This window comes from Neospora caninum, chromosome Ia, assembly GCF_000208865.1.
Source record: "Neospora caninum Liverpool complete genome, chromosome Ia".
In the NCBI taxonomy this organism is placed as follows: Eukaryota; Apicomplexa; class Conoidasida; order Eucoccidiorida; family Sarcocystidae; genus Neospora; species Neospora caninum.
The window spans coordinates 1,810,240-1,948,998 of NC_018385.1; the positions used below are offsets into that span (position 1 = coordinate 1,810,240).

The following is a 138,759-nucleotide window of genomic DNA, read 5'->3' on the forward strand; positions in this document are numbered from 1 at the left end:
TTCGCCAACGCAAGAGCGCGAGAAACCTTTGGAAACGAGTGGGGGACTGGGTCGGTTGGTCGACCGCCTCTTGCTCCAACCATGAACCCCCACGCTTGTCCTCCACTTGCTCCTCTGCGACAAAGTTGGCTTGCTCAGCAGAAGTGGTGCGATGTTCACCCATGAGACCTCCCACGGGACTGACACTCAAAGCTGCTTCCGAGTCATCCCAGGACTGAGGCAGCAGAATGCCAGCGCCTCGCTGTGCGTGGCAAAGTGCCAAGACAAGCAATGCCCCAGCTAGCCCGGCAAGACAATTAGACCTGACGGGACGAGCCGAATCTTCCATGTTGATAAGCTGGGAAAATGGAAAAAGCGCTGTAAAGGGCGAGTCTAACACGTAGATTGGTAAAAAGTGGAGATCCAACCAGTGGAGTGAGTTCGAGCAGGAGGTCTGTCTCTCCTGGTTGGCTGCTAGTTACTGGCTTTTTAGCGTTTGATACCTCGCCCCCATGCGGTGACGCCTCCCTGGTGTGACCTGTGTATCGGCTTGTGTTCAGAGAAAGCCCGAGCGGGCGCTTGCGGCTGTATGTAGCCCGAGGAGAGAGCTTGGTGGCCGTTTGGCGACTACTGCTTAGCAAAGGTCGTTCAGAAAAGAACAGCGGAGAGCCGCGAGAAAGCAGACTCCGGAGTGCCTTCGTAGAAACGGCGGGAGTACTCTTTGTGTCTGTCGTGGTACAGAGAAAGTAACTAAAATTCAGAAGGGAAAGTATTCCCTTCTGTGGTGGCTGTGTGCCGTGCCTTTGTAGCTCACTTTTCCGTCTTTGGACTGCGCACGTTCCCACTTTTCCGTCTTTGCCTCGCCTTCTTTCTCGTTCCTGCTTTGTTGGCATCTTAATCCTTAAAACTGTCCCGTTGGCTTTTCAGATCACTAGCCGAAAAAGCCATTTTCTCGTGGCTGCTACCGACTTTTCTCCGGGATGACGCGCGCGACACTAGGGGGAAGAAGGGAAATCTGAGTAGTGAAAACGCGACTGAGGCCGGAGAGGGAGGAGAGATAAACGTGGAGAAACAGCGGACGATGTTCTGAACAGGAAAGTTAATGTATACTAATTTCTAGTCGTTTCTTAGTGTCGGTGGAGATGTCGATATTCAAGTCGTCCAGTTGTTTTTCCTCTTTTGTTTCAATCCTCGGGAAGCTCTCTCTCGTCTTGGTTCAGACGGCCTTTCTTCTTCGCATTTTTCTCTGCTGTGTGTTTGGAAATTCTGACTTCGCCCTTTGGTCGCCGTTCCAACAGAGGAATGAAAGCTGGGGAATCGATGTGTTGTGTGCTCGTAAGTTACTGGAACACAGAGACTCCGTCCCTCTCGCCCGTTGTCGTTGTTTTGCTTGCGAGTTTTCCGTCTTTTCTCGTGCACGACCCTCTTCGTTTTTCCTGTGTCTTTCTTTGTTTCGCACGTCATCCCCTGTCTTCTGCTAACTCAGTGCGTTTCCTTCACCGTTATTGTGCTTGGTAGACCACACCAGCATGACGTCTGCCTCCAAGCTCTTCAGTTTCTTTTTCGCTGGTTGAGTCCGTCTCGTTTTTCATCGTTTTCTGCCTCCTCAGTCATTTAGTTCTCGATTGAGTGAGCGTTGCTCGTTTCCGACAAGTTCTTTCCGTTCGTTAGAAGCAACGCGTTTTTTGTCGGGTTGGAAGGAGGCGTCTGGCGTTCTTTCTGGGTCTCTTTGCGGTCGTCCTGTCCGTTGTCTTTTTGCCATATGTCCGTTTCGCGGCTCTGCCGACTCTTTTGTCGCTCTGTTTTCTTCTGCGGGCTGCTTCCAGCCCCCTCCCTTTCACATTCGAACCCTTTTTCCTCAGCAGCCTGCACTGTCGTGTATTGTCTTTCCTTGACTAATTCTCTCGTTTCTCGCCGCCTTTCTTTCAGGGCGACTTCTGCTTTTGTCTGATGACACACGACGAAAAAATTCACTCGTTCTCCTTGAACTGCTGCGTTTTTTCCGCCTACTGCTGTGTCTGCTTCTCGCGGCACTAGAAGACCGCGGACGCACACGGCTGCTCCCGAAGCTGCTGTTCACCCGTTTAACGCTCTTCTTTTTCATCCCTCGTCGATATCTCGTCTGTCTTCCTGCAGCGTTCTCGAGGATTTCCAGGTTCAGTTGAAGGTTTCCGTCTAGGGCGTCCTGGACTCCGTCCAGGGTCGCAGGGTGTCGGGGTGTCCATCCGGATCTCCGGAGAGTCACGTTTTTCTTTTCCACCTTCTCGTTCAATGGGTACGGAGTTGCTTCTGTGATTTCTACGGGGGAGTGTTTTTTCCTCCACACTAGTGGCTTCTGTCACAGCGGGAAGCCACACCATGGCATCACTATCCTCGTCCACAGCAACAGAGCGTGTGATACTGTCTTCGTCTTCTCCCTTTTCTCCCGTCCTTCCTCCTGCCGCTTCCGACGAAGCGCTCTTCTCTCCTGAGCTCTCCTGTAGCCGCCAGCCTGCGTCCCCCGCTTCGCTTCCTCGCGCGTCGCCCGAGGCGTGTGCGGCGAAAGAGTTCCCTGGAGCGCCCAACTCCACGCTGAGCAGCTCCTCTCCTCTCTCAGGGAGTCCAAGTTCCTCGAGCCTGTCGATTCTCGACGATGACGCAGCCGGAGTCTTAGAGGCAACAGCGGCGTTCCTCGTAGCTTCTCCGGATTCCGACGCCCCCCGTGGCGATTCCTCTTCCAGCACATCTACGCCGCCGCCCCAGTGTCCCTGCCAAGAGCCTCTCAGACCGTTTCACGCGAGCGCGGTCCGTGTCGAGGAAACGAGCGACAGCAGCTCGACGGGACCCCCGAGACCCGGTCCGGGTGTCGCGGGAAGTGCCTCGATGTCGGCAAACAGCAAAATGGAGGGTTTCGAGATCAGCGGGACTTCTCTCGCTGGCGGACGCGACGCCACAGAGTGGAAGCACGTGCCGACCCAAACGAAGGAAGAACAGACAGCTCGGTTTGCGTCTCGGGAGACAGACCGAGCGCCTTCTCCGTCGGAGGATTCCCAGAGGTTGTCTGTTTCTTCGCCGCAACCTTCACGTCCTTCGTCTTCTCCCGAGCACGGGAATCCAAACGCGTCGGAAATCTGTCCCCCACAAGACACGCCACCCTCGCTTCCTGCCTCGGCGAGCGGCCCCGAGGCACCCAGCGCAGCTGGGTCTCACAGAGAGACTGGACGACTCGAACAGCAGACAGGGGCAGGGACAGATCTCGCATCTGAGGGCGCCAAGAGCACTGCACAGGAGACTGCGCTCGAAGCCTCCACGATTTCGAAAGACGATCGCCGGCGTTCGTCTGCCTCGTCGTCTTCGTCTTCCCTGGGGTCGTCTGCGAGTTTGGTCAGAGTGTTGAGCTCGAGCAGCTCGAGTTTGGGGCGCAGGGGCGACGAGGGCAGCCTTCTGCGGCTCTTTCAGTCCGATTACTTTGACGCGTACTTCCACATGTACTACTTGTTTCACAGGCAGGAACCGGGCGTCCACGAATACTTGGTGAATCTGCTGTACGTGAAGCGAACAGACGAAGACATCATCTTCTACCTCCCGCAACTCGTCCAGCTCTCGCTGGTCCGCTTCAAAACCTCGTCGCTTCACCGCTTTCTCCTCGACAAAGCGAGCAAAAGCATGCACCTTGCTCTCATGGCGTCTTGGCTCTACCAGTCAATGGTGGAGGACAAAGTAGCAGGTGCGGAGCCAGAGAGGGGCTGGGAGAGACGCGGAAACGGCGAAAAATCGGCGACGCCAGAGTCTCGAGTTCTGACGAGCAGACACGACAGAATGGATGGAGCCGTATTTGTTCGATGCCTTCTTTCCCTGCTTTGTCGTTGGTGTCTATGTCGCACAGTTGGCGCCCAGCTCCGTTTCCTAAAACGCAAAGCCAAAGAGCTAAAGCACGAGTCTACACCTCTTCTTTCCAGGTGCGGCTGCTGCGTTTTTTTTCAGGTTTGGAAGAGCCGGCGCAGAAGATGACGCAGGAGGTGGAAATGGCCGTTGTGAATTGCAAACCGCTCGGCGCAGGAACACAGCAAAGCGGATGGGGTCGGAAGGAAGAGATGGAAGAACAGGGACATGGCGATCGAGGAGAGGAGAGAAGACGCAACTCCGAAAATGAGTTCGCCGTTGATCTTTTCAAAAGACGTAAGTGGGAAAAAGGAGAGCGGGGGGATGTAAGGGAAGAGAGCGCAAGTGAAGGGAAGAAAGAAAAGGCCATAGGCAGGATGCACAGACAGGCTCCTCGGGTCCTCATCGTTTCTTCCACCTGGTGGACAGCCGCTGCGTCATGCCCTGCACATTGGCCTCTCCTTCAACTTGCTCCACTTCCGTTGATCCTTTTTTCCTCATGACGCTCGTTTCTAGGTCTGCCCCGCCCTCGTCTCTACCCCGTCCCCCCTCCATGTGCGTCGGCAAGTGCTGCTTCTCCCTGCCGGGGGCTGCCGTGTTCGACTCCTCTTTCCTGCTTCCTCCGCCGCTTCCCCTTTTCCCTCTTGCTGTGGGTCTATTCCCGTGGTCCTGTTTTCCTCGATGCTGTCTTTTTCTTCGGCTTCTTCGCGACTTTGGGCACGTGACGGCGCGCGTCGCCAAAACTGCCCTTGGCCACGCCAGAAGGACCGAATTCAAAATTGAAGTTGATTTTTGCATCCTGGTACTTTCCAGAAATCCTTAACGCTACAGGTTTACAGCCAGTTAGTCAAATGGTAAATGAAATATCCTTGTTCTCCAGAGGCGCCAAGACGCGCCAGTGTGTGAACTCAGTCACGGGGTCTTTCACGTGAAAAACGTTTTGTTTTGGCTTTCGCTCAGGACGCATCGTGCAACTGATCCGCCAACATCAGCATGCGCTCCACGAGTCCCAGAGCGCAAAGGCTTGTTCCTCCGCGCCTTCGTCGCCTCTCCTACCGGGTGCTCTCTCCGCGGCGCCCAGTGAAACTCAGAGGGTGGCGACAGCCAGCTCAAGGGACGAAGGCAGGCCCTCCAGTGCTCTTTCGTCTCCGCATTCTTCCTCTTTGTCCGAGACGTGTGAGTCTGTCCGTGGTCCGAGTTCGCGCGACGAGCACTCGCCTCCACCGACTGTCGATTCAGAGGCTGCAGCTACGTCGCGTCTCTCTCAGTCGTCAGATTCCGCATCGTCTTTCCCGTCTCCCGATGCGTCTGCGCGGCGCACGGCAGCTCCCTCGCTGCCTGTCTCGGCCTGTCCTGTGTCGCCTTCCTCAGCCGCGGGGTTTGCCCGCGGGTCTCTGCGGCGGCCCACGCTGTCTTCGGGCGCTCTGCGTCCGCGCATTCCCGAGAGCCTGCGCCACTTGACGGGTCCGACGACGGTGTCAGGGGCGAAGGTGAAGTTGCCGTCGGTCTACGGGAAGCTGGGGAATCCCCTCGCTCTCTCCACGCTGCAGCTGCTGCCCTTTTCGAGCACGGGCGCGGTGTCGCGACGCGAGGCGCGAGAGAAGGTGCGCAGCGGGGGGAGGTGTGAAGGCGCAGAGGAAGAGGCAAGTGGCGCAGGGGACAGGAATCGAGACGCGCCGGCAGGTCGGGAGGCGACGGGACCGAACGGCCGCAGCCTGGAAGAAGCGCAGGGGGACCGGGAAGACGAAGGCGGCGACGGGAGTGCGGACTGGGAAAGCGACGGACGGGAAATGGAAGAAGAACTCCAGCAGTTTATTATGAAACAGCGACGGTGTGACTACTTCAACACGTTGAACCACTTCATTTCTCTTCTCATCGATGTCTCCAACGCCCTGGCTCTCGAACCGGATCGGTCGCTGCGGTAAGGCATATCGACCCCCCCAACTTCTGTCTGTGCACCGTCTCGCGTTCCGTCTCTTGCTGTTCTCTCTCGGGGTTTCTCAGAGTGCTGCTTCTCTCTCTGCGGACGTTCTCGCCTTCTCGCGTTTCGTGTTCTTCTCTGGAGAGCCTGTCGTGTGGCTGCTCGTTGTGGTGGGCACAGGTCGCGGCGCGGGGACAGCCCCAGCCAGTTCTTCGTGGCGTGGTGTTATCTTCTTCAGGCCGGTCCTCTTGAACCTCTTTCTCGAGAGTTTGAACAGCTGGATTTTGTGTCGACGCCTGTACGTGACGGCGATGGTCGGGACTTGGACCATGACCGGAGTGACCATTCCGTTCCACGAGGCTGGATTCGACCTGAGCGAGTGGCAGAGCGTCCCTCACCGCCGGCCTTCTCCGCTGCGTTCGCCGCATGCGTCTCTCTTCCCCGCGGCCGGGAGCGGCTCTATGGGGAGTCTAGCACCGCAGGGCAGCACGCGGAAAAAGGCCTTCCGGGCGCGGGGAGAAGAAGAACGCGGCCCGCGGGGCCACGCCGGGGCAGGGGCCCCAGGCACGACGCGAGACGATCAAATCCACTCGCTGCAGATTCTCCGCGTCGATGTGAAGGAGTGCAGGGCGCTCAGTTCAAAGAAACGTGTGCCCTACTTGCTCGTGTTTGAAGTCGCCGATCTCGACGAGGTAGGACGCAGGACAGAGAGAGAGGGACGCAGGAAAACGAGACAGGGCCGTAAACAGGCGTCGCGGCGACAGTTTGTTCGCGAGGCGCCGGTTGAGAGAAGTTCGTGTCGGGGTTGTCTTTTCCTCAGGACCTGACGCAGTTTGAAGACTTCCACTTCGAGGCGGGCGCCGTGGCGGTAAACACGGTTGATTTCCGCGAAGACGGAAGTCCCTCGAAGTCCAAAAAGGCCCCCGCGGTGTCTCCGTCCGGCCACCGGTCCCCGAGACCGCAGTCCCCCTCCAATCTCTCCTCTGGCTCTTCGTGTCAGTCGCCTGGGGCGAAGGGAGGGAGAAGGGAGGCAGACGGGAGAGACGAGAGCCGAAGGGGTCGACCCTCCAGAGGAACTGCCACATACCGCCAAGGCGAACATGCAGGGACTGGAGGCAAACCCGCTGGTGACGGCGCGCCCGTGCTGGACTGGTCTTCTCTCTATGTCTATCAAGCGATAGTTGAGGAACTCAAGGTAGAAAAACCTCGAAATCGAACGCCTAGACAGACGAACCGCTTTAAGAGAAAGAGAGGTCGGCGTATAGGTGAACCACGGGTCAACAGCGCGCCCGCGCTGGACTGGTCTTCTCTCGGCGTGTAGCGAGCGATAGGCATACCACAACGGCGTCACGGGAAACTGCAGTTGGGACGCATGGATGGATGCGTAGAGCACGGGGTCCTCTGTCAACGGAGGTGTTCTGTTATACATATATATGGTTGTAGATAGGTAGGTAGGTGCACATCTTTGTATGAGGAAATAGAGCGTAAGAGGGTGTACAGTGAGATCTCCCTTGAAGGTGAGTGGGTTCATCGGTCGTGCTGTATTGTGCAAACAGCAACAAAAGTTGTACGCGCCCAGTCCCTCCGGCGACGAAGACAGCGTCACAGTGATACGCCGAGCTCTGAGTCTCGTCCCTCCGGATTCTCTGTCGTCTGCCGACGCAAGTGAGCCCTTGAAAAGCGATGCAGCTAGCAAGCGTCTTTCGCTCAATCGGCAAGTGGAAGAAGAGTGGACAGTTTGGTTGGCTGCTGCCAGTGGGTTTAGGCTTGGAGAAAAGGTTGTCACAGGGGGAAGGAAGAAGAGTCAAAGTTCCCCGTCTGACGGGGGGGAAAGTGCGGAGAAAACAGGGTAGGTAAAACAGCGAGAAAGAAGACGAATGGTTCCTTTGAAAACCCGGTGTCTCCCTCTCAGACCTGTCTCTCCCTGGTGTGCTTTTCCCTGAGAATGAGAAAGTGTGTAATCGTACAAATTGGCAGGAAGTCGGCTGTCCCCTATGATACCTCGGTACACTCTCCAAGGAAACTGAGTTTTCGTCTCAGTTGCAGGTCTTCGCGTTGCCTCGATGTTCCGTTGTGTGTCTGTCTCTTTGTACCGACTTTAGCTGCACATATATGCACGCGACTGTAAATATGCTCATGAATATTTTCGCGCGCGTGCATCCTGCTCTTCCTTCTTTTCGTCTCCTGCATCTTCTCGGCTGCTATGACGTCCGTCCGACTCGAGCTCTCCCACGATCGCCCCGGAGGCATGCAAATATGGATGAGACATATATATGTATACTTGAATTTTTTTTTATCCTGGTTACCGTGTAGGTAAATGTAAAAGTTTGTTTATGTACATCGGTTTTGTTTGTCTCGTTCAGCGGCATTGAAGTCGGTGACTGCTCTTTCAGTCCCTGAGAGCAAGTCGTCGTCGTCGACGCAACGGGCGAATGGATCTGCAGTCTCAGGTGCTTCTTCAGCGCAGAGCTCGGTTTCAAGTTCTCAGTCCTCTTCTCTCTCGTCTTCAGTGTCGTCTTCTTTCTCTTCATCGCTCTCGTTGTCTCTGTCTTCCTCTCTTTCGTCTTCTGTGCCGGTGTCCGTTCCTCAGTCCAGCTCTGAGGCGGCTCCGAGCGCCTCTTCTGAACCCCCTTCTTCGTCTCGCGGTTTCTTTGCTGGTTTGGAGTCTTTCTCCTTTTCTTCTTCTTTCTCGTCGTCTTCTCCTGTCGCGTCGTCGCTGGGAGCCTCCTTCGGGCTTCTACAGGCGAGTGGCCTCGGCAGCGCCAGCGCCCCCGGCCGACCCGCCGCGACCGCGGAGACAGGCGACGCACAGAGGGATGACGAAGGCGCACAAAAGGGAGACGGCGAAGGAAGATACAGGGTGGAGCCCGAACAGGCCGCGGACACTGCAGAGGGGTCTGCACTCGGGAGGGCGAAGCAAATGAAGCCATTATGGGTAGGCGTGGAAAAGGGCGAGTCGGCACACGCGCGACGTGAGAACCTGGCGTTTCTGATCTGAGATGGAATATCTGTAACGCACAAAGTGAAAGCATCTGCAGCTCTCATGACCTGTTACTTCTATCCACAGCTGCGTATGTGTAACTTTCAAAAACGTCGGCTTTTGGGTCGTCCCTGGTGATACGACCTTTTGTGTGTGGGCTCGTGCAACGACCCCTCGGCGCACAGGGGCTGCACGAGGGTGAACGGAAGGTGAACCGTGGACATGCTGACAGCGAGAGACTTTTTGCAGGACAGATGTGAACGCGGATATACACAAGATAAATTGACAGAGAGGGCGTGCGGATGTGTGCAGCTGTGTAGGGCGCCTGTATGGAAGTTTCCCGTCTCTCGGTCGGGCATGGTCCTGTGCGCGACGCTGTGGACATTTCAGGAAAAAGGCATGCTAGGTTTTTTGTCTCCCGTTGTAGCCTGCGGAGTTTACGAGGCCTGAACTGCGTGTTTGTGTGTGGATTCTCGCCTTCGTGTGCTTTTCTGGTTTTCTTTTGTAGGGAGAACTGTGGGCAGACAAGTGCGAGCGCCTTCGACGCCGGTCGCCGTATGGACACCTGCGTTCGTGGGACATCCGGTGTACGTGCAGAAAAAATCAATCCCCCGCCCGCGAACGCTGCAGGCTCGCCTTTTTTTCCGCGCGAGTCGTTTAGGAGAATGCAGCTAGTCTGCTTGTCTTTTTCCGTTTCACCCCAGTCGCTCTCTCCTTATGTCTGAAGTCGCTTTGTGAGGCCGCAACGTCTCCAGCCGCCATCTCTGTCTGCGTGTAAACGATATCTCTGCTGCTCTATCGACCTGTGGAGAATGGTGTGGGTGCGCACGACAGAGGACGTCTACGTGGAGAGTCGGTTTTGCTTTTGTTTCCTTCTTTCACGTGTTTATCTGTCTTCGTCGACGCGTTGTCTTTCAGGTGTCTTGGTAAAGGGTGGAGACGACTTGCGCCAAGAGCTGCTCGCGTCTCAGCTGGTGCGACAGTTCAAGGCGATCTTCGATGAGGCGCGTCTCCCCCTGTGGCTCCGGCCCTACGAAATCCTCGTTACTGGGTCCAACTCAGGTACGCATGTCTTCTTCAGTCTCCGGATTTGCGAAAAGGAGTTGCCCCGGTGCTTCAGGCTCACGTAGAGAGGCCAAGCGCGTGTTCTAAATAGGTCACCACGGGGTTACTGTTTTGTGCATGCTTGTCCACAATTCCCGTCACACCCCATTCAGTGTGGATCCCTTCGAGAACTGCCATGTCGGAAAACGAATGATAATCGCGCTGTTCGGGTGCGTCTATGCGTGCATGCTTGCATATGTGTATGCATTTCATAGTTCGTGTTGCGGGTGCTGGCATGCGGTTGGGCGCAGGCGTGATGGAGTTCGTCCCTGACACGTGCAGCGTGGACGTTTTGAAGAAGCGGCACAACACGGATTCGATTGCTCGGGTCTTCGACGTCCTCTTTGCTGACAATCCTTTTGAAGCGAAAAAGGTAGCAAGACGTGAAGAGCGTAGTAGAAAGGACGAGGCAGCCAAAGGAGGGCGATCGCGGAGAGAAGGGAAACGAGAGAAAGGGGAAGAACCAGGACCAAGACACGGAGAAGAGTCGTCACTTTGTTAGCGCGTCTGACGTTTTAAGAAAGGAAGACAGCAACTCCGCCGATCGTGAAACAAGATCATGAACGGAAGGGACCGGTTTCTGTGTTAGTTGTCTTTGCAGAACTTTATTGAGAGTCATGCGGCGTATTCCCTTGTCTCCTACTTCCTTCAAGTCAAAGATCGACACAACGGCAATCTCCTCCTAGATGTGGAGGGCCATCTCATCCACATAGGTAGGAAGTTCTCTTCTCTGTCTCTTTTTTTTGTTCTCATTCTCTCGCTTCCGTCCATGCGTCGTCGGTTCAGTTGATATATATATATATATATATATATATATATATTCATGTGTAGGAATGGACTTCAACTGCAAGCCCAATATGCATGTAGACTGTGTATAAACATAAATATTTGGATGTTATAGGGACGAGAAGAGAGCCATCTTGTATTTACGTTGCTAGGAAGGTCTGTCATCTGATGTTTGCGGCATGTATACTCGTACCCGGCATCCCTGTTTTACGCGCACGTTGAAATTACGCATACTTTTGTATGTAGACGCGAATGTGGTCGAGTGTGACTGAAATTTCTGTTTTTCCTCTTGCCTTTGTCAATGCTGGTAGACTACGGGTATCTTCTCTCGAACTCGCCAGGGAATATCAACTTCGAGACATCGCCGTTTAAGCTCACGCAGGTGAGTCAGAAAAAGAGAACGGCCCGGAAAAAAGGTATCCGTAGGGTACCACACCCACGTTTCGAACAAGAAAGCGCAGTAATGCTTTGCTGTGCTGGACGGAGGCCGGATTACCGTCTGACTTTGCCTATCTGTGTGTATATGGCCGCGTGGAACAAAACCGATGTGGAATAACCTTAATGTAGTAGGATGCTGGCGCCGATGATTACCGTCGTGTATACAAATATCTGATCCCGCCTCGCAGTACGCTTTTTGTATCATCCTGTGGGGGGTGTTGGTACAGGAATACCTGGACGTGATGGACGGAGAGACGAGTGACAACTACGAGTACTTCCGGACACTCATCATCCGCGGTTTTCTTGAAGCCCGCAAGCATGCAGACCGAATCATTCTTCTTGTCGAAATGATGCTCTCTGGTAAACGCTACTTGGACACAAAACTCTAGATTCTTGAAAAGTCCTTTCTATTGTTCCACTCTTCCTCACAAAGGTGTGCTGAACACAGGGGAAAGAGAAAGTTTCCCTCCGTCAGCCCCGCAAGCATGCAGACCGAATGAATCTCATCGCCGTAGTCATTGCTTCAGTGAAAACAGTCCACAAAAAGGGAAAGTTTCAGGAGCGTTGTTTCGTTGCGTTTGCCTCGCACTGAACAAGGTTCGGCGGCAGACAGCATCCATCCGTTTGTTCGTCTCATGCTCTACAGTCGTGAGAGAGATCCGTGCTCTCCTTCCGTTCTCAGTATCGTCTTTTTCTCTTCACCTTTTCTAGTTTTCCTTCTTGCCCTTTGTCAGCGACCAAGATGCCTTGCTTTAGTGGTGGCCCGCAGTACACCCTCGACGCCCTTCGAGAGCGATTCATGATTGGACTACCGGAAGATACGGTAGGTGTAGTCAGCTAAAAAGAGGGAATGGACGAAGCAGGTTTTGCGTCACTGCGCTGTGTCCCCCTTTAGTGGGAGGCTTATCTAGGGGCGTTCATTTACGTGCTCCATGTAGAAAGAGAGACCTACAGTGATGAACAGATATTCCTAGGTGGAGACACTCTTGCACAGGTCACGTTCGAGCCGGCGTATGTATGGGTGCTTGTGCGTATGTTCATATAATTGTAGTAGGTAATCGCATTTTTGTGCGTAGTCCTTCTCGACATGAGAATGAATTTGGTACTTCTAAGCCTCACGCCTTTGACTTTATGTTTTTATCTGTGTATCGTCCGTTTTTCCCAAGTGTATCGAGCGCATCGTCGACCTCATCGAGACGTCAGTCAACAATTTTCGAACCGTCCAGTACGACAATTTCCAGCGAATCACCAACGGTATTCTCTGAGAGTGTGGGCGAGAAGCCTGCGCATGCTTTTCTGGAGAGAAGGCAAGAAACAACACCTGGTTACACGTCGAAGAGAAGCTCTTTCATGCGGAGATTCGGATTCGTGGCCCACATTTCCATCCCACCGACAAAGAAGAATGTTGCTGTTGGAGGAGAACCTGCTGTCGGCGGAGAAGGTTTAGCGGTTACAACAGAAACCATTGGTGAAGGATATATGTCGAAGTGACGAGAGGGAATGTCTGTTGGGGGAAGTACGGCGCCTTTTTTTTGAAGAGGTTCTGTTCGCGTTTGTTCCTCCAGCGAATTAAAGGATCCAGGTGTAGCAAGGAAAAATATGCCTTTCTCGTTTGGAGACTAAGGTTTCTCTTGGAGAAGGTCTTCTTGCAAGGTCAAAGACGGGTGGTTTCTGTTTATACGGAGTTTCCGCATTTTTCGAGGGAGTTTTTCAGTGGAGTCTCTGAGGGAAGGTTTTGGGTTATGATTGTCTCCCGGTTTCCATGTGTGCCTTGCTTGGTCGTGGGCTTTCTTTCCATTTTGCTCTCTCACTCTTTCCCTGTGTCCCTTTCTCCGTGAGTCGCTGCATGTATCTGTTTCGTACTCTAGCTCCGCTGCTCTCCTCTTCCTGTGTTCTGTGTTGTTCTCTGCATGCGATGTGAAGGCGAAGAACCTGACAGCAATCTAGGCAGGAGAGGTACGAGCTTCGCTCCACAGAAATAAGAACAACTCCGAAAACAAACGCGTGGACGTGGGATGGAAAAAGAATCAGTAAAAGCCGTTCCTCTTTTTTCCTTCGCTTTTTGGAGGATCTATACAGAACACTGACTGTCTCACGCATCCGAGTGCGTCAAAAAGCCATGTGCGCAGTGGGCAGAGGGGTATTGCAACCTGCAGAAGGACAGAACGGCAACCCGCGCTTGAAAACGAGTCGGAAACTAAAAAACAAACTTGGAGGGGAAAATGCAGTAGCGTTTCTCCTTTACCTGCGGCACATTCAGGGTTGAGTGCAAATTTTTCCCTGCTCACGTGACTGAGTCACCGGCTCGGCGGAAGAGAAATCGTAGAAATGCAAATTTCTCTGTAGGGGAGTACATGGCTCGAGTTTCATGTCTCATCTTGTGTTCCTGTTTAAGTCACACGCGTCTGCATGTTCCTTTTTTCTCCCCGTTTCTGCTATGCTTCCTCTCTTCTTACTCATTTTACAGACAGATTTCGATTTTTAGTCTATACATATTGCTTCTCTGCAAAGAAACCAAGATCGCAAAAAGAAGCCAACGGTCACAACTGAATCCCTTCCTGGCCGTCGAATGAAAGCGCATGCCGTATTCTTTCACTGCAATTTGTTTTGCACTTTCCAGCCAACAAGCCAGGTGGGCGTCAGTTGCAAGCGGAGAAGAGCGGCAGAGAAAGTGTGGTCGGGATCTATGATCCTCCCGTACGGACCGTAAATATTGACTCAGAGAGGGAAACAGACCAGCTGTGTGCTTTCTAGCTAGCCATTCTCGTGTAGATTCAGACCTAAATCGAAATCGAGTCCTCTCCTTTGTAAATGGTGTCGATTGATTTGAAGCAGCACATGCAGTCTTTACTCCATATTTTCTTTTGGACCGGAAACGAAAAAGTTTGGTCCTACGAACAAAGGACCGACCGTATCCTTGTCTCCTACCGGGACACGTATGAAGTCGACTGCCCGCAAAGTATTGGCAGCGCTTTTTTATACAACAAAGAAACTGGGGTCAATGTAACACGATCTAAAGGAATTAAGAAGGAAAGCCGTCTTTTTCCGTCATATGATTGCCCCAAACAAGACGCCGGTCGATATCTGTAACAAGGGATATCTGTGTTGGTGTGTGTAGCTATCCCTACTCGTAGTATCGCTTCGTTGACTGAAGTGATACCTGGACCAGAACTACCCACTCACACACAAGTTACAGCATATTGTTGCCTTGAGTGCGTCGTTCGGCGGGCCAGAAAACCCCCAGTGGCCTGCCTCCGCACTTCATAGAGGGTGGTTCCCAACTACAGCCAAGTACCATTTCCAAAAGGATCCACAAGAGATGGACAGAGTACGAGCGGCACGTCGCTGACCACGAAGACGAGCCCGGCCAATCGCCACTAATAATCCACTAACCACTCGACACTTCAATAAATGTAACAAAAAGCTTTCCTCTAACACATTGGCGGTCTCTGCCAAAACGAACGGTCTCATCGCCAGTCGCAAATCCCCGCCACCACCTGGACACGACAGCAAAGTACACTCCGTTGCTCCCCCATTACAGTTGACTGCCATCTGTTGTCCTATACATATGTGAATGGGAAGAACCAGCATACGCGAACACGCTGCCAATCTTCTCACCGCGAAGAACGGCTAACCTCCATTGAATCGGCTCTAACCAGTTTTCAATTTGCACGGCAGCACCGAGACGAAGCTGCGTCCTTCCAAACAAGCATAGCTGCCCCAATAAGTACAGCATGAGTCTCTGTTTTGCATAACGATATTTTTCTCCGGTAACGTCTTCACCGCCGGCAGGGCATCGACGTGATGCTTTCAGCATACACATGTATGAATGTCACTCAAGTTCGAAACTACGGACACGCAGGCGAATGAGGAGTGCGGTGATGCACTGTGGGGATACGCTTCACAGAACCTCCGTTCTTCAGTTTCGTATCCAGCCGGACCATCGACAAGGCTAAACAACGTCACAGAGAGTTTGAATATATACGGACTGGAGATTTTGGGAGGCCAACCGAGCACGCACATCTCCTCTCTACAGGTCTGCCAATTGCTTCTATGCCTGCAACACCGCCTCAGGCAAGAAAATTCATTCAACACTGTGTATCTACACATACACGAAAAAACGGCATTTTCCGGCAACGAAACGCCAGCACACTGCAGTGATGTGTTGGCCCTCCTCGGGGATGCTACCCAGTCGTGCTCTCCGTTAAGCTGCATATTCGCCCCCTTCAGGAGTTCCCGATGGCGGCAAATCACCGCCTCCTCGTGCTGACGTTCCATCATCTTAGTACCGGGTCACAGCATCGGATAGCTCGTGTACCATCGCTTTGTACTGAGATGTCTCCATCGGTTGCAACGCGAGCTCGCGGCGCCGCGGCAAATTGTTAAGAAACCTATAAACGAGAATTTTAACAGGTTCTGGCGCTCCTCCGCATGTATGAAAAAGGTTTTCGATGCTGTAGAACGACCCTGATCCGGTGTTAGGATACGTGTTGCACCATATCCAGAACAGAGTCGCGCCCAGTCCCCAAGCATCCATTGCGTGCGTGTACCTGACCTTGGGATAGCCAAAGAATCTACGGGTCACGCTAGTCTCAGGTGCTGCAAAATTCCAATTCCAATCAAGCATCGGTTCTGATTTCGCGCCAGCTTTAACCATAGATTCAGAATCACCCAGGTGCACACTCCCACCGTTCATTAGGTGAAACGCACCGGGCCTGATCCTGCCATGCACAACGCCTTGGTCTTGAAGGATAGCTACCAGTCTGATGGCCTGAACAGTAACCTGCAATCGAGCGTTGTAGGCTAGCTCCCTATCTACTCCGTCCAGCTCCTGTAACGCGATGATAAAAGTTTCGACATTAACCTGCGCTAGAGGAAGCGGCAACAGGAGGTTCATGACCTAGCCGTGCTCTCTGTGTGACCACGCGTCCTGATATATCGGCTTCCCGGGGATCTTCATCAAATCGGTAGCGACCAAAAACCTTAGATACCTCTGAGCAGAAGTCGGGTTCCTCACCTTTGCAAACAACCCAGTGCATAGTGCTTCGTTCTGCAGCTTAGCTATACTCTGTCTAGATGGCTTTTCATCGGTGGTGCCAACCTTCACAGCAATCTTTTCTTGACTCTCTACATCTGTCGCTTCAAAAATAAATCCTTCCGAACCCGCGCCGATAATTGGCCCTCTCTTGAGTTGCCTACCAGGTTGGCCCCACTCCGAAACCATTGTCACAACCTCACCCTCAGCCCATACCATCTGAGATATCCTGTCATCACGGATGATTTGTTGATGGTACCCGACCTGGTTTTGGATTCCCGGCTTTCCTTGAAAGACTCTCAGGAGAATCACGTCTCCACGCTCCCTGCCGCGAAAATATTTTTAACGGATTCGTCTCGACATCCTCAGGCTTTTCGTCTGTAAAAACGGGTCGTGGTTGGCCTGGTCGCAATCGCCTGTACAATCGTGCAGCGGCAGCCGGTATGTCGTGTGGGAGAAATCTTACTCCACGCCTCAAGTGCTGAAGCAGCCTCGTACGTAGAGGAGCTCGAAAACGCGGCTGACGCTCTTCTTCCGCACCAGCTGATCCCCCTCTCCCCCTTCCTCGCCAACGCAGGCGCGCGAGTAACCTTCCGAAACGTGTGGGGGACTGGGTCGGGGTCTCGGTCTGTCTGGATGTCTGCTTCGGATAGCAGTTGCTCGCCCGCTTCTTGCTCCAACCATGAACCCCCGCGCTTGTCCTCCACTTGCTCCTCTGCGACAAAGTTGGCTTGCTCAGCAGAAGCGGTGCGATGTTCACCCACGAGACCTCCCACGGGACTGACACTCAAAGCTGCTTCCGAGTCATCCCAGGACTGAGGCAACAGAATGCCAACGCCTCGCTGTGCGTGGCAAAGTGCCAAGACAAACAATGTCTCAGCTAGCCGGACACGACGACTGTCCGAGAGACACAGAGTGTTCCATGGTGAAAAACCGTCACAAACAAAACGAATATTCAGAGGTTAAAATGCATACGTAATTAGCGGGGCATGTTTCTGAAGTAGAGAAACAAAACTGTCACTACCATCCGTGTAGCGCCAGGGTGTGCAGTCGTCCTGCGTCTCGTCGCGAGCTTAAGCCATCCAGGAGGCACCACGCGAAGCGCGTCGGCCCGATGCCCGTCGCTGTAGGCCGCGTAGCCACCCACCTTGGCTGGCCCATGCGATATTGCGGCCGGTTAGTTAGACTCACCTGTCTCTTGCATGGGCGTGTCTCTCATGCGGAAGTGCGGCACTGTTTGCACTGTGTGTCCATCGTCTGTTGAGGTGACTCCTACCGAGTGCAATGGATCAAATGCAGCAGATGACAAAAACAGTTGAAACTGGTGGGAGACCACCAGAGCCGTTGATGACTACTCAGTTCTGCCCAGCAAGGATTACAACACAATAGTGTCTGGAGGCAGACCACACATCGATTTGTTGTACATTCACAATCAGTACAGCACAATCATACGCCGCATTGGTGCCGAGTGAGAAATGAACACGAGAGCAGATCCTGGCGACGCCAAAATCCCGACACCTCCAATATACTTTGTTCCACTTACATCGCAGTCCGCGCATGAGTATCATACCGGGATACCAAGTCAGAGTGGTCTCTTCTTTTCCCAGTGCCGTACTACAAGTAATAAGGCTTCGTGAATTCGGCCAGCAGGATGCCTGAAAAACTCCATATGAAGGGGGAACAAACCCCATTTCTCCCCGAAGGCAAAACGGCCTTACTGTCAACCTGACACTGAACCGGTCTGCAACCAAGCGTGCCGCGAAAACCACCGCTGCCATATCCCCCCCACGTGGTATACTTGGTTCCACTATCAGTAACCATGGGAATTCACCCCATTGGATGGTAATATTCTGCGTCACTAAGCAAATCAAATCTCCGGGTTTGTGTTTCGGACGGAGATAGAAGAGAGGCCATGTTTGTATACTCTCGCGTCTCGACGATTATATAAGAGAAGTGACGGAGCCTATTGCACTGATTCTCATCTTCACTAGTTATAGTCTGTGATACACATTTCCATAGTTCCACAGGTAAACTGAGGGAGATGAACACGAAGGAACCTCACAACTGTTCATGTTCATTGGTACATGTTCAAAGGCGGTCTTCGCCTCGTTCGACAACAACAAAGCGCGATGGCGTACCTACAATATTCCGACCGGTCCCCCAGCACGACGAACGACATAGCGCGATTCAGTGCGAAATTTGACGTTTTCATGCAACAGGAAAGTTTTCTTTTGCTCTCCCTAAGTTTTCGTGAAAGGTTGTGTCGTAGCAAATCAAGAGAGGAGCGGCTTGTGGAGTCCCCTCCTATCCTAGTCCCCCCATGATGATCCTACACGTCGCTTTTGATACCCGTGGATGCGGCCTGTGTCATTGAAGGACGACGAAATAGACGTCGAATTGATTCCTTCAATTCATGTTCATACGAACACAACTCTGGAGGCAACTAGAGACATCGTAGTGTCAACAAACAGTAACCTTTATTTCTTGCTATTTTATTGGGGCAATTCCGTGAAGGAAAAACAGGCGCCTTCACAGTGTCTGCGTTGTAAACGAGTACCCCCTACCAGCCTTCAACAAATTGGAAGCACAAAATGTCACCAAGAATATTTTCATATTCTTTGGGTCAGTCGAAGGATATAAAAAGAATCGGCTTTCGTTGTTTCTTATGACTGTCGACGATGTGCATCGTTAGTTTGCGGTGGGAAAACTGTTTCACTCGCTGAGACAAAACGACACACGCACATCTGCCTAAAAGTATAACGGGAAGACCAGCACTCTACACGCAGCCTATCCGTTTCTAAAAAAGCACCACCAGTGGTCCCTTCTTCTGAAAAGGTGTGTAGTTTGGCAACCAGGAAAGGAAAGTGCAGAGGAAATTAGGGCTGCGGTAAGAGAGTTTTTTCTGAGCGCAGCATAGACGTGGAAGTTTGCAAAACCAGGGACACAAAACTGGTATAAATGATGCTGAGTAGTGTTCTCAATATTCGTGTACCCGTTTTAATTTTCGCACGTGTGTAAATTCGGGCACCAGCATTTTAAAAGCGGCCCAATTTCAATCCGTAGTTATCTCGCTTTTCCATCGTGCACGTGTCTGACGGTTATCGTTCGTTCCTGGCGCGCCGAGGTAAGGGTTGTCGTTGGAGACATTTATTAAACTTACTTGGCTGGCGCTCGGGGCGGCTCCTGTATCGCCCTGTCGTAGCTCGGAGCAGCACATTGCATTCCGTGGACTGTAATGGGCTAGGCCCGTCCCTAGTGGGTGGCTCCACAGCTCAATTTCTGGTCAGCGGCTTCTGCTTGCGCAGCCGCTATCAACATTCAAATTTTTCAGCAAACGAAACTAGTGTTTTGTTATATGTTATGGTGAATGTGCAAATTACTTTTTTAGGGTAGACCATGTTATCAGTAGTGTTCTATGGTTGTGTTAGGTGGTGATGTCAGTTGTGGGCTGAAATTTCGAATATTAGATGTCACGATCCACGGAAAAATTCCTTTTAGCCAACGTATCGTTGAAATCGTTACGTTTGTCGCACGAAATTATTCCACTTTTTGACGGACAAAATGAGGGAGCTGGACTATGGGATAACGGATGTCGATTGTAACAACGTGGTTACAAATATTTTTTCCAGGCGCCTTTGAACTGCCTTGGCTTTCTGCGTGTCTCTTTCCCTGTTCAATACTGCCGGAGATGAGAGAGGTTTTTAGCATGGTTAAGGAAAGGGGGCGTAGCTGATGTTCCCTGCGTACGGCGCCCGTGTTTTTTTTTTACGTCGGTTGGAGCAGATGAAAAAGGGTGGTAGAAGAGATCGGATTATGGAATGCAGTCGTGTTGGGGCCTGTGTGCGAAGAGAGGTGACACGAGAGGTACATAGCTGCGGTTACTGGTAGTCTGCAGTAGTTTTCACTCTGGTGAACGCTTCAGAATTTTTTCCCCCTTTTCCTGTATAGAATTGCATTCCGTGTAGTAGTCCTTGGAGAACTACAAATTTTCACCCAGTTTCTAATGTAAACTCTTCCGATCACTCCGAGATTCTGCGTGTCCGTCCCCACTACAAACATACATTCAGATGCCTTTACTGATGTCGGTTTGCAATAAAGTAAACCGGTTCAGAAAACGCAGATAGTTCAGTCACACGCAGCAGCGACATTGTCGGATGGAACAGACCAAACAGTGAAATTCCGCCACCATTCGATCAGTTTCACCTCCACGACGTCTGTGCCGTCATGGAAGAAACGCGCCGTTAGTCCTCATCGACTGAGGGAAGGAAAGAGGGGAGTTTCTAGTGCTTTGCAGCTGGTTTCCCTTTTATGGGGACTCACACTGTCTGCGTAGCGTGCTGGGGAAAACGGCTGAGGTCGCATGCTGCTGGCGGTACTACAAGGTTCTCCTAACCCAGTAGTACGGATACACTCATGTGGGAGAGCATTTTTTTTGTCTTCCTACGGAAAACGGAGCCTCTTGAAGGCAGGAGCCTTTTGATGACGTGTCTACAGCGACTCATGAATTCGTCATCATGAAAATGGGTAGATTTTCATATTTGATTACACTAGACAGTCACTAGTCTGTGCAGCAACTGTCGTGTTTATCTGGAAAAGACATTACATTCGTAGCCTGCTTTCTCTCGAATGTGGCCCTTGTACTTCAAGGGGGAGAGCTGCGGCTGTGAGGCAAGCGAATTTCTCGCCGTGTCGGTCGGATAGTGCAGTACCCTAAAGGTAGAAAACAACGCAACTGTAGATTAACTTAAGGAAGGCATTTGAAGTGTGCATTCCCTTTCCACATAATGACCGTTTCTGTTTAACCACGGTCGAGGGACACAATGAAGAATGCGTCTTCCTGCCCCTTACGAGAGAGCAGAGGAAGCCGAGCGGCTGTAGATCTCGGTTTCATTTGTCATCGAGAGACATGAAGTACTCTTCATACTTCTAATTTCTTGTGCATTCCGACATTGAACTGTTTCTTGATATGAGGAAACAGAGAATGACAGCAGGGAAATGGGAAGGTGGGTGCACATCTGACTTCTCCCTCCACATTATTCTCGTCGTCGATTTTTCCTTTGTCCAATTTTTTTTAAACTGCCTCCCTTATTGCGCACCTTCGATGGGCTGACGAAGGTGCATCGAATAAGGGGCACCGGCCCCGGCCTCCCCCCTCCACTCGGAGCTCACGTTTGTCTACACATTCGTGACCTTTGTTTCCACTAACTCGTTCTGCAGCCATCGGAAGAGAAAACCCCCAGGTGGGCTTCCCAGGGAACCTGCTAGCGGCACACGCAATATCTTTTCTACAGACGTCTCTATCTAGATGTATATATATATATATATATATGTATAGATAGATAGATATCAAAAGTATCCATAAAAGCACGCTTTGATACATAGGCGCACGCACAATAATTTTGTTTGCCCATGTTCGCTATTGCTATATATATATATATATTTTCTTCTGTATGTACACGGTCATTTAGATATCCGTCCCCCTGTTTCATACGTAGCCAAACACAAAGTCAAAAAAATCTCCCTAGTAATAAATTTCTCCGTTGAGAAGGAAATTTCTGAGCGTAATGGGCACACGATGCCTTCGCAATATTATAATTCGACAGACCATGAGTGCCCATACAACGACCGTAGGACATACAACAGCAATAACGAGTTCCACCGGGTCTTTAGGAAATACCAACATAAACCTGTCGCGTAAACTGTTCGTTAATCCAGAGAGGGCAGAGACGCCGAACGGGATCAGAAAGAATCGGACGATCATGCTGCATGCAAAAAGATACGGATAGGCGACCCACACAAACAGGAGATGGAAAGACGGCAATATGTGTATGATTCAATTGCATCATAAAACAGTATGCGCACGAGATTGTGAGAGACTCTTTTGATTCTAGAGGGTGGACGCGGTTGATGGCCAACCACAATGCTGCATTTGTTACTGTAATATATGACATGATTTTGTTGCTAGGTGCAGACAGCACACTTCCTGAAGAGCCCCTCAACTGTTTTTTGCAAATATGTCCCATCCCCACGGTTGACTTTGGTCATCCTCTTGCCTCGATCGCTCGAGTGGCGTTGCCCCCTAGTGTCCCATTTCCGTTGCTTCGTGAAATATAGTCTAGACTCATTTCTTCTTCGAAAGGGCGTGATATCATTTGGATTCTCCGCTGTCTGGTGTTTCTTTCTTCATGTCCGAGGACGACATGACATCGTACGTACGTGGCTGCCTCTAAGTGTTGGCATTCTGTTCCGTTCATGCGGCTACCCCTCTGCGGCTAACATCCATTCAGCACGGAGTGGCACTGAGCGAACTCTCCCTTGTGGCCCTACTTCTTCATGTCTCTCATCCTTACCCTACGTCAGGATATCCTCTGTACATGATTGCTCGGTACGCGTTTGCGTTCAGTCCCACCCCAACCAGGGTCCCCGCCACCACCGCACTGACCCACACGAGTTTTCTGACCTTGGGCGCCGTTAAAGCAACAATGACGACGAAGTAGGTTAAGTAGACCCACAAAATCATGAAGGGAAGTTCCGTACACTCGAGGAGTTGTCTTGTTGTCTGGGAGAGATTGTACGGATTATAAGGCACATAGCCGGACTTGAGGCGCTTGACTGTGACTGTGTCTATTCCACCACCAGAAGAAATTACCGAAGTTGTATGACGAGCGCCAATTGTGGCCAAGTTTGTTGCAATTGGAAGCGCTTGAGCTTCTACGTCTCCAGGGGGATTCTCAAGCGGGGGTGGCTGATTTTCTGTGGCTTCTGAAAGAGATGAGGAAGTGTTGACACACTTCTTTCCCCCACACGCAGTACAGGGAGTTTTCGAATGGAGCGAGGAACAAGAGAAAGGAACGATGTGGGCAGACGAGTCAGGGTGTGTTGGAATCGTATCCGCTGTGGCTTCTGTGTCACAGGAATAAACCTGGACTCTGTCGTTTTCTGATCTGTCTTCCATTTTTTCCTCTTCTTCACACCCCTGTGCTTCAGAGGAACAGGATCCACAGTGATAATGGGAGAACCTTAAAATCAACGCACTTGCCAAACTTTGGTTGTAACGCACAAAGTAGATTCGCTCTTCACACTTAAAAAATGCCTTAAAGAAAGGCGGACTCTACGGTATGCATAGTTACCTACAAGCACGAATATACGCATTTGTACACATATGCAGATTTAGTGTCTCCCTGTCGGACACCGTGTAGTTATATATCTCTATACCCATATATTTATTTTAATGGGGGTCCGTTTGTTGGTAGCTTGTGAGGCTTGCAAACCTGTTTTTGAACGTCTTTGTTTCAACTGCCCACAACAAAACATTTTATGCGAGGCTTTGTTCTCGCAGCCCTCGGCTTCCGTCTATCACATGAGGCGTTGACCTTGTATCTCCTGTGTTTTCAGAAGACAGTGACGGAATTGGATGAAGCAAATGACTTCGCCGTGTAGATTCGACACAGATAAAGGGAAGGAGAGGGGTTCGCGGAAACAAAGATGTAAACTAATCTGCGAACATATAGACACACCAGATGGAGAGCAAAACCCGTGTCTCCATGTACATGCATATGCATTTATCTGATGTGAAGAGTTGTTCGTAAATGAACGTATATATGGATTATCATGCGTATACCTGGCGTACCATAGTCTAGGAGACTCGCGAAACCTAGAATATCTGTCAGCGGTTAGGAAAGATAATCTGAAAAAGAGATCGAAACTCCTTGTGACGTCAATATCTATATTTTCACAAGTACGTGAATGTGATTAACGTTTCTCCAAATACTGTATCTTTTTCTACAATACAACCATATATATATATATATATATATATATATATATATATGCGCATGCACATGGAAGTATAGCGACGTACGCATAGAGGATAGAGCAGACACCGGATCTACTTATCACAAAGACTGATGGATATGACTAGTTCGCTGAAGATCTTGCCGACGACAAAAGACAGTTCTCCACATCCCCACCGCCAAGAGATCGGGCTATCTTACCGGACAGAACCCGGGTCAAACCGCCTGCAAAATGCGTCCTTTTTCGAGGCTTAGATTCACTAACAAATCTCTTTTCCTTTTCTTGCGACCGGATGGAAGAAGAGAAGGGCAAGCTCAGCATCCTCGATGCGTTTCTACTTTCGTATCCGACAATTCACATCATCCGCAGATCTCGGTCACCAGCTCTCCAAAAGGTGAACAGTACCGCCGATTTCCCCCTTTGGTTTTCAGGAATAGGCGGCGCAACACAACCAGAGAACATAGGAGTTCGCTTTATAGAAAAATGCTTGTTGAACACCGAAAAGATGGCTGTTGAACGCCGCATACTCTAACCGTAGATCGGCTTGCCACACAAGACTCACACCCAACACTTGGTGTCAGGCACAATTTACAACACATGATGTCTGCAAGCTTCCGCGCTTTCGCAAAGAAAGTCGTTGTGAAACTACTTCTCTTGCTGTTTTCAAAAGGATCCGGAGGGAAAGTCGTCCGGTCTTCACCAGCAAGCACCACTTTGAAACCACTACGGAAATGTGCACATACCGTGGACATGTGTGGATGATGTGTGGGTTGTCAAGCGGGATGTGGAGGGACCGCAAATAAGGAAGTGTATAAAGACTGGGAGCTACTGATGCAGAAGCAGAATTTGGGAAGACATCAGCACAAAAATACATATGAGAATGCCCTGTATGAATCATTCGAAAAACAAAGAAAAATGGACTTATTACGGCTGTGACTGACGGACTGTACCACCTTTCTTGAGAACTAGGGCCCGAGGTTTTCTAAGGTGTCTCTGCAGCGAAAAGACGTGCGAACAAAGGCAGAGACGGAAAGCTACGAGAACATGGAACTGCTGATGTGCGTTGAGGGCTGAACATCGGATAGAATATGTCTGACAAAACTGGAAGGCAAAAAAGGAAAGAGAAGGGAAATCTCCACGAGAGGGGAAATCTCCACGTTCTCGGACATAACACGGGCGAACCGCCTAACCCCGTTACCACCTTTTGGGCTCCTGTGCGATTTTTGTTTCTGAACAATGAGAAAAAATATATGATGACGCACGCGTTTAATCGTGTTCGACACCGCTTTGAGCTTCGTCATATGGGAATTGTGGGGAAATGCGGTTTAATGGATCATCATTGCCTTAACAATAGTTGATAGGAGCTGAGGAAACATTTCTCTAGTTTTGTGTTAATTTCATTCTAGCGAACAGAGCGAAAAATGCGGGCAGGGCAACTCAGCGAGCAAGAGAAACATGGTTGAACTCTCATGAATGAAGCACTGAAAAAAGACCATCTTTAAACAGTTTTTTCGTATTAGGTATATGCGTATGTGAAGCGTCTCCGGGGAGAAATAACACGAGGGCTGCAGAGGTGAACTCAGCACACTCACCTGTGACTACTTAAATGGAAAAGCCAAAGCAATGAAGAAAAGAAATTGGGGGCTGACTTTTGGCTGACTGGACATGGAGGAGAGAAACTGACTGCCTTAAAATATGCATATTTTATTGACTTCCGTGGTCCAAAACACTATTTATTCCTCCACTTCAACTGGCTCGCACGAACGACCCACGATTCACGCTGGAGAAGCGTTATTTGAGTGAATGTGCAGTTCTTTTGCGAATACTTTTGCTAGCTTAGTCACCCAGATGATTGGTCTACTGAAGTGTGTGGAATGGTGGACTATTGCCTGTGCAGACGAGAGGCCTTATATTAGGCATGTGAAACGGACCTTTAGAGGATGCAGATGAGGGACCAGCGAAATCAAATCGTTATGTTCTACAGCACCGCTTTGCGGACAGACCGAAATTAGGAGAAATGGCCAGCACACCGTTTTTTTAGTTCTGAGCGACAGCACGTCAGACGAACGGCTACGCCGAACAGCTATTAGTTTGCAGGTGTTTCTCCCGTTTATTGCCATGAAATAAGAGTGCCAGGCAGCGTCACAGACCCGCCAGAGTGGAGCACAAATATCGGTCCCGAGTTCGATATTACGGTGACACAGGTGAACCCACACGGTGATCCAACGATACAAGACTGTACCCAGATGCGGTACGCTCACTCTTAGTCTTGACACGAATGCGAGGCGGCGACGATCGCATCTTCTCCTTAACGACGACGCTACCGTCAGTCAGGCGACAATGTCGCAACATAGCACAAAAAAGGATTGAGAACTTTGTAGGCATCCAGCCGCTGGACTGAGGCCCGCATGCGACGGCTGAGCTTATGCTGCCAGAAGATCACGCTCCAACAGAGTACTCAGGTGCTCTTACGACTGAGCCGCGTGGTGGGGCTCAGATATTGCAGAAGAGAAACAAATTCGCTACAGTTCTCTACGGAGAAAAGCAAGAGTTATAGTGAAACACCGTTAGACGACTTCTGTTCGCACGGAGCGCCTGCACAATGAGGTAATGGGCTTGAGCTCCTGTTCTGCGATGTCAGACCCGCTCCCTAGCGTATCGTGGAAGAAACATCGCGTCCGCAGCAACGCTCTGCTTTCTCTTTCAGTCAGCTTGTTTGTACGGTATTGAACTATTGTCAGCAGGCAACAAACTAGACCACAGAACACTGCTCGTAGGGTACGAGCGGGGCCTTTCTCCTTCCGGCCAGTTCTACAGGCAGAGGAGGAATACAGAAAGGGAGAACACGCTGAGTAGCAGACACCTGTCGTGAAATCTGGGTCCTTCTCTTCGTCTGTGGCCCCTGACACACGAGAACCTTCTGATGCTCAAAACGTAACACCCACCATCCCGAGAGCCACCCTTACCTAGATATTTCTCAGGTTGAAAGATATATCTGCGGTATTCAGCGTGGTTTCGTAGATGTACACATTCCCAGCATGCGGGCGGGCAGCAAACATCCGCACGGAGTGACAGAAAAACACTGCGATTCTTGCCGCCTTGGACTGTACCCATCTCTCGCCCTTCCTTTTTATTACTCCTTCTGCACCTTAGATGCTTGTCCGTCAGAGTCTCCCTGTGGTGTGTTCCTTTTCCGCACATGCATTGCCTCAACGCCGCCAAGGTGAGACGGACGGACGGCCTGGTCGTCGTGTTCTGTTCTTGCTTCACCTGGTCGTTCTTGTAGCGGAATTTTCACAGCGTTCTACCGTTTTTTTCCCTTGTCATTCTGTACATCAAAGACACCTGTCGCGGAAGCAGGGAACACCTTTCTTTTCTAATCGTTTTTGTTTTCCTTCGTCTGCCGTTCACCACTAGCCGTAAGGCAGAGAGAAGAAGACCTAGCCCGCCCACTTCTGCGAGAAACTGGAGAGACGCCATGGCACAAGCAAGACAATGGGGGGGGGGGGGAGAAGGAGCAGGAGAAGCAAGATGCGACAACAACGTTCGAAAATCCTCCCACAAGACCCGAACCCTTCACTTCAAACTTTTTTTCTCTCTTAAACTGGGGATACCGGATACAGTTCAGTTTTTCTCCGGTGTTCGCTACGGAGAGCGGCAAAAAACTCGCTCGATCTCACTTTTGCCTGTTCCATCTTGCAACTGCCTGGCTCCAGCTCGCTGCCCCCTGCTTTTCGAGAATGGAGAAAAAAGTGAATGTACTGAATTTCATCTCTTGCCCCCTGACGTCGCCCGTTTGCGCTTTCTCTCGTTTCTTCCTCCGGGTTGCTTTTTATTGTTGTTGCTTTCGCTTTTCCTTCAACTTGGTTAGTACCGCGTGTCAATGGTCTCGCGGGGACACAGAAGGCGCCCTGTCTCTCTGACAACTACGCCCCCGCGCATTATGTCTCCTCTTCACTTTTCTCTCACTTTCCCCCTTAGTTGTTCTTCTGATCTCCGTGTTTCTTTGGTTCCTTTTGCTTTCTATAACTCATTCTATCCCCTGGGGCTGCACACTTTTCAAAGACACCGTAAAAGAGTGCGTCTCGCCCCTCTACTCAGTTCAACGATTTCCCTCACCGGGTTCTTCTCTCGTCTGCCTCCGCCCTTTCCCCGTTTTCGACTTTTTTTTCGCCCCCTTTTTTCTGCTTTTTATCGGGCTTGATTCCTTTCTTCCCTTTCCAGTAGGGCAGGAAGCGTTCTGCTCCGAACTTGCGGCCTCCCACGTGCTAACATTACCCGAGGCCGCTGCCGGAGTTCTCCTTTTGGCGGGACTGTTCCTCTCTCTTTGTCATTTGTATTCCCTTGTGTCTTTTTCCCTTCCTCTCTCTCTCACTCTGTTCCTCTCGAATACATCGGCAACCAAGAGGTACATTCATCCTGTTTTACGTCGTGTTTTCCGGAGGTGTTTTAAGCGGCCTCTCCCTGCTTGTTCTTCCCTCGTTGCTCACGCAGAAAGGTACGAAATATGCAGCGAAGACACTAGGGAACACGGAGCCTCACTTTGAACGCTCAAGCGTGAATGAAAAATCGTCCTTTGAAAGAAACAAAGCACGCCAGTCATATGGAAGGAGAGAACACGAAAGTGAAACCAGAGACAAATTTCCACTCTTGTCAAGAAACCTTCAATTCTTCAATCAAACCGTGCCATGGCAACGGAAAAGGGAGACAATGGAGCGACGACGGACGGTGAAGTGTATGTACACCGGAGAACATATCTTTGGGAGCTCGTTCAGTCGGGTGGCCCTTGTGCCTCTTCTTCTATTTGTTTCCCAAGGCATTAAGGGCTCATTTTTCTCTTCTGTTCCTTTTTTAGGTGCTCAAGCCCTTTTCGCTTTTCGTGAAGTGACATCAACTGTCGAAAACCCCACTGCTTCACAATCTGCGTTGTGTTCATACTCTTTGAAGGCGACCAGGCCACTCGCTTGTGTTTCTTCTCGATCTCCTGACATTAGTGGTATTTTCTCCGAATTTTGTCTTGGCCCTTGTTCTCCGTCCTCTCCGTCTGGCACGTCTCCACCCGGTTTGCCTGTTGTTTCCTCTGTTCCGGTTCTCGTCCCTGTACCTTGCCTCATAACGACGTCCTTGCGGCGTCCCTATTCAGTATTTTCGTGGCGGATGACCCCAGGTTCTGCGGCTCATCCTCCTCCAGCGTATCCCGTTTTAGCCATTGTTCTCTCACAAAGGTTGGCAAAGAGCTGTTGCGCTTCCAATTGTTCCGTTTCGCCCTCCTCTTCGCTCTCCCTGCCATTTTCGCCCGCTCCCTCCTCTTCCTCCCGGGTGTCTTGGTCTGCTTCGTCACCTTCTCATCCCTTTTCGTATTCTGGTTCTTCGGCCTCTCCTCTCCAATCAGCTTCCGCCTCTCGTGAGTTTCCTTCCGGCAGCCGTCCGCCACTCTGGCGCCTTTTCTGTGAAGCTTTAGCCTCGAGGCTCACGAAGGAGAACGAGAAGGGAGATAGTCGCGCTCTCGACTCTGCGATTTCGTCGACTTTGTCTTGTCCCCCCTTGCGTTCGCCGCGTCCACTCTACCCTGCGTTCACGCTAAGATCGGCGCTTGCCACTGCGGTCTCTCGACCATGGGGCAGTCCCTTTGAAAATCGGAGAGAAACTGGGAAGACCAGCAGGCAGACAAGCGCAGTGACGCCTTCGGCGGCCGACGAGCAAAGGCGTACGTCTAACGACGCGAGTGATAATTGCATCGCCGGAGGCCAAGAGGACTCAGGAGAGACTTCTGGAAGCGACAGCGGGACACCCCGAGAGGGAGACGAGGCAGATGAAGCGACAGACGAAGCGAGCTCAGTAGAGATCGTGCACGATGGAGAAAAGTCCCGAGCTCTTCCCTATACTAGGAAGGGGAAGAAAGAGGCAGCACGACGAGCAACGGGTCGTGCATGCCAAGGGGCGGAGACACGACCAAACGGGATACCAGACGCCGAAGCTAGAGCAGCAGAACCGGTCAAGTCACTGGAGGGCGTTCAGAGAGATGACGTAGGATACCAACCACAAGATCAAGAGGGAGAACAGGAAGAACAAGGACAGCAGAAAACACACAGAGAAGACCAAGAAAAGGAAGAAAGAGGCCGCGCACATAGGAAAGTGCGGTCGGGGCAAAAGAAGAAGGACGGAGGAGCCCGCGAGGCAACTGCATTGCGTCACCTTCAGCGGCGTTTTAGCCCGGGACATGCGAATTATCGCGTCCAAAAGGTACGAGAGGACAGAAACAGGGAAACACAGGCGACAACAGCGAGCCAAAAGATGCGCACGACAGCCACTCTTGCATGCGTAGAAGCTCACAGATTGTGCTGTCTTTAGACCTTTCATTTGGTGACGCGACTTGGGAGGTGCTTGATTACTGTTGTGTCTCTCAGTCTGTATGGATAATGTGGGACGACTTTTAATATACCAATTACTCTACCGGACGTATGTCTTTTCACTGGAACTGAAGGGTCCCCTTTGCGTCGCGCAATCAGCTCTCTCTCTGTTCGTTCCTTTTAACTTATGCTCATTCGTCTCCTGCCGCAAACACCGTTCCAGGAGGGTCGTACACACACGATACGCACCGAAATGTTTGCCTGGAACACATACCTCTACATATAGGGACAGTGCATGTGTTTGTGTACCAGCATGCACCCCTAAGTGTCGCTCCGCGTAAAATTCCTGCCCCACAACATGAGTTTGCTCATTTTCTTTGATCTGACGTAGCTGAACACGTGCCTATCTTCGGCCGTTCCAGCGGTCTGTGCGTCTGCTCCCCATTCTTGGCAGATCACCCGGTTCTACCTCTTCTCTACAGGAACTGCAAGCCTTTTTGTCCAACCCCCCACCGAACTGTCGGGTGTACGTCCACCCGTCAAATATACGCATCTGGTTGATTGAGATGACTGGAGTGAAAGGAAGTCCGTACGCGAACGAAACGTATCGATTAAAAGTCGTCATTCCTCCAGATTATCCCTTCAGGCCTCCTACCTGCTTCTTTCTCCAACCCGGTAAGGAATAAAACCTGCTCTTTGCATTTCAAAGTAGAACGGTTTTAAGAGCAGAACGATTGTCACGAGAGACCGAGTGGACGGGGTCGATAACTGTCTGGGCTTTCCTTGCCTCAGAAGTCAGCACAGTTGTGCCTGTTACCTGCCACGTGTGAATGCCTGCCATTGTCTGGCCCGCGCGAGTTTTTGCTTTGTCTCTGATATTTGTTTTCGCAGCTATGCATCACCCCGTGAGCCTCTAATGGACCTAAACCTGTGAAGTGTGTGAAGTGATTTCTTTTTCCTGAATGGGACTGTCTCGGTGGCTCTTCCAGTGTGGCAAAATTTACTTTCCTCACCTTACCGTGGCCCGTTGCTTTGGTCCCTGCGATTCGCCCGTCGTTTGTTGTGCTCACTTGCTCTCACTTGCTGAGCTGCTAGTCCCCCTGTTCCACTAACGTTGATGTCTGCTTTACTCTCGTTGACTCGGAATAGAGAACTTTTCTCCCTCTTTCGCACGGTTGCATGCCATTCAGAGTTGTCCGTGCTAGCGGCTGTGCGTCTTCAGCTCCTGTGCACCTCCATGTCTACTCTAATGGAGATATTTGTCTCAATCTCCTCGGCTCGGACTGGAGGCCTTCCCTGTCGATTAGCGCGGTCGCGGTCGCGATTCTGTCGATGTTGACCAGCGCAAAGCAGAAGCAACTGCCCACGGATAATGCCGCTCGTAAGTTATGCAAAGAAGAGACTGGAACACGGAACAGACGGGGTATTAGACTGAGCCTGCGATAGAAGTCTATATGTTTAGGCGATTGTATATTAGCGGCTAAATGTGAATCATGCGTATGAATTTTAAGTCTGCCGTGAAACCTGATTGGAAGAGGAGGCTTCTACATAATACAGTCCCAATGGTAGCTTTTACACAAGAAAAGACTAGACTATCATCCATTCATACGCGGTGTAAAAAATGTTCATCCCGTTACGAATCAGTGACCAGACTCCCGAAAATTCGATCCGTGTATTCCGAACATACTACCTTCAAGAGACTACCAACTTGAGCGTCGTGGTGTTGGTGCAGCTTGCATACAAGTGACGGTTTTCCCAATCAATGATGGACATCATCGTTGTCATACCCTACAGGCATTAAGCTCGTGAATTGGTAATGCGGAGTGCAGCGAGGAAGGACAGCCGGAAACAAGTGAAGAAAAGGAAAGAAAACAGAACAAGGGAAGGAGCAAGGACACAAAGAGAAAACGGCAACATGCAGAAGAAAACTCGCAAGAAGGAGAAAAATGGAGACGAAAGGACAAGGAAATGAAGAATGGGAGACGTGCAGCACTTGACTTTTTTCCAGGGTATCTCTTTTGGCACCCACTCTCTCTTTCACTTTTCTCCTTCCCTTGTTCCATTTCTACAATAGTTATCAGCTTAACTATGCTCGTACAAGCCTACATGTAGCCTGTGAATCATCTTCAAGTTCCTTTTTTTTGCTGTCCTTCGCCCTCAGATATGGATGTCCCCGCTGGACACCATGGAACTCAGTTCCTGTACCACGACGACAAAGTGTAGCACCGCCAGGGACGGGGGAAAGTTGGTGCTCTCTTCCGGAAAATCCCTTCAGAGAGAGTCGTGGATATCTCGAGGCGTTTTGAAGTCTTTGCGTGAACGAGACCGTTCCCCACTTTTCGCAGTTGAGTGAAGGATCGCTGCACGATACAGGGAACGGATGGCGAAAGTGGGAGACAGACGCAGGGAGAGAGGAGGGAGAAGACGCTTGCTTACCAAAACCTTTTGTCCAGGGTCGAAGCCCCTGCTGTGATTTTTTCAGGGTGTGTCCATACACAAGCCCGTTGTAGATGTGCGACCTGGAAGGCATGCAATAAATTGCGGCGTGGCTTGACGTGCCTGTCATTCGCCATTCTACGAACTTTATCAGTTCACTTGGTTCACCGACACACTGGACGCTGTTGCCCTTTTCAGACTGCCAGCTTCACGCTTCTGCATGCTGGCAAGAGGCGGGAACTGCTCCTTAGAAAGCAGCAGAGCGTACAAACCGTTCCTCGTCGGTTCCCTGCATTTTCGAACGACGGGGGTCCCAGTGTCTCATCACTTGCAGCTCGAGACAAAACGTGTGCCACCGAGGAAGTGTTCTCATAGAGCATTCGGTGAGGGTGTGCTTTTTGGGGTGCTCGCTGCGGGCTGCAAAATGAGTGCATGCCTCCGGCTGCGCTGATCTTGCAGCGGGGGCGTAGGCAAACGGTGATTTGGGGTCGTAATACTGGCCGCCAGTGTAGCGTTACCGTTTTCTTTTCCGGCCAACAATATCGACATCTCTCGCGCGGCGGATGACTCACACATGGGAGCGCAAGCGAAGAGAGGACAGAGTGGCGTTCCGGACCCAGGCATGGTATGGGTAGTGCAGCTTCCATGGTTTTACATATATTCTAGTTACATCTAGATGGTTCCACGAACCCTGAAGGTATGACTTCCGTGCTTTAGTCGCCTTTTCCCCTCGTATGTGAATATAAGGTTCAACCCTGTATTATTTTTTCTCAGTTCTGGTAGGTCTGTTCTTCTTTACCTGCCAATCTCAAATTGTGGAGTGTTACGTGACCAGCAGTGTGTGTTTAGGACTCGTTTGAGCACGCTTGTTTTCTAACCCGTAGCTTATTTGGAAACATAACGTCGGAGTCGTTAGTAAGCGCCAGCCTGCACCTCGTGGCTGCCACTCGAGATTGAGAGCAGGCGAATGTTTGTTCCCACAGCGAACAGGTCGCAGCGTGAAGTGCTATGTCGCTTCAACAACGTCACTGCACAATTGTCTGGAAACAATGTGCGGCGTAGGGAGGTTCTCTGGATGCACGTCTGTTTCCAGGGCCGGCAGGTCGGCCGTCGGCGGTTGGGAACCTTGCAGCTATTGCGTTCGAACCGTCCAACGTCGCGTGCAGAGATAAAACGAGAGCTGATCGCTGGCAGCGGAACACGGCCAGCATCTTCGTGAAGTGTGAACGCGCCCCTCAGCATGCCGTGTCCGGTTCCAGGGGCTTTCGCTTTTGTTCACTTCGAGTGCAAAGGAATGCAAATGGAGAGCCGCTGCTTCTAGCAAGCTGTTGGGCTTTGTCGCGTGGCGACTTTGAATAAGAGCACCGCTTTTCCGTTCTTACCAGGAGGCTTTGGCCCGGTCCCGTACCTTTGCGTGAATTTTTTGTTTGGATTTTTCTCACATAACCCACTATACCGAACCCCCTCCCCAATAATCTCCGATTTTGCTCTTCGTACATGATTGCGCTTTCATGGTTCGTTCCGTGTAACATTCACTTACGTCTACCAGGCGAATGCCTCCATGTCCGCGCGATCCCGAACCACTTACCTTAAGAAACTTTTTCTTGGGCTTACTAGGCTTGTTATCAAGCGCCGTTTCTTGCGTACCGGTTAAAAAACCTGCTCTTACCCGAAGGGCGCGTCACGAAAGTCTCCGTTGCTGCCTTGGAAAGAAACGCCTTTGCACAGCGCCAGCGGCTGACAGCCTTCTGAAACAGCTTTGATCTGGAACCTTTCTTGCTCCAAGTAAAAAGGATACCCACGACGGCTAGAGGCACGACAGTAGCCAGGCAGGGTTCTGGCAGCACCGCATGCCGTGCATGCACACTTGTACCTGTGTTCGACGGCTTCTCGCGGCTCATTTACCACCATCGACAAGTTCAGAATGGATATACCCAACAAAAAGCACTGAAGTCGAACTACGAAAGGAGAGACACCGCTATTGTTGACAGAAGGAAGTACGGGTCTTTTCATAGTCGCATGCACTCCCGGCCGTTTCTATCCACGAGACTGGCTGTCCGCCATCGTCTCTTTCCGTGGACACAGAGGCCACCGTGCGGCGCAGCGCCGTGGCCCTAGATACTGCCTTTGCAGCCGCTGCTCCTTTTCTCTGCTCCTCTTCGCCGGGAGAAGAAGCGCGTTTCGCATTCGTACAGGGCACACATCTTTCACAGGGAGATATGCAGAACATTTTGACCTTTTATTTTCAAGGAAGTGTGCTCGTGGGGCCCAGCAAGGAGCCGGCAAAGGGTGTGCAGCACTGTGACGGGTCGCAGTGTGACCACCGCGTACCCGGTCTGCGATTCCACACGCCGTGACGCACTTCTTGTGCTCTGGTTTTTTTTTGTGTTTAGACGCTCCTTCCTTTCCAAGCTGTCTGCCTTTTGCTTTGTTCAGCACCGCGTGCAGTCGAAAACTGTGGCGGTTTCCCGATCCTGGTCGCACAGTGGCAAAGCAGGCCATGACGCCGACGACGAAGCCACACACGACACCCTCCACACGTCCAGCTTTGGACCGATGTTGGCCCGTCTCCAGCGGTTCCCCCCACCGCGCTATTTCCTCTCAGTTTTGCCTCTTTGAGCCGTCGTTCTGGCTTTGCCCATCATTTCTCTGCCCAAAGAACTTACCGGTCCGCCATACACCGCGGTTAGGCATGGAAGAGTCACGACGGTTTGGTCTCGGGTCTCTGTCTCGCTGAACACAGTGACGTAATCTGTGGTCCCGATTAGCTTCGGACCGTCTACTGCTCCGCCTCTGCATTTCAGGCAGTTGCTGGCTTTGGACTCTTTTCCCGTTAGCTTTCCCATTCGCTCCATGGCGAAGGTACACTCTACGTCGTGCCACCCTCCGGGCGGCTGTTCTCACGCGACAAACACTGAGAGCGAGAGCGGATCGCATTTTCTCTCCTCTTCTGCATTTTGTTCCTCTTTTCCGGATCCATCTCGTTCTTCCATGTGTCCGGCCTGTGCGGCATGGCACGACGTTGACACATACACTACACTGCCACAACAAAGTGGCAGGCGCTCGCCACTCGAGCGTTCCCGCCACGCACTGCTGCGACACCCGTTCCTGTGTCCACAAGAACGAACAGAAATACCAGACTCCCTCGGTCGCTCTTCCGATCCTTCTGGAGGAACTTCACGGACAGGAGTAGCAAGAAACACCTTGTGCACAAGACACGAACTTCGTCGGGTTCAGGCGAAAGCAGAGAGAGAGGAGCGACAGCTCGTGCAAGTTTTCTTTGGCGCATGCGCGGCCACCCTCGGTCTTGTTCTCTTCTGTGTCCTCTTCTACAATGATGCCCTGTAAGTCAGAAAGACAACTCGAGGGAAAAGGTGGCAGGAAGATAACATGCCCAGACAAGAAAAGAACAGGAAACTGAAAGAGAAAAACCCGGGACGAAATAGAGGCACACAAAATCTCATCGTCAGGACGATCAGAATGCGCCGCACGGCTCGTATAAAATGTGCCGCTGTAAATCTCCGCTCACCGCTCTATGCGACTGGACGGTATATTCATGTATGAACCATTACGCTGCCACACACCGGCCGACCGCCACGTCTGTGACGTGCCTTTCTTTTCCTCTGCTCGTATCCCGTGCGTCTGATGCAGCCATCGATATTTCACTTTCATGTCTGGAGGAGCGCGTGTTTTTGTCGATTACACATATATGAGGGACGGAAGAGCAGGCAGTTGATGAGAAGCGAGACAGCGGACAGCAGTGGACGAGACAAACGGGCGCACGCAAAGCAGAGCAAGGCTGAAGCGGCTTCGGGAGAGGTGACGCGTTCCAGAGGAGCGCGTGCTTCTTCAAAGCGACTGAACTGCGTTTCGCGAACGAGGAGAGAACGCATGCGCACCTGCGTTCGTCAAAGTGGTCTTGAGAAGGCGTGGACACAGAAGCACGCATGCGGGAAAAGAACTAGTCATCGCGCCCTGCGATATCGACGCTGTGGGCCTCTTTTAGCGTGCCTCCAAACTCTAGAATTTGTTTTTACTTCTCGAGAGGACCTAATCCCCGTGTTTCTCACGAGAACCTGGCTTTAGAGGCGACCCAGGTTTTAGTATGGGAGGAGTAAATAAGAGGGTTTTCCGCGTCCTTTGCTTCGAGCGGTTTCTCCCTCAATCGGGACTGCCGGAAGTGCGACAGGTGTTCACAAAGAACCCCCAAGGCAACTGACCAGCGCCGCGATTCAGCAGCATACTGCGTGGAGGGTCGCCTGGTGAGCAGCGGCTTGGTCGTTGTCATGAGCTGTTCGCCTGCTCGTTTCCAGTGGAGCTTGCTCACCTGTACTCATCATCCCGCTCCTGTGTTCGTTTTTGCTGCTTTTGCACTGCCTTTCCCCTCTCTTCCGTCTTGGCCGTCTCACCATTTCCCCCTTGTCCCTTTCTCTCCGTTCTTCTGCTGCTCGCACAGGTTCCTGATCGACGGTCGAGACGTATTCACGCAGGAGCACCACGTCGTGACTTTTTTCCACACCAAATTGTGGCGAAGAGAGGCAGTTGTCGAGCGACAAGAGGGAACGCACATGCAACTGCCTTCCTATTCTCCGTCTTCCTTTCTCGCGCCCGATGATGTCACAAGACGTCTTCACGCATCGCGCGTTCCGTTGCCGTCTGAGGTCTCGCCTTCCGAAGCACTTCCACGTGCCTTTTCTCTCTGGTCTGTTGACTCTTTGCACTCTCCGTCGTCGCTGTCCTCTTCGGAATTGCCGAATACCCCTTTGGCTGTCGCTGCTCTGTTTCACGTGGCGCCATCCTCAAACTCCTCTCCTCCCTCTGTGCAAGCCTCCGCCCTGCCGGCGCCCAATCCTTCTCTCCTTGCCTCTGCCGCACCTTCCGCGCTGTCTGCCGAGTCCTCTTCTTCGTCGGCTGGCACACTCAAAACTGTCGATCTGGAGCGGGGCGCGAAGCCATGCGCAGAAGCGACGAAGGGCGAGGAGACTGATCGACACTGTGAGACACAGGGCGGGGAGGACACTCGGCCGAACAGAAAAACCGGAAGGACAGAGGAAGAACGACGCAGCACTGAGTCCGAAGCGCGAAACGGAACAGACGAAGCAGCAACAGCAGCAAAGAACACGGTGGAAAGTCTTCACAGGAAAGCCGATCTTCACGGACGGGGTTCACCCGAGCGAGACGCTCCACAGCAGCGTGTGACGGCAGAGTGGTTGGACAGGACAAGAGACCCAGCGGGTGGAGGAGAAGACGGATACGAAAACGAGGAAGAAGCACGACCAGGCAAGGAGGGAAAGGCGTTGCCTGTTCTGGCCACAGAAAACCCAATGGAGCCGCTGAGGAAGGGAGGCAAAGATAGAGAGCCTCCCGGTTTCGGAGATCGGGAGAACGAGAACCAGCGTAAGCGCCGAAACCAAAGGCCACACGTAGGAAGGGAGGAAAACCCTCAGCTACCTGTAGCACTAGAAGACGAGACGCAGGAGCACTTCACAGCACAAGGTGGACAAGGCAGGGAGAAGGACGAAGACGCGGCCGCTCTGGACGCAAACATACACGGAAGGGAGAAAACAGACGCGCACGGTGAGAGGCTTGACAACCGAGGGACGCGAGAAGACAGGAGTTCGGACGATGCGGAGAGACAGACCCGCACACATGGAGAGGAACTTGCCGGTGGTTCTGCGAGGTCACACGCCGCAGCGAAGACAGGCAAACCGCCGGCGCTTGAATCACCGCGACTTCCTCGCCTTTCCTCTTCTCATAAGTCGCCCTTGCGCCCTGCTTCCTCTTCGTCCGTTGTTGCGTCATCTTTTGTCTTCGCTCGTCCGTCCCGGTTGTCTCCCCGTTTTTCGTCTCCGTCCGTATTTTCCAGGTCGTATTTGCCCTTTGTGGAGGGCGAGGCAGGCGCACAAACGCCGTCAGGAGAGAGGGAAAGAAACGCAGATGGCACGGAGCCGCCTTTCCTCGAGAGCTCGAAGGAAGAGACGAGACACACCGCCGCGTTGTTTTCTCCGTCTAAGGAAGGACCACGAAAAGAAAAGACATCCACTGTGACTAGGGGCTTACTGGACTGGCGCGCTCGGTTCGGTGATAATGCCTCCGGACACTACAACGAAACCGAAGATGCTGGCTCAGGAAGCACGTCCTCGTCTTCTGGTTTGCCGTCTCTTTCTCCTTTCTTGTCTTCGTCGTCTTCGACGCCAGAGACCCAAACAAGGGAGGAGAAACAAGTCCCTCGTTCGACTGATTTTCCTTCGTCCTCCCATTCTCAGCCGGATCTGAAAAAAAGACCCGAGGTGCAAGAGCAGAACGTGAATCTTCTCATGGCGTCGTACAACGCGTGCAGGACATTCACATGCGGCGACGGCAGGTGAGAGGAACGAAGGAGCATCACTTGTCTTTCTGTGCCTTCACGGAGTTTTTCTTTCCCGTCTTTCCTTGTTGCCACTTTTGCGTGCTCTCCTTATCTCTTCTGCCGTCTCTTCTTTGTTCTCTCTGTCGCCCACTCTCGCCTTTCCCCCCCTTTTCCCTTTCTTTTTTCAGGCTGTCCTCATTCTTCTCTTTCCCCTGTTTCTCTGTCTTCCTCATCTCGCCGTGCTTCGTCGTCGGTGGGACCGCGTACGTGACAGTAAGCGCGTGTCTCTGTTGTCTCTTCTGCGGCGTCTGCGCCGCATTTGGCCTGCTTTTCGTCTTCGGGTTATATCGCTCTCCGTTGGAAGAAGAGATGGATGAACAGCGCAGCGGTCTTTCCTCCACTTCTGTGTCTCTCACGCCCGTCTCGACAAGCCCCGTTTGCTCGCTTCGGCATTGCTCTGGAGATGAAAAGCTCACAAGGGGAACGTCTTCTGCGTCTTGTAGGGGACCATCGTCCGCTGCATCGCCAGTAAACGATCGAGATTTAGACGAAAATCGGGAGTGTAAGCGTGTCGCAAACGAAAGCGAACAGATGGGTACCTGTTCGTTCCATCAAGGAGATGAAGTGTCAAGCTTGCAGAGAGAACCTGACCGGAGACGACCCGACGGTTGCTCTTTTGAACCTCAACACTCGTCTCCTTCCTCTGTATCTTCGACTTGGAGTATGTTCTTTCCGTCTTCCTTCTCCTCACGGGAGCACACACAGCCCCCGTTTCGTCTATTCAGTCTCCACCAAGAAAGCCAAAACACCCTACACCCTCACTACGTCCATCTGCCCGCACACAGTTCTGCTTTTTGTTGTCCGTCGCCTGCCCACATGCGGCGGTTGGGAGGGCGTGATCCAAGCGGAGAAGCAGACCAAGGCCAGGGGCAAGAAGCCTCTGTGTTTCCTCGTTCTTCGAATGCACAGTCTGCTCGAAGCGGAGCGAAAGGCAGAGAAGCAGGAGACGCGCACGAAGGAGAAAGACGAACGGCCCGACCACAGGCGGTTCGCTGGCTCACGTGGACACTCAGATTGGCCACCATGGGACTCTTGAATGCATGCAGTCTCGCCAGCATGATTTTTTTCGAATACGCCATGCTCAGAAATGTTATGCAGAATAGTGGGACGAACGAGGCGTATACAAATGGATTAAACGACCTCCTTCCCGCTGAGACGTGGAGACAGAATTTCCTCGACTTCAGGTAAGATAGAGGGAAATGTCGGAGTATAAGAAGCACAAGCATTGAAAACAAAATAAGAAGCGGACGTGGGGCATGAAGCCAAGGCGAGTTCCATGTGATGGTGGATCGCGCGCGAACTGACGGCTGGACTGAGTGATGTTCTCTGTGTTGAATTGGTCAGTACGCAAAGTCCACGATTACATCTGAGGGGCTTCGGGCAAGGAACTTACAGTGCAGTGGAGTGTACACCGGCTCCAGAAGTAGGGACGAATTTACCGAAGCGTCTGACGAATGACACAGACGACGTATCCGTACTGTCACGCATCGGTGAACTCACGGTCACATGTGCCCTGGTGTCAAGACACTCGCACGAACTATGGTCGCCTTGAATAAAATAGATTAAGGAAACATAGGGAACAGCTACTACGTGGTCGTTCTCGTTTAGTGGTTTGCGTCTCTCGTTTCTTCTGCGCGTCTCCCCTCCATGCCCTTTGCCTCCTGCGTTTGCCGTCTCCCAGACTCTTCGCCCCCTCACTCTCGATGTGTCTGTCTTTCTGTCTTTGGCGTTGTTCCTGTCAGCGTTTCCTTAGGCCCCGCGTCGTACTGCCTCCTTGCCCTCAGTCCTCTGCTCTTTCTGCAGCGCCTCTGCCTGGTTGGTCTTCGAGACACTAGAGCGCAACTCGAAAGCATGTACCTCTATCGTCGCTGTCCAAACCCGAATTTCTGTGTCATGCAAGAAAGAAACGCTCTTGGATAAGAAAACGGCGAGGGAACGGGGTAGGCTAGACACCAGCGCACGTTTGCGTTCGTCGCTCGCCGTTGGTCGTCATCTCAAACTCTCTCTACTGTGAGAAAGCGAATGCCTTTTAGAGGGAAGAAAACACATGAAAGGCGAAAGATGCGAATATGTTGAAAGTAAGACTGAAAAGTCTCTCGAAGCCGCACGTCCTGCTCGTCAGCTGAGCGTGGGTGAATGCTGCGTAGACAAGCGAAGGAAATAGCAAGGGAAGAGAAGTGTAAGAGAACCCGCAAATGTTGTGCTAGCATTGTGCGTTTCCGCTTTTCAAACCACTATCTGGGTGGAATTCGAAAAAGGCAGAAGGAGCCGCATCTGTGTTTCACCTTTGAGGCACTCTGGTCTGTTACGTGGACTTCTGTGACGGTCGGAGCTCATGTAACTCATGAAAAGGAAGCAGGACTTGTTCAGCCGCTCTTTATTTTCTGTAGCGTGAACGAGATATGATAGCCGCCCAGTATACTCTCTCACTTAAAAAGACGCTGAGAAGAACTTTCCTCTTCTTCAGTCTTGTCAAATGCTTTCCAAGCCTCCTAACTATCTGTTTCGTGGACATTGAACACATCAGGGAAGCCAACTCACCAGGGAGCCATTCGTTGCCTTTTTAACTGTGTTAAGCCTATTTCCCTATCGAACCGGGTTTCTGCCCGTACTCCGCGACTCTTGTTCCGTACTACATAAAAGGGAAGAAACTAAACTGAGCATCGGGGCATGTTAAAGCTCGCCTACGTCCGTATCCGTGTAGAATACCCGTATGCATCGACCCCACATACCGACGTATATACGTACGGTGGTTTCACCTGTGACGCGTCGTAAAGTACACCGTGGCAGACTGAATGCCTCCGTGGACAAATGCGGAGTGAACTGCAGGTGAGGGTCACCCGGTACGTAAAGCATATTCACCGTTTTCGGTTTGCGCTCTCATTGTGGTTGCCTTTTCCCTCGTCTGTCATTTGGTATGTTCTTCCGACGATATTCTTCCTTTTCTTATTGTTCAATTTCGTCATATATTGGCTTGTCTTCTCCCTAACCAAGCGTGTTCTCGACGTGTTGCGTTTGAACATCGTTCGTGCCTGAGCAGGAAGACGCACGTTGCTTTTCCCGTCATTTCCACCCAGTAGGTGAGCCCCTTTGAACATACAATAAGCAACAACACACACGTGTCTTCGCTTCCTTTTTTTCCTTTGTGCCTGTGTCACAGCACCGCAAGATCTACGCTCTGCTGTCTTGTTTCTCTTCCCAGCAGTCTTTTTTCTCCTAAAAGAAAGAGCGGGAGGAAACGGAAAAGCATAGAGTTTTACCACTAGTTTTGTCGTTCGCCCCTTTGTCCATACCGTAGTCTCGGTTTTGCAGATTTCCCTCTTTGCACGGAAAAGTGGCACAGTCCTGTGGTCGATTTGCTTTATGGTAAATGAACTTCTCCTGACTGCCTTGTAGGTGAGTTCACCTACCCAGGCTACCGAAGACATATGGACAATGATACGCTTCCTGCGAGAATGACGCTCGTAATTTTCAGTGTATCCCATAGAAGGACCGAACCAAGAAGCGAAGACTCCAGTGTACCCTCTTGTAGGATCCAGATAACAAATTGTACTCACCAAGAAGGCGGCGTCAGGGCGCTATGTAGAATATAGCAGCGAGCTCGTTCGATGTGTTACAGATCAACTCTTTCCCTATTACACAGCACCGGACTCTGCTGCTGACGCAGCTTGTAGGGTGGTTCTCCCACACACCTGGAGGGCGTCCCAGACAGTGCTTCGTTCACAGCTTGCTGACCTCCACCCTTTGCGACAACGCCCAGTAACCCGCCCATCCAGCGGGTCTCGTACTTCCTGGTAACGTTCATATCAGATTCTGAGCTGATCCTTCCCTGCACCGGCAGTGACTACGGTTCCGCCTCCCTTAGCCCAACCGCCAAGCCCACACTGCGCCAAATACCGGTGAGACCGAGTAAGGGTTGGCGCTGCATGGAAGACAAACAACCAGTACGTGGCACGCGTGGGTTTGTGGCATTGTCACTCGACGAACCAGTGAACATATCTGGGTTCCAAGCAAGGTCATCATGAACGGCAGAATCCCTGCCGTTACTACAACCCAGTACTGTTACCAGAGCATACTCAGCGAGACAGACCACACATTTTGCTACGATCAGTGCTGGAGAGACTGACCACGTGAGGTGCCACAACGGACCTTCACACTCGAAAAATATATGAGTCACGGTATCCTCCCCCGCGCTTCACTGCATTCGCTGCAATGCTGCAGAACGGCCAGAACTCGTCGATACCAATCAAGAGGTGCGCTGAGAATTGCACAACAAAAATACGTTTTTCGCTGAGATAGACGACAAATGAAGTCAATCCCCTCTCCTTGCACTTTGCGTGCTCGAGAGGAGCTTCCACTCGGTCGAGTAGCCAAGGCCCAGTTCCATGTACTGCTGCGACGGGACTGGTGTGCAGGTTTGTAATACTTGTAGGGAGATGTAGGGCATTGTTGTAATCAATGAGACACTTCGACCACGCACACGCGTCGTCAATGATGCTACCTACCGCGTCTTGTTGACGATATGTGAGCAGATCACAGCGTCGGCTCGTGTACAGCCGGTCCGCAGGACTGGGGAGCGAAGACGAGATGGGACCAGTGCCCGTCGTAGTAAACAAAACCGACAAATGAGGCTGCGTCCGTGGGGAGCAAGGACTTCCGGCCATGCCCCGAGTCGTGGGTTTCCTTCACTCCGGGAAACCAGTCCATTGCTCCCGGTGGTAGATAGCGACAGAGCTGTCCTCGGACGCTGCGGCGCACCAGCTACCACGTGGATCGCTTTGAAAACCGGGTGCCCCTCGTACCTAGTCCCTGCTCGCCAGTCCCTAGAGCTGTTCACTCCTGGGAGTGAAGTACACAAGAAACAGTGACGCCTGGGATATCGGCGGCAAATGAAGCTGCACAAATCTGAGGAACCGGACGGCTCGAGTACGCCAAATCATCTTCCTCGAATTGGCATCAAGGCATCTGCAGACGTTCGTATGGTTTCCGGCAGGTCACTAGACCAAGAGCGAACCCAAGTGTCGAATACATACATGCGGTGTGAGAACATGTGCAGTGATTGCTGCTGAACGAGTGCCTGTGACGTGAAATATCGAACTCCGCGTCTGCTTCCTTACGTATTCTGTTGTGAAGCAGCTTCGCCTGTAGAATGTCCTCATCCCAGCAGTCTCGGGCACTTTTTGCCTGTAAGCTGGGGTCAAGGCGAGAAAGCGGTATGGAGTGTAATCCACAGCCCTGCGGTCTACACATGTCTGTCGTGTCGAGCGGGAAACCAGATGAGACCACCCCACATCGATACTCACACTCCACATAACCAGGTCACCAACAGTGTTTTGATGCGAAACAGAGACACAGGATCACCGGGGGTCTGGAGGGTGAGAGTGAATAGGCAGATTATCACCAGGGACGCTCGCGGACGCCGAGGGTGGTTCTTGATGCTCGGCCGACTGTGGCAATTGACTATGAGGGGAAGGCGCAGGGTATGATGTCGCGAGGGGTCCGGACGAGAAGGGGCCGTGCCCGCTGTGGGAGGTGCTGGCGGCTGCCCATTGGATGACAGTTGCATGTGCTTGGCCTGGGCGGGCTTGGCGCTTTTTGAACGGCAACGCCCATGGTGGAAGGAGCGCAGATATTGGCGTAGATGTTGGGTCGTGTGCCGCCGGTAGCGAGGGCGGCAGGTGGGGGCCTGAGGCCAGAGGCGGCCCTGGAGTCTGTGTTGATGTCGGCGAACGGTGCCGAACCGGAGGGGCATATGGCGGGGGAGACGGCGGTCGTGCAGCTGATTGAGCAGCTACATATTGAAGCAGCCGCAACTTTTTGTACAGGGGTGGCGCGGGCGCACCCCAGCTACCTTCTGATTCGGTGGGGCGGGGGGTTGGGGCGGCGGCGGGGGGCTGGGCCGTGGTGGTGGGTGCTAGCTCTGGACGTGCTGAGAAGTGGCCGACTGTAGGCAGTGCATCGGGGGATTTTTTTGCTGAGAAGGGAGCATCCGCTTCTTGCGAGCCGCTCCTAATCGGCTGGAACTGTTGAGTGGAAGGCTCCGTCTCTCGCCGTGAGACGTCGGCGCCCCTTCTAGCGCGCTGTCGAGATACCGACAAGGGGACGCTGTCGACTGGAGTTATCCAAAGTGAGCTCGGCTTGCTCACAACATATGCGCTGGAGGTGCCTTCACCGTGGCTGTCGGCACTGCTCTGAGTCATGTGTTTCCGTTTTGCTTTCCTTTTTCCTGGCGTGGGCTGGCTGGACTGATCCGCTGAAAAACCCGAAACCAAGATGAATCGCGACGGCACATGGCCATGAGACGTTCAGCCGACAATTGTATCGTGCCGCAGCATGCCCGAGAAATCAACGCCTATGCGGTCTTCGCCCCACGGAGCGGACAGAAACTTTGGTGCCAGCAGGTAGATCCAGATATCGACACGTCCACACAATGCAGTGATCATGCCACGGCTACACGGGAACCGCTGGTCGTCCCCGAAGTGGTCACCACTCTACGTGTTTGCGGTCGCCGCCGAGACTGTTCACACCAGGTACTCTATATGCCCGGTGTCAACGACATGGTGTGTGTTGGAGAGAGCCGGAGTGATTGCTGGATCGAAGTGTGTCCACGGCGGCAACGGAGACTCACCAGTCGATTCGGGGTCAGCCGCCGGTTCGGGCTCCTGGCTGGATGCAGGCGAGATCAGGCTGTGGAGTTCCTGTTCCAGGGCGAATGCGTGAGCCTCCAGCTGGCGCACCCTTTTTTCTTGTTCTGCGGAACGTTCACGATAAAATGATCGAAGGCGGTACACCCACTGTTGCAGGGTGGCGGGGGCTGGCGATGGATCGCTCTGACGGACCATGCGTTCAGCAACCCGCTGGGCAACAAAAAACTCCTCGCCGCGGCCCCACGCCTCCCGTATTTGTTGTGCATCTCTCCGTAGGCTGGCGATGGCAAGGTGCGCAAAGGTCACGCCAGGCCTTGCAGGCGGCGGTTCGTGTGGGGATCCTGATAGCGGCAGCACCGTACAGCATCAGACCTGTGTCAGCTGTCGCCCGTCTCGCAGCGATGCACCGGTTATTTGCAAGGTCTGGCGGGGCCACTGGGTGCGCTACCGACGGAGGTGTTTCCTCATGGAGGCATGGGGCTGAGGTGAGTTGTCCCTGCTGCGGGGTTGACACATACGACAGGCGATAAACTGTACAAGACCTAAACAAAAATGTATTTGCAATTCTTGATGGTGTTAATTAAGAGTGGACGCAAAGCCTCCGCTTAAAGCTGAAGGACATCGAAGTCCCGGGACACCTCCAGAACGAGCGACTCTGCGTCCGTGCAAAGTCGGGATTTGCCGATGAGAGCGTTTGCGGTCCGTGGTCCAGCCGGTATCCTTGTGCGGCTGCATTATCTGGAGACTTTCGAGGAACTCACCGCCTGATGTTCCTGGGGTTGGTGGAGGTGGACGATGACCAGGAGATTCCGCTTCATGCGTTGATGGTTCCTCGGAGCTTCGTGGCATGATGCCTTCTGCTCTAGCCCTCTGCTCTAGATTCTCGGCAACCGAGAGTAAGTCGGCTCCTTCTTGAGCGCGCATTTTACCTATGTCGCTGTAGCAGCGGCGTGCTGCGTTTATCCATTTGTGGACGTCTTTCGGTGCCGGTGATCGTTTCTTCTCATGCAGCATGTGGTCGGCAATTCGACATCTTACATAATCCTCGTTGTTCATCCATTTGCTCCGCAGTGCTCTGGCGTCATGCCTAAACTTCTCAATGGCAAGTTGGATGTAAGGCACTTCGCCCAAACCTGGCAGAGCAACAGTTGCACCAAGCACTGTTCCGCGTAATGAGCCCACCAGCTCTGCAGCGGGAAGACCGCTGATCCCAGCTGGAACGGCCGCGGCCACAGCTGCCTCTATGTCGTCTGTTGGTGGCTTTTTCGGTCCGCCACGGCGGCGTGCGGCTGAGAACACAAAACACATGCACCGCGCATGACATTACTCCGAGGTGGAGGCGTATGAGATCCCCCCGATTGTCAGCATGCTCGGATGGCTGACACTGGGCCGTACGCCGCAGATTCATTCGATCTCTCGTTTTGACCATTCGGCGGTTGCTCAGCACACCCGATACACCGAACAGAGCGAAACAACGTTTCCAGGCATTCACGAAATGCCATCGTCAGAGGAACATCCTAGATGCGTATGCAAGAATACAAGACAAGCTTCGAACTGCAATAATCGGAGGGCCTCGCTTGCACTGTCGCAACGACGCCTGTTTTCTCAGGGAGGAGGGCGGGCATACCTGGACGACCTGTCGGCCTCTCGGATCCCGGAGCTTGTTGAGGTGCTCCTGTCCCAGAGGAGGTGCCTTCGTCTGGGTCACCGTGCACGATGGCTCCTGAGGCAATCCGGCCCTCCCACTCTTTTGCCAAGGCCTCTAGAGCGGCTGCGCGAGCCACCCGCTGTGGTGCCCTTCGTCTGTACGTTCGTCTTGCCTGATATCTCCACTCGTTCACAAGGCGGTCAGACGGATTGGTATTGACACTTCGCGCCAGACGCATCGCAACTTGGCTATCGACGTAATGATCCCCATTTCCCCAGGTCGCTTTAAGCTCCTGCGCTTGTTTTCTCAGCTTCTGAATTCCGTACTGCTCGAGAGATGGCGTGGTCTCTGCACCGATTGCACTGCCGCTTGCCGCACCTGCACGGAAGGACGCCCACACAACCAACAAGGGTAACACCTGCGTCAGCCATAATCTTGGGGGGGTGGCGGAGCTGGGGACTGGCGGGCATTAGCTGCTCACCACACACTGATGCCATCTATGTCGCACGTATAGTCCCTTACGACTATCGATCTGTGTCGGGTAGAAGTCGCTTGTGCCTGTCATGGGACACGTAAAACGTTCAGTGCCCCCCTCGGACGGCGCCGGCCACACATGACAGACCTGTTGTCATCGCTATGCAGAAGCATCAGAGTCGGCAAGACAATCCCATCTCGTCAAGCAGATGATTTAGAGCTCACCTGGGGTGCTTGTGCCACCGCCTGTAACGGACGCTTTTTCCCTAGTTCCGGGTGGCGGCGAGCGGTCTCCTCCAGAGCTCGAGATATCCACCCCGGCGGCGCGCATTGCCGCCACTATGGCGTCTGCCGTCGACTCCTGTTTTGCGGCCTCACGCAGCTGCGCACGTGACCGAGCGCGGAAATTGTGTCGTGCAATTGTCGCCCACTTTCTGATTTGTGACTGCGCAGGAGGAGCCGGTTGATTCACGATGAGGTGGCCAACGGACTCCCTCACGTACGCCACCTCATCCTCCCAATCTCCGCGCAAAGCCAACGCCTGCCTTCTCAGCTCCTCCACCGCAATCTGTGCATATGTCACAGTTCCAACGCCAGACACAAACACGGTTCGGGCCAGGCCCATTCCCCCCGGAGCGGAGCTTGTGGGCTCAGAGCCCCTCTTGTGTTTGCGTGCGCCTGGGGGTCCTGTTGGTCGGCTGCCTGATAACCACCACACCCACACCTGCCACACAGGCAAACGATGTGCCCACACATATGATGCACCGACCCTGTCTCCACCGCCATACGCTAGCCGCCTTCCCGAAGCGGGACACTTGATCCGAGTGGGTGTAGCCGACGTACGATGAGACGCATACGTGTTCGGAGCGGGGATCCCCATCAAGGACGGGGTTGCAGCGACCGCCAGTGGAACTGAATATAGAGCCGTGCAAAGGGACGGTCGCTTGAGCTAAATGCACTGTTGTTGCTCAGACGACTGACTGTTTGGAAGAAGACTTTTACAGCTCACTGGGATGGCTCGATTCAGGCGTTGGACTGGAAGCGCCCTGCGGAGGTACAGCTGGCAGAGCCGTAGTTCCCTCCCCAGCGTCAGAGGACCCTGTTGTCGAGGATGAGCTTGGGGCAGGCAAATCGTCTCCTGGCCTTCCGTGACTCTGACAGCCAGGTAGGGGGTGGTGACGGGGATCCTGTTTGTCGTCATCGTCTTGATGCGGAACACGAGCACCGCGAGCATAAAGAAATGACTCACTAATTCGTAGGCAAACGAAGGATGCGGTGCACGGGTATCGGGAGTGGCACCATGTTACGGGGTTCCAGCCGGGACTTCTGGGGCTGTTGATGTCTTGCTTCACGAAGAAGGTGAAGGCGGCGAGGGCTGTACCCACGACAGCCAGCCGGGCCACCATTTGGCTAACTCAAATCGTTCGTCAGCCCCCATAAGTCTTCAATCACAACCAGCAAGCCGGCGAAGACAGCGTGTGATACTGGGATAAGGGCGGTGTGGGGAACGGACACAGACCTACGGTAAGCCTGGGAAGGCACAGTGCTCTACCGAGGCGCGATTGCAGTCAAGAAGGTTGCCTGTCGTCAAAGCAGACTCTGGGTTCTTCGAACCTCGTGGTGACATGGAAGGAAGTAGGCAGTTGCGTCGTTAGACAGATGTAAATCACTACCGGAGATTAATTGAGGCCATGCCTAGAGGTAAGGAAAGTGCGGACGTCGGGTGACAAGAGCTAGCGGGCACCGGTGTTACGTGAAGCTGTGCTGGAGGAAGGCAGCTCCTAGAGAGATACGTGCGCGGTCCGCGCGGTTGATCCGGGGACGGCGCGAAGCTAGCGGAAACGACACTTGCTGTCTCTGAGTGGAGAACGGTAGAGCAGCCCCTTCCCGTAGAGGAGGGGGTGGGACGCTGGACAAGACGCGTTCGATCTTGTTCTACTCATTTTCCTGGAGAGCCGCGGAGGCCAACGTGATTAAATATTTTCGGGAGGAATATCACTCATATACGCTACATTGTAAATTGCAATTTAACCACTCGCTGCTCAGAGACACGACCACGTTGAGGAGAGATTCATCAGCCACGGGTCAACGAATATGCGTCGCAGCTTGGCCTGAGGACGAGACCGCACCGACGGCACATGGCTGTTGCCGCAACCGTGGGGACGATTGGTGGGTTCATGCCCTGCTAGCAAGCGACCGCATTTGCCACAAAAAACAAAGAACTGTGATAGGGTCCCGAGCCGAACAGCAGCCTTTGGTAGACGGAATCCCGTCGACTGCATTTGAGATAACACGGGAGATATCTATCCCGCACGCGATCTTGGGGGAACTTCCAATACACGGCCAACTGTGTAGCAGCAAGTAGCGACGTCTGATGCGGGAGCATTACCTGCAAGACACACTTGAATTTGTAGTTACCACGCTTGTGATTCTCCGTTACAGCGTAGCGCCTGTCTCTGGTGCTCAACTACGAGTGATGTTGCGCGCTCTCCGGTCGAATGGGTTTCAAAGACGGCCGTTCAGACAAAGACTTGCCCAGCCGGTTGCTTACTGGCAACGACACCTCTCCTCATCGCGAGCATGATGCACTTCTTGGTTCGGCTGACCACACCAAAGTCCTTTTTCTCCAGCCACATCCCAATTAACGAGTTTCATCTACATCGTCAGGTGACACGCTCCCATTTTATGCCATTTCGCGAATGGACGGAGAAATAACCGCTAGCACGCGTGCGACAGATAGGCGTTATGCCGGACGGCTATGTGGCGGCCGCTCACTGCACGAGTTCCATCAAACTTTCCCGCCCTCCATTGCCAACGGATATGAACGATTACTCACTACATACTCATCCTCTGTCGCATACAAGTCCGCGCAATGGACTCGACTGCACCTAACGCATCACTGCTCTCATGCTGGTGGCGCTTACCAGGCGAGGCGTCACGTAGTTGTACGCTCGAATCCGTCAACACATGCACCGGAACGCTTGGCTGGGTCGCTGTTATGGTGAGGGCAAGCCAGGACGCCGTCCCTCCTACACTAAGCGGTGCGCTAGGAGCTGCGTTCCACAGCGCCGGGCTCTCTGAGGTCGACGGCGAGTGAAGGTCAACCCAGCTGCTTGCGAGTGGATCGCTGGAGACGAGTACTCACTCGGCAGCACCTTCAGGAATGCCAAAGCGGCCGGTCGGCGTTCGTCAAGGTTCACGTACTGGCGCGTTTGGCTACGTTTGAGCAGCCTGGGGACTCGAGCAGGGCGTCTGTGTAATCTGTGTAATCACTTACGCATCCAGAAATCATCAAGCGTCGTCAATGATGCTACCCACCGCGTCTTGTTGACGATATGTGAGCAGATCACAGCGTCGGCCGGTGTACAGCCGGTCCGCAGGATTGGGGAGCGAAGACGAGATGGGACCAGTGCCCGTCGTAGTAAACAAAACCGACAAATGAGGCTGCGTCCGTGGGGAGCAAGGACTTCCGGCCATGCCCCGAGTCGTGGGTTTCCTTCACTCCGGGAAACCAGTCCATTGCTCCCGGTGGTAGATAGCGACAGAGCTGTCCTCGGACGCTGCGGCGCACCAGCTACCACGTGGATCGCTTTGAAAACCGGGTGCCCCTCGTACCTAGTCCCTGCTCGCCAGTCCCTAGAGCTGTTCACTCCTGGGAGTGAAGTACACAAGAAACAGTGACGCCTGGGATATCGGCGGCAAATGAAGCTGCACAAATCTGAGGAACCGGACGGCTCGAGTACGCCAAATCATCTTCCTCGAATTGGCATCAAGGCATCTCCAGACGTTCGTATGGTTTCCGGCAGGTCACTAGACCAAGAGCGAACCCAAGTGTCGAATACATACATGCGGTGTGAGAACATGTGCAGTGATTGCTGCTGAACGAGTGCCTGTGACGTGAAATATCGAACTCCGCGTCTGCTTCCTTACGTATTCTGTTGTGAAGCAGCTTCGCCTGTAGAATGTCCTCATCCCAGCAGTCTCGGGCACTTTTTGCCTGTAAGCTGGGGTCAAGGCGAGAAAGCAGTATGGGGTGTAATCCACAGCCCTGCGGTCTACACATGTCTGTCGTGTCGAGCGGGAAACCAGATGAGACCACCCCACATCGATACTCACACTCCACATAACCAGGTCACCAACAGTGTTTTGATGCGAAACAGAGACACAGGATCACCGGGGGTCTGGAGGGTGAGGGTGAATAGGCAGATTATCACCAGGGACGCTCGCGGACGCCGAGGGTGGTTCTTGATGCTCGGCCGACTGTGGCAATTGACTATGAGGGGAAGGCGCAGGGTATGATGTCGCGAGGGGTCCGGACGAGAAGGGGCCGTGCCCGCTGTGGGAGGTGCTGGCGGCTGCCCATTGGATGACAGTTGCATGTGCTTGGCCTGGGCGGGCTTGGCGCTTTTTGAACGGCAACGCCCATGGTGGAAGGAGCGCAGATATTGGCGTAGATGTTGGGTCGTGTGCCGCCGGTAGCGAGGGCGGCAGGTGGGGGCCTGAGGCCAGAGGCGGCCCTGGAGCCTGTGTTGATGTCGGCGAACGGTGCCGAACCGGAGGGGCATATGGCGGGGGAGACGGCGGTCGTGCAGCTGATTGAGCAGCTACATATTGAAGCAGCCGTACCTTTCTGCACGGAGGTGGCATGGGCGCACCTGAGCCACCACCTGATTCGGCAGGGTGCGAGGAAGTGTTGGTGAGTACTGGCTCTGGGTTTGCTGGCAACTTGCCGCCAGTAGTAAGCGATGCATATCCGGCGGATGCTTGCAAGTGACCGCACTCTTCTTCGGAACGTCGTCCATTAATTTGCGGGGTCCGCTGCGCCATGGACGGCCTCTTGCCTGGCCCGGGTGCGAGGTCGCCCTTAGCAGCGTCCCCAGGGGAAGCCCGGAGGGGGAACGCGGTGATCCGAGTAATTCAGAGTGACCTCGGCCGACCCATAGCACCGAACCCTGGGGCCTTTCAGCAGAGCTCTCAGATCTGACTGAGACAGTTGATTCCGTTTTTCCTTCCGTATCCCAGCCGGGGGTTGGCTGGACTGGTCGGCTGACAGAACCAAAACCGAGATGAGTCGCTACAGCACACGGATGCGCAATTGAGCCGAAACATCTATCCTGCGGTATCGTTCTAGAGGAGTCTACCGAATATATTGTCTCCTGCACTGAGCAAACAAAATGCCTGGTGCCAGCAGGTAATTCCAGATACCGGCACGTCGACGCAATGCAGTGACTCTACCACGGTACACTGGGAGCGTGACGTCGCCCCGAAGTGATCACCTTCTAGGGGCCTGCGATCGGCGACGAGGCATCTCGATCCGTCTAATGTACACGACTGGAGGAAACGACACGGTGTGTGTTGGAGAGAGCCGGAGTGATCGCTAGATCGAATCATGTCCACGGCGGCAGCGGAGACTCGCCTGTCGATCGGGATCCGGCAAAGGTTCTGGCTTCTGACCGGATGCAGACGAGAGCGGACTGTGGAGTTCCTGTTCCAGGGCGAGCACTTGAGCTCCCAGTTCAAGTGCCTGTGCTTGGGGCCGTGCTGAGTTGTGACCGAAGAAGCTCCGAACGCCTCCTGGCGTTGTGAGAGGGGGGGGTGGCGATGAATCGCGCTTACCTACCATGCGTTCTGCAAGGCACACAACAAGAAACTATTGTGGCCCCTTTGGCCCGTTTTGCCGGTGCCACTGTTCGTAGGTTGGCAGGGACAAGGTGAGTTAACGTCTTTTCATGCTCCCCAGGCGCCGATGTGTATGAAGGCCCTGACGCTGACAGCACAGTAACGGCATCGCATCGGCTATCGAGTTTCTGCACCTTCACGAAATAATCGGGTTTTTATGGTTGCTTGTGAATAAACCAAGAATTTCATATTTTACTGTGTAACAGAGTGTTCTTATCACAACATCTTACAACACTAGCTGATGACGGCACGCACCTCGTGACTTTGTACGCAACATTCGGTAGCTTCGTTGTACCAATCGAAATTGGGGGGCGGAAACCGGTGGAGATCCGTAATCACCGTAGCAACCCAAAAACTCATTTGTCTCCGGGGTAGGACATGTGCGAAGAAAGTGCTGTAACGCTGATCTGCGACTACTGAAGAGAAGGTACTCACTCAACACGAAAGTGAGAGCTGCCAGTACTATCAGTTACTCAAGGCAATACCGTTTGAGGAGCAGTGAAATGCGAATACACATAAACAATGACAACAGCGACAGCCACCGAACTGTCTCACGACGTTCTGAACCCAGCCTGAGTGTCGCTTTAATGGGCGACCAGACTGGAGTGATAATCTCTGCGACATGGACATTAATAAACTATTTCTGAGGAAGGGAGCTTGGCAGAGAAGCAACTGTCATCTACAAGCCTTTGTGAGACGCTGACGAAGGCACCCCCTCCGGGACAGGAACAACTCAACAATCCCCGGGATCAGAGCCTGCGGCAGGTCGTGCAGGAACGCCCGTCTTCCCCGCTGAGAATGCAGACTTAGGTGCGAAAAAGCACGTGATGTCCACTACTGATAGCCGTTCTGGCGAAAAACGGTGTGAGGACTACGGAAAAGTGTATTTGGCATTATTGGTAGTCATTATAAAAATGTGAGCACAAGGTCAACTCTCATCTCTGAAGGGCCTCAACGTCCTAGAACACTGCCAGACTGCAATGCTCTTCGTCAGCGCAAAGTGGACAAGTGCCGATGAGAGCGTCTGCTGCCCTCGGCCCAACAGGCTTTCCGTGTGAGGCTGCATTGTGTGGAGAGATTTGATGAAAAAAGCCGTCTGAGATTCCTTGGGGGTGTGCAGCTGGCAGGCGACCCGCAGATTCCCATGCATGCGTATTTATGGTTCCTGAGAGCTCCGTAGCAAGACGCCGTCGCCTATAGCCCTCCTCTCCAGATTGTTGGCTAGGGCTGTCAAGGCGTCCCCTTCTTGAGCGCGCACTCGCCCGAGAAAGTAATATTTGTTCCATGCCCACAGGACCCATGTGCAGATGCTGCTGTGAGGTGGAGAGATTGAGTTTTCCCAGGGAACAGTCTGTTTGCAATCATATCTCTTAGATACGTCCTGGCTCCACCACTTTACCACTGTATATTTGCCTTGCCGTCTCAACTTCGTCTCTCTCGGCGGCAGTTGTCGTGCCTTCGACTGTCTGGTGCTTTCTCTGGCGCTGAGGGCCGCGGGCGGCCAGGAACACAAAACACTATGCAGTGCACAAGGCTCAAAGGCGCAGACGTACGAGGCCCCCATGATTGACAGCATGACCGCATCACTGACACTGGCCCGTAGGCAACAGATTCATTTGGTCTCTCTGTGGGCCCTTTCGATCAGCTGCTCAGCATACCCGATACACCGAACAGGGCGAAACCCGATTCCGTGTATTCTCGAAACTCCCTCGTCGACGCGTTTACGAGATGCACAAGGACACATGACGACCTTAGAACGGCAATCAGTAGTGGACATCACGTGCTTTTTCGCACCAAGTCTGCATTCTCAGCGGGGAAGACGGGCGTTCCTGCACGACCTGCCGTAGGCTCTGATCCCGGGGCTTGTTGAGTTGTTCCTGTCCCGGAGGGGGTGCCTTCGTCAGGTCATTCAGAAAGCGGTCAGGCGGATTCCGAATGACACTCCGCATATTAGCCGCTTCGCAAGACGGCGTTCGACAGACACATCCGTATTGCCCCAGACCTCTTTGAGCTCCCTCGCTTGCTTTCTCAGTATCCCTACTCCGAGCCGCATATAAGATCGTGTGGTTATTCCAGGGGTTGCTGTCTCGTCCCGCAGTACCTTCCCAAGGGCGGAAGTCGAATCCAAACTAACAAGGGTCACACTTGCTCCAGAAAGAATCCTGTGGCAGGCATATGACACCCTGGCCGCATGTAGCGCCGCTCACGAGCTTCTACCTGTGTTGAACACGATGCGCTTGCGCCTGGCATGAAACAAACTCTCCGCGAAAATGCAACACATCTCAAATCCCCTCTCGGACATGGTTGTCCAGAAGCAGTAGATCGACACAACTGCCAACGTCCGCAAGGACGACCCCCTCATATCACGCAGACGCCTGAGAACCCACCTGGGGTGCTTGCAACATCGCCTGTTCTGGACGCTTGATCGCTCGTTCCGACTCGCGGTGAGCAGTCTCCTCCAGAGCTCGGGATATGCACCCCAGCTGCCTGCAGTTTGGCTTCTACTGTGTCTGCCATCTCGTGTAGATTTGGGGCCTCTCGCAGCCGCACCGGTGCCCGCTCTCGACACCGTTTTCTCGCAAATGTCTTCCACCGCTTAATTTGTGCCATAGTCGGAAGTGTAATTTGACTCACGATGAGCTGGCCAACTCTGCGCGCCACGTAGTTCTCCCTACTGACCCATTCCTCTCGTAGCGTCGACGCCTGCCTCCTAAGTTGCTCATCGCAAGCTGTCCGTATGTCACAGATCCAAGGCCTGGCACCAACACGGTACGGGCATGGCCTAGTCCTACCGGTGTGAAGGTTTTGGACCCAGAGTCCCTCTCCCGTATGGCTGCGGCTGCGGGTCCTGTCGGTAGGCCGCCTGATAACCACCAGAACAACACCTGCCACGGCAGCTATCGCTGTCACCACTTACACAATGCCACTAATCGCGCTCAGCACCGAAGGGTGGCGACCGTCCTGAAGAGAGGACTGCAGCTGTGTGGTGTATGCAACCGGTGGTCTGGTGCATATGAGGTCGGAGCGGCGATCCGCATCACAGACGATGTTGCCGGTACTGCCATGCGAATGGAATATACAGATGTCCACGGCTGTTCCCACACATATATGCACACTGACGTTGCTGACACGACAGGATGTTTGATAGAAGTTTACAGCTCACTGGGATCACTCGACTCAGGCGAGGGACTGCCAGCGTCTTGTGGAGGTATTGCTGGCGGCGCCGCCGTTGCCTCTGCAGTGCTCGAGGTCCCAGCGGAGAACGGCGAACTGGCGGCAAGGAGTGCTTCTGCCATTTCGTCTGGACTCCGAGTACCAGCTAGAGGGTGATGATGATTATCTGGCTTTACCTGGTCGTCATCATCGGGAATACGAGCGGCACGAGCACCAGGAAATGGGTCGGTAATCCGTATGAAAAAGATGGTTGCCACGAGCAGGTGTCGGGACAGAAACCAAGCCAGGAGGATCCGGCCCGGTCTCGCGGGGCTGTAAATGACTTGCATCAAGGAGCTGAAGTCCGTGAGGGCTGATTCCGCGGCAGCAGCCGGGTCACCATTTGGCTATATCAAATTGTTTCCTACAACCCAGAAGTCCCAAGCCGTCGAGGACGCGTGCCATACAGGCCTCTAGGCGATATGGGGAAAAGGACACATCCCAAACTGAAGCACGGGAATGAACATGGTTCTCTGCACAGCGCAGCAAGAGGGGAAGGCCGATGTCGGTTGAATGATAGCTTATTGGTCTTCGAGCCTGGCAGTGATATAGGATCAGGTACACAGTTACGTCTTGTGAACACGGCTAATCAGTAGTGGGTTTGACGACAGCCATGCCCCCGCCAGAGAACGACGGGCGGAAGTTGGTGTGACAAGGGTTAGTGGGGCTGCAGTGTTGCATGTAGATGAGCAGTCGGGTGGCAACACCGAGAAATATCTGCGGGGTCGGTGCGGTGAACCTGCATGTGGCGCGAAGTCAGCACTGACTCGTTTTCGTGATGTATCATACGGGAGAACCGTCGCGAGGTAAGTCTTCAATGACGAGGGGGTGAAGATGCTGGGAAAAGCATGTTATGTTACAGTCAACTCTGTTTCGTGGTGCTCCACACCGGAAATGGAATTAAATCTTTTCGTTGGTAGTGCCACTGATATAAGCTACATTCTACAATGGAGGTCTACTACTCTCCTCTCAGAGACACTTCTACGCGGAGGAGGGATTCATCAGTCAGGGACCCACGCGTATGAGCAGCAGCGTTAGTCGCGGAAGCGACTGCGTAGACGGCGTGTGATTGCCTCAATCGCAAACGCAAGCTCCATTGGTGGTCAATGTCCCGCAAGCCAATACTAGCACCTGCCACGTAACGAAGGATGGTTATAAGTGTCTTAGCCCGACACCCACCTTGTGTGCCATGTATCTCCTAGACCCGATTTGAGCTGACACGTGAAAGATCCATGGCGCATGTGCTATTGACAGCCTCCATTACAGGCCCAACAGGGGAGCAAGAAAATGGGAAGACCTGATGCCAGAGCTCCATCTGCTAGACAACATCCGACCGCGCCGTTACCACGCTTACCATCTGCCACTGCTTCTTATCGCACAGCTCTTTTACTTCTGCACGACTGGTATTTCGCGCTCTCTGCTCGGAGGGTTTTTACCAAATGCCCCCTCAAAGAATAACTTACCCAGCTCTTTGCATACCGCCGAAAATCACGAATATTTTCGCGACTATGGTGTATTTCTTGATTCGGCTCTGCGCGCCGTCTCTTCCGCGTGCTGAAGACAAAACCTAATACCCAATTTCGTCTTCTACGCCTTGCTCCACCCTACATTTTCATGCCATGGCAAGATGGGATTGCACAGTGACTGCTACAACTGGCGCGACAGCTACGAGCTGTGGCCGACCGCTATGCTGGCGCTGTTGATTGCATCTGTTCCAGCAGAATTCCTCGGCCTCCACTGCCGACGGGCATGAACCGCGAACAACTACATACGCATTCTGTGTTACCTCTGCAGCCGCGCGACGAACTCGACACGACCTAGCGCGTCGCCGTGCCTATGTTGGAGAGACTGACACGGTGTGGCACCACATTTGAGCTGCAGTCTAGAAACCCATCGAGTCACCCTATCCTCCATAACGCTTCACTGAAGCTGCCCCGTTCCGACGGAAAGCCAGACCGCCTCGACCAACATCAACAGGTGCACTCGCAGCAGCAGAGACAACGTTTTTCTCTTGGCGCAGAAGAGTAAACGTGATTCACTTTCGACAGCCGGATGCCAACCACACCTGTTCCCCGTTACCCATTCCTAGAACTTTCAGCTGCGGCAGTGAAGTACACGCTGTGCGTGCTTGGTGCCTAGCGGCGAATGACGCTTCATGAAAGTGAAAACGAGAAGGGTCTCAGTACGGCAAGTGCTCTCCTAGAACAAACATACAGCAGCCTGCTGCTAATTTGGGTGGTTTCTCGGCGGCTAAGTTGATTACGCACAAACGCGTGAGTCGACTGCCTACATTCGTTGTGGGTATGCGTGCAACGGTAGCTGCTTAATTAGCCGCTGTAACGCGGCGCGTCGAATGCAACAACTTCTTCGCTACTTTACCGGAAGGCAACCGCGCCTTCTATGGAGTCTGCTTCTGTGTGCGTGCAGCCTCGGGCCCAGTTTGCCAGTACTCAGAAATTGAGGCGACACGACCGTATGACGTGTACGTCACGGCCCCTCATGTCGAGCGGGAGAGCAGATGATACCACCCAGCAATTTGGATCACAGCCGAATAACCAGGACACTAATGATGGTCTTGTTGAGCTGTGCGAGACAAGACGTCACTGGGGATCTAGAGTGCGAGGTCGTATAGGCGTGTCACCACCCGAGGCAGTCCCGGATGCCGACTCTGGTTCTGAACACCCTCCAGAAGGAGGTAGATGAGGACGAAATAAAGCTTCAACGCCGAGTGTCGCGAGGGGTCCGGACGAGAAGGGTCCGTGCCCGCTGTGGGGGGTGCTGGCGGCTGCCCACTGGATGACAGTTGCACGTTCTTGGACTGGGCGGACTGGGCGCTTTTTGAGCGGCAACGTCCATGATGGAAGGCGCGCAGGTATTGAAGCAGATGTTGGGTCGTGTGCCGCCGGTAGAGAGGGCGGCAGGTGGGGGCCTGAGGCCAGAGGCGGCCCTGGGGTCTGTGTTGGTGTCGGCGAACGCCTCCCGAAAGGAGCGGCAGTTAGCGAGGGCGATGACGGGCGCTCGGTGTTTTGCGCGGCTACAAAATGAAGAAGCCGTCTCTTTTTTGGGGGGACTGGCGCGATCTCGGCAGGGCCACCTTCGGAGGCGGGAAGGGGCGTGGCTGCTCCGGCGGCAGAAGGGTACGGGGTTTCTCCGGCGGGAACTATCTCAGGGCGCGCTGGCAACTGCTGGCCTGTAGTCAGGGGCTCGAGCTCGGTTGCTGCTGCAGAATGACCAGGCGTTCCATCCGAACCTCCCCCACTCGGCTCGGACGGTTGAGGTGTAGACGACTCAGGGACTCCGCGGGATGCGTCGGCGCCCCTACCGCCGCGCTGTCGTAGTCCCCGAATGGAGAATGCGGCGATAGGAGTTATCCAAAGTGAGTTCGGTGTAGCCTTAATACCAGTACATGAAGTGCTTTCACCGGGGCTGCCAGCACTGCTCTCAGTCAGGTGTTTCCGTTTTGCGTTCCTTTTGCCCGGCGGGGGCTCGTTGGACCGGTCCGCTGAGAGAGGCAAAAGCAAGTTGAATCAGGTTCAGCGTTGAATGTTTTTGTTTACCGGATTCACCACGGCACACGGTCAACCGATTTGAGCAAATATATCCGTCGTGCGGCATCGTTATCGGGGTAATTGAAGACGAGGTCCGTTTCCCTCCACCGAGCGCATTCAAGCTTTGGTGAAAGCAACTACTGGCGATGCCGACACAGCTCCACAATGCTGTGACCCACCTACGTCTACGCGCGAAACGCTTTCGTCACTCCTAGTGATCGCGCCGCTCGGTGTCTGCGCTTAACTGCGCGGCCGCTCACACCATCTACCGTACAGGCTGGTTGCGCACGGCATGGTGAGTTGCGGGGAAGGGCAGAGAAATCCCTAGATCGAATCGTGTCTACTGCGGCAATAGAGACTCACCAGTCGATTCGGCGTCAGGTGACGGTTCGGGCTCGTAGCCCGATGAAGACGCAAGCAGGTTGCGGAGTTCTTGTTCCAGGGCCAGCGCTTGAGCTTCCAGTGCGTCGGCCTGCTTTGCTCTTTCGGAACTGTGCTTGGAATGTCGGCTACTCGCCTCCGCCTTCCACATCCGCACGATACGAGTGGGTGGCGATGGCATGTTGTTACGTACCATACGTTCTGCCACCTGGGTGAGAACGTACACGTCCCTTCCAGTGCACCATTTCTGTCGTATCTGTTGTGCGTGTCTCCGTAGGTCGGCAATTGCAATGTGTGCGAACGTTATGCCGCTACATTCGGGCGCCGATGTGTGTGCAGATCCTGACAAGGTCAACACGGCACCAACACGGGCCTGCAGCAGCGATCGAGGGTTCTGCAGAGATGCAACGGTTACGTTCACGCTCTATTGGGGTCACTTGTCGCCGTCCCGGCCGAACCTCTTATGCAAGGGATTGAGGTGAGCAGTTACTTCTGTGGCGTTTACAGATACCACGGGCGATACACCTAACGAGAACTAGGCATGTTTCCTTTTACATTGTTCAGAGTAAGCCATAGACGAGAGACAGGAAGCCAGCGCTGAACGGTGAAGGCCCCGGACACCTTTGTCGCCGCCTGACCGAAGGGATTGTCGCCAGCGAAAAGACAACAGATCTGGAAGAGAGCGTCTGCCGTCCCTGGTCAAACAAGCCTTCTCTTTTGAGGCTGCATCGTCTGGAGAGAGTCCAGAAACTCACCGCCTGAGATCCCGTCGGTCTGTGTAGCTGGCTGTTGACTAGGAGGTTCAGGTCCTTGCGTAGTCGGTTCCTGGGAACTTCTTAGCAAGACGCCTGCTGCTGCAGCCTTTTTCTCAATATCCTCGGCGATGCTTTTCAAATCCCTGGCTTCCTGGTGGCCAATACATGAGCGATACGTGTAACTGGCCTGCGCCGTGTGTACCCATCGGCGAAGCATCGCTGGAGATGGACTTCGGTTACTCTCGCGGATCATGCGGGATGCGATGGTGCTCCGTACGTGACTATCGAGATCCCGCCATTGGTGGAGTCTACTATCAGCGTCTCGTCTCAACTTGTCAATAGCAAGTTGGGCGAAAGACACCCGGCCAGTACCTGGCAACTCAACAGTGCTGCCAAGCAGTGTCCCACGTAGTGAGCCCTCCGGTTCCGTGGCGGGATAAGCGCCGCCCACAGGTGGAACAGTCGTGACGGCAGTTGTCGCGCTCTCGGATCTTGTTTGTCGTCTCGGAGGCCGACGACGTTTGGCAGCTGAGAAGACAAGAAACCATGCAACGGCCAAAAAACAACTCTGAAGCGGTGACGTGTGGGATCCACATGATCGCCACCATGACAGGTTGACTGACTCTGGCTCTACGCGACCGAGTACCTCGATCGCTCCTCTAGTCCAGTCGATCAACTGCTCAGCATGCCCGATACACAGAACAGAGCAGAAAGAAGATCCCCAGAGTTCTTAAATCGTCAGTAGCTACTGATGCACGCGATGCAATGCAAGGGTACAGTACGACCCTAGACCAGCTATCACCAGTGAGCCTTGGGCGCTTTGTCGCATTGACAGCTGCCATTGCAAGGGGGAAGATGGGCGTACCAGGACGTGTCATACCCACTGATCCCGGAGCCCGTTGAGGTGCTCCTGTGCCGGAGGAGGTGCCTTCATGCGGCTCTTCGTGTTGCACGGCGCCTGTGGCAATCCTGTGCTCCCATTCAGCTGTCAGGGCCTCCAGCTTCGCGGCCCTCTTTTGCCACCTCGGGATGTTGTCCGAAAAATGAGACTTTGCCTGGGCTGACCACTGCGCTATGCGACGGTCAGTGGGATTGTGGTTCGTTGACTGCGCCACACGAAGTGCGACTACTTGCGCAATACAGAGCTCTTTCTTTTCTAGTTTGTCCCTTAGAGCAGCAGCTTGCTTTCTCGCCGTGTCAAGTCCATACCGCAAACAGGTGAACCTATCGACTACAGGAACCGATGACTCGGTTTTAGCACCTGGGAGCCAGAGGACACACCATAAAGGAAACCCCTGTCATCCGTGTAAATTCTTCAATCATGTGGATATACACACGCGCCGTCCTCGCCAGTAAACAGTGAATAATAGTTTGTGTGGCTGACATACAGCTGCTCCGGAAATTCCCCTTCGAGCAATAACGGACGTTGCTGGTCCTGTCATGGGGCAAGGCTCCCCGGGAAAACGCAGACCGATTCACTTCCATCTCTGAACAGCCTTGGCCAGAAAATCCAGACTGCACAACTGTGCCTACTCGGCACCACGGCCCCTTCTCGTCAAGGAGATTGCGAACTCACCTGGTGCGCTCGCGTCGCCGCCAGTACTGGAGGCTTGATCGCTCGTTCCGAGTCGTAGCGAACCGTCTCCTCCAGGGCTGGAGAACTGTACCCCAGCTGCCTGCAATTGCTCCTGTATTCTGTTTGCCTGCGACTCCATTTGTGTCGCCTGGTGCAGCCTTGCTTCTGAACACCTTCGGTACCACCGTGTGGCCGCCTTGGCCCAGTGTGAAGCTTGTGACGGGGTAGAAAGGGAAGATTGACTCACCATGTGGTGTCCAACTTTCATCGCCACATAGGTCGCCTCACTCCCCCATTCCTCCCGTAGCTGCCCCGCTTCCAGCCTCAGCTTCTCAATTGCAAGCTGTCCGTATGGCACAGGTCCAAGGCCTGGCACCAACACGGTACGGGCAAGGGCTAGGCCCGCCGGCGCAGAGCTTCTAAACCCAGAATCTTTTCGCCGCTTGAGTGCAGCTGCGGGTCTTGTTGGTCGGTTGCCTGATAACCACCAAAACACCATCTGTCAACACAGTCATCGAAGCGTCCACTCGTAGGATGCAACCACTTTATCTCCAGAGTCCAACGGTATCGGCTGTTCTGAATAGGAACGCTACAGCTGTGGGGTGTATGCGACGTTCGACGTGGTGCATACCTGTATGGAGTGGCAATCCGGATCACAGACAGAGTTGCTGGTACAGCCAGAACACTGGAATACAGAGATATGCAAGTCTGAGGCCGGCTGAGCTTTAGGGAGTGCTGTTGATCACTCGCCTGCCTGTTTGGAATAAGAGTTTTATAGCTCACTGGCATCGCTCAAATCAGGCGTGGGACCGGACGGGCCTTCCGGAAGTACGGCTGGCGGAGCCGCGGGTGCCCCTGTAGTTTCATCGGTTACAGTTGCAGCGGGCGAGCTTGGCGGAAACACTTCTTCTGCCCCTTCTCCTTGACTCTGACTACCAACCAGCGGGAGACGACGGGTCTCCTGTTTGTCGGGATTGTCCTCATCTGGATCGCGAGCAGCAAGAGCACCAGGAAATAAGCGGGGATTTCGTAGACAAACGAAGGCCGCCGCGCACAGATCTCGGGACAGAACCCAAGCTACGGGGATCTTGCTGGGAGTCGGGGGACAGAGAACGCGTTGCTTCAAGGAGCAGCTGAAAGCCGCGAGGACTGTCCCCAGGAAGGCAAGCCGGCTCACCATCTGGCTATATCAAAGTGCTTGCCAAACCCCATTAGTCCGGAATCGATCAGCCAGCACGCCAGCGAAGGTAGCGTGTGCTACCGGAATCTGCGCGCTATGGCGGAAAGGGGCACTGATCTGACATAGTCGTGGGGAAGTGCATGGCTTTTTGCCGAGGAGCGAGAAAAGTGAGGAAGGTCTTGCGCCTTCGAAACCGACCATGGTGTGTTTCGATCCTCGTGGTGACACGGGATCAAGTAGACATTTACCACGTTTGGAATATATCAATTGCTAGGGGAACTAACGAGGGGCATGCCTCGGACGGATGGGACAGGCGGAGTCGGTGGGAAGAGCGCTTGTGGGGCAACAGAATAGCGTGAAGCTGTGCTGCAGGTTGGCGACTCCGAGAAACATCAGCGCGGTCGCCGCGGTTGGCGCGATGAGGCGCGAAGCTGGCACAGGAGGGACAGCGCGCTGTCTGCGACGGGAGAACGGTAGAGCGGTCTGTGCGTAGAGGGGAGGAAGTAGGGACACTAAACCCGACAGGTACGGTTTGAATCGACCCCTGTGCCTCGCGCTCTGCCCAAGAAAACCAATTAAAGATTTTTGTCAGTAATGTCACTCATATACGCTCCGTCGTACACCGGTATGTCAACGACTAGCTGCTCAGAGACACGCCCATGCGCAGGAGGGACTCATCGTTCAGCGGTCGACGAGCATGAGTAGCAGTTTTCCTACGGTGGGGGACATTCCGTAAGACAGTTAATGGCCGCAGCCCCAATCGCACACCCGACTGGTAGCCAATGTCTGCTAGCCAACCGTATCATCTGCAACGTAATGAAGGATGATTTGAGATTCCGAACCGGCCGGCAACCGTGTGGAGAATGTACCTCGTGGACAGTATTTGCCTCCAGAAGCACAAGCTCCACCTTACATGTGCTCGTGACAGCCTCCATCAGACGTCACAACTGGTGAGCAAGAAAATGACAAAGTGTGACGCCAGACCTCTCCCTGCAAGGCACAAGTGGACTGGTTGTCACCACGCTGGCCATCCACTGTTACTGCACAGCGGCTGTCTCTGTTGCTGCGGCGCAACTCACCTGTCGCACTCTCTGCTCAACGGGTTTCCACCAGCTGCCTCTTGAAACAAGCAGAGACGTGCCCAGGTACCTGATTGCTGGCAACGGCCACTATTGTGCTCATCGCAAATATCTTGTACTTCAGGGTTCGGTTGTTCGCACTAGCTGCTCCCGTTGCTCCAAAACAGTTCGACTATATAGTGTCGTCTACAGCTCCCCGCGCCACCCTGCACATTTATGTCACGTCGATGTGTTGATTCAACGTTCGCTGGTACAGCATGTGAGACAGTCGTGGGCCTTGTTAGACACACACGCCCCCAATCGTTAAAGCACGGGATTTTTTGCAGGCCAGGCGAAATTCGTGTCATAGCACACCCAATGGCATTGTTTTATCATCTTTGGACAACCCGAGAGGCAGCAACGCAACGCAAAACTAATGACGTCTGTCCTCTTTCAGCCAAAAGTATACACACTCACCAAAATTGCAGCCCTTTCAGTTTGAAGAATTGACATCAGTAAAGACTCAGCCTAGATTCAGTCGCTATACGAGAAACTGTTAGAGGGTGTCTGTGTATTTTCACGAGTCAAAGATTCACAATAGTACTGCGTCCCCCCTCGACGAGCACTCGTTGGCGTGGCAGTACAGGCGGGTCCCCCGTACACCTGATTAACAGAATGACGGAAGCGTACAACTTTCAGTTCACAAATGAAGCCTGCTCGCTCGAAACGTGAATCAGGCTCCTTTGATAGTATCTTTGGCCAGCTGGTGAACTGTCTGAACATCACCTGAGGATTGCTCCCGAACCTGCAAAGAACGCAGGGCCAGGCCTCTGGAGGTACAAACACAGAAAGTCAGAAATGCGGCTGACAGGCGACGTAGAAATGATACAATGTGGCTGCTTGGCAAGTGTGCTGGCGAATTTCCACCCTTTTACGTGTACCCCGCTGCAGAACAGGAGTAGATTGAGCGTGAGGCGTGCATGGGCGAGGACTAAAAACAGTGAATATTAGATGTCGGGTTGGCCATTCTGCGACTACTATACTGGCGAGAGCCATTCCTAACGAATGGTTCGGTTACTATGCTCGCACCGTCTCGATATGCACGCGAGCTCGATCTTGAAAACTTCGTGGGGAACCGCCTGTCGCCCTTCAGCAGCGTCCAGGTTTTTCAGCTGGTGGATCTCTTCAAGCGCCTACGAAAAACACAGCTCACTGCAAGAGACGTTTAAGCGAAACGTAGATGCCCGCAGGCACAAGTGTTTGACGTGCTTCTTCGTCCACGCATGCGTACAGCTTAGTTCGTAACGAGAGCACCATCGCTGCACAACCGAATTCTCTACCAGACTGGAGAGGAGGTGCCAACAAAAGAGTACGGCGCATCCTGCTATTAGATACCACCGAAATTACGGTACAGCGTGTGACAAAGCTTGAGCAAGACCAGAAGCTGTGCTGGCCCTTAAACGAGGAGGGTTCCTGGGCACTACAGATCCAGACGGTTTTCTGTCATGGCATCCCACATGTATCCCAGCCATTTAGTCTCGGTCGGGACAGCCGTCTCACCGAGTGACTTTCACTTACGCTGCTACTTGTGTCCCACTGATTAAATTTGTTTTCCGCGCGGTCTCTTCTAGTCTTACCAGAGTCGCAGCATTCACCACTTGTTCGCTCTGATTTAGTTTCAGGAGGCAAAGACTGGCGTTTGCAAGAGCACGAATGCGGTGAACCCGCATAGTGACGGACATCGTCAATGGCTTTGATTCGCCACCATCGGGTCGGCCGTGATTTATTGTGGCTGCTCTTTGGTAAAGTTGTAACGCATCACGGTATTTCTGACTTTGCATGTGAGCGCCCGCTGCGACCAAGAGGAGCTCCAGGGTTTGAATTGCAGAAGAGCTCGAATCAGCTACGAGTCGTCCGTCTGACTCAGGTCGTGTAAACGGGACAAGGATAAAGTAAGCGTTTAGGACAGGGTCCGCAAATGGTGTATTTGGTCAAGGCTACAGTTTCACTAAAATGTCCCTAGACTGATGCGTGGTCCAAGAGTTGTTTCCCCAACGTTGCTGTGCATGTCCGAGCGCGTAACGGGTCACACATCAAATAAGAAAAGACAGAGGATAGACTTATATGAGTGTAAAGCGAGCTCCTGATGGGGGACTTGCAAACGCTGCATCTATTTCTATCATCGGTAAAGATTGCAGGGCTCTACACTTTACTGCCGGTTAGTGCAAGTCATTTGTCACAATACTTGGTGGTGACCTTTTGTAAACTGTACCGGTCGACGGATTGCCTCCATGGGGCGGCGTTCTCTCTTCAACTGTTGTTGACATTTCTCGTCGTCGGTAAGGAATGAATAACTTCGTAGTCACCCTCCTAGCGATTTGCATTGCTTCAGGGTGAGTTGCGTCTGCCTCCAGGACGCTCATCACCTGTTTGAGCGCATCTTCCATACGGCCCAGATGTTTCAGTGCAGAAGCGTTTCGGAGTCGCGCGTTCGTCCAGAGAGATTTCACCGTCTGTCCACTCATCTGAGAGGGCAGCACGGAACGCAGGAAACTACATCGACTCAGCAGCTTCTCTGACGTAGAAGCCAGCATTGAGCTGAGCCTCATGGGGCTGGACTTGTACTGAACTCTGGGTCAAGCGATGTTCTGCGTTTGCCCGCTGTCGTCGACACGTACATTCTGCCTCAGCGTCCCTAATGGAGCCCATCTTCGGATTCGGTTTCTTCCGATTGTCTGCTAAGCGTAAAGAACAGAAGGTGAGGCGCGTAATATCAAGTGCTTGCTTACTGGCGCGAAAACGAGTGGTTTGAAGGATAAACTGGCCCCACCATCAGGTTCTCGTTGATCCGAAATAGATCCTTTCTGCTGGTACCCTTTTCCGGACCAGCAAGCTGGTGTCACGCTTGCTGCATTCAAGTTCTGGCAAGCCGCTTCGCAATCTACAACGCAGGCATGGATATCTGCGGCTTGCAGAAAAGCAAGCCCTCGGTTGGCGCAGTACATTGCACGCAACAGACTAAATGCACGATCCCGGTTTGTTTCGTGTAGTAATTCTTTGTACAGTTTGGTAGTAGCCTCCAGAAGAGAGCGTACATCGTGTTTCGAAGGATGGTTTTGCTCACAGCTGGACCATGCCACATTTCTGTTGCGTTGGGCCGCTTTTCGCAGACAACCGTCAGCTTGCCTCTTTTTCAAGAGAATCGGGTGAAGCCTAACACGATATCGATGGGCATAATAGCACACAGGGACAGCATGGAGCAGTCTGCTGACTCCAGACAATTTAGACGGTGGTGGAAGGGAGTTGTTGTCGCCCACGCGAGATCGAGGAAGTATCAGGGCTTACTGTTTGAAATGATTGAGATCGGTCTGAAGGCTCTTTACTTGGTCCCACTGAAGCCCCGACATGTCTTTCAGAGCTTCCTCGAGCATTGATTCCGCCCTGCGCGCAACAATCGTCGAGACGGCCGACGTACCTATTAGTTCCCTCGCGGTCTCAAGTGGTGGACGTCGTTCAGAGAGACCCATAGAATGTAGAGAGAGACTCCTCAGGTTGGATTTTCACCTGACACTCCATTCTCGCTTCCGTGTCTGACTAACAGCCTGGCCTTGCAATGAAAGAAAGAAACAGCACGGTAGCTCAGAGAGGGCTGTGCCCCGGAGCACGGCAAACATAATATGAATCTTCAGGCTTATGTTGCAGAGATACAGCGCACTCCACAATAAATTGCTGCTTGACACAGAGAGTGTGCCCCTTTTTTCTGAGGTACCCAGGAGGCTAGGAAGCTTACTGGTCGAATAGCCCTTTCGAAAGAAAGCAAACGGCAATTCGGTTATAGAGGAGGGCGCGCAACCGACCATGTTCCTGCTGTAACAAGGGGCAGCTGTCCCCGCATGGCACCTGGTCGTTGCTGATCATGATTCTGAGGCCGTGCTTGCAATCCTCAATGCACTGAGGACGTAGAAGAAGCAGCCGTTACAAAGGACAGAAGAGTGGGGTGCCGGATGTGTCGTAGGAATCAAGTGCCCTCGTCACCAGGGAATACAACGATGCAGTGAGGAATTCTTGAAAAAGCTGCACATCTCTCTTTGTTATCAGTTCTTTTTCAATTGTACCTGTAGGCTGTGGCGATGAATGCTCCCAACGATGACCAACTGCTCACTTCCTTTTTTTTCGCGTATGGGCACTGATACTTGTTCAGTACAGTAGCTGTGTAAATAAACCATGACGCACTCTGTTTCCTCATCGTTCTTCGCACCTTCACACAGCTGGTTGGTTTTTAAGCCTCACAGAGCAAGAATGGCCATTCATACCGCCCCAGATCAGAGACATATTTTTCGCCTGCGCTATCTACTGGGGAAAATGGGTTTTCTTCGAACAGAACAATGCCCAAAAACTTTCCCTGTGTATTCGCAGGACTGTCGACACTTCCAGATTATCCCGTGTAACCACGGGGCGAGACACTAAGGAACGCATACCAAACTGTTAGTGGTGTTGGAATAATAATGTATGTTATGTATGCTGACGAAACGGTCTACGTTAGCGAGCAGTCTTCAACACAAACAGTTGCGGTGAGGAACGTGAGGCTTTAGGCTGACTCGCGCCCTTCAATTGCTGTGTATGCAGACGCACCTTGTCAACCTCGCCTAGGATGAGGTGACAGTAGCCGCGATTGCTAAAGCACCGCGCACTACACTCGAGCTGTATGGATGCACTGTAGGCTTCAATTGCACTTTGGAGATCTCCGTTTTTCAGCAGTTTGTCCCCCTTCCGTTTCAGCCACTCGGAATTTCCCTCGCGGAGGGAGCGACTATCCATTTGAGCATTCATCGTAGAGCAGTGCTTCAAATCTTTCGGGACGGGTGGCAATTTGTCACCCCTTGCAGGAAGACGATGTCTCCTTCGCGCCGTGAAACTCAAAGTAATTCTTTTTTTCTCTCGTACAGAATCATCTAGGCAAGGTTCGTCCGACGTGGTACAATCTCCACCACTGTGGGTGCTTGGTATGTCACGGTCGTCGAGTGCCGTTTCTGTACGACCTTCAGCGTCCGAGAACTCGTCCTCTTTGAAGCCAGAAGAGTAACGCTCCCTGTCCTGGACAGCCTCAACTCCCCTCCGAGGTTCGTGAATGTGATGAGCGACATCTTCGACTTCAAGTGTTCGGGCAGGGATCCCCGCTTCCTTGACGCTTCGTGCATTGAGAAACGAAATTGCAGTGGAGGGAGGGTGAGTGCAGGTGCTTGGTTCCGTGCAAAGGCGGGGCGCCTCTTTGGGATTATCTGTTACACTGTATAGTTCCTGGAGTGCCCGTGTTTTCCCACGTTCTGCTTCTGTTTCAAGCCATTGACGGGCTCCACTGTCGCAACGCCATTGCTCTTCCCGCGCAGTTTCCCGTTTGTCGTGCCTTCGCTCTTTCAGCTTTTGTCGTCGTTCTTGCAGTTTCCTTTCGTACGCCTTGATTGAGGCTGCTCTTCTTTCGTGCAAACTCTCTTTGCTAACTTCGGGATTATCGTTGGCACAAAATGCTTTCCAGAATCGACTTGTCTTCTTCCTGAGCTGTAGAACGAGCTGGGCACCAGACAACGAAGATTCTACAGTGTCGTCTTCGATTTCGTCAAACAAATCAACTTCGAAAAAGTACGGCGGCACACTAATCCGTATGTAGAGCGGTGAAATGATTGTACGGATCTCAGGCTTTTGATGGCTCGAGAGCGCAGGAACGCAGAGAGCAAAAGCCACCGTATCAGAGGTCTCTGACCACTCGAACTTTACTGGAACGGGCATTTTTGTCTAAACGTTAGGACAGGAACTGTCCTCGAGGTACAGAATATCAAACCTAACACTAATTAACTGAGTTAAATAATACAGGGTTGAACTGTGTAGAAAGGCACGGGCACTATGTGATGATATTTTTTGTACTCAACGGGGACGCGGTGACGACACGAAGCGAAGGGAATGATGCACCGTCTTCTTGACAATTCGCAACATGGAGAGGTAAACACGAGCGTAAGTAGCTGCCGTCAACTCTTCAACTACATGTGACATTACGAATAACAACCGTAAGAGAGCGTTAGTAATTACCATACGAACGGTGATTCTGTGGCACTCGAGTAGGCACTCACTTTGCACGAAGTTTAAAGGAAGGCCGAATGCGTCAGCAAACCACTGCAGCCACATGAGAAAAAATAAAGAGAGAATGTTCTTTGCACTCAACTTGGACACGAAGAATCGAACGATGAGCTCCGCGAGGAAACCTCCAGCAAAACAAGTGAAGGGAACGTTAACGTTTGCAGGAGCACTAAGCACGCTGCGACCAACGGTCGTCGTCATGTGTCTCCTTAAAAACAAGCCCTCAAAACAAATAAGAAACCCGAAGCAGGTGAGCAGATAAATGCTTCTACGCCGGACCCAGAAGTAAGGGACACACGTGCGAGGCAGCTGTCGCCTAAATTTTTCGCTCGCGATTTTCACTCTGTAAGATTTGGTGGTACACCATGAGCGACAGAAGCGATGTCTCCGTAAACTTCTCCTCAGTGGCAGCGGGAAAAAACCAAATATGGGACCCGCTAGGCCGTTGAGGACGACCTCCACTAATGCGAATTCTTATGCGGAGGAGAGGTGTTTAGTGCTCGTCCTAACTGTCGCGCACACAAGTCACCTCTCAAAGGCAGTGGCAATTTCCTCGTTACCATCTTGCTCTGCACTACATCGAAACTCTCTCGATACCCTCCGTTTCTGGATCATAAAACAATGATAGAACACAACATTAGGCGGCGAACAACCTTAGACACATCACAACTTGACTTGACATTTTCAGCATTTCAAATTCAGGGCGCTCACCACATGACACCCCACTACATTAAGGCGGGAGACAAAACGGACATATCGTTCTCACGCTTATGCTCCAGAGACAATAGACATACCTGGGGGCCCATACAGGAAAACCATTCCATCCTTGCGGTAGGGGCAATGTCGCTGCAAGTGACGCCTAGCGGATGCGCGATGATTGCTAGTTGAAAACTACTCCAATTCCCGTTCACCGACCCGAAAGGGTCGGTGGCAATTTCTGGGGCCCCCAGGGGCTAACCAACAAAATTATCTAATGTAATCCGGTCACTTTATCGGAGATTACTACCTGTTTTTTACTTCAAGATGTGCCAAGGGAGCGTGAATCGTATTCTTTTTTTGGTCATAAGCTATTCCAGTATTCTCACAAAACTGAGCTGGTAAGAGTTGAGCCGTATGTAGCTCGTGGTGCTTGGAAGAAGACTGTTCAAACACGTGGTCCATGTAGCCACCGAATCCCGTCCAAGTCCGTTATTTGAATATCATCATACTTCTGAAACACTTGAGATGGAGGGAGGTACTGTATGTACTGTCCTCTACGACCGAACGTTTACACATATTGACCATCGAATGTAACAATGAACGGTCCCGACCTGAAGGAAACAGTACAAATAAACGGTAAAGCAAAATACGTGTTTTTCGTTGGGGACGTGGTGCTTACAGCAATAAGTGAAAATTAAAGTGCACTGAAGCTACTGCCAGCTACAAACATGACCTAGAGAGAATCACTACCACTCACCTGACGTCGCACAAAAAGAACAGAAAAAAAAACACCAAGCATATTTTTCAATTAATGTCTAAAGTTGTATTAAGCAAAGTGACGATATGTGTATTGATGGCGTCGAGACGCCTACAAAAATTCCTGACTCGCATTTGATGCGGATGTCACACGGCAATCTTTAGTAAAAGGCGAAAGATTGATGCGTTCTGTGACAACCGCTGCGACGGAGGACTGCTGTCCGGTTACCCCCCCACCCGACCATGTGGTTAAGAGTCTACAGAGACAAAACGACTCGCGCTTTCACCACTACTGCACTTCTGCTGTTTACCGTTCGTGATTTCGATGGTACAAGGTATGGAGATGTCAAGCAAGCAATCGTGTTTTAGGGTAACAGGAGAGGCTAAAACAAGTTTTTCATTAGTGTCATGTTTTTACTGGAGGGATGGTTGTCAGCTTTACGCTCGTAAGTCATTGCTAGGGTTGCGGGGAAGGTTGAGCACAAGGATGTCTTCGATGTAGTTTTGAAGGAATGGTTCTTATTTGTGGTCTTTATTTTTCCCTCTATTCACGGGAGAGCGAGCGCAATTTCCTTAAGTGGTATCTTCCTGTCGGTGCAGCAGGAGACACACTATTCCACGCGCATGCACAACATAATATTTCGTCGGCAGCATGCTTACAATTTTTTTGCCCCGCCGTAGGGCTGTGCCACTCCGACTTTCTCTCTCGTAGGGACACACGCCAACGAAAAATGCTACTGGTATGGCCACACGGTGTCCGCTTCATTGTGGGAGGCTGTCGCCGCAGGACGACTGCGACGATCTTGTAGAGAACTGATTGACCATGTAGATAGCAGATCGCCGACGTTATCGCTGTCCTCTTGTGCTCAAACAGTGTGGCAAGCGGTGAGACAACCGGGGAAAGCACACCTGCAGTCTCGCTACATGCAGAGATATCTATCGACGCAAGGTCACCCCATCGCCTTACCAACACCGTTCACTGAGTGGGCACATGACGCTTCTCGTTTTCGGCGCGTTTTCCAGGAGGAATGACTGCACTCGCATGCCAGCTGACGCCTTGCATGCATCGACATAGGGTTTTAGTTTTCTCCCCTTGTTCTACACCTTTGTGTGTAGCGCAGCTCACCGATTCTGCCTCCTTTCCTGCCTTGCCGTACCCGTTTTCCTAAGCGTCGCCGTCCCTGAAGGTGGGCTACTGGTTTAGATCTTGAATGCCTTTGTTTGCCGGATCGACTTCTACTGTGCTTCTGTTCTGATCCTGCACGTGATGACGGACTTCAATATCACGCGGCGTTTGGGGCATGTTACATTGGTGAAGGACGATGGAGCTGAGAACCACGTCTCTCTTCCTGCTCTCGTTTTTCTTCGTTCTCTCCTCACCGCCGGTCGCCCCTTGCTTCCTTCCAGCAGCTTCGTATGACGGAATCCCGGTTTCACCCCTGCGTCTTGCGTCTTCTGCATTGTTCAGTTCGGTCCCTTGCCGCACGCGCAAATGCAAACAGACGTGTGCGTTTCCGGCTTCCAAGGGAAGTTCTCATTTACCCTGTTCTTTTCTCTCCCATTTGCTCGCTCGACTCAGAACATACGTCTGTGCCCGGAGTTGTGCATGCCGCACTGCATCCTCGCCACCTTCTTTTCTCACGGTGCACCGCCCTCCAGAGGCTCGTCCGACGCTCCGGAGAGAACAGATTCGTTGCTACGTCTATCCCTCACGTGTCAGCCGCTATGCGTTTTTCGCTCCCTTTTGGTTGTCACTCGACGGCGCAAGGCATGTGGCCACTGAGACAAACGCCAGAAGCCCGCGTCTCGTTCCCCTCTCTCAGCAAGCGAGGTCCACTGTCCCGTCCAGGGCAGGGAGACGAAAGGACGTTGCCGTCGTGGAATCATTTCTTCCTCTCTCTTTCGATGCAAAAACCATCGGAAGACATGGACCACAACAGGGGAAAAGGGGAGAAAACCAGTTGCTGCTGTTTGCATCTGGCGATGGGCGCCTGACGGACTCTGGAGAAGACGGCGCTGCCATGGAACGCATCGAGAAAGAGTAAGGAACACTGTGGCCTACGCCGCCAAAGAGACCGCCAGATCCGCCTCTTTTCGTTGTTTTAAGCGGAGCGTTGCTCCACTGTTTCGGCAGCCAAGAAGCCTCCGTCTCAATGACATTGCAGGACGAACAATGGATGCTCTGATCAGGAGGTCAAACGAAGCAAGAAACGTGCGCTGCCCGTGTGTGTTTGCATGCGTGTACGCCGGTTCTGTGATGCCTGCTTGCGGCGTCACGGGTGGTGCTTTGCAAACTTCCATAAGCGTTCTTGCTTCCGTTTCCCTCTGTTGCTCCTCGTTGTCTCCGCGCCGTCCCCTTGTGGGTTCCTCGCTCTTTGTGTCTGCGTTTGCACTTGTTCGGTTTCTCTCTTTTCTTTCCTCTCCTCCCTTCCGCTCTTCCTCTCGTCACTGGGCAGTCCCCCCACCAGCCGTTCAACGGAGAAGGAGCCCTCCCGGACCTAATGAAGATGACTGTGTTCGTGCCTACTGGGTGCACGCAGACTCACCGACGACGTCTTTTGCTTTAGTCTTCTAGTCACTGTAGGAAGTAACAAACGAGTGGCTGTCGCGCCTTTGTCGTCGAACGAGCAGTGGGAACTGCCCGACCTTTTCCTGCGTGCTTCGGAGGTAATGGGTCCCGTCTTGTCGCTCTCCGTGCGCGCTCTGACAGACGAGTTGCACTACTGGTTTAGGTCGTGAATATCTTTGGTTACTGGATCCAAGTTCTAGTGTGTTAGCATGGCTTTTCGAGAACACTCCGGGCGGCGACGATAAGCAGGTGGACCGCAAGAAATACCAGCAATTAAGATGAGGGAGGCAGAGACCAAGGAAGAGAAAAGGGAGATCAAGAGAAAAGGAAAATTAACACCAGTGGCGGAGGGGCAATGGCCAGGGCGGACTGACGCGAGAGACGTGGTATCGTGCCAGCGAAGAAGACACGATGTCGCCGTGCACCCGCTTCTCCCGAGCGGCTGACAACCCGTTCGGGTCCCGAGAGAGACGAACCGTCTCAAGCTGATTCTCGGGGGATGCATTGTGAGGAGCATCGCCGTCTCCCCTTTTGTCCCTTCGCTTCGCGTCAGTCCAGTTCCCGTACCCGCTGCCTTTTTTCTGTTCGAAAGCGAGTCCTTGAAACTGTCCTGGCCCACACCTTGTGGGGAGGACCTCGAAGCGGAGGTAGAAATAGTGAGAAAGGGAAACCACGGGCATGCAGACGCTTGAAGGGAGTGACGGAGCGAGCGGAGACGGGCGTCCCCGTGTACCTTTCAACTCAGTGGGTCTGGTGCTTGCTCAAGATGCTTTGTGGCCTGCGTGTGCGTTCTCTTTCCTTGCCAGAGAAGTCAGCGAAGAGGAGACTACAACGCAAGAAAAGAAGAAAGAAGAAAAAGAAATAGAAGACGACCAAAAGAAGCAGGCGGAGCGGAGAGAGCGCTTGAAAGCGTGGCAGGTGGTCCTTCACAACGATGATATTCACGCGTAAGGAAGCGACTTGCAGCTTGGATCGCTACTCCTTTCCCCCCCGATGCTGCGTGGTCTTGTGCTTGCGGGCGTGTGCCGCGTCGGGGAAGCCTGCTCGATCCTTCTTTGGATGCCTTGCTTGTCTTCTGCCTAATCGGGGCCGTGAGAGTTTTCTTCTGCATTCGCTGCTCCGGTTTTCCCGTTGTTCCGTCCCTTCGCTTTCCCCATTTGCTTTGCGATCTGTCCTCTTCCCTCACGCGTGTGCTGTTTCCTGCAGCATCCCTCACGTCACAGATCTGCTGGTCGACGCGGTGCCGTCCCTGACCAAGGCAAAAGCTCACTCCATAACGGTCCATGCACACAAAACGGGTCTCGCTCTCATTCTCCGAACGTGGAGAGAAAAAGCGGTAGAAATCTATCGGAGTAAGAGGCGACTTTCTCCGTGCGAGACGTTCTCATGTGCCTAGGGAGAACACTGCGCTTCAGGTGCTTTCCGCTTCCTATATGGCGAACGCAGAGAGGGGACCTCCCTGTCTGTTCCCCATGAACTCCGTTAGGGAGGGTGTGAATGGGAGGCCCTTAGGAATTCGGAGTCTTCTCTTTTTCTTTTGGTTCCCCGAAGACGTGCACAGACCGGGGGCTCTTGTCGCTTGTTCAAGCCGATGAGCATTTGCACGGTGTGTACGATGTTGCAATTTCAGTTCAGACATACAGAGAAAACGACGCGGGTGTCTTTTCTGTGTGCAACGTGTTCGCCCGAAGGCAGGCGCCGTACATTCCCACATGTACACGGAGCAGATTCGGGAACTAGACCTTATTCAGATGTAGGAATCTCTTATAGGCTACACCTTTGTTCACCAGAAAGCTGCAACGTGTGTGAGGCTCTACGACAGCATTTGCGGACGCTTTTGATGTTCTCCACCCTCCGCGTTCACAGCGGACTCGAATATCGCTGTTGATACTGGGACGGGCTAGAATCTGTGGCGAACCTGCAACTGCTTGCGAGCCCATCGTTGTCCCCCCGTATCCTCTGTGCTTTCCCTTTTTGCAGAACTGAAAGCAAGCGGGCTAACCATCTCGCTCGTCCCCAGCAAGAGGAAAGACAAGCAGGAGGGCGGAGGGGAAAGCGACGGAACACGCGGCATGGATGGCGAAGATGGAGGTGATAACAATCTGCAGGATGAAGACAACGATGACAGTGACGATCGTGACTGAGACTGTCAGAACGGTAAAAAAAGGGACGTGGAAACGCGCATGACACAGAATCCCACCCACAAGGAGTCAGCTACGTCTCCGTGTCTGGAGTTGTTTCCTTCTCTTGCCAGTTCGTTTGCTGTCAGCTCGCTTTGCCGTCTCTCCGCCCGTGTTCGGGTTCCTCTGTTGTTCGCTCGGTTGCTTCCTACGCCGCTCGCTTTCCCTAGCCAAGAATACAACAAACCAGATACCTAAGTGAGGTGAAGAACCTGAATTTACATGGAATATATTTACAGTATCTCCGAACATATCTTTACTATAGAAGATCGCTGTCCGCCGAGCGTTGCTCCTCGTTTTACGCAAGCTGATCGATTTCTCGTTCGCAGCTGTGGGCATGCACAGCCGCGGAGCCGACCATATCCCTGCTTTAGTTCTTAAGCATCGCACTCCGCAACCCCAGAAAAAACCCGACGACACAGACGGAGGAATGAAGCCAAACGTGCAGGATAACCGTAACTCCGGAGTCCACAATCCTGACGCAGGCGAGAAGAATCAGATGCCCGGTTTCCCCTGGTCCGACACACCGCGGTTTCTACGAAAAGAGCCGGGGCGCAAAGCTGATTGTTCTCCAGAATGAAGACGCCAAAAGCAGTCGCATGAGCTTTGTAGAGAAGTACACACCGATTGTTTACCTATACATATGTGTACTGCAAGTGAGTAGCTTGCACGACTGTCTACGTGAATCGATCTGTAATGGATGGACTCAACTCTGTGCCTGTACAGCCGCACGCATGGGTGTGCCTATGGATCGAGGCACACGTCTTTCAGCACGAACGGGTGGGATATTGGACCTGAAGAGGCGTTTTGCGCGGGTCCGCGAAAAGAGGCCGTCTTTGGCTCTTCTCTCACCAGGCATCGGCGCTCCGGTTTGTCGGCAGGCCGGCGGGATTTAGCCGTGTGCTCACCTTCCCACATCTGACCAGAAAGCGAACGGCGTTACGTTTTTGCAGAGCCCGAGAGCCGGCGAAGGCCTCTCTGTCGGCGTGCGTTTTTCAGGTTCCTCGTGACTGTGTGCCGGTGTCCTCTTAGACGGGCAAACGCGCTTGAGGAAGCCCCATGGGCTGCATTTAAAAGAGCCTTTTCCCATTGACAGAGCGGTTCGGACGCGCACTGCGATGTGTCTTTCGATGTTCCCGAAAGGTTTGGAGTTTATAGGACAGCTCCTCTTCGGTTTAGTGAGGCATCCACCTCCGCCGTTCCACACGGGTACGGCCGTCTCTGTGGAGTTTTTGTCATTAGCTGTCGCCTCGGAGTTCTTGGCCGACGGCCGACGCGTTCGTTCGCTCTCGTGAAATCGCGCCTGTCCTCAAAACCACGCGTTTGTCCTTTCTTTCACGAATGACGTTCCAGAGGGACGGACGCAGGCGGCAAGGAACTGCGAGAGGCGTTTGAGACACACGTGAGAGTGTCCTCAACCAACGAACACAAGAGAAAGGCAATCACGAGGCACGTGAAAACGGAAGGACTGACAGCCACGGGGAACGGGACGCATGCACGCTTCCGCTCGGGGACCCCAAGAGGCATCGCCGCGACTCAGGAATGGTTTCTCCCGGCAGGAGCAGACCGCACCCGTCTAGAGACGAGAGAGCGAGGGAAGAGCCTTCCTGGCGTTTGCCCACCCAGTCTCGCATCGCTGCTTTGAAGCGTCTCCACCGTTTTCTTCAGTGAAAGCCTGCTTTTGCGGCTTCCGGATCCCCCGTCCGCATGCGGTCGTGTTCGAGTCGACTAGCGTGGCCCAGCCATTTTCAGAACCTTGGACCACGTTTTCTTCACCTGAGCAGGACATCGCCAGAGGGCATACAGCGGAGAGTACACGCGAGGCGGAGATTGGGGAAAGCAGAAGAAAAAACCGGAGAAGGGAGAACCATATACACAGACAGGGCCGGCAAGAAAGTAACGCAGGTGCGATGGAGAGGAGGAGAAGAGAAAAAGTGGAGGCGTGCCGAGTCTGCCAGGGAAGAAGAGCGGTGCATAAAGAAACACTCGGACAGAAACAGGGACAGCTACGCGAGCTAAAGAGCTGGAAATAAACCGTCCGCGAGAGAAGGCGATCTCTCCAGAGCCACACTTGCTTCGTGAAGCGGGAAACGGACCACGGCAGACATGACTGAAGTCCGCGCGGAACCTACCTCCCCAAGATCGATTCGGCCCGTGTACCCTTTTCCGCCGTCGGCTGTTTCGTGGCCTCTGAAAAAAAAACAACGGAGTAAACTGGGACGCATGCGCTTTGGGAAAGTCGCACGGAAAGGACAGGTGCGGGCTAGGGAAAGGAGCATATTCAGCGAAGCAGACGGAAAATGGAACAGATAATCTTCCTGAGAGGGACGACTGCACAGAGTGCATGAAGTAACTAAAAGCGAGACGGAGAACACTAAAAGCGGTCAGAGATCGGAAGCGAGAAACAGCAAGAAGGCCAACAGATACAAGAGAGACACATGCAAGTGGAAACGAAAGGAGGATGGCACGGGACGCCGCGAGGCACAGGGCGCCCGACAGGGAGCAAGGTAGAGAGTCCAGTGAGAACGGACGGATGAAAAAAGCTGAGACGGCAGCGAAGGCGAACCCGGAAACAGAGAGAGAAGCCCATGTCCACAGTACGACAGACGACACAAATATGGCGAAGGAAAATGCAGAGGACGACGTAGGTCCCCGGAAAGGCGGGGAAAGGAGAGTTGAGCGAAAGCTGCAGAAGAAAAGGGCGAACGCAAGGACGCGAAAGTGGCCGGGGGGCATAGAGAGGCACGAACAAAAACGCGATTCATATGCAACAAGAGAGGCGAGAAAGAACGATCACGTCCACAAAAATTATCACACCCAACGGAACGAAGAACACGGAACTCGGTGCTACTCTCTCACCGATCAAGGAGGCGTTCTGCCTTGCCCATGAGACCCTCAAAGCTCGATCGGGACAGAGAGGCCACGATGCAGCCTTCCGGACCCTCCGCGATCACGGATGTCGAGTTGGGAAAGTCTTGAAGGAGACACAGAAAATTGATGCACGAGCCTGCGAACAAGGTATCAACCACGCAAATCACTTTTCTTGATTCTCTGCGTCTATGCTTAACCACCTACCGATCTTCGTGTTCTCATCTCGAGATACCTGTCGATATATATATATATATATATGCACATGCCTGTATGCTGGCATATCTCCCCGTCGGCGGCCATAAGGACCTGAGCCTAACTTCCAGGCTCCACCACTCTACGTGTATCCCTGTCCCGCCGTCGACATCGGCACTACTTATCACATGGTGTTCTCCGTCACTGAAGAGACGCCGCCATACAGATAGGCATCCTTCTCTACGTGTGTCTAAAGGTATGTGGTTTCATCTGCTTTTTTTTTGCTCGTGCACACAAGCGCATATCTCTTATATATATTCATACAGGCCAACGCCACAGAACACTGGAAAGGTGCACGAACAAGGGGACACGGCCACGCAATGACGTTGCTTCTGTGTGCTTTCCAGATTTGCCTCTTCCCGCCAGTTCACCTGAACCGTATGGCCTTCCCTTGCTTTTGCTCGCCTCTTGATGCGCTGCTTTACCTTCTTCGTAGTATTCCAGAGTCTCCGGCCGGCCGTGCCTAGCGAGTCGCCGCACGCCACGAGCTTTGCCTGCCACATTCAAAGGCCGTTGTGCCGCAAAGAGACAAGACAAAAAGTAACATGCCAAGCCCTTGACAACTGGGGCGGAACTCGACGGCACTTCAGATAGACGCGGGGGACACTGCGCAGTACGAAGGACAGCTGAGGAAGAAAGGCGAGCAAGTCTAGTGTCCATGAAACAAAGCACGAATTCAGCACAAAGCGTGGCGAAACGTCCCACTGGAAAGAATACGGAGGTGAAAAGTCGGCGAACAACACCGGGGAAGAGGCGTTGTGGAGATGCGAAGCGGCGCACCTGACCGCCTTGTTTCATCAGTTTCCCCTTGTCTCAAGTTCCGCCATGCGCACCACGTTCGATGACCTCGGCCCCCCGGCCCGAATTCGGAAGAAAAAGGGACAAAGACGACCGCGAGAGACAGCGCGGAGCTGAGTTGGGGCTACCCTCGTCCGTATCCCCTACCTTTCATAACAATCAGAAGGGCCCAACTGATTTGGTTTTGATGCAGAATAACCTCGTTGGGAAGGAACTGCTGCCACCGCATGAGAGGAACTAGCTGACTGGCCTCGCGTCTGAGCAGGAAAGAGAAGGGAAGAAAATACGCCCACAAACAACTCAAGTTCCGCAGAAGACGAGAGACCACCCAGGCGAGAAGCGGTCCCACACGCCACCGCGGTTCAGACGCGTGTCCCCTCTAGTTTCCTCTCTCCCTGTTCTTCGTGCGGCCGCCCGCTGTGGTTTCGTTTCTCTCCCTGCCCTTGGGTCTGGTTCCCCGTCTTTTCCCCCGTGTTTCCTATCTCTGTCGCGAGCCCCCTCTCTCCTTTTGCGAGTGAAGCGAACTCCTGGTGAGCGACGCGCAACTTGTTTCTCGTTTGCAGATTTCCACACGTACTTTGTTAGCGCCTCCAAGATAGGGCACCGCAACATGTAGGCGAGCAAATCCGAGGCGCGTCGGAGGACTGCCCCTGGAGAAACAACGCACGATACCGAAACGGACAAACTGCAGCGGGGCCGCTCGCCTGCTGAGTGTGAAGGACCGTAAGAATCCGGCACAGACAAGAACGCGCCTGCCTCTCAGTGACTGAGTTTCTCCGAGAGCTGGAGTAAGCTGTGCCAGCAGCGACATCGCTACACCCCTACTTGTACAGACTGGGAGACAGATAAAATATCCCTGTAGAAGCGGGGCGGCTCGTAACGAGCGGCCGACTCAGGAAAAAACACACGGAACTAAACCTATGCCTATAAATATATACTTACACCTACACGCGCGCGCAAATGGACTGACTCGCGAACAGGTGGTCCCGACCTGGAGCAGGAACAGCTTTGCGCATATGCGTACCTAAGTTCCTCTGTTCGCTTTGGGCACAGCCACATGCACTCGCAGCCAAGACATGGGAGCGACTCCGCGTCGCTGATTCTTACCATTTGCAACTGATTGGAAAGACTGCGCTGTTAATTTGTAGAGAGCTGACGGCTTGACGGCTCTGACCCTGTACTCCGTGCGCCCTGCCCTGACGAACGCCCGAGGAAGCACGAAGGCGCCTGAAGGGATTTGGACGGGGCTGGAGGGCGGTGAAGACAGCCGGTCGAGGGTCGGTTCTGCCTCCCTCGGATCTTGCGAACTCCCGCCGGCGCTTCCTCGTCTCCTTTGTACGTTTGACTCTTCCGGGTGTATCTCTGCATCTTGGCCGACTGCAGCCATTTCGAGTTCTCCATTTTCGAGGAAGTAGAGAACATCTACTTTTTCGCCTCTGTGGAAGAGGATGCAGTCGCAAGCTACGTGAATCATACTGGAGGTGAGCAATTCAAGGATTTGCCGCTTTTCATCTGCGTCCAAGAGCGCAAAGATCGGACTGTACAGCACAGCGTTCTGTACATCTGCTTGGCCTCGCGGTTGCGAATTTTGTGTCAGGGCGAAGCAGAAAGTCTCGACCTGCGAGCCCTCGCTGACCAGCCTCTCTTCAGCGCCCCACGGCTGCGAGTCTGGTGACTCTGGCGGCCCACCGGAAGATACGTTTTTGTCGTCTCTGCGAGACAGGGCGCCCAAGTCAAAGCTCCCCGCACGGAGGAAAGCCGTCCCTGCGTCGTGCTCCTCTTCTCTGCCTCCCCCCTTTCTGCTGAAAAACGGCGAACTGCGGAGAAAGGCCTTGCCTTCGTCTAGGCTGCGCCGCAACGAAAAGGGCGCAGAAGCCGAGAAGGCAAACTCCGTTCGCCTCCGGCGCTTCTTCTCTGTCCGCGCGTCATTGCCTTCTCGCCGTCTGGCATCCACCGAAGAAAACGGAAAGTGAAGGAGTCCGGAAAGAGAACTCTCCCGGTTCCGCTCCCCTGCACTGTGCACAGAGCGGGAGAGAGGACAGCCCCCGCTCGATGTCGCGTCAGCGCTCGGAGAAGGAAGGAGAGGCGCCGTCGCGTCTTCGCCAGGTTCCACTGAGACGTTTACGGGCAGCATCTGATCGGTGGATGCCGGGGCGAGCTCGTCCTGCTCGGCCTGTGGAGCGTGGAGTGCCATGTATCCGTCTCGTCCTAACGCCGGCGACGAGGCACGCGAGGAACAAGACGCAAAAGACTGCTGAGCAGCAGCCAGAGGAAGAGAAGGGAAGGCCGACTCACGGGAACTGCTCCTAGAGACGGAAGACCGGACCGCGTGGCATGGTGGGACGGAGTCTTCTCCCCCGTTCAGGCCGTCACCACGAAGCGGAGAGGTCTCCGGTTGTGGGCCATTGCCTCGTTCTTCGTTTGGTCCTCCGAGGCTACACGCGGACGGCGAAGACCGAGGCGACAATGAACACACAGGTGCACTCGTTTCTGCCGCTCGAGCCGGATCTGCCTCCTTCTCTTCCTCCCAATCCAAGACGAGGCGCGCAAACGCGAGAGACGGCGAACCGACGAGCCTTTTCTGCTCCGTCTCCATGTTCTGTTCCCTCGCGATATACCGAGTCGAAGAAGGGGCTCCACACGCTGCTGTTTTTTTCGGCGAATCGAGGACCGGCAGCAACTCAGGACTCGCCGGACGAGGAGGGTCCCCGACTGTCTCCTCGTCTCGAGCTCGCCCTGCCGTGTCTCCTTTTCCGCCTCGTTCGCCGCTTTCTCCTCCCAGAAAACCCAGCAGAGAGAGCGACAGATCGCCAGACGCAGACGAAACGCGGGGAGACACAATCTCGCCATCGAGCTGTTGTTCTCCAGGAAGATCCCCAGCAGAGCTATCGAACGGATGCCCGGAAACGCTGGAACAGGACCCAGCGGCAGGACCATCTGGATGCTCATGCGGACGGGGCCTCGCTCGCTGAATCGAAGAAGGCAGCGACAACGCCTCGTCTGTCGCCTCAAACCCGGCGACGCCACGTCCGGCGTCCCCAGGGGGGGTCGAGGACGCACTGCGTCCGCCGCTCGTGTCGGAGGCAGCCTCGAGAGCGGAGCCGACAGCTCCCGCCCGTTTCACGTCTGAGGAGGAAACAGGCCGGCAACCGCGTTTGGAGAGCGTTTGGGGACAGATCGTCACACCACGCCCTGAGCCCGAGGCATTCACCCCCGACGCTGCAACGTGTGCACGGGCGCCGTCTACACTTTGGACAGCGGCTGGAACACCCGGGTTCTCGCTGTCCCCCGACGCCAGAGAAGATTCTGAGGAGGTGAGGCCTCGCTCTGCTTCCTTCGCTTGCCCAGGAGGACGGGACGAAGCGGCGCGACAGGAACTGTCTCGTCGGCCTTCCATCTCTTGCATTTCTCCTTGGATCTCTCGGGAAGGTGCGAAAGGCGCCAAAGAACGCCGTGGCGTAGGCGCTCCAGTGGAACTAGCCGAGCGAAGAGAAGACGCAGAAGAAAGGAAAACGTTTCCCAGCTCTCCGGATCTGGCGACTTCTGTGGCGGTGTCGCCAGGTGACGGACGCTCCGGCCCCAGAGACGGGCGCTCCTGGAGCCCCACCCCACTGTCTCCTCCATTCCGCTCTCTCCGTCGACAGCCTCGACTGCGTCCTTCCCCTAGACGGACAGAGGTGCTCCGCGCTGTGGTTCTATCTGCTTTCCCCGCTACGTACGGAGGGGCGAAGCCTTCGCTTTCCTCTTCCAGGTGTTCCTCGAGGGCCCTGCTGCCTTCCCGTGCCTCTCGCAAAGCGCGTGGCGTGGACGCGTCTTCGAGCTCCGACGTCCGTCGCTTCTGTAGAGCAGGCGCCTGTTGATCTCTGTCAGAAGGCCGAAGCAGGTGAGGTGGCTGCGGCGTTTCTTTGGTACCTGTGCGAGAAGAAAAAGACAGAAGCGGCAGAAAAGCGGCAGACGCAGCTGCAAAGCTCGGACTCTCGCCCTCCTTCCGCGCCCGTGTTTTCCCTTTGTCACGGCGTGCGTGAGTGGTTTCGCTTTCTGTGTCGCCAGAGCCAGAGTCCACTTCCCCTCGGTCTTTCTGCCTTCTCTCTACGAACGCTTCGTTCAGCGCAGCGTTCTGAGCAACGCCGGCGCCCCCCGCGACCGCGACTTTCGGCGCCCGACCCTGAGCTGGAAAACCTGGCCGCGTGTTTCTCCACGAGCGCGAGGAACAAACCGCGCGTTCGCCCGACTGGCCGTCGCTCGGCGTCTTGCCCTTCAGCCCGTCGCCTCTCTCACCGTGGGAACGGCCAGTGTCTCCGCTGGGCGATCCGACGGAAAGAGAACCTTCCGCTGCAGGAGTGGGCATCCCTGCCGACAGTGCCGCGTCTCGCGACAACGTTTGTCTGCTGGCGGCTGCCTGCCCCAGGCCACCACAGCCCTCGTCCGCTGTCGCGCCTTTCTGTCCCCGCGGGGGTGCGTTCTGGCCGCCTCTGCTGTCTTCCCGCCGCTCCACCTCGGCAAACGGGTGAGAAGACCCGCCCCGCAGGCACGTGGCGGACGCACTTCTCATCCCCAGCGGCTCCGGGGCTCGCTCTTCTCTTCGCGCGTCCTGGCCTCGTGCAAACCTGGCTTCTGCCTCCACGAGTCGCACGGCCGACGACGCGTCCCCTCGTGGGAAGAAACTTTTCGGCTGGTCTCCAGACCTGTGAGGGGGAGACAACCGCCCTGGAGCACATTCGCCCTGGCCACTGTCTGTGTCGCGCTGGCGAGCATGCGGAAATGATAGACCACTCGCGTGCGCGGGCGCGGCTCCTACCCCTCCTGGTCCAGGCTCACTTTGCGTCTTCTCCTCGGTCCGCGCCGCTCCAGGCCCGTCTCCCTGAGAGTCGCCAGCAGTCACAGCCTGTTGCGTCGTCGCCGCGGTGCCGATCCACTCTTCTCCATCGCCAGGGACTTCGCCGTCGCCCTTCTTTTTGGACGCGGCCATAAGTCGGAAACCTGTGGCCCACTCCGGCGATCCTGAGAAGAAGCGGCGGAAAGCAGACTTGCCAGAAGCCTTCTCCGGAGGCGGAGGCGACCGCGGCATCCGGTGCACTTGGGCGTCGGTCTCCCGCTTGCCTTCTAGGGCGCTGTCCCTCCCCCGCCGAGCTTCTCGGCCCTGACCAGGCGGCGCCGAGGAACCCCGGGGAAAGAGGGCAGGGGAGGACGACTCCACTTCCGCTGGTGTCTTCTCGGCTTCGAGTTCCGCGTGTTCCCGGCTGTCTCGAGTCACCTCAACCGCGCCGGAACGGCGAGATGAGGAATTCAGGGGCTCGCGCCTGTCCCTCGCCGACGTCCCCCGCGCTTCCTGTGGGCCCTCAGCCTCTCGCCCCACCGCCGGCGAGGAAGATCCGAGGTCTCCGAGCTCTGACGCCGAGCGCGAAACCCCGCAGGCTTCTCCGGCCCGAAGACCTACGGAGACGTGACCCCGCTGCCTCGATGTGGCGCTGTGGAGGCGCGCACTGCTCGCAGACTGCGCGCCTGCGTCTCCGCCACCACTTCCGCCCTTTCGCTGGAACGGAGAGGACACACAGAGAAGGAAAACGAGACGTCAAGCACAGCCCGACGACGGAAAGACATCGGCTCTGAACGGAGGTCAACGAATTGAATACGACTTGCTCGGCTGCTGTCCTCTCTTCACTACTCATTCTCTCCTTTCTCTAGACGCGGCAGTGTTTCCGAGGCGTCTCCGAACTGCTATTCCCCCGGCCTCTGGCGCTACCACCTAGATGCATGTATTACACGTATATATGCGGTGACGGAGATCGACGTACAGATGCGCGCATCTCGCCCCACCCCGGTACTCAATTTAGACGCGCTGAACGGATGACGGAGTGAGTATCAATCGACGCAAAACCTTTCTCGACGGCCTCCCATGCACCGGTTCGACAACTCGGATCGCCTCTTCCTAGCCTTACGCGCGTAGGATTTTCGCAAAACGCGAACAGAGTCGACTTACTGTCCTGAGTGCCGCGGGCGTGCTGCTGCTTCGTTTGCTGGAAGGCCATTTGAAAAGAGAACTGAAGGCGCCACCGCGCTTTCTTCCCGCTGCCCTCGTTTCCCGTCTTCCCTCTGCAGCGGCGTCCTGCTCGTTTTCCCACTCTTCTTCGCCATCTCGTGCGCACTCCTGGTTTCTGTCGGCTTCGTCGCCCGCCGGGATGCCGCTGGACGCGACCCACGCCGGCGCCGGCGAGCTCGCCGCCTTGCGCCACCCCACGATCAGCGCAGACGACCTTTGCGGGCTTCCCGACTGGCCTTGGCTCTTGGCTTTGTCCTCCTTTGCGGCCGACTCTCGCCCCTTCGGCGCCCTTCGTCTCCGTTCGCGTTCTTCTTTCTTCTCCCTTGCTTCTTCCCGCTTCAGCTCCTCCTTTTTCCTCTTTGTGTCGAGTTCAAAGCGCGCCACCTCGAGCTCCGCCTGCAAGGCGACGTTCTCACCCTTCAGTTTCGCCAACTCCTGCTTCATCTCCTCGAGCTTTTCGATGCCGATTTCCTGCCACAGCTGCTCGGCCCTCGCTCCTCGCCTGCGCTCCCCTTCGCACTCCGCTTCGAGGCTCCGGCACAGCGCCTGGTCGGTGTCGAACAGGGCGGTGACGCGTTGCAGCTTCGTCTGGGCAGAGTTGCGCAGATCCAGCAGCCGCTGTTGCCGTAGCGTCCGCTTCTCCTGCATCGCAATGAGTTCTTCTTCCAGCATGGTGATCGCCGCCTCCGTTTTTTGACATTCGTCTCGAATTCGATCCGGCTGGCAGGCGAGATCCACTTCCTCTCCGATGCGGGTACGGAGGTGGCGAATCTCGCGCATCTGCTTCTCCACAGTCTCTTCCAAGATGCCGAGCAGCTTCGCGCGACTCTTGTCTCCTTCGTGGGCCGCGACCGTGTGCTGCGCATGCAACAGCTGCAGGTACACCTCAGACGTCGCGACCCCGACCAGCCTCGACCGCATGTCCTCTGCAACCATGAACGCGGCCTCAACCTCTTCGTTGCTCACAGCAGCCGCGAGGGATGACGCGAAGTGGAAGGAGGAAGGCGACGAGCGGGCGGGAAACGTAGGGGCGCCCGCCGCGCGATGCTGCTGAACACGCTGAATGACGCCCGCGAGAGACGGGACTTCGTCGATGAGTCGGGAAACGAAGCTCTCCTCGAGGCTGTCCCCTGCGGCACGTTTCAGCTCCTGCATGCGCCCCGACCACAGTTCTTGGAGTCGGAGGTCCACGGCGGCAAGAAGTCTTGACTCCGACTCGAGGATCCACCGGTCAATTTCTTCCTCGCGCCTGGCGAACTCCCGCTGCATCATCGCGTCGCGCCACTGCCACTTCATCGCGTCGTTCTGCCACGCTTCAAAGAGGTTGAAACTCCCCCACTTGCCTTCCAGTTTCTGCTCCAAGGCGGCCAAGTCAGCCTGCGAACTGCGGAGCAGAAGCCCCGGAGGAACGCTCTGGACGCACCGCCCTGGAGGCAGAAGAGCCGCAGGCGAGACAGGTGCGACGACGGTTCGCCGTCCCACCTCAGCCGGCAAATCGTCCTTTTGCGCCCAGGACCCGGGGACTCCCACCGAGAACGCGGGACTGCCTGGCGCACGCGCGGCCTCTCGGCTGCTCGCAGCCGCCGCATTCCGCGAAGGCGGCGGGAGGTGCGAGATCGCGTACAGCCGAAGGCGAGAGAGGAAGGGCGGCGAGACCAGAAAGATGCGAGGGTCTCCGCTGTATGAGCAGACGGAGCCGAACGCGTCAGGACAGAGATGCTCCGACGGCGGCGAAGAGGCGTAGAGGCTGTGGAGCGGTGGCGCACGCGAAACGGCCAAGAGCGCGAGGTGAACGACGCGACTGATTTGGTCCCGTATCAACTGGATGTCTGAATTCAACTGGATGCAGCGACGGTGGTATTCCCTGATGACACCGTTAGCCGACTCAGCGATCTGAGAGCACACACACACAGCCAGCGCAGCCGAGAAACAAGACAGAACAGAAACCCGTTGCCGCCTTCGCGTCTCCGTCCTTGGAAACTGTGAAGAAACAACCCCGAAAGGCGCACCATCCGCCACCCCCTAGAGAGTCCCGTCTGGTACAGATGCACTGGCGTCTACAGCCAGGGACCTCCGTTCAAAACGCGACGCGCTACAAACACTCACTCCCACCCATTGACACGAACATCTGACCCTAATAATACGTCTACATATATGTCTATAGAATCATGTCTGTATATGCATATATGTATATATACCTGCGGCCCCACATAGCAAGTCGCGACCTATGCCTGCGGAGAGATGTGGGAAGGCAGGTTCCACATAGCAGACAGTGTATCTTTACTTGGGAAGGACTTCGCCTCTTACCTGTCGGTAGTAGTATTCAACGAGATCGCGCCCTTCTGCGAGCTCACCGTGTTTGGCGCTCCACGCTTGAAGTTGCGCCGCGTCAGCCTGGAGACCGCAGAGGGAGAAAGCACACCGCCAGAGCAGGTGGAGGCAAGGGAGAAAAGAGCGGACAGAAGCAGAGCGAGAGGAGGGAAAAGAGGTACACAGGCGCGTGCCAGGCCGTGAGACCTAGCCGCAACACAGCGGCGACTGGCGCGGCGCACCTTGTTTTCGCCTGTCTGTTTTGTTTCACCTGCGCACGTTGACCACTTTCCAAATCCCGGCGCCCGTGTCTCCACGTGAACTCGGGGCGTTAACCCCTTCTTTTCGCCTTCCCCAGTTCCGCGCTTTTCTCCTCACCAAGTTTTCTGCTGCCTCGCCTCGCGCATCTTGCGTGACATCGGCGAGCGTGCGGACGAGACCTCGGACCTGGTGAATCCCGAGAAGCAGTTTGTTGAGCGCAGCGCGGCTCCTTTCTTCTGTCAGGAGCTGGACAGACATCGCGTGTTCTGCGGTTAGCTTCTCTCGCAGCCGACTGACCGAGCTCGGGACCTCCCTGTTCCTACAGAATTCTTGAGCGCGCTCAGGAGAGAAGAAAAGCGATTCCCAGCCTTCTCTCATTTGTTCGCGTCCCTCTCTCAATTCTCCCTTCCCTTCTGCCAAGTCGCCTGCGTCCAGCACGCCCCCCGCCAGGCTCGTTGGGTCTCTGCCGCCCTCGTCTTTCCTCTTCTGGCCCGCGGGGAGCGGCCTTGCCCCGTCTTCTCGACCTCTCTCGCTTTGCCTTTCGTGCTTCCCCGCTTCTCGAATCCGCGGGTCTTGCGCCAAGGACGCGAGCGCCTCGCTCCCCTGCCACGCCAGCAGCTGCTGGACGCCGCGCTCCAAAGTCTTGAGGTGGTCCAGGAGAAGCTCTTGGTAGGTGCCCGAGAGCGCGGCGACGCCTGCAGGGATCGGCGGCAGAGACGCGAAAGCTTCTTCCCATTTCGACGCGGAGAAGCAGGGAGAACACGCGGGAGAAGCCGCACGCGAGATGCCCGTGGAGCGATCGGAACGGGACGAGAGAGAAGACACAGAGGTGCTTGAGTCGCGACGGCCGTGCGCCTGATGCAGACCTGCGAAAAAATGGGGCAAGCACAAACAGGCGTCCTCTGGAAGGCCCTCTCGAGGCGATTCGTTGGCCCATGCAGAAAAGCACCGAGGAGAGCAGGAGACGAGGGGCTGCCGCTGACACCGTGCACGACCAGGGAACAGAGGAGAGGAAGAAGAGGCAAAAACGAGGAAAAAAAGGCGGAAATTCCAGCGCGGGGAGAGCCAGGCGGAGGTGGCGGGAACGTGGAAGACGAGGTGAAGAGAAATTGCAAGAGACACACAGCCCGGAGCGAAAACAGCGGGGACCCGAAGACAGAGAGGAACAGAATTCGCGAACTGAAGGCGCGGAGCAGAGAAGGACGCCCTAAGAATTCCCTCTCAGTCTCCGGTTTCCCGCAGTTTCGGCGAGACGCGAAGTAGAAGATCGGCCGTTTTGGTGGCTGACAGGCGACAGCGACAAAGAGGCGCGGAGGGGGGCGTGACCGACGCGAATGGGCGCCGACACATAAGGGAAGCAACAGCCAGCAAGAAAAGGATGGACTGCACACGAGAGCCACCGGGAAAGAACCTGTCTCCCCGGATTCGCTGCTCCCACCTAAGCAAAGCGAAAGTGTTCACGTCCTTACCTCCGTCTACACTGTGGCGTCTCACTCCATTTTTTCCGCCTGCCGGCTCTCCTGCGTGTCCTTTACCTTTCGGATCCTTTTTCTTGCCCCCAAAGAGCCGAGACAGACTCTTGCTCAACTTGGTCGCCACACTTCTGTTTGAGCTGGCCCGCGAAGAAACGACCGAACCGGCGCGTTTTTCTGAAACGCGCTCGTCTTTGCGCTCTCCAGTTTGCGCCCCTCGCAGGGATCCAGCAGAGCTTCCGTCCAGGTCTTCGGTCCCCCTCTTCTCCCATCGTTCCTCTCGTGCCTCTCGAAATGCTTCTTCCATTCCGCCCTCTTTTGCCCTCACTCCGGCCTCGTTCCTCCCTGCCTTGCCATTCGCTCTACCTTCTTGTGTCTCTTTCGAGAAGTCGTCTGCGGAACGGCCGCCCTTATCTGTTGCCGCCTGCTGCGACGGCAGTCCATACCGGGTGTCTCCTTCCTCTGCGACTTCGTCTCCCTCCGCGGCGCCTCTTCTCCCGCCTTCCACAGAGCCGCTCCGCCGCCCGAGGCTCGACGCGAGGCTTGTCCACCAGCGTTTCTTTTTCTTTCGTTGCACACTTCTGCTTCGAGAGAGCGACTCCAGACTGGCGGAAGATGCGCTTCGCTCCCAGGAGGCTGCGCCGTCTCCTGCGTTCACTTCGTCTTCAAATGCAGAAGAGGCGCTTATGCTCTCTCCGTTGCCATCCCCTTCCCGCCGTTGGCCCTCTGACGGCAGCCGCTGCCTCCTGTCCTCGCAGCCGTCCCCGCGTTTCCCCTCTCTTTGCTCCTCGACGCCCTCCTCGCTTTCCCGGCCGTTCGGCGCCTCCGCCTGGGGCGCTGCCGGCGAGGAGATGAGGAAGAATCGCTCCGCGAGGGTTGTCGACTTCTTCAGGGAAGCGTCTGGGTTCTCCCTCGACAGCCGAACCGCGTAATCTACTACCGGAGCAGAGACGGAGTGCTCCAGCAGACGGCTAGCCGCATGCGTGCCGTCCGCCGGCTCGGGCCCGAGACCAGATCCACCTGCATGCGACACTCTGCTCTGCGCCAAAGGCAGAGTTGGCCCAAAGTCCACCCCGGCAAGGCGTGCGTCGCGCTCGGTTCCCGGCACGGGCCACCAGCCGCTTTCTGTTTTCTCCGGCGAAGGAGATGCGCTGCCTTCCGAGCTGCTCTGACCGGCCTTGGGAGCCGGACTGATGCTTCGAAGAGTCCCCAAGAAGGGGCGAGACGGGGAAGGCAACGCGTGCAGCGGCGGCGCCTCCTCTGAGGCGAACGGATTCGGAGGTGACGCCGAAAACGAAGAGAAAGACGAAACAGAAAAGGGATGGGACGGAGACAGGCCGTGGGACAGCACCGACGCAGACACAGAAGGACACGAAGAAGAAGGGAGAGAAGGCGACGGGAAGTAAGACTGACCGACCCAATCCGAGGACGGTGTCGCGGGATGTGGCGGAAGAGCAGAGGCTGCGTACGGACGACCGCCCCGTTCCGTCCGATGCATGCGCTCCCGGTCCCGTCCTCGGGACTCCACAGCGGTCGACCACGAAGCGTGCATTGCGGAAAACACAGGCCGTGGACACAAAAGACAAACCAAAGACTCGAAAGAGAGAAACAAAGAGATAAAAGTTACAACGACAAAACGTACCTTTCCATCACCTGCCAATCGAGAACGACGAACATATATATATATATATGACTGTGTAGAGCTAAAATTGCTTTCGTTTCGATCGCCTTCCTCCTGTACAGTCGGCTGAAAGTTAAGGCGCACGCAGGCAGACATTGGGGATATGCATTTTGGCAGACGCGTCCAGCCGGGGAAAGGGCAGGAAGTCAACGTCGAAGCCGCGCAGGTGGGAGGGCGAGACGAATTAAGGAACCGAGATGGAAGGCTAGGCGTGGACGCTTTAAGGAGGCCTTGGTGCGGTTGAGAAGAGGAAAACAAGACACTACATGAAAAACAGGGAAAGAGGGACGTCGTGGGAAACCCGAGAAGACGGGGCAGACATCCCAGTTTAGTGGCGAGGGCCGGGGCCGGGAGGCGTCTGCGAAGAGGAGGGCGAGCGGCGGACGAAAACGACACACATACACAGAGCAAGAGGAAAACGGGAAAGACACTTGGGAAATGTGGAAAAAGAGAAGAGAACTGGAGCGCGCGTCCGCCGTCCCAGACAAACGTGGCGTGGCGAGTCAATCTTCTTGAACAGCGCTGACGAGGGGCGACGAACCCGGAAAAATCTTCAGAGAAGGACCAAAGACGCGCGGGAAAGCAGACCGAGAGAGGACGAGGAACGAGAATCGCCGAGAGAAACGCCTTTCTCGTTTCTCGCGCGGCCGGTGAGAGCGGTCCATTTGCCGGCTGTGTATGCCGTCGCATCGAGATGGCGACCGGCGGTCTTCTTCTTTGTCGCCCAACTCAAGGCGGCCACGTCAGATTTTTTCGCCCTTCCCCGCGGTAATGCTTTTCACTGAGTGTCTCTTTTCTTTTCGAAAACAAGGAGGCGATCTCCGCTTTTTCCCAACGACACTCCGGGAGAAAAACACAGACAACTGTCGAGATGAGTCTGGCCTCCCTCTGTGCGCGTGGACGGCTCTCGGGTCAGTCCGTTCTCTCGGAGACGATCGCTTGGTAAAGACTCTCCACTGTTTCCCACGCATCGACGCGCTCTCGTGAGGCAACGAAACAAAAGACGCGAAGGAGTCAAAAGGAAGGAGAAACGCTGCGAATGCGCGCGCGCGACGAGACCAGGCAGCCGCTCTCCCGTGGAAAGCGGCTCAACTAGCCTGAGCATCGACCGCACATCGTCCCACGGTTTGCCGACGCGGGGCTCTGTTCGCTGGAGGGGTCTAAACAAGTTTTTTCGGGAGTTGCCTTGTTGAGCAAAAAAACAAGGGATCTTGACCTGAGAAAGGCACTGCCCGTCCACTGCTCTCTCTGAGTCTGCACGGCGCGAAACCAATGCAGAAAAACGCGAAATCGAGCGCGCGCGCGCGATTCACGCAGTGTCCCCGTGCGCGCTTTCTGGCCGAGAGACGGCAGCGCGCGAGAACGGCCCAGACCGCGCGACTGTTTCCCCACGGAAAAGAGAGACAAACCGCGCCAGGTTTCTCTTGCCAGTTTACGCCAAAAGACAGAGAGGACTCCCGGAGAAGGGCGGAAGAGGAGGTCCGGCCGCACAGACGACCACGCTGGCGTGTACAGACAATCGAGGCGACCTGACTGCTTACGATAGGCGCAGAGGGCGGACTCGCCGCCGGGAGAAAACGCTGCGAGTCTTTTCTCCGCAGCCGCTTTTTTCTCGCGGTTGTCTCTTCCAGCTGTTGGGCGACGCGCGTTACGAGCAGCCGGGAAAAACGCCCACCAAGGCAGAGAGACGTGCAGAAGAAAGGCGCAGCGCCGACGGTCTACGGCTCACCAGAGTCCGGCCGTACACACACACACACACACACATACGCAGAAGCTAAAAACGCCTATAAAGTGTGTGCGGCGGCCCCGTCCGAGAGGGCGACGCAGAGAAGAACGCGCCTTTCGCCTGGGCAGCATCTCTCGCGCCGGGAGAAGACATATACTTGCCTCAGCGTGCTGGCGCCTTCGCGCCCCTCTGAGGAGAAATGACATTCGCTAGCGCCGGCGTCGCGATCTCAGAGGCCGGGCGGCGCGGGGGGAGCGCGTGAGCGCGTGACGACGTGAGCGCGGAAGCCGAGGGAGGGTGCCGACAAGACGCACAGCGCAGAAGGCCAACTTTACGCAAGAGCGCGATGCTGGAGAACTGTTCGTCGCAGGAGCTCTCCTCCGCTCTGTTCAACACGCAGAAACCGAAACGGTTCGCCTGATTCTCACCCCGGAGGCGCGCTCTAACTCCTCCGCTTTGTGCGGCCGTGGACTGTTCGGCAGTTCGACCGAGGACCACAGACAGCAGACCCGCGCGCGCAGAGGCCGGCTGGCGCCGAGGGAAGGCGTCCAGAAAAGGTTTTCACGGAGTAGGCAGGAGAGAAAAAGAAAGAACGAGAGGAGCCGAGGCGAGCAAAAAAGGTCGCCGCAGACCATGGCCGTCGAGTCTCGGACACCCCTCACCTCCCTCGCCTCGCGCCTCCCGCCTCCCGCCACGCGCTGTCTTCTCGGGCGTCTCTTCTGTCCCTGTTTCTCCCAGCGTTCCCGCTCCTCGCTGGCTCCAACGCACACGGCGCCTTCCCGCGCAAGTTTCTGATCCGTGCTTGCTTCACTCCTGTGCCGCTCTTCCTGACGCATGCGCGCCAGCCGTCTCCGCCCGTCTTGCCCACCATGGAACTTGACTGCGAAGCAGAGGGGCCACGGACGCGGGCCTCCGCACTTCCTCCTGCCTCCTCCTCTTCTTCCTCATCTTCTTCCTATTCCTCTTCATCTTCGTCCTCCTCTTCTCCCTCCTCTCCATCTTCTTCCTCCTCTCCATCTTCTTCCTCCTCTCCCTCTTCTTCCTCCTCTCCCTCTTCTTCCTCCTCTTCCTCTTCTTCCTCCTCTTCCTCTTCTTCCTCCTCTTCCTCTCCTTCCTCCTCTTCCTCTTCTTCCTTCTCTTCCTCTTCTTCCTCCTCTTCCTCTTCTTCCTTCTCTTCCTCTTCTTCCTCCTCTTCCTCTTCTTCCTCCTCTTCTTCCTGCTCTTCCTCTTCATCTTCTTCCTCCTCTTCTTCCTGCTCTTCCTCTTCATCTTCTTCCTCCTCTTCGTCCTCTTCTTCGGCGCGTTCTCGGTGCTGTCTCGTGTGCCGGAGTGGTGGCCTAGCCAGGGGAGGAAGAGCTGACGGGCTCTACTTGTCTCCGTGTTGGCGGGGGTCTTTGCCTCCTACCGTGGAAAGGCGTCTCGACGACCTCGCGATCATCTTCTTCGTCCACAACTGCCTCCACTGCGCCTCGGAAGGAGACAAAGAAGAGGAAGGCGACCCGTCTCGGCCCCAGGACGGGAAGCAGACCCGGCGACATCCTCACGGCGCACCTTCCCCGAACGACTCCCGCCTCTCTTCTTTCCCTTCTTTCTCTTCTTCCACCTCGTCGCTTCCTTCCTCTTCCGCCTGTGGCCGCGCGAGAGCTGCCGCCAGAGAGAGGCCGGCCCCTGCGCGCGGGTCACGGGCGACAACCAGTGAAGGCGAGTTGCGGGGGCGTCATGACGCATGCATCTCAGCCTCTCGTTCGCAGCGGCCGCCGTCGCGCGCTGCCTTGCTCCGGACCTACTGCCAAGGCTTCGCAGTTCTCTTCTCTGCCGGTGATCTTTCCTTCTTCGAGGGCGAGGAAGAAGGCGTGTGGAGCGAGGACGACCGCCTTTTGCAGTCCCACACGCTGTCTGCCTTCGACGCCTGTTGCCTCCACCGCTTCGTCGCCTCTCCGACTCCGGCTTGCGCGTCTTCTCGCTGCCCACACGCGGCACGCTGGTGCGCTCAAAGAGAAGAGGAGGCGGCGCCGTCTGCGTCGCGCCGTGCCTCCGCGCCTCCTCCGTCCACCTCTTGTTCTCCGGCTTCCTCGTTGCTCTCCGGCTCTCGCGCGCTCCTGCGGCTCCACCAGCAGTTCGCAAAAACACCCACGGGTGTCTGGGCGTGGCGCGCCTTGCAAACGTCGCTGCTGCGCGGCGCGGACTCGCTGGCCGTCTTCTTCGCCGTGTTGAGGGAAACCTTTTCTCTTCTCGAGAAACCGAATCGACGCTCGCCGCCGCGCTTCGTCAGCGACTTGCTGCTGCCGCTGAGCCGCTGCGGCGCGCCCGCGCTGAAAGAGAGAGCGAGGCGGAGGGCGGCAAAGCGTGAGAGGGCGACAAACTGTGCGGGGACGAATGAGACGAGGGAGACGAAGCAGGAAGACGCCTGCCAAGGCGGTGGGTGGCGAGAAGGCGACGCAGGCAGTGAGGCCTGTGGCGCTGAGATGGCGAAGGAGAGAGACAGCATCAGGGGACACTCGCCTTCGTCTCTCTCGTGGTCGCGCGAAGGCTGCACATTCGCAGGTAAGTCCGGCCTTCTCTGTTCCCTCGTTCCTTCATCGAGACTTTCCATCCAACCCTGGATTCGCTGTTTCTCCGTTCTTTTCTCGGTTTCTTCGACTGGCGTCAAACTCTCCGCCGAAGCTCGCTGCGTGACCGTGCGCGTACAGCCCCGTGTCTCCTTTCGTTCTTTCGTTTCGTCCCTTGCTCCTCTTTCCGTTACGTCCCTCACTGCTGCTCACACTGGGTTATCTCGGCCCTGCACTTGTCCGGCTTCTTCCTTTCTTCTCCGAGCGCGCTCGGAGACAGTCCAAGAGGCGCGGGAGACCTCAGCGTCACTTTCACCGGCGGAGGGGACGCTGAGCGGCTTGTCCCAGATGGAGGTTCCTGTTTCTCTCTTCCCTCTGCGCAGCACACGACCGTTTTTGTTCTCGCTCCCCGCGTCCCTCCGGCTGTCTCCCCGCCCCGAAGGCCCCCGGAAACGGCCGCGGCCTTCTCGAGTCCCCTCGTTTTGTGCCTGGCGCGCTTCGAGGTGTCTGTGCGAGGAAACGTTTCGGGCCTTTCTTTCGCCTCTGCTTGTTTCTGGCTTCAGATTGGGTGGCTGACGCTCTGGGTCCGCTGGCGAGGGACGCGGCGACGAACTTTCAGGAGGTTCTTCAGCTGCACCATTTCCTTCGGTTCCTTCTTTCGCCTCGCACGGAAGCGAGCACGGAAGCGAGCACGGATAGTTCGCTTTCGTCGACGCCTGCTTCGCATCTCTGTGGCCTCGCGTCCTCCTCTTTTTGCCCGTCCTCCGTCGCTGCTTCTTTTCTCCCCTTTTACGCGGAGGCGCTGGAAGCAGTTCCGAACGGCCTTCACTCGTCGATGGCTACCATCCGGGAGGCTGCTTGCGTCGGGGATGTAGAAGCCGCCGCGGGAGCGACGCTGGCTTCTCTTTCTTCTCGTTCTTCTTCTCGGTCTTCTCTTTCTTCGTCTCTTTTCGCGGAGGCCGAAGAGGCGGGGCTGGAGGCCGGCCTGCTGCCGCCGCTTGCCGTGTCGCTTTTGGGGTGGTTCTTCTCCGAAGACGAGGACCAGGAAAGAGAGCTCGCAAGCAGGCAGATGCTGCAAGTGACCACGTTGCTCCGTCTCAAGTTTTTCATCAAGAAGCTGCCAGGTGCCCTACAAACGGGACGCCTCAGAGACGCTTCTCGCCTCGTTCAGTAGGCACAGGGGAATTGAAAACGCCGGCAAAAAGAGGAAGGGGAATAGGCTGAGAGACAAACGCGTCCACAGGGAAGCATACACAGTCAACGACGTTGATCCGAATGCCAAATAGACAGAGACACTTAAGCCACATGCATAAACATATACATATATGCCTATACATACATATACATATACATACATATACATACATACATATACATACATATACATACATATACATACATACATATACATACATATACATACATATACATACATACATACTTATATACATGTATATGCATATACATATATATGCCTGTACGCGGATATGAGCACTGTGGCCGTTCGTGCAGCTCCCAGACTCATCTGGCAGGTTCTTTTGAAGCGTGAGGTTACTTTCTGTTCGTATGTCGCGCCTCCCTTTTTTGTTTACGCTGTTTTCCTTCCGCTCTCTGTTTCCGGATGGCGCGTGCTTGAAGCAGACTTGCATGTGGCGCCGAACCTTGTTTCGTTGCTGCTGTTTAACCTTTTTCCCTGAGATTGAGGTCTCCTGATATTCGCGCTGCCTGTCTCTCTTACGTGTGCAGGCAAGCCTTTCAGACTTGTCCCTCCTACGGCGGCGAGCTGATGCATGCGGCAGCTTTGAGTCTGATCGCTGTTCAGGAAGGTGATCCGGCACACGCTATCCGTCTCCTCTCTTTCGCTTTCTCGCGGGCGTGTCTTCTTCTTTCTCTTTCTGTGTCTTCCGTGGAGGCGAGTTGCGGGGGGAAGGGCGAGAAGAAAGAAGAGCCGCCACCACTCGCCGGCCTCCACGCGTGCGAAGGGAGCGGCTTTTTCTCGTCGCTCTTGTCCTCGATTCCTCTCTCGATCCGGGCGGCGACGCACTGCGCTGGCGCGAGCGGCGGAGACACGCGATCCAAGGGCGCATTCTTTCTCTTCAACGCCAGGCATCCTGTTTCGCCCTCCGCGTTGTGCCTCTATGTCCTAGGCTTTCTCAGTGTGCGCATGGCTCGCCTCCTTCTTTCTTTCCCTCACCTTCTCTCTTTCCTCACTTGCGAACCTATGGACGTGCTGTTCGCTCTCTATCCCTCGTCGCCCTCTCTCGTTCCACTCCCCGGTCTGCTTCCCGCTTTCGGCTGCATGCGCTCCGCACCAGCTGGCGAGAGCCGGGACGCAGCGACGGAGGAGCCCTGTCCGCGAGGGAGGGGAACGGTCTCCGCGGCTTGTCGGCCGTGCAGACCGTCTGTCTCCCTCTCGGCTGTCTCTTCGCCGGGGGAAGGGCGAACCAAAACCGAGGCCCCGGGAAGCGGTGCACGCTCCAGACTCCACCCTGGGCCAGCTACAGGAATCGGAGCTCGGCATGCGGCTTCCGGCTTGCGCTCGCGGTTCCTTCTCTTCTCGCCCGCACAGACGGCCCGACTCGGCTCTGCCGGCGCCTCAGCGGCGGAAGGGGAGGAGGCAGCGTCTGGGCAGAGCGAGGCGCGGGGATTTGGGGTGCCTCGCGCAGAGAGAGGAGCGAGCGCGGCCCTCCCGTTCTCTGCTTCGCTTTCGCCCTTCACCGAGGAGTTAGGTTTCACGGGGAACGGAGAGCCTGTCCGGGCTGGGAAGAGGCGAAGAGTGAATGGAGAGAGCAGCGTTTCCGGCGAGGCAGGCGACTGGAACCTGTGGGGTTCTGCTTTCCGACAGTCTCAGGATCAGCCTCCCTCCGACATCGAGGACGGGGAAGGACAACTCGGAGTCTCATCCCCAGCGCGTCTCAGACACCAGCCTGAGAGGCGCCCATCCGACGCATGCAGTCCCTTTTCTTCGGCTTTCCCACTAGGTCGCGTGTCCCTCCTGTCTTCTTCCCCTCTCACGTACACTCCATCGCTGAGCGCTTCTCTTCCAGTCTTTTTTTGCCACGCCCGAGCTCTGTACGAAAGCAGACTGCGCAGCAATCGAGGTTCAGTGGCGGGCGTCGGCTACAGCAGCCTTCAGCTGTCCTCGCTTGAGGCGTTTCTCTGGCACGCGACGAAGAGGCTGAAGCGGAAGAGCGATACCGCGCGAGAGCGCGAAGTGGAAAGAAAGCGATCTCGAGGCCTCCCGACGGTGGGCGTTTTCGGCGCGAGAAAGCCGGGAGAAGACGAGCGCATGAGGGGGAAGGGGGAAGGGGGGGAGAGGGACGAAACAGGCCAAGGTCGGGATGCCTCCTGGTCGGCCGCGTGGAGAAAGAAGCAGCGGGCTCGAAAGGTTTTGCTGGGGGCTGCCTGGACAGCGGCGAAAGAGAACGTACACGAGAGTGCGAGGGAGACAGGCGTGCGGAACCCGTCGGAAAGCCCTTCCCTTCCTTCTCGCGCGTTCAGGATGAACAGCACGCAGAAATGCGAGTCGTCTTCGCCGGCGCCCGCTTGCTCCGCCCACACGGCCCTTGTAGCCAGCAATCTCTTCCTGACGCTTGCGTCGCGGTGTTGTGAGTTGTTGAATCTTCCCCGCGTTGCGCAGGCGTCTTCGTCTCTCCTTCAGGACATCGACGCACATTCGCTGCGTGTTTCTTCCTCTCCGCGTTTTCTGCCTTTCTCTTCGTCCGTTTCCCGAACGTCTCTGCCTTCCGCCCTCCCCGCGTCCAGCGGCTCTGCCCCGGGGAATCCGCAGTCTTCGTCTTCTCTGACCGCCTCGCGCCCGTTTCCCTTTCGACCTTCGTGCTCTGCTCAGCAGTCTAGCTCGCTTCTTCTTGTCTGTCGGCAGTTGCAACTGAAGTGTCTCGTGGCGTCTCTCGTATCGGTATGGAGACAGCGGGACGGGCGAGACCAGACGCGTCGCACGCGAGAGCCGACGCGCCGCTCTCGGGGCCCCGAAGACGAAGAGGCGCAAGCTGTTTCTGCCTCTCGACCGACCTTGTCCCTCCTTTCCGAAAGAGAGCTCCTGCACGCCGTCTTTTCGCTTCTTTCTTCCTTTGTAGGGGTTAGACTGCGGAACGAAGAGCCGCAGGCATGTCTCCCGGAGCCCGAACCTGGCAAAGGCCAAGGCAAAAACGCCTGCATGCAGCCCGGCACGTTCTGGACGGCTGTTCGCGTCGCGAATCTCAGCCACCAAGAAGGCTGGGACGTCCTGACTATTCTTTGCGCCAGTCTGTCGGCAAGACGCCCGGAGGACCGAAGGGCGGAAGACCTCGAAGGCCGACTCCCTGTTTGCCTCGAGGAATACAGGCGAGCAGAAGCTGGCCTGCGGCGGGACGGCTGCGCACTACGCAGTCTGGCTTCTCGTCGACGACAAACGCCTTCCAGAAAAATCAATGGAGGAAGCAGAAACCAAGAGCTAGGAACAGAAGCGATCTACAGCGGAGCATGTGGCGACGCACGCCGAGAGGAAGAGACTGCAGAAGGCACCGAACGGGGCATCGACAGGATAGGTCCGGAAGGAGAGACACACGCGGTGGACGAAGCAGAAATACGAGCAGGAGCAGACGACGGAGTAGGTTGTTTGTCGTGTACAGATGAGTTGTCGCCTTTTCGACGGTGCCATCTCGGCCAAGCGCTCCACGTTCAAACAGCCTATAGGCTGTCGGCGATGGCAGGAGCGGCTCTTGAAATCCCCGTCGACTCAGCCCTGCAGGCTTCGCCGGTCTGCTCGTCCCCTAACGGCATCCAGCTAGCCGTGGGCAGCGGAGAGGGCCAAGGAGACGCCGCGGAGAAAGAAAGAAAGGACAGGCTGCGCCGACACTGCATCCTCGCCGCCGATAGGGAGGCGGAGGCTGTTCTCGCTTTTTCTGGGCCGCTGTTTGGCTCGACCGAGGCCGCGGCGGAGCATTCTTCCGCCTTCGGCGAGGAGACAGCCGAAAGTTTCGCCTTTTTGCAGGCCTTCCCGGCTCTGCGCCGGCTGCTCGCCTTCGGCGGTGGGGGAGAGACAGAAGACAGCGAAGCGCCGGACGGAGGGAGAGACGAGGACGAGTTGTTCATTGCAGGGCATCTGCGTCTTCTCCTGGTTCTCGTCCATCTCCGTCGCGTTTCCCCGATTCGTCGTCTGCTTCTTCGCCTCGACGACTTCGTGAAGAGACTGGAGGCGAGGCACGGCGTGGGGAAACCCGCGTCGACGATTACGAGTCAAGGGGAAGTTTGCTTTCTCAAGGGCATGGCGCTCGCTTTCCTCGCGGGCGAAGAGAAGACACACGCACGCGAGACGCTGGGCAGCGAGAAGAGTCCCCGCACGAGCTGGAACGGCGACGGAGCCAGGCGAGTCTCGACGGCGTGCACAGACGCAAGAGAGAAAGAACAGCGGACAACGAACCAGCGAACGGATCGGCGACCTTGGTCGGCGTCTCCTGTCCTGGGGTCGTGCCGGAAGTTGACGCTTCCCTTTCCGCTGTCTGGGCAGCCAGGAGAGAGGCACACACTGCCGTTTTCTCCCTCCGGTAGGGGTCAGTCCTACCTTTCGTGTGAGGCGAGAAGGCGAGGCGCGTCTGCAGTCTCTTCGTGTGCTTTCCCCTCGCTTTCGAATACGCCGAAACGGCCGCGGAGATGTCTCTCTCCGCGTTATCGCCAGCCTTCTTCTTTGGAGAGAGGCGCGCAGGCCGAAGCGGAAGACGCCGAGCAAGAAGACGGGGCAGCGGGGTGGATCCCCTCCACAGAGGCGGCGGCGCCGTCGTCGAGAAAAAAACGCAAAGGGAGAATCGTCGCACAAGGTGGCCAGGGAGCGTCCCCACGTGCTTTCGCGGGAGGCGCGAGGGCAGCCAAGGCGGAAGGCGAAGACGGGAAAGCCGACGGGACGGAGACAGAGCCAGCAGAAGAATCTGTCTTTGGGACGATTTCCGGGGTCGACCAAAGAGGTGACCTGCGCTCCGCCAGTGGAACGCCCTCGCACCAAATGGGTTTCTGTAGCAGTCGCGACTCCGACGCGTTATCGCCCTTCTCTGTTGCTTCTTCCGCTTCTTTGGCTTCGTCTCTGTCGTCTCTTGCGCGGCCCCGATGTCCCGGATCGCTGGCGTCTGGGTCTCAGCCAGCCTTCGGTCCCTGGAGAGACGCCCCGGAGAAGAGAGCCGCAGGCTCTGGAGCTGCTGAGTGGGGTAGAGACTTCTCGATGCGCAGTGCTCCATCCTCGCCTTCCCGGAGAGAGTCTGAGGGGCCGTCCGGCGTCTGTGAAGAGCAGGAAGAAGACGAGGAGCGACGGGCGGCCGGACCACGCGACTCACGTGCTTTGCGGGGTCTCCTTGTCTCACCTGGAGAGTCGCTGTGTGCATCGCGGCACCGCCTGGGACGAGGCACGGAAGCGCGTCTCCGGACGGAGACAGAGATTTTCCTTTTGCTGCTGCATGCGCGTCGTCACCTAGAGCGCGCCCTAAACATCTGGAAGACTGAGGGCTTCTCCGTCGGAGTCTTTGGAGGCCACCAGCAGCGGACCTGGGTGAAAGACGCATACTGCGTGCTCTGGGCTGCCTGCGACCACGCGAGGCGGGTGCTCGAGAAGCTGGCTGAAGACGGCATGGCCGAGGGCGCATCTGTCGCCTTGCTGGGGCAGGAATGGGACGTCGAAACGAAGGCGAGGGTCAGCGCGGATCGCAGATCGGCGGGTAACGCAGTGCAGAGCGGCGCAGGGAATACGATATCGCAGGACTGCGAGTACCACGAAGACGAAGAAGAAATTCAGGTCAAGGAAGCTCTCGCACACCAAGTCACAAGAGCGAGACAGGAAACCGTTTTCTACAAAATGAAACTCGCGGAAGCGGCCGACCCTCACTTTCGCTTCTCCTGTGTCTTTCGCGACCAGCGCGCGAGTCACATGGCCGAAAACAACAAGGAGGGTGAAAACAACTGAGCTGTTTCTTCTCCCGCCTGCCAGTCGTTCTTTTGCTCGGTGCTTCGAGCTTGAGGAAGTCTCCAGTTGGTCCATTTTCCCTCCGTTGGTCTTTTTCGTGTTGTTCGCTTCTTCTCTGCGCTTTGTCTTTGCGTCTTCCCCGTCGTGTTTCTCAGTCCTCTCGCTCCTCGGGCCCGTGTCTTTTTCGACTCCAGAGAAGGGAAGCCGTCGCTTTTCTGTCTCGGCCGGTTTCGTTCGCTGATTCCTGCCTGAATTTGCAATTGGTAGAGTTGAGCAGACGGCCAGAACTCGGGGAAACACCAGCGAGAGAACCCGGTGTTTATGCGGCAACCTTCCCGCATTGATGGGCTCCCGGTGTATGGGGTGTGAAGCAAGTAACAATTCCCAGTTTCCCACATTTTATTTTTCAGAAGAATCTGAATATTCGGGATATACTATCTGGGCTTCAGGAGCTTCGAATGGGCTACATTCAAAATATATTTTACTATTGCAGAAAAAGGAGAATCAAAAACGTCCATGTGAGGAGAACTGAATACCTGTTGATACAACACTGTAGCCTAACAGTCACTGCAACTTCGAAATCATAGCTGCGAGGTCTTTACCTGGGATGTGTACAAACTTGCTTCAAAAGTTAGGACTCATAAGTAAACGTAAAATAACTGTTTCCGTGATGCACAGTTAGCAAATAGCAGTTGAAATGCAATTATGAACTTGTTAAAAATAAATTGGCAAGAATTGTAGGTATATTGTTGAAAAAAATATTTGCCGTAGTTCAAATTTTGGATTACGGTCAGATGCTGCTAATTCCAGAAAAAACTGCAAAGTGTATAGATCAAACTGGTCATTTAGGTACTCGTGGTTTTATCTTAATCACTGTAATTGAGAAAACAACCGGTTTTTTGTTTTGAATGGAAACGGTTTCAGTTATGTACGTCCTAAAGCTTTAGAATTAATTTACTGTTACGGTATCATAAAACACGACTTGCGCATATACACTGTACGTGCACAATGTTCAAAATTTAAACAGCAGAATCGGATTTCAAATCGTAGTTTGTGCCTGAGAAGACACGTATTTCATACGCTCGAGCTTCCAGTATATATATATATATATATATATATATATATATATATCCTGAATTGCATTTTTCAACCGCACCGTTCGCAGAAACCAAGAAGAGAGACTTGAAAAAAAAGTAGCGGGGATGCAACGAAAACATCCAGGGTCTTCTTTTGTGTGCTGGTATCGGGCCGTTAATCAATCGGACAAATTCGTGAGCACGGATATATTTACGTTGGCAACTTCTCTAAAGTGCACGGAAGTGAGAATGGAAGAGGAGGCACGGGGCATTGCCCGACTGCTTTCTCTTCGTCACATGCCTTCCCTCCGGCCCCAGTGGCAGTCTCCGTCTTTTTTTTGTCACCCGAAGGCGAGTGCATAGCATATCTTCATCCCTAAGCTTCTACAGCGAATGTAAAGAAAAAAAAGTGGCGTGACGTAGAAGAAAAGTGTCTTTCTGTGCTCAGCCTCCTTGTTGCGATGGCAGCACGAACGCTCGTGAGAATGAAACTCAGGTCGGTATATCCGCTGTCATTTCTGGGCTCCAGAGTTTTCTACTGTTTGCAAACGAGTCGGATAAAACACCGTAGCCTGAATCTTTTCTGCCTGTGCATGAAGTGACATGATACTCGAAAAAGAAAACGCGAAGGTGCGCCTTCTTCACGAGCCGTCCGCCGCGGCCAGTCACCCCTCCTTGCCGGGCATCCAGAATGATGCTGGAGTCCACTCCGCGCAAATAGGAGCACAACTACATATTTGCTATTCCAATTTATATTTATTTCTCTAGTAGGGGTATACTGATTAGCTCTCAGGTCCTATTGCTCCAGCAAAGAATGCGTTCTGCTAGGAAAGACACCACACGATGTGGCACAACAAAGTGTACAGAGATTCGTATAGATACGGAAGGGGGACAGCCGACACAATTCATCCGCTGATTGTCTCCTGCCTATGGGAGACAAAAGAAAGGGAAACGCTCAGCTTCTAAAAGAGACATTTTCGCAAAATCGTCTCTCGATTCAAAAAAAAACGCCCCCGACGTTCCGAGGGATAGCCGACTTTCGCAGTGTCACTTTTTTGGAGGACGCACGAACCGGCATGTTTTCAGAAAGCATCCGCGTGCTTTTTCTGAGCTTGTCATGGTGTGTTTCTGTGTTTTCTGCATGAAGGGAATCGTCCACGTGTTGGACAATGTGTCCCCTTCCCCGCTTCAGAACACTGCAAGATTTCTTTTCTTTAGAAGCGAGGCAACTCAAAACGCCTCACTTTTCTTTTCTGACTCGATAAAAAGACACCACGGAAAGAACATGGATTTACAGTGGCAGCTCCCCCCAAAAAAGAGAAAAGTATCTCGCGTGGTCTCGCAAGACAAAGCGTTTTCCACGAGTGTGCAAGAAAAAAGGGTTTTTCCTGAAACGGCCGCGAGCAAGCACATATCTTCCCTATACGGCCATTCCATCACGATCCTTTGGCATCAATTGAGGTGAAGGCGCGTCGACACGCAGCAATTCCTTCACTTTCATCGACTCTTTTAATGCACTCAGAAAAGACTCCTTTCTTCGAACGCAAAAATGCAATACGACGAATGAAGACAATCGACGTGTGAAGCTACACGCTGCTTGGACTCCGCGCAGAAGAAGACAGAGCGCGCCCGCTGGAAACATCTTCCTCATCCATACCATCATGCACACTGACAGGGAATCCCATTTTAATAACGGTTTCCACGGTCTCTCCAATCCCTGACCAACAGAAAGTGTTTTCTGCTTTCCCCGCACGATCAAGCTACGATGTTCCCGCACGCAGGGCGTTCCATTGACGCAGCTAAGGCTGCGTCAATCTCCTCACGAGAAGACGCGCTTCACTGTCTGCCAAGGGAAAAGGCAGTTGACATTGAAAGAACAGAAAAGTCTGTTTTTCGCCCTCCGAACTGCAGCCTGTGGGAGAGGCACGGTCGCATGATCGAGTCAGGATCTTCGGCAAACTGCTAGCGGTCGCCGTAGCCATCGGAGGGGGGGAAACTTTTCGTTTGCCTCCAAAAGCAAAGGTAAGATCGGAGAGTCCTTTAGGGGCCGTTTGCGACTGTAGAAGATTGGATACTGTGCTGAAGGCGTATCCAAAACAGACCTGGCTTGGCTGAAGAGAACTGCCGATCCACAGGTGACGAGCTGGCTCTTTTCTCTGATACGATGGCAGTGGAGGAGACACAAGGACACAAGAAATCAATCGCAGGGCGGGAAACCATTCGTTCGTGTAATTGTCCCGCAGGGAAGCAGAGGACTGACGAATCAAAAGGCCCCGGCAATATCCTGTGACCCTCCGTCTCTCGTTTCCCCGCTCCTTGACGCTCTCCGGGAGAGCGTATCTACCTGTTGTAGAGAGTTACAAGAAGAAACCCGGAAAGACTCAAGGTGCGGAAACCATAGAGGGAGCGTGCTGCCAAAAGACGAGAAGAAAAAAAGCAAAAACACTGTTGCAAAATCACTGCCTCCCCGCTATTCGGCTCATCTGCCTGCTCCGGGTCTTTACTCCTCCCTGTGACCTGCGTCAGACGTCCTCGGCGAGAAAAAGGTGTAACAACCATTCTTGCTCGGCTCTACCGGCGCGACTGAACGCGAGCCTGACAGCCCCATAGCAGCGACAATCTATTTCCCCGGCCTTTCTTGCGCCTTTAACGCAGTTGTTTCTTCTGCCACTGCGGCGGCGAAAGAGCTAGAACAGAGCTTTCGCTCCGTCGCGGACTTCCGTCTCCACTCGTCGAGCGGAAGATACACAGCAAGGTGGCAAGACCGCGTAGAAGAGAACCTACCAGTTTAGTGCCTTGGACAAAGCTATTCTGTGAAGACGCAGTTTGCGGAAGTTGCGGACCCGAGTGTCACGAGAGAGTCGCCGACCCAGCGCCGGGAAGACACGAGTCGCGGGGGGCGGTGCGGGCGCATGGAGTGAGAGAGCGTCGAGGAGAGGGAACATTGGCGAGATGCAACAAACGACGGGAGACAAGGAGAAAGACAAGGCGGGGAAAGGAAATTCAGATCGAGGCGAAGAAAGGAGTGTGACAAACAGACGGAAGAAGAAAAAACCAATATTGTGATCCTAGGGGCCACACAAGGTGACGCATATCTGCAGGCTCGTGCGAGTAGAAAAAAGAGGGATGACATCGGGAAAGCACTCATCACAGAACCCACAGCAAGAGGAGCTCTTCAGAACGCGCCTGCCAGCACAACACACGAGAGGCGGCGAGCGGGAGGAGAGACTTCGCTAAAGGGAGGGACCGCTGGAGAGTAGAGGCTAGACGGTCGAGCGGGTGTCAGAAGAGGGAAGCGGTTTCGCAGAAAAGGGTACCGAAACAACACAAAGACTGAATCAAAAAGCGGAGATCGTGATGATGCTGGGAGGCACGTCAGAGAGACGACACGCGAAACCCACCCACCGCTTGAGGAAGAAAACAAAGTACATGAGCAGATGAGACTGCGGAGTATCGAGACAGATCAGAGAGAGAACCACGCAGGAAAGAACACCCAGATTCACAACGGACACAGCTGGAGAAAACAGAAATGAAGGACTTGGCTGAAACTGTCGAAAGGCACACTGAACCAGCGAGATAAGAAACGAAGAGAAAGGGGACACGGCTCGGCAGAAGAAAACAGGAGCAGCAGAAAAAGAGACAAACTCAAGTGATCCGCCACAGAGGGAAACCACGAGGAAAACTTCAGTAGCACAGATAGAGGGGAGCGGGCCTCAAGAACAGAGTTTCACTGGGTGATGCATCCACAGAGGATACGAAGCGAGGAGAAAAAGAAGTCTTCTCTCTCTCTTGACAGGCTCCACTTTCAAAAGGGACAATGAAGCGACTTTGCAACACCTGGGAGCCCATTCGCCTAGTGTGAGAGTCCTTGGCACCCACTTTCAGACAGCGCTCGTTTTCGCTGCCACACATACAGTAGCCCCTTTACAGTTGTTCTGCACAGAGATGTCCAACGGAAATAACGAAACTAACTCTTTCACTCCTTCACGCAAGACCAACTGTCTATCTGGTAAAGACACGCCGCTGCTCTCGGCTGTCAACGCCGCGGCGCCTGGCGCGCCATCCATTTTTCTCTCGCCGTTCAGGGAGCAAGAGAAACAAGAACAATCCTCATTCAAAGGCAGAACACTGGCACAAACGAAATGTTTGTCGTTTTCTTCAGTCTGTGATTTTAAGGCCCCTTCAGGGGGAGAAGAGACACCAATGCCCCCGTCCGCTCCGTCCTCAGACTGATGAAGAACTCTTCCGTACACGAGACCAAACGCGTCGTTTTCACTCCGCACAAAGCTGCAATGCAACCAGTCTATTCTGGCCGCAAACCGCGGCGAAACCACAATCCTTTTCTCCTGTTCACCAAACAAACGACACGGGACTCGTCTCCTAAAGTGTTTCTGGGAGGAAGCAAGACACGCCTTACCCTTCTGGAGGGAAAATGGAGGGGAAAACTAAAACGGAAACATCTGTGTAGGGGCTTTCCTGGTCCTCCGCCCAGAGAAAAAAACACAACTACCATTACATCTCTTTCCTCGTTGCATGTTTCTCGACAAAGGCACCACAGCACAGAAGCAAGCAACTGTCACGCTGTGTTGGCTTCGTTTTCTGCGCGAAAGAGACGAAGCGAGCAAGCAGCCGCCGTTATCGTCCCGTCTGATGCAGACTGAGACAGATTTCCGACACAGCAAAACTACCGAAAGACACCCTCTGCAGCCAAAAGAAGCTTTGGAGATCCCAACACTCCAGGTTCTCGCGTTCGGGAGACGGCCGGAGACACAGTCTCCTAGGTCTCCGAAGAGGGAAACAGAAAAAAACAAAGCGAGTGAGTTTTTCCCCAATCACAAACGAGAAGAGACGCAGTGCAGCATAGACGGTGGATGCCCGGTCCGTGCTATCGAAAAACGGACTGGAAGCTGAAAAAGCTGTCTCGCCCTTTTCGGACTCCAGTAACGACAGCGTTAGGTTCCTACGTGTCCCTCATCTTGTTGGAGGCGCAGTGTGTCTCCCTACGGCGCTTCACGCCTCTGGTTTCCCCCCTTGAAACACGGGCAATTCGAGAAAGATGCAGCCATCCACTGACTTTTCCCCGGCGCCAGCGGGTGCCCTTCCGAGTCCCACGGCAGACAACCACCGGGAACGCACGGCCCTGACTCATGCTCGTCTCCCACCAGGTTTTATATTTTCTTCCCTCTCTTTCCAGAACCAGCGGTTCTCCTCTCTGCCTCTTTGAGCCGCCATGTACACGCACGACTTGTTCACACTTTCGAACGCGGACAGGGAAACAGGCAGACAGGAGTCTCTCGACTCCGGAGTTTGGCAGCCGTCGATCCCACTCGAGACGGTTGCCAAGAAAGGTGTTCCCGCTGAGAAACAGCCGCTTTCCCTTATAGCTCTGTCTGTTCCTCCTTTTTCCCCATTCCACTGCGCACGGCGGGGTGCGCCGTCTTTGACTGTTCAAATGGTCCGCCCTGACAACAACGGCGGTCTACGAAGGTGACGAAGAAGACAACACACTCGCACACCTTCTGACTGTTTTTGCCTTCCCCGTCGAGGTCAAAGCGCACGGACGAAAGAAGGAAACAGAGGAAGACAGGAAAAGGGGAAGAACAAGGATCACTCTCTTCTGTGCAGTGTCTCCTGTTTAGCCGCGGTCGTGTCGCACAGGTTGACGAGGACGCGACAGCGAGGACGGACGAAAAATACAGCAGGAGCATTTTTCAGTCCCCAGACAGGCGTTTATTGGGACAGGCAAACAGCCAAGAGGCGAGAGCGAAAGAAGGGGGACAGTAGAGAAGGAACCACCTGGCGGTCCCAGATCCCCGCTCGCAGCGGCCGAGGTGGAAACAGCAAACCGTCTACACGGGAGAGTGGCGCGGGCAGATGGACAAAACGCGCCGCGAGATGTGGACAAAGCGAAGACAATGGTAGATGTCCTGAAAGACTGAAGCGCTGAGATAGAGACACCCGGGAGGTAAAACGAACGAAGGAGCAGCGCAAAGGGAGCGAGGGCACCGAATGGACAACACACGGAGAACAAGGGTAATCCTTTGAAAAAAAGAGAACGAGACTCAATCTCAGCGAATGAAAAACCCTTACCGGCGCGCAGCAGCTGGCGAAGCTAGGAATTCCGCATAGCCATCTCGGCTGTAGGACTCGAACTCGTCCTCATCGTCGCGGACGGCCTCGACGAACTCATCAAGATCTGTGCGTCAGAGTGAGCATAGCAAAAAAAGTGCGAGAGAGCCGCTTTTTCCGAATCAAAACGCGCCTCCGGCATCCAAGAAACGGGTGGACAGGAGCCAACCGAGATGTCCTAGGTTTCTGGTGACGAGACCCCTGCTCGACGGCAAAAGACGAGACAATGTTCTCCGCCCTGTCCCTGGGGGCGGCAATCTTCTCAGAGGGCCTGTACCCTTTCCTTCCAACTGCTCCGAAAAGAACAGCGCGACAAAATTGAGGAGCAGTGAGAGAGAAGGGAAGATGCACGTGACGAGGCGAAAACAGGCAACATGGGTGACATGCTAGCCAGAGCCTGCAGAAGTGGAAAAGGAGCAAAAGGCGACAACCCACTAACCAATGTGGCCGTTTCCATTTATGTCGAAATCGTGCATCATATCCTCGAGAATGTCGTTTCCGTATCGATCTCCGAGAAGAACGCGCAAGTCGTCCAGCGAGATGACGCCTAGGAAAAAACACACTACCACGCCGAAGCCTCCAAACACCACATTCGCCACCCCGAGCATCTACAATGCATACATACACGCACATACGCATCAACATATTTATATATACATATATATACTATATATACATCTCTCTATATATGTATCTCGGTAGGAGCAGAGAGAAGGACAAATGGAACGTAAAGCGCACGCTGTTTCCTCTAAATATACATATATATACATATATATATATATAGATAGATACATCAAAGCAGGAATTCCGATGCGTTCTGGCTGCGAACATCTGGTTGCCGTCCCGTCGACAGACCTTCGGATCGGCTTGTCGCTCGCTGCAAAAACTCTCAGATCCGTGCGGAGTTGGAAAAAAAGGCAGTGGACGCAGCTAGAACGCGCGCACCCGAACGTACCGGAGCGGTCGGCGTCCCACTTGTGGAAAGTGTGGACGAGGAGGAGATCTTCCTTCTCCAGTTGAGGCTTCAACATCGCCGCCAAGAAGTCTGCAGGCAAACGCGGAGCCGCAAGCGCTAGGAATTCTGGCAACTCGCGACTCTCTCCGGGTTCTCTCCAGGTCGGATGGGAGAAACGAACGACTCCGAGGACACTGCAGGCAGGCGCGCACCGACTTGCGAGTGACGTTAAAGCCAAGAAGCGAACAGAGGAAACGAAAATCCGCAAAAACCTGGGCGAGAGAAGAAGGCAGAAGGCGGCACCGAGAGTCCCGAGAGCGACAGCGCGAGACGGCGTGCGAAAAAGGTGAAGAGGGTCGTGGAAAAACAGAGAGTCGGGGCGATGCGCCGCGGAGCCCATTACAGCGAACAGCTGGGACAGAAACGGGTGCAGGCAGAGAGAGAAAGGCGAGAGTGAAGCGCCCCCGCAGGCGCTCTCACCGTTGTACGAGATTTCCTTTTCACAAGAAGAGTCCATCGCCTGGAAAATCCGCACCATCTGCGCGAGAGAGAACAGACAGGGTCGCGGCCAGGCGTGAAACACTGAGGGACGAGACACAGAGATGTCCCTGGAAACAGCTGTGGAGGCGAGGCGGCGCCTGCACGCCGAGACATGCACTTCGTCGGACACACAGATACGCCCGAAAAGGCCTGGACCACATCCCGTGTGTGGGCGGTTAGGCGCCTGTCAACACCGAGAAGAGGCGAAGAGTGTTGAAGGTCTCTGCCTTTCTGGCGCTCGACGGACGGCCACCAGCTCGAGTCTCGGAGAAACTCGAGCTGGCCAAAAGAGAAAGGCCGCTGTTGACACCTCGCGAGAGGCGCGAAGGGACAGGCCGACACGCCGACGAAAACAGGGGTCCAGAGAGGTGGAAGTCCAGAGAGGTGAAAGGAGAGAGGGCGACCTGTGGGACGCACTGCGAGGCGGAGAGTCGGAAACAGTACGAAAAGGCCCCTCTGGATGTCCACACACACGCGCGAGCAAGAGCACAAATCAGCCGCCGTCCTGATAGAGCTCGGGGAGAGAGACGGGAGGCGGCGAAGTGGGCGAAGAAGAGGGGTGGGTTTTGGGCGTGTTGAGTGCGGCCTCAACCTTTTTAACACTCATGGTCGGCAGGCCGGCCTTTTGGATGCGAAAGTAACACAGAGAAGCCTGCCGACCGAGCTGGGGCGCCAGCTCGGTCTGCTTGCGCTCTCGTGCGCCGTTCCGACCGCGTCGGCCGTGGAGCTCAAAAACGTACCTGGCCGATGTCGAGGAACGGAAAGTGCGTTTTCATGGCGGAAAGGAATTCGTCGAGGCCGAGAGTGGCTTTCGGCGGCTTGCAAAACGCGAAAAAAAGCTTCTCGAGGTCTGCCGACACCAACAGCGAAGCGGGAACAGCCGCGCCAGAAACGCGCCTGGCCAGTGATGGAGCAAGGACGGAGACAAGTGGAGACGACGCGAGCGCAGGCAGACTCAGTTGAGGCACGCACGTACACGAAGACAGCCTCGGGATGTAGAACCATCGATCAAGGACTTCTGCCGGGGAATCTTGAATGTCTTTGTCTACCGGATCCAAGTTTTTTGTGCGATCACGAGAGCCTCCGGTTGACGCAGCCGCGAGAAACACAGGCGACACACCGCGCCGAGGGACACGGAGCGGCAGAAGGAAAAAGACCAAGTTGGCTGAGAGGAGGGAGGGCGGAAAACAGCAACTGAACGACGGCGAGAAAACGCCTCGCCGCAGTGACCAACTCCTATGCAGTCGCCCGAACTAACGGAGAAGGTACAACGCAGGCGTATCTAGAGCAGGACTAAAGAGATCCCGAGTCTAGGCTTGTTTCTAAGAACGGAAAGATGCTCAAGTCGAACTATCCACCTCGGCAAGAGTTCTGCATCGCAGTCCTCACAACCGAAAATGCCTTTCCTCTCCTTCCAGCGGGCCTCGGCTCTCTCGAGCCCCACGGCGGAGCCTGAGTCACCTCTACCTATGCGTGCATCCCTCTACGCGAATGTGCGCATAGGCAGATATATATACAGAAACACGTCTGCTGTGTACCTTGCTTCGCGCTCTGAAAATACATATATATATGTATATATATGAATATATATAAATATACATATATATATATATATCTTTTTTTAGGTCTCTAGGAAGAACTGTCTGTGTGCTTGTCCACAGTTGTGTCTGTTCGTCTCTCTCTCCCTGCAGGTGCGGTCTCCCTTTTTCTGTGGCGGCCGTGGCGCGCGCTCCACCCCTCTGCGTGCCCACCTCCGGCTGCCTCAGTTGTGACCGAGTAGGCCATCATCGTCAGGATCGCCCGTCGCAGTTTGCTGCATCTCGCAAATTTCTTCACGCTGCAGAGAAAATGCGTCAGCAGGCGCGACAGAAAAGGCAAGCGGGGAAGAACGACTTGCGAAAATCCTGGTGCGACACGACGCCCAGCGAGAAGGAAGCCCGGGGGAGCAAGAGAGAGGCAGAGCTCCCAGCAGACTGCCCACACCGCGTAGGAGGGATCGACGAGACACCACATGCGAGCCTGCGCTCTGCATGCGGGGTTCTTCTACAAGACTTTCTGGACGAGAACAGAACTGAGCGCGAGGGCCGAAAAGATAGCCTTTTCGAGAGGCCAGAAAGGACCGGAGATATACGCAGAGTAGAAGGATACGAACGTGCCGGGGAACCCTCGTATCTCCCTTCGCTGGGTGCGCTGCCTTGCATGCATGCGTTTCGCCGACTCTGGGCACGAGGAAAAAACGCTGGGAGCGAGCGGAGAGGACAGAGAAGACCACGCGTGGAGAGAGGGGCTGGCGAGAGAAAGAGCCTCACGCGACAAGGAAATCGAGGGAGAGAGGGAAGTCTCGTATCGGCTCAATGGAAGCCATCCACACCTGAAACGGGAGCAAACACACACACACACACACGTTCGTGCTAGGGCTTAGGGATTGCGTTCCCAGAGGCAACTGCGAAGATGCAGTCGCGTTGTCTCTCTATCGACGCATGCAAGCCGAGGCACGCATCTGCGGACAGAACCCCGCTGTGCGCCTGTGGAACGGACCGCTGGACCGACACACGAGGCGCGACGCTGCCCCGCATGCATGCGCCAGTCCACAAGAGGGCCCACACAGAAACAACCAGGTAACAGCAAGAGGGGCGAGGGGAAAAGGTACCCTAAAAGAAGGCTACGGGAGGACAGAGGAGGAGGGGCAAACGAAAGGAGACGTGGGAGGCATGGAAAGAGCCTAGGAGGACGTTAGCCAGAAGAAGGAAGAGGCAAGCACTTTAGGCGAAAGCGGAGAGCGAAAAGCGGAACCGTCAGTCACAGGCAGGCACGAATGCCAGGCAGCCGAGCGTCGGAGGCAGGAAGGACCAGCAGGCTCAAAAATACGTACAGAGCAGGAAGGACTACGCTGTAGCGAAATGTGCGAACAGGAAACGGCAACGAAACGTATATTCCTGGAGAAAAGGCCGAGCGCACAACGACAACGCGAAAATGGCAACGGAGAGGAACGTACGTGCGTAAGAGCCTCGTCCACCGTCATGCGCCGGCTGAACAGGAAGCACACACACATATCCGAAGCTTGGCGGTTCCCTTTTCGGGAAAAGCGGAGAAAGATGCAGCCAACAAACCGAAAGCGGCCTGTCGGAAAACCGACAGCCAAACTCGTAGGAGAGAAGAGAGACGTACGTGAAACCGTTCATCTTCAACCTCGAAATGGGGAAGCAAGCTTTCTCCTGTCTATCGTTTAAACCACCACTATTCTTTTGTCCTCCCCCCTACATATATATATATATATAGAGAGAGAGAGCAATTTGGTTTCGACCTACAAGTCTATCCACTTCACTGGCCTGGGGCAATGCGTCTCTTTGTTGCTATGTAGGTGTCTGTGTCGGTTTGCATGTCTTCCGCAGCTCTCTAGCCACCCTTGGCGCACGCATTCCTCCTTTCCCCCCTATCGCTCCCTCTGTCGGAAGATGCGTTGGTGCGGCGTCCGTGGCTGCTCAGTCTGAGTTGCGCTCTCCACGAGAACGCTGAACACGGCCGTTTCTCTTTGCGGCTCTTCTGCACGCGAGTCGAGGCATCTGCTTCTCGGCCATCCTTACACAGGATCGACGTCCATGAGACGCTCCACGAAGTCCCGGGCCTCGTCGGACACGCCTTCCCATCTGCAAAAAGGGGACGGGGACAGGAGGCAAAACAGAAACAGACAATGGCAGGAGACCAGAAGGCCAGGAAAGCGAGGGATCGGCAGCAGTCGACGCAGAGCGCAGAGAGGAAGAGACAGGATGAGAAACAAGCAGGCGATGTCGCCTCCAGGAACGCGGAAGAAGAGGAATTAAGCAGTTGAGACACCGCACAATAGAGCGTGTACGACCTCGCTCCCCTTTTAAGTGTTATAACCACACGTATGTGTGACTGTAGGCCACGCACAGCTTCTGTGTCTGGCCTCGCACAGAGGAAAACGCGCTTTGTCTGCAGTTCGTAGCGTCGCGCATGCAAACTCAGAGTGCCTTGCTTTCTCTCGCTTTCGAGGCTTAGCATTTTTGCGAGCCTTTATTCGGAGGCGAGGTCCCTTCTTGTTTGGCGCCGCTTCACTTTGCTCTGTGTTTCTAAACCGTCTGCTCACCCTAGAGTGTGCGTGGTGTAGGCTGCCGATAAAATTTGCGAGACAAGCGTTTGCTGGCGTCCGTGAAAAGGAGGATGTCCTGAGAGAAGCATGTAGGCTGGCGCACCATCGAGCGGAAACACCACGTCGAATGTCCAGAAAAAATCTCTCTCCTCTTTCCTTTTCTCTCTCTGCGTCATGTCTCCTTCCCTCTGCTCTCGAGGCGTTCTGCTCCGCGTGTTCTGCTCTGCGTTGCCGCAGTTTCCCATCCCTCTTTTGCCAAACCCGTCTTCCCTCCCGAGGTGTCTCCGTTCCTTGCTGTCTCCACGAGAAATCCGCCCGTTTTGAAGACTTTTGCCTTGCCTCGTGAACACAACACTCTTAGTCTGGCGAGATAACCCGGACCCGCCGCCGCCGGCCTTTTGAGGGAAAGCAGGGAACGGGAACGCCTTCTACGGCGCCTTGAAGTCCCTCCATCTTTTCCCCCTTGGTTCTCGAAAGGGAGCTGAAGCAAGTTCCCCCTTCCCCGCCCGGCAACGGTCGAAGTGTCCCACAAAACGCTTACTGATGACGCCGAGAGACCAGAGGTCGCACGCCTGGGTGTATCTACCCACCAGCATGTCTGAGAATCGAACGAAAACCCCGAAAGGCGAACAGCGAGCACGGCAGAATCAGTCGATGACTAGACACACGGGGCCTGGCCGCAAAGCGAAATGACTGCTCGCGAGCTCGCGAAGCAAAGGACATATCCCGAGGCGGTCGTGAACTTCCATAGGCGCGTGTCCGAACCGTTTCCGTCCGCGAACCCTCGCCTCTGGGCGGGAGCGGGAGACAGCCGTCGCCGTTTACCTGGAGACGCGTACGGCAGCGCACCGCATGCCACATCCAGTTTTCGCGACTTGTTGCGCCAGACTGTGGCGCTGCCGAGATCGACGAGCTTCACAGGGCCGGCCAGGAAGGAAGCGCCGCCGTCTTCGCTGTCTCCGCCGGCTTCCGGGGCTACGACCCACTTCTCCAGTCTCAGGTCTCGGTGGACGACGTCGTGGGAATGCAGATAGTAGAGGACTGTGAGCATCTGGAGGATGGGGCACAGGGACAGCGCACTTGCGAAGAAAAGTGGCGAGAAAAGGCACCATAGCCCCAGTCGACGTGAGTAAGAGACAGAGACAAACCAAGAAAGCGGACCGAGACACTCTCTCGACTCTGACAAGGGAGGTTTCACGAGAAACATTCAGACGCTGCGTGCCCGCAAAGAAGTCGCGAGGAACGCCGACTTCGATAGAGAGAGCCAATCGAGACCCGCAAAGAGCCGCCGCGCCGAGCGAGAAAGAGGACGAGCGAGGAACGGGAAACGAGGAGACAGAGGGACAAACGTGCCGCCTGAGAACGACGCATGCAATCTTTATCCGGCGGATGTGGCGGCGTGTGCAGCGGGCGGATGTGGCGGCGTGTGCAGCGGGCGGCTGCTGAAGACGGCTCGAACACCTTTGAGGGAAAAACCCAAGAGATTCCTTCACCTGGTGAACAAGCGCGCGGGCGGTCTGCTCGGGAAACCTGCCTCTGGCGCACAAGTGCGAGAACAAGTCGCCGCCTGTGCGCACAACACACGCGCGAGAACAAACCGAGGAAAAGCATAAAGACGGGAAGGGAGACAACAGAACAACACAAAGGCACTTCCAACAGAGAGATACCAAATGTAAAGGAACGGCGCACGTCGCGCCTCCGTCGGTCATGACAGGTGCTGGAAAAACCATGTACGTGCACAGACACCGAGATGCATACATATGTGTATGTGTATATTGTTTTTTATATTTATATATACATGATGCAGATACGCACATACGCAATAAATGCATGCAGGGAATTCAATCGTTCAACAACGTTCATCGGCAGCTGTGGTTCTGAGAGCCTCCTCCGTCTCCTCGCTTTGGACGTGGTTCCCGCGACGGCTTTTCACCGCCAGGAAGGAGACAGTCCCTCTTTCACGTTTTCCGAGACTGTCGAGGGCCCGTACCGCTGCAGTACTCGAGAACAATGGCAAGCTGTTTCTCGTCTTCGTAGATCTCGATCAGCCTGAGAAGAACGTGAACTGACAACGCCTCAGGACTCGTCAACTCTCCATCGAAACGCAGTTTAAAGAACACTCAGAAGCGAAGAACAAACCAACCCAGCGCCGCCTCTCAAACATGTGCTGCCTTCGCTTGCACTCCCAAGCAGGAGAGATGTCTAGATCTCATATACGCTTCTCTCTATTTATATCCCTTACTATTTGCCAACCTATATCTCTAATTAGCTGGCAACCCATCTATATCTTTCTACCTATCTATCTGTATCTATTTGTATATATATAGCTGCTTTTCTATCACTGTACCTATAGGTATGTCCATATCGATATATCTACTCATCAGTATCTCTCTTTGGAGACAGAGATACGCCCATTCCATGTACACGCATGCATGCATATTACATATATATATATATATATATATACATATATATACATATATATATGCAGCGTGAAAGTGGATGCAAGTAGGTTCCGCGTTTTTTTCACATGTCTGAATCACTTTGTGTATCGCTTTTGTTTCTTCTCTCTGTGGACCTTTCCCGGGACCAGACCTGGCGATGTTTGGGTGGTCGACTCTCACGCGGACTTTGAGTTCATTTCGGATTTTCAAAACCGCCGTTCGAGAAGGCGCTCCCAGACCGCTCGCCGTTTTCCGGAAAAACTTCACGCAGCATTGGCGCCCCGTCAACTTGCTGCGCGCCGCGTAAAGAGGGCCGCCGGTGCCTTGGCCCAGAACTCGGCAGGAAACGTCGTAGGCGCTGTAAATCGAGCCGCGCACTAAGCGACTGCACACCTACCACGAGAAAACCCACAGAAACAGTGCACATACCGAACGGATACACAGAGAGAGATGGGCGAATTTGTATCTACAACGAATATCTGAGTATATACTACATATTTGCATATTTATAAATAGATGTGTCTATGTTTGTTCTGGGAGGGCTACTGGTTGACTGTGTTTGCAAAATTACGTGAATCCTTACACACACAAACACACACGCACTCATATATATATATATATATATATATACGTATATATATGTATATGGAAGCATAAATACATACGTGTACAGCTGCATTTGGAACCTTTGCCTGCAACCCTCTGGCGCCCGATGGGTCTTTGTCTCGCTTTGTGTATCGACGTCGAAGAAGCGTTTATCCTCTCGAGTGGAATGGGGAGCTTTCTTCATGCATGTGAAGACAGCAAATACGAGAATTCTCGGTTACGTGCGTGCGACTTCCGACCAACGATCGGCACGAAAACCACGCGCCAGCAGAGGCTCTCAGGCGTACCTGGAACGCCGAAGGGCCTTTTGTTTTTTCGTCTTTCTTTTCCTTTCTGTGGAGCAGCGAAGCCTCCGCGGCTTCGAAGTTGGAATACCACGCCCGCTCGCTGGCATCGCCGCGCGCTCCCTTGAGAACTGACAGCTGCGTTCCCATGGTGGCGCATGTCGAGGAAAAGTGGGGAAGAAAAGTTTCTCTTTTATGTCGTGGAAGAAGCCTTGGAACTCGAGACACAACGGACCCCCAAAGCCCCGGTCGCCCTTTCTGGAGCTGGGGACAGGGCGCTTCTCGACCTCGGTTCGTCCAGAATTCGACGTCCAGTCCCTCTGGTTTTCCGGCTCTTCTGTTCCTTCTCTCTGGCACTTTCTGGGTGCCTCAGACTCTCTTTTGCTGTGCCCTTTGTTCACCTCCCATGGCGAGGAGCGAGAACGAGGCCATCAACGAGAAAAGAGGAGAAAGGACATGGAAGAAAGACGAGAAGGAAGAAGTTGAGGAGAGAAAGAAAGAGGAGAGAATGGAGAGGCAACAGAAGACGCTACGAGAAAAGGGGAGGAAGCAGAGGAAGAAGAGGAGAGAAAGGAAAGGAGAAAAAGGAAGAGGACGGAGGAGAAGGAGAGGAAGGAGAGAAAAGTGGGAACAACAGAAAGGAAGAAGAGGAGGCGAGGAAGGAGAGAATGGTTGGGGAGAGGAAGAAGAAGGAGAGGAAGGAGCAGGAGAGGAAAGATAAGAAGGGGAGGATGGCTAGAGAGGAAGGCTAGGAGCGGGACGAGGCACTTTACAAGGGCGTGGGGTGACGACGCGTCATCGGATTGAGGAGAGGCCGGGGCAGTGTCTGAAAAAACAACGAAACGAAGAAAAGCGATGAGAGGAACCAAAGAGGGAAAGAAGACTCGGCTGGAGTGATACGCGGACAGCTCGGGCGGGGGAGGTACGGAACGGCGAGGCAGTTCAAAGCGAGCCTCGCACCTGAAGCGTTCGACTCAGAGTCGACGAGACCTCGAGAAAAACCGCAGCACAGAAAATAATGAACCGTCGAATGCACTTTTCCCCTTTCGTCTGGAGGCTTTCTCCTTCGTCCCTCTTTTTCTCCTAAAGAGAATACGGCCCGTGCCTCTCTAGCTGCGGAATCGTGCAACGGGAGCGCGAGCCGCAGTGGCGTCACCGGCGAGGAAAGTTTTTCTCTCTTGTACCCGCCTTTGTTTGCCCACAAACGGGCCGTACAGGATACGCGAGAAAAGACGGAAGAATCCGCTAAAGTGTTTCTTGCCTGCTGCGCGGAAAAAGGCAGAAACTTGCTTGGCGCGACGCTGCCCGACACACGGCGGAGTCTAGCGCGCCACGCTGTCTTCCGCGCTTTCTTTTTCGCGGAAATTGCATGCAGGGAAGGAGGATACGCGCTCGCTCTCACGTGTGCGGCTTTTCTCGTCCATTGCAGGGACTCAGAGGAGAGAAGCAGACTCCAAGAGCATCTTTCCCGCTCTTTTTCTGTTCTGCTCTTTAAACCTGCTCAAGTTTCCTCAGTCTCAGGTCGCCGGGTCCCCGGCTGTACGTACACGCGACGCGCGGAGCGCGCGTGTGGCTCGAGTGACTCGGGCACGCGACGCAGCGGCGCTCTTCTTGACGGCGCGGAACAAGACAGAGGTCCTTTCTTTTCCTGAAAAAGGGTTTTGCTCTCCGCGCCTTCCCTCGCCAGAAATAGAGCACTAAGTGCCTTTTTTCGACAGGGAATTCCGGCCGGGTGGTGTGCAGGTCCGCGGGAAAAAGGCGCGTTTGCCGTGGACGCCCTCCAGTGTCACCCAGCGAGAGACGTCGAGCCTCTCGCCTCTCACCCCTTCAGCCACGGAGTTTCATCTCGCCAGCGAGGATGCAAACACCTCGAGAAGACGCACTCAAAGGCCACAAAGTGCGGAGCCCTGCAGCTCGTCGCTCTCGACGCTCCTCGGCGAAGTCCCCCTCCGCCATGGGAAAGAGTGGAGAACCTCGCGGGTCTGTGTGTGTTGTCGGGTCCGCTAAGTTCTTGCGATTCCTCTCTCTTTTCTCTTCCTCTCTCCCTGCTTCGTTCTCTCTCCCTCGTTCTTCCCTCATGTTCTGCTTCCTCTCCGCTGTCTCCCTGTCTCACGTTCGTCTCCGTTTTTCTTGAAGGAGGCATCTGTTTTCGCAAGCACTGCTGCGCCTCTCTCGTGGCCGCGGCCATGGAGCCTGGCGACGAGCCCCCGCCGGAGGGAGACAGAAACCGGGACGGGCCGAGCGATGCCGCGGCGCACGTCGCGGTCGACGCTCACCTCGCTGAAAGTCTTCTCGCGCGCCGTGCTCGCGCTGGCGCGTCAAACCCCACAGAGGCTCGTCTCCCTGACCAGCCGCTGCTTCACTTCTTTCCTCCTTTTCTTCCGCTCACGCTAGAGAGCCCTCTCCGCCACGCCTCTCTGTCTCTCCCTGCGACGTTCCTCTGCGGAGCTCAACCGCAACCAGGCTTCGCTCCTCCCGGAGCTCCTCGCCGCTCCTCTCTCTGCGCCTACTCGCACGCCGAGCCGCCCTCGTGGCCGTGCGTAGGCCGGGAAGGCGCGGGAGAAAGTGCTGGGAACCCGTTTTGGTTTGAGTCGGGAGGCGGGCACTGTGGGCGCCAAAAACAGGTGTTTCTTGTGGACTCGCGAGACCTTTCTTCGCAGGAAATCGCCTTTCGAAACCGACGCCTCTTTCGCCCCGCCGCTCTGCTGCGCGCCAAAAGCGCCGAAGCACAGACGCAGATCCCGCCATCCCCGGCCTTCGTGGATCCCCCGCCTGGCGGGCCTCGCCTAGCGCTCCCGCGCCAGCGAGTCTCTGAGAAGGCTCAGAACGTTCTGGTCTTCCTCTCGCCAGCCTGCCGAGAACAAACCATGCCTCGCCCAGCGTGTTTTCCTCTTGTTGTACCGCCACCAGCCCGGGACCCGAACAAGACGGTGTCCTCGCCGCATCAAGCGGATCCGTCTCACGCCCTGCGTCGCCGGCCTCGGCTGTCGCTCCTTCCTGCCTCGCTGGCAACTGTTTCTCGCGCGCACCCTCGCCCTTCCTCAAGCTGCGCCTCGGCGCCGTCTTCCGCTCTCGCTCCTTCGCGACTCTCTGAGGACCGGCGAGCTTGGATGCAGACACCTGGGCACGAGCGCCTCTCGTCTCCACGCTGGGACTGCTCCCGTCCCCCGTCGCGTCTCTTATGTTCCGCTGCCTCAAGGGACCTGTTGCGGGATGCGGCGCCAGCGGGGCGTTCACAGGCGCTTCCCGCCCTGCCTCGCAGCGTCTTGCAAATCCACGGAAACGCCCCGGACAACGAGAAAGCAAAAGACACTGCGAGCACGAAGAAGGCTGACCAGCAGAGACACGCAGAGACTCCTGCGCACGCTCCCGCAACCGGCGCCGATTCTTCTCTCTCGCCTTTCGGGGCGTCACCACCCACATCGACTTCCTCTGGTTGTTCCTCCTCTTGCTCTTCCTCTGTTTGTTCTACCTATTGTTTGTCCTCGTGTTCTTCCTCGTGTCCCTCCTCGTCTTCTTCATGTTTGAGCAAGTCGGAACGTTGCGATTCTTCGTGGGCGACTCCTGCGCTTCCGGCCCCTTCTTTGCCTCGTGCGCCGACTCTGGCAAAGTGCATGGGCGCAGGCGAGCTGAGGTGCCAAGCGACAGGCGACGATTCCTTTTCTCGCTCGCCTCTCGTCCGTCCCTCCGGCGACTTTCCCACGCCAGAACCGCCGGAACTCGTCAAGACCGGTCAGCCGGTTGCTTCGCCTTGTGTGTCTTCGCTAACATCTGAGAGCTCCGGGCCTCTGCGCTGTGTTAGCGGCTTCGCCTCATCTTCGCCAGACGAGATTAAAGCTGAGCATCCCTTCCCTGTCTCTCCTGCGGTGTGGGCGTCTGCCGAAGTCGCTGGTTTTCCACGGCAGCCTCTGTCCCCACCAGGCGGCACTCTCTGTCCGTCCACTTCTTTTTCGCGTTCTTCGTTCCCCCGTGCTCCTGTCTCCCCGCTGTCTGCCTCTCTTTCCTCCTGCGCGCAGTTCTCTGCCCTTCCCTCCTCACTCCCCTTTGCGCCCCCACTCCCTGTCACATCCTGCTCGTCCTCTTCGCTCTCTTCCCCGTCCAGTTCTCTCTCCTCGCCCTCCGCCTGTGCGTCTTCCGCGTGCGCCGACCCGGCGTCAAACGCCTCGTGCTCTCACCTCTCTCGGGTGCGGCGTCTGGTGACTGCGTGCATGCGCGAACGCCAAGCGCAAAGGGAAGCGAGACTTGACGGGTTCGAGAGCGCCGCGTCCGAGTGGCGAAGCCTCGTCCTCGCCGCTGGAACCGCAGGCCTGTGCGCTGCCTCCAGTCTCGCCGTTCAGCAGGGGCTGAGGAGGACTTTCTCGCTTCTCGCTTCGCGTTCACGCGCCTCGAGAAGCGAGGACGCAGCGGAAGCACGACTAAATGGCGGGAGAAAAGAGAACGAAAACGCAGAACGATGCATGCAGGACAACCTGGAAGGAAAAGGAGAAGACGTACAAGAGGGAGAAGAAGGAGAAGAAGACGGACACGAACACGGAGATGGAGAAGGAAGAGACGAGCAAGAAGGCGAGGAGATATGGTGCGACGACAGGTGTCCAAGACGGCGAGTCGGTACGAGGCGAGCGTTGTGGACCGAGTACGAGCAAGGACGACTCTTTGGAGGGAGACCAGAAATCGCCCGGAACGCACGCGCGACCAGGAGCAAAGGCGAAGACGCGGGAGCAGAGGCAGATGGAGAGGACAGCTGTCTTTCCTCGGCGTCTTCGTCGAGTGCACCTCGAGGGACAGCGCAGGATTGGAGGCGCACCCTCAGGCGCATGCCAGGCTTGAGACGCCCCGAACCTGTGGCGGCGTTGTTTCTCGAGGCGCGCAACGCGGACCCAAAGCGTACGGGCGAGCGGACCGATGGAGAGAGAGAGAAGCGACGATTTCATCCCGCAGCGAGCGACTCCGGAGTCAGTCGCCATCTCTCTAGCGGCAGCGCGTGGTCCCCGATCTCAAGCCCGCATTCCCAAAGCCGTCATACCGTTTCGAGCCTCGGTTCTGATGCATCCCTCTCGCTCCAGCCGCCTTTCTCTTCGTCTCCTTCCCGTTTTCTTGCCGCTGACGGTTTTCCTTCGTCCCCGTGCTCCGGTCTTCCCTGGTCAGTTTCGTGTTCACTTTCCCGTTCCTCCGCCGGCGCGTGTGCTGATTCGCAGTCGGCGTGCGAGACGGAGAGAAAGAAACAAGGCCGAGAGAGAGAAGAGCCAAGCAAATGGCGACAAGCGACAGCGGCCAAGACGGCGCGAGCTGTGAAGGCAGAGAGGCTGCAGGCTGCCGCAGGCGTCGGTCGATGCAGGCAGAGGATCAGGGGTGAGGAAAACTCAAAGCGAGAGACAATGGAGACACCAGAGATGGTGGAGACACCGGAGACAGTGGAGACACCGGAGACAGTGGAGACACCGGAGAGGGCAGACGAAGCCTGTGCTGTATATGGAGGGCGAGAACCAACAAAGGAGGGAAGGGACAGAAGGCGAGAGTCAGGGGAAGGAAAAGAAATTGAAGGAGAGGATTGCGGGGAGTGCAGTCCCCCCCGAGAGGAGAACCACGCTTGGGAAACAGAAACAGGGAAGACCGGGTTGGGCGGTCGGACAGAGACAGGTGGATCAGCGCCGGTGGACGAGACGGCGGCAAAACGGAGTGGAAAGGCCGAGAAGCAAGGGAAACCGAGTCGCGAGCTTGCTTTAGAGAAGGGGAGAGCGAACCGACGGGGAGCGCCAGGCGAGGAGCTACAGCGGAATCCGAAGCTGCAGAGCGAGAGAGGAGCGTTGAGAGAAGAGAACGAAAGGGAGAACTCGCGAGGCGCGAGAGGGAAAGGAGAGGATGCGGACCGGACAGAGCGATGCGAGGCGGCCGAAGAAGAGAACGAAGAGCAACGGAGGACAAGAAAGGAAGGGGAAGAAGACGGTCAGCCGCCCCGGCATGCAGGAGAGAAGCGGAGGCTCGGAAAGGTGGCGAATGGGGGGACGCGGGGCCCAAAAGAGGCCGCAAAAGCGACGAGAGAAGGCACCGACGGAGAGGTTTTCAAGCTGGCCAAGCCCAAGAAGTGGGCGCGTGAACGCTTTCGATTTGAGCGAGAAAACTCAGACGATGGAGGAAAGGAGGACAGCAGTCGTGGCGGGCGAAACGGGAACGCGGCGAATGCTACCGGCAGCTGGCGCAGGGCTGCGAACGAAAAGGAGAAACTGAAGAGAGAAACCAGACTCCCGAGTGGCGCTGCCTGGTCCTGTTTGCTGCCTGACGAGAAGGACGAGGCCTATGACGCCTGCGGCGCGCCTCACAGGCGCGTCTCTGGGGAAACAGAAAGAGACAAGGGATTCTCAGCATTTTGTTCCCCCGCTGAGGCTGCGTCTTCAGCCTGCGTCTGTGCTGTCGCGCCTTCGCCAGTGTCGTCTTCGTCGCTGCACGTTGAGGCGAGCGCCATGTCGCGGGGTCTCTCAGAGCCAGACTCGATCGAGGCACTCAGTAGCCCCGAGTGCAGCGCCGGAACTGACGCAGGAAGAGGGAAAGACCGGATTCCTGCGGAGCCGGAGAGTCAGAGGGCGACGCGGGAGAGGACGGACAGGCGAGAAATGGAAAAACTTCTCCGACAAGAACGCAGGCTGCGACAAGAAGCAGGTCAGCCGCCTCACCCCTCGTGCCCTGACTGGTGTCCCTCTGTTCCTGTTTCCTGATTTGCCTCTTCCTTCCCGACCTGACGAGTCTCTACATTCCCACTTGTCTGGCTCGGCCTGTGCCTTTCGCCTTTGCCCTCGTTTCCGTTCTCTCCCCCCACACGCTCCCTCGTCTTTTTTTTTTCTTCGTTTCCTCTCTGCGCCATCCCGCCCTTTTCTCGTTTTCTTCTCTTCCCCGCCGCTTGTGATCTCTGCAATTCTGGTGGCGTTTCCTCGCCTTTTCGGCCCCGCTCCCTCCCGACAGGCCTCGCATTTCACTAGCGTTTTCGCTCTTGTTCTTATCCCTCTTCCCATCTACCTTCTCCCTCGTCGTCGCCCTCCAGCTGCCCTTGATCTCTGCTTCGTGGGCCTTTCCTTCGTCTCTTCCGTCTCCACTCTCCTGCGTCGCGCGGACTTTTTTCCGCCGTTCATGCGCTGCCTGTCATGACACCTATCAGCTTGTCTGGGCTGGTCCTCTTTCTCGTAGCTCCGGTCTCCTCTGTATCTCGCCCCCAGCGTCTGCTGTCCCTCTTTTTCTCCTTCTCGGAACGCGTCGCCTCGTCCCCACACGCCCCCACATGCCTTCACCCGACTGTGTGCGTGGTGAGTCTCCTGCCTCCTTGCTTCTTGCGTCTCTCCTGGCAGTCCATTTTGCTTTTCTTCTGCGCCTCTCTCTGTCTGCCTCCCTCTGTTCTCCCACTCTCTTTTGCGCTCTTCGTCCAGAGCGCCAGTGCCAGGAGCTCTCTGGGCGCTTACGCTTGGTGAGCATGAGACAAAGGGCTGCAAAACACAGAACCTTGACACGAAAAACCACGCTCAACACGCAACGAACTCTCTGGCGACAAGTACACAAACCGCCGAGGTAGCATGGAGCATTTTTACAGCGCACGAAAAATGCGCTAACAGGTCTGACCTCGTCATCCCTGGCTGCTTTCCCCGCCCGTGCCTCATCTGTGCGCTCTCGACCTCGTCGTTTTTTTGTCTCCGCGATTGAAGGCAGCTCTTCACGAATTCCTGGCAGGCAAGTGTCGTTCTTGGCTAGCTTTCGACTCTGAGTTCACGTGGCTGTCTCTGCTTTGAAGCCTCTCTCTCTGCACTTCCGCTTCTCCCCTCCAATCTCTCCCCTGATCCTCTTGCGAGTCAGCTGGAACGCGAGTTGCTGCACTCCGCGCGACTTTTGAGGGGAGACCGCGTGCGCCAGCGCCGCCTGGAAGAAGACAACGAATTGCTCCTGCATGCGTTGAAAGAGTCTCGCCGGCTTCTCAAGGAGGAATCCGACAAAGTGCTGGTACGCAAAACATCCACAAACGGAGAAAAGAGGCATTCCCTAGTGTCGTTCGGCGTTTAGTCGAGTCTATATAGCTGGGCAGCGTCCCTCTTTTATAGGCTTGCTTACAAACGAAGCCCTCACTAGATGCAGAGAAAAGGTTACACAGGTAAAGAAAAGGACATAGATACGCACGCACAGATATACATGCAGAACTCAATATGGATAGGTTTATATATATATATATATATATATATATATGTTATTTCCGTCCCTGCAGATTTCTGTGTAGACGCGCTGCTTTCTGCGGCTGTTCTCCATGGACCCGCATGCGTGGATAGAGGAGCAAAGAAGTGAAAGTATCGGGAGACAGTCCCTTGGAGCCCTCCGTAGAGCAATGGATGAGTATCGATGTTTATACATACCTCACAATATATGTAGGCGCGTGTGGGTGCATGCAACGAGCCCCCTGTTAGGAGGGGTTGGCGCTTTTAAAAGCCTTCCTCTGTGCGTTTCTGTCGTTCGCGGTACACACCGCACGCACGCATTGTCACATTGGGTCTCCTCGCGGTTCACAGACGGCGCGAGCCGCTCAGGACGAGCAGCGCCTGGATTTGCTGCCTCCCAGCGGGTGGCTGACTCGAAGCCTCGAGCCCCGACAGAGAGACGAGACGGAAGCGCGAGAAACTTTAGCGACTCTCCAAGGTTTGCTTTCCCTGTCATCCACCGGCACCTCCTCTCTTTTTTTCGAGGCCTTTCTACACCGTACATGCATCAAAACCTATCCACAAAGAGCAATCCGCAGGCACGGAAACAAACACCTAGAGATATCCTCTTTCCCGCACCTCTACTCGTAGGCATGTGCCTATATATGAATATAGTAACGCACACCGAGAACGCACTGATGGAGCTATGAGCATCTCCTTCTGTGCATGCCAAGCATTCTCGTCCCCACATTGGTGTTCACGTGGATACATATCGGCAGCCCCTTTCTCTCGCCGACCCCTACAAGGGAGGAGAAAAACCTCTTCAAGGCAGCGGCGAGACACACACAAAGCGGCGCACTTCCCTCTCCAGCTTCCCTCGCTGCACTGCGTGCGGACTTGCCGCCCCGCGCCGTTTGTTTCCTTGTGCTCCGTTACATACTTTGCAGAGACTCTTTCTCTGCTTATACATACAGACATATACACATATACGCATATATATATATATATATATATATATATACGTAGTATATCTATATCTATATATATGTATATAAATGTATATATAGATATATATTTCTACTTCTATTTACATGTGTGTACATGTGTGTATCGACATGTACTGAACTATGAAAAGGGGGACGTTTCGCCAGTCACCTTTGAGTGGTTTTCGTCGCGTGTGGTGTTGTCAGAGGAATTGAAACAGACGCTGAGTCAGCTCACAGTGGAGGTCTCCAGGAGGCACAGGGCGGAGGTAAACAGGAGCTCTGTACACGATCCTCCGCCTCAAAAGGAATTCGGTACTCTGGCTGCGTCACTTGCACACGCTGCATGCTCCTTGAGAAAGAGAAAAGCGAGAACCCGCTTTTAGCGCCACACATGAAACGCCCGCGCAAGTACGGAAGTGCCTGTGCTGCCTAAAACAAAAACCAGACTGCCGTCCAGAAGCGCTTTCCACAGCCGCCCACTTCTCTCAGCAACGGCGTTCTGCACTGCTCTGACTGAGATCCACTGCACGTGCGCCTCCATATACTGCTCCGCGTAGGAGATGCGTAGATACAACGTTTGTGTTGTTCTGTCTACATGGATTTTTTCCCAGAAAACGTACACAGAAATGACTCTCTGTCCCTGCAGGCGCGTCTTCGCGAGACTCAACGGGAGGTCGAGGAACAAAAAGGAACAAAGGTCAGATATGCCCACGACAAAAAGACGACGTCAGTCTGCCGCGTTCGACGCTGAACAGCTGGATGGGCGCACAGCTCACTGGTCTTATATTCGGATCCAATAGTGATGTGTTTTTGGTTGCGTTGAGGGCGACGAGGCTAGGATTCTAGGTTCATCGCTTCCACGGGCTAGCCGCAGCTCCGCGACAGCTATGCTGCCTTTGTCAGCTACGCTCAGGCTGTGAATGCATCCGTATACTCATTCGTGTTCATGCCGGTGTATACATAGGCCAGACGTCTGTTCAAGTGCTGGACGGTCGCCTTTGCAGGCTTCCTATGCAAGGCTCTGGTCCTCAACGCGTTTCGAGAGTTTAGAAGGAGACACACGCTTGCTTGAGACACGAGAGAGCCATCGTACGCACACGCCAAGCAGCGGGCTTCACGACCGTCTCTCATTTCGCTCAGGTGTTATCTATCAGCTGCAGAGATTCTCGACTGGACTGTCGGTTTGGGAACCGGGGCACCAATGCAGTTTTGCTCGAAATGCTACGCGGATAGACACTGACACGAATCCTCATGCCACGCCTCGACTTCAGACAGGATAGATATGCCTCTGTATTATCTGCAAATCTACATGTGTCTATGTGGAAGAGCCTCAACAAGGTTATATCCTCGAATTTAATGCGTTTACCTGCCGCAAGTTCCCTCGGGCGCTGGTCTGGAGAGATAGGCGCATGGAGTACAGAAGAGACGAGCGTGAGATAAGGGGATGCTTTGTGACCGCTCTGTGGAACATAAAAGACCGACGCAGGCTGCCTTGTGCGTTGTCCGCCTCGATCCTGGCAAGAGTAGCTTTTTCGTCGTTTCGTCCGTTCGCGGCAGTCTGTTTAGAGTTCGTGTTCCACATTCTTTTTCCTAATGTCCCTTGCCTGTGTCTCCTCTCCTCTATAGATGAGCACCAAGATTCCACCGAATGGAGGCCGCTTGGAATCCTTCTCGACTTTTTTCCATCTCTCTGACCCACCCGGCACACCGCGCCCTCAACTTTCTTCTCCGCATGCGTCTCCGGTCTCCTCGCCTCAACCGCTTCAATCTTCCTTCTCGGCCGGCTCGAGCCCCGCCTCGGCGGCTGCCGCATCGCCGTTCGCGCTCCGCCTCTGGGATGCTCGCGAAACTCCCGTCGGTGCCGAAAAGGAGCAAGCCGCGCAGAGACCAAGCGTGGAATCAGACGAAAGCGATGAAGAAAGGGATGGTGAGGAAGGCGATAAGGGAGGAAATGCTGGAGAAGAAATGGATGATGAAGAAACGTCCCTTCCGAGAGAAGCGCCAGGATGTGACTGCCCTCCGTGTCGCCCGGCTCTTGGTGGGGGAGCATGGCGCAAATCCGTCAGTTCCAGCGAGACGCGGAATGAAAAAGGAAACAAAGAACAAGACAGGAAAGAAAGCCGAAGCTGCCGCGAGCACGCGTCGTTCTTTGAAAGCTCGTTTTGTCTCCCTCCGTCGGGTCGCGTGACATCACAGCTCGGCTTTCCGGTCAGGCGTTGCCAGGAGCCGGCGAAGGAAAACCCGACAGTGGATCCCCACGAGGGAGGCGAAAGCCAGGAAGGAAGGAGGTTCGGAAACAGGGAAGGAGACCAAAAAGACTGGGCTTCTTTCCGTCCGCTCTGCACGCGTTCTTCGCAAGATGGCTCTGGCCTCGCTTCGTCTCGTCGGTCCTCGTCGCGCTCAGGTTCGTCTTGGCCCCCTTCCTCTTCTTCCTCCGCGCTGCCACCGTCTCCTTCGTCTGTGGGCTCAACTTCGGGGTCTCGGCGCCCTTTCTCTCGTGCCTCGTCCGTTTCGCCAGTCTCGCATCTGTGTTCCGGCATCCACAACTGCCCGCATGCACCCATCACGCTTTCTTCCCGCGGGACAAAGCGACCGTCTCCGCCTCGCCTGTCTGGCCCTGCAGTCGCCGAAGGGGAGAGGCAGCGCTGCCGAGAAAGGGACAGACGCTTTTGCGAGCCTCAGCGTTTGCCCCGCGAGGCGGAGGAAATGGATCAGCCCGGCGCAGGAGAGACGAAACAGAAAGGAGAAACGAGAAGTCGAGCAGATGCAGGCGAGCGAGAGCCCCACGTGCATCAGTGTGGTGTCGGCCAGTGCGCTCCTGTCCGAAAGAGAAGAAGAGACTTCGACACGGCAGAGGGAGACCTTTCAGAGTTGGAAGAAACGCAGCACGCGACAGGCCAAAGAGTCGCAGGCCGGAAAGGAGACGAGCCGGAGCCCAAGGGTCAGACCTGGGCTCAGCGTAGCACGAAGCGTTTTGGGGAAACAAAAAGCGGCGAAGGAAAAGAGAAACGCAACGTGTTCGACCGTGAAAAACAACACAATGACAAATTGGTAACACAAGAAGGAAAAGGAGACAGAGACGAAGAAGGAAAGGGAGGCGAAGAAGAACGAGGACACGAGGAGTGCCGAAAACCTGGCGACCATAGAGATAGGCATGAAGGAAGGAAAGAAGCGAGCAGAGGGGGAAAGCGAGAGGTAGGCAAAGAACAAGAACGAAGGGACCGCACAGCGGGTGGGGAACGGGACGATCGGCCTGTCACGGGGTGGGGGAGGAAGGCCGTTGTAGCAGCAAGGGAATTTTTCCTCTCGCACTTCAGAGGAAACTTCCAGGCGACGGAGCAACTGGCCGAAACAACCAGACGCGAGGCTCCTCAGGAAGACGCTGCCGAGACATCCAGTCGCGAAGGACGAAAGGAGGCGGCCGAAGCGGAAGACGGCAGACGGGAGACAGGCCAGGACCGAGACACCCGAGCAGAATCGGTGCATGGAAATGGACGAGGCGGGCGAAAGTGTCTGAGCAGAATGCGCGCTCGCTCGGAGTCGGCAGCAGCTCGGGCTGAGACCCCGCAGGTGGGCACGGAGGTGTACCAGCGAGGGCGTTGCATTTTGGAGTGCGGGAGTGCCAAGGCAAACCCCTGCGAGCCAGAGCGGGTAATCGCGGTCAGAAACGACCCGCACAGCCACACGGGAGGTGCCTTGAAACGTGTGAACAGGGGCACGCCTTGGGATGCCTCTCTCGCAGGCCCGGGGGAGTCAGGCGCCCAGGCAACACCGGCGAGCGCCGCCCCTCAGAGATGTCTTGGAGCCGTCACGGACGCCAAGCGAGTCCACGTTTTCTCTGACCTCTCCCACAGAAAGCGTGGACAATGTCCCCGCGTCTTGAACGTGGCTCCACCTTCCCTGTCTCCGGCACCCACGCCCCGTTCGCCTCTCTCGGCTTTGTCGTCTCCTCGTCGCTCTCGTTCGCGTCTCCCCGAGGCTTCTCCTTCCACGGCTTCTCCGCCGAGGCGGGCGCCGTCGAGACACTCCACAGATTGCCTTTTCCTCGGGCGAGGTTCAGGAAGCGAAGGAGACAGCAGCAGTGAGGGGCGAGGCTTCAGACTCCACCGGCATGCGGAGTCGACAGCGACAGAGGGCGAACGAGAAGAAGGCGTCGGGAAGAGCGACACAGAGAGGAGACAGCAAGGCAGCGCGGCCTCAGGGAGCAGTGGAGAGAGAGAAGACGCAAGGCGCCCGCGTCAGCCAGGCGAAGGAGCAACCCGAGAAGAATCTAGAGAGAGACAGGAAACCTTCCGGTGGAGAGGTATCTGCAGCGGACGAACACGCGGAGCAGGGCGTGGAGACAACGAGGAGAGGCGAGGAAGTAGGAGACAGGAGGAGCCAGAGAGTGCCGGCCTGCTAGAGAAGGACGGCGAAGAAGGTGAGCGGCAAAAGGTGCCTATGAATTTAGAGGAAAGCAAGGGACCAGGTGACCCTGGGATGGTGGCGCTGGAGGCGTCGGGAGAACGCCAGGCGCCGTGGAAGGAGCAGGACAGTCTCGCCGACGAATTCGGAGCACTTCGATCTGAGGGAAGAAGTGAGAGTTCTCCCTCGAGTGCCTCCGCTCCCTCCGTCTCTCGACGCCTGCATGAGCGAGGACTCAGTCCTGCATCTTCGTGTGCCTCTCCGTCGACTCGGCCATGTTGCCGTGTCCCATTGGGAAGAGCGTCTTCGCTCTCCACCCAAATAGCCGGATCTTTGGCGCAGTCCTTTGCTTCTTGTCCCGCGCCGTGGCTTTCTCTCTCTTCTTCCGTGCCTCGCGCGTCGCCCTCACGCAAGCCATCGCCGTTCTCTTCTTCGCGGTCTACGCCTTCAGCCGGGGCCCCTGGACGCCGCTGTGGAACGCGCGAGGCTTCCTCCGAGCAAGTTCTCCAGTGCGCTGTGGGCAGCGGCTCCAAGACACCGACCCTAGCGGTAGGTCTGCATGCGTGCAGGCATGCTGCGCTGCCACGGCCTCGGACGACAAAACAAGGCCTCGAGGAGGATCTTTCTCACCACAGTTGCGGCCATCGGGAGTTGGGCTAGCTAACGTACAAAAAAGGGAGACTGGGGGAACACCTCTCCTCTCGGAACAAGGAGGCGTTTCACGTCTGAGGGGTGAAGAACGGCTGCACTCCGAAGGAAAGGAACAGAAACCGACGCTGCTCTGGTGGTCATTTCCGCGCAAGCAGCGAGCATTATAATAACCAAGAAGATCATACTATATACCCAATTAATAACCCATCCACTGACTACATTCGTGAGGGGAAGTTAGCCACTCTCGACGGGGTTTCGAAAGTGGTCACAGTCTATGTTGAAATAGTATGATGCGCCCCTTGACAGGCATTACACATGGAAGCACTCTAACGCGTTTCGAATGGTATAACCCCCTTTGGGAAGCCAAGCAGAATCAGGGAAGACTTATCTATCAAGTGAATGGTATTTTCTAGCATCTTATGCGATGTTAAAAGTGCAACTAAGGTTGTCACTGAAGATCACGTGCTCAATTGCTTTTTTCTCTGGTGCTAGTGGATCGACGCAAACGGCTGCTCCTGTTCTTCAGTCCCGTTTGCTCACTCTCGCAGGTACTGTTTCGTCCCTCCTTTCTTCTGTTTTTTCCCTTCTGCAGTCTCTGAGCACACCGCTCGATTCCCTTCCGGCGCAGTCGCTTCTGCAGCCTGCCTCACTAGCAGGTTCCCTGTCTCCTCCTTCGCCGTTTCGGGCGCGCCAGGCGGCAGGGGACAGGGCGCCTGAATGCTCCGCGGTTCACCGAGTCCCTGCGCGATCGCTCTCTGGGGCATCTCCAGAAAGTTCATGGCGCTGGCCGCCGCCTCAGATCGCGACGGTGGACACAGCCCCGTCAGACACAGATCCTCAAAACGCTGTCCCGGGAATTGTCGTTATTTCTCGAAAGAAGGCGCCGTTTCTCCCAGCACCGTCGCCTCGTGGCCGAGTCGCTGGGGGGTTTCCCCCCCGTGTGTCTGTCCCGCGTTCCTTCCCATCGGATTCCGCGTTCTCCTTGTTGTCGCCTACGGCCTGCTTGCAGCCGTCTATCGCGCCTGCCTCGTCGGAGGCCGAGCCCCCGACCTTCGCCCCGGGCGAGAAACTCCCACCTTCTGCCTCTTCAGAGAGAGAGTTGACCGGAAAAAGCGATTCTGGGCGAGCGGGTTTGGACGCAGCGCGTCTCCAGGCTCCCGGCGAGCTCGGCAGACTCGCCAGTCTTCAGCGACGGCCTGACAACCCTGCCTTGTTTCACGGAGAGCGCTGTGCAGAGGGACAGGCGCGGAAAGGCCAAACCGACGAGAGAGCGGGGCGGGGCCAAAACGCGGCTGGGGACGGAGGCGGGAAAGGCTCGTCAGCAAAAGTCGCGCTGAGAGCGGATTTGCCGCACATTGTTTCTTCGCGGTACGGGGATCGGGGTGAACGGGACGCGCGGGAGAGGGAGATGGAAGGAACGCGGGGTGCACGGCCGAACCTCGTCTCGGTCGGTTCCGCGGAGGGAAGTACACTTCTGTCTCAGGTTGTTTCTTCCGGGGTTTGTGGGGGCGATGCGCCTTCGACGAACAGGGAGAAAGCAGGCGAACGACCGGAAAAGGAGGCGGCGCGCTTCGGCAGAGACAGAACGGCACGAGACGAGGTGTCTGGTGTAGCTTCGCCTGTAGCTGTCGAGAAGAAGGGAACGTCTGCAACAGAGAGAGAACGCGTTCGGGAGACCACTGCCACTGTTGATGGGAAGGCTCGACAGCACGCGCCTCAGGTTGTCTCTTGCCTTCGTCCTGCGTTAGTGAAAAAGATGGAGAGAACCAGAAGCGGGCGACGAGCTGCATCGTGCCGAAGCCCAGCGGGGACGCGCGATCAAGAACGGCACGAAAGAAAGTTGAGGGGTGCGCACGAGAGGGTCCCATCTCAGCCTCCCAATCTGCCTCGCAGCCGCAGGGATCGAGGCAACGAACCGCCACCCGCCCAGCGCTTGGAAGCGTTCTCTGGAAGAGCACGGGAGGTCAGAAAAGATTGGGGAGCGCCTGACGAGCAAACCAGGCGAAACGGCGAGAGCACGACGACTAGCATGCACCAAGAAATCCGCGTTGTAATACGCAGGGAACATGCGAAAAACAAGACGCTCCCGTTTCATGCCAGTCCATGACGGGAGACTCTGAACAGAAAGCATGTCACATCCTCTCGGGTTTCCGTCAGATTCTGCGAGCGAGTTCCAGGCTTCCTGTCAAAGCCCTTTAGCCAAAGAGGCCCGTGAGCGCGGCCGCAGCCACACAAGAAAAAAACAGTCCCGGCGGTCCGTTAGCACAGACCCCGTGGCCGAAGTGCATGTATATTCACGCACAACGGAGTTCGTGTGGACACAGTACGGAGTGAATCGGGTTTTTTTGCGACGGTGCGGGAGATTCGATTTCAAACCGAGTGCCCAAAGAGTCAACTTCTGAAACACGCAGACTGGAGTCAAACGCTTATGGCGACTGGCGTCGGACGGGGAAGCGCGCGGCCAGAATAGCTGAAAGAATCCACGTGTCACCGCAGAGAGAGGGACCAGCAAGAGGAGAGAGAGGCGCCTGGAAAAGGCGCTTGCCTCTGGTCGGCCTTTCACGTTTGACACGAAACACGCAGGGCCGCGAACCACTAGGAAGAATGCAGAGTGCTTGCTAATCACGTGCGATTAAGATGAAGTAAAGCCGCAACGGCTGAGCGCCGAAACGTCTCGCGGCGAGTGATGCCGGGTTTTCTTTGCAAAGCGCTGCAGAATCACGAGCAAACGTGAGGCAAAACCAAGAACGGTTTGCTTGTCTGCACTCCGTCACCGGCCTGTGTCTCAAAAACCGTCTGGCCCCGCTATTCTTCGGGGAAAGCGCTACTCTGAGAGAAGGAAAACCCGGTACTTCAGACCGGGACGCAGGCGCGGAGCGACGGAAGGCCAAAGCCAGGCTGCGCAAGAGACGTAGCTGAACACTTTCACTCAGGATTGAAAACAGGACAGAAAGCGCAACGGGGCCGGGAACCGGCGAAGTGCGAAAACGTAGCCAAAAAACCCTGCGGCGCTGCCTTCAAAAAGGGAAACTGTCTCTTCGAGGAACTGGACGCGAGCCGACACAGAGAGCTGTGCACCGTTCATGTGAAGAAACCCCCAACCAGCTTAATCAAAAAGCCAGAGAATGGCACAACACGGTGAAGCGGGAAACCTCGATGAAAAAGGTGCACTTCTGCCGTGCGTCATCTCTCTCTTTTATCCCAACTCGTCCCAGCCGTGTCCAAATGCAAGCTGGGCGTGTGCGCAAACGTGGATGTTTCTCGCCGAATCTCTTTCTGTCGGGAGTTCTTTTCCTCTGGAAAGACAGCCAAGTGGATGCGGGAACATATATATATATATATATATGTATATACATAAGCCTATATGTATATATATGTATAATGTGTATATGTATGTATATATATGTATATATATGTATATAGGCATGTTTAAAAAGATGGCCGTTCTTTGTTGTCGTCCCGTGGTTTCTCCATCACGCCACGACTAAGACAGGAGAGGAGTCCGCCGGCATTTGCAGACGAGCCTGCCGCAGCGAAGGAGGGAAAACCTGCGGCGCCTCTCATGGTTCCTTTGGGATCTGCAACACCTCGACGAAGGCGCCTTCCAGGAACTGCTCGTGCGCTGCGGTCTTCTCCACCTGCGGAGGACAAGCCTCATAGAAAGGGAAAGGCCACGTGAGCACGCCGAAACGTGGTCAGAGCGATCAGAGGAACTGTTCCAAGCGCAAGATGAGACGTGAAGAAGGAGAAAGAGGGGACACAAGGAAACGAGAGCAAAGGCGACGATGCCAGGGAGCACAGACGCGCATGGATCTCCTGTCGCACACGCTTCGTTGTCGACTCGGAAACTTACGAGGATGTGGAAGACCGGGACGCCTGCAATGCGCTTCACGATCTGAAGCAGAAGGGCCAGCGGCGCG

General features: G+C 54.9%; 14 protein-coding genes across 14 annotated transcripts in view; 7 read left to right on the forward strand and 7 right to left on the reverse strand.

Annotated features, from left to right (window-relative positions):
- Window positions 1–2,337: 2,337 nt before the first annotated feature.
- On the forward strand, window positions 2,338–12,334 carry NCLIV_001980 (hypothetical protein; the record flags this gene model as incomplete). Its single annotated transcript, XM_003879696.1, has 14 exons — window positions 2,338–3,685; window positions 3,943–4,137; window positions 4,801–5,761; window positions 6,000–6,453; window positions 6,582–6,956; window positions 8,352–8,696; window positions 9,250–9,328; window positions 9,660–9,803; window positions 10,061–10,218; window positions 10,447–10,558; window positions 10,943–11,013; window positions 11,297–11,429; window positions 11,804–11,892; window positions 12,236–12,334. The coding sequence occupies 14 exons, from the start codon at window positions 2,338–2,340 to the stop codon at window positions 12,332–12,334; spliced, it is 4,563 nt and encodes a 1,520-aa protein (XP_003879745.1).
- Window positions 12,335–28,608: 16,274 nt separating this feature from the next.
- Window positions 28,609–32,554, forward strand: NCLIV_001990 (ubiquitin carrier protein, related; the record flags this gene model as incomplete). Its single annotated transcript, XM_003879697.1, has 4 exons — window positions 28,609–30,141; window positions 30,731–30,923; window positions 31,504–31,671; window positions 32,445–32,554. The coding sequence occupies 4 exons, from the start codon at window positions 28,609–28,611 to the stop codon at window positions 32,552–32,554; spliced, it is 2,004 nt and encodes a 667-aa protein (XP_003879746.1).
- A 4,416-nt stretch (window positions 32,555–36,970) lies between these two features.
- On the forward strand, window positions 36,971–39,052 carry NCLIV_002000 (conserved hypothetical protein; the record flags this gene model as incomplete). Its single annotated transcript, XM_003879698.1, has 1 exon — window positions 36,971–39,052. One exon carries the CDS (start codon window positions 36,971–36,973, stop codon window positions 39,050–39,052), a length of 2,082 nt encoding a protein of 693 aa, XP_003879747.1.
- A 1,064-nt stretch (window positions 39,053–40,116) lies between these two features.
- Window positions 40,117–41,013, forward strand: NCLIV_002010 (conserved hypothetical protein; the record flags this gene model as incomplete). Its single annotated transcript, XM_003879699.1, has 2 exons — window positions 40,117–40,277; window positions 40,836–41,013. The coding sequence occupies 2 exons, from the start codon at window positions 40,117–40,119 to the stop codon at window positions 41,011–41,013; spliced, it is 339 nt and encodes a 112-aa protein (XP_003879748.1).
- A 4,601-nt stretch (window positions 41,014–45,614) lies between these two features.
- On the reverse strand, window positions 45,615–49,063 carry NCLIV_002020 (hypothetical protein; the record flags this gene model as incomplete). The annotated part of the gene is made up of 5 exons (XM_003879700.1): window positions 45,615–46,081; window positions 46,502–47,029; window positions 47,368–47,766; window positions 48,088–48,430; window positions 48,872–49,063. 5 exons carry the CDS (start codon window positions 49,061–49,063, stop codon window positions 45,615–45,617), a joined length of 1,929 nt encoding a protein of 642 aa, XP_003879749.1.
- A 10,291-nt stretch (window positions 49,064–59,354) lies between these two features.
- NCLIV_002030 (conserved hypothetical protein) lies at window positions 59,355–63,264 on the reverse strand (the record flags this gene model as incomplete). The annotated part of the gene is made up of 5 exons (XM_003879701.1): window positions 59,355–60,256; window positions 60,666–61,025; window positions 61,439–61,966; window positions 62,319–62,699; window positions 63,015–63,264. 5 exons carry the CDS (start codon window positions 63,262–63,264, stop codon window positions 59,355–59,357), a joined length of 2,421 nt encoding a protein of 806 aa, XP_003879750.1.
- A 522-nt stretch (window positions 63,265–63,786) lies between these two features.
- On the reverse strand, window positions 63,787–64,194 carry NCLIV_002040 (hypothetical protein; the record flags this gene model as incomplete). Its single annotated transcript, XM_003879702.1, has 1 exon — window positions 63,787–64,194. The coding sequence occupies one exon, from the start codon at window positions 64,192–64,194 to the stop codon at window positions 63,787–63,789; it is 408 nt and encodes a 135-aa protein (XP_003879751.1).
- Window positions 64,195–68,593: 4,399 nt separating this feature from the next.
- Window positions 68,594–71,036, reverse strand: NCLIV_002050 (ekn1, related; the record flags this gene model as incomplete). The annotated part of the gene is made up of 3 exons (XM_003879703.1): window positions 68,594–68,693; window positions 68,886–69,012; window positions 69,986–71,036. 3 exons carry the CDS (start codon window positions 71,034–71,036, stop codon window positions 68,594–68,596), a joined length of 1,278 nt encoding a protein of 425 aa, XP_003879752.1.
- Window positions 71,037–74,857: 3,821 nt separating this feature from the next.
- NCLIV_002060 (putative ATP-dependent Clp protease adaptor domain-containing protein) lies at window positions 74,858–77,549 on the forward strand (the record flags this gene model as incomplete). The annotated part of the gene is made up of 4 exons (XM_003879704.1): window positions 74,858–74,877; window positions 76,212–76,352; window positions 76,612–76,757; window positions 77,386–77,549. The coding sequence occupies 4 exons, from the start codon at window positions 74,858–74,860 to the stop codon at window positions 77,547–77,549; spliced, it is 471 nt and encodes a 156-aa protein (XP_003879753.1).
- A 1,764-nt stretch (window positions 77,550–79,313) lies between these two features.
- On the reverse strand, window positions 79,314–93,141 carry NCLIV_002070 (hypothetical protein; the record flags this gene model as incomplete). The annotated part of the gene is made up of 11 exons (XM_003879705.1): window positions 79,314–79,361; window positions 79,718–79,775; window positions 80,445–80,592; window positions 81,134–81,202; window positions 81,654–81,763; window positions 82,084–82,156; window positions 82,614–87,039; window positions 87,487–89,439; window positions 89,854–89,940; window positions 90,235–90,983; window positions 91,653–93,141. 11 exons carry the CDS (start codon window positions 93,139–93,141, stop codon window positions 79,314–79,316), a joined length of 9,210 nt encoding a protein of 3,069 aa, XP_003879754.1.
- Window positions 93,142–95,865: 2,724 nt separating this feature from the next.
- NCLIV_002080 (conserved hypothetical protein) lies at window positions 95,866–104,491 on the forward strand (the record flags this gene model as incomplete). Its single annotated transcript, XM_003879706.1, has 3 exons — window positions 95,866–97,540; window positions 98,109–98,715; window positions 99,292–104,491. The coding sequence occupies 3 exons, from the start codon at window positions 95,866–95,868 to the stop codon at window positions 104,489–104,491; spliced, it is 7,482 nt and encodes a 2,493-aa protein (XP_003879755.1).
- Window positions 104,492–110,202: 5,711 nt separating this feature from the next.
- NCLIV_002090 (putative CAM kinase, CDPK family) lies at window positions 110,203–120,786 on the reverse strand (the record flags this gene model as incomplete). Its single annotated transcript, XM_003879707.1, has 17 exons — window positions 110,203–110,224; window positions 111,658–111,763; window positions 112,136–112,243; window positions 112,652–112,741; window positions 113,132–113,189; window positions 113,932–114,356; window positions 114,943–115,028; window positions 115,501–115,562; window positions 116,187–116,220; window positions 116,776–116,838; window positions 117,300–117,396; window positions 117,844–117,900; window positions 118,128–118,353; window positions 118,796–118,869; window positions 119,293–119,351; window positions 119,898–120,139; window positions 120,640–120,786. The coding sequence occupies 17 exons, from the start codon at window positions 120,784–120,786 to the stop codon at window positions 110,203–110,205; spliced, it is 1,956 nt and encodes a 651-aa protein (XP_003879756.1).
- A 5,225-nt stretch (window positions 120,787–126,011) lies between these two features.
- NCLIV_002100 (conserved hypothetical protein) lies at window positions 126,012–136,946 on the forward strand (the record flags this gene model as incomplete). Its single annotated transcript, XM_003879708.1, has 8 exons — window positions 126,012–127,290; window positions 128,049–128,086; window positions 128,470–128,613; window positions 129,171–129,297; window positions 129,989–130,050; window positions 131,411–134,360; window positions 134,640–134,737; window positions 135,849–136,946. 8 exons carry the CDS (start codon window positions 126,012–126,014, stop codon window positions 136,944–136,946), a joined length of 5,796 nt encoding a protein of 1,931 aa, XP_003879757.1.
- Window positions 136,947–138,399: 1,453 nt separating this feature from the next.
- NCLIV_002110 (putative TPR domain-containing protein) overlaps window positions 138,400–138,759 on the reverse strand; it is a gene marked incomplete at both ends in the record, with an annotated part of 4,121 nt that continues 3,761 nt past the window's right edge. Inside the window, 2 exons of the mRNA XM_003879709.1 lie at window positions 138,400–138,477; window positions 138,693–138,759. The exon at window positions 138,693–138,759 is cut by the window's right edge and continues 41 nt beyond it. Of these exons, the coding sequence (XP_003879758.1) occupies window positions 138,400–138,477; window positions 138,693–138,759 (145 nt within the window). The remainder of the gene's footprint in view (window positions 138,478–138,692) is intronic.